The 116,668-nt window shown below is 37.6% G+C and overlaps 3 protein-coding genes across 4 annotated transcripts; 2 read left to right on the top strand and 1 right to left on the bottom strand.

Annotated features, from left to right (window-relative positions):
• The first annotated feature begins 4,573 nt into the window (after positions 1 to 4,573).
• On the top strand, positions 4,574 to 20,817 carry LOC148677808 (metal cation symporter ZIP8-like). Its single transcript, XM_088626479.1, has 9 exons — positions 4,574 to 4,739; positions 4,878 to 5,165; positions 8,474 to 8,651; positions 11,094 to 11,263; positions 11,710 to 11,832; positions 12,284 to 12,460; positions 16,314 to 16,521; positions 17,922 to 18,106; positions 19,523 to 20,817. Exons 2-9 carry the CDS (start codon positions 4,914 to 4,916, stop codon positions 19,670 to 19,672), a joined length of 1,443 nt encoding a protein of 480 aa, XP_088482605.1. The 5' UTR covers positions 4,574 to 4,739; positions 4,878 to 4,913; the 3' UTR covers positions 19,673 to 20,817.
• A 3,435-nt stretch (positions 20,818 to 24,252) lies between these two features.
• dgkq (diacylglycerol kinase theta) lies at positions 24,253 to 103,613 on the bottom strand. Of its 2 annotated transcripts, XM_088626445.1 has the most exons (24): positions 102,002 to 103,613; positions 85,435 to 85,514; positions 66,715 to 66,814; positions 62,193 to 62,278; positions 60,569 to 60,694; positions 56,860 to 57,013; positions 56,264 to 56,338; positions 55,936 to 56,036; positions 52,974 to 53,194; positions 51,774 to 51,862; positions 50,230 to 50,321; positions 49,393 to 49,447; positions 48,646 to 48,707; positions 47,041 to 47,191; positions 45,297 to 45,335; positions 43,695 to 43,810; positions 42,574 to 42,725; positions 40,183 to 40,331; positions 38,089 to 38,267; positions 37,094 to 37,194; positions 34,476 to 34,622; positions 32,212 to 32,323; positions 30,665 to 30,817; positions 24,253 to 28,410 (listed from the first exon to the last, which is right to left on the bottom strand). In XM_088626445.1, exons 1-24 carry the CDS (start codon positions 102,222 to 102,224, stop codon positions 28,309 to 28,311), a joined length of 2,865 nt encoding a protein of 954 aa, XP_088482571.1. In that variant the 5' UTR covers positions 102,225 to 103,613; the 3' UTR covers positions 24,253 to 28,308. The 2 variants fall into 2 exon arrangements, with proteins under 2 accessions (XP_088482571.1, XP_088482580.1); XM_088626454.1 differs by lacking the exon at positions 51,774 to 51,862 and having other exon boundaries at positions 50,230 to 50,320; positions 102,002 to 103,611.
• LOC148677807 (uncharacterized) lies at positions 64,539 to 65,902 on the top strand. The gene has a single exon (XM_088610650.1). The coding sequence runs from the start codon at positions 64,539 to 64,541 to the stop codon at positions 65,802 to 65,804; it is 1,266 nt and encodes a 421-aa protein (XP_088466776.1). The 3' UTR covers positions 65,805 to 65,902.
• Positions 103,614 to 116,668: the final 13,055 nt, after the last annotated feature.

The following is a 116,668-nucleotide window of genomic DNA, read 5'->3' as shown; positions in this document are numbered from 1 at the left end:
GAAACTGGCAGTTAATAAAGCATGAGAGAACAAGAGAGATTAGTTGAGAGGAGGCAGGGAGCAGGGGTGAAGGAGTATCCACACCCTGGGAGAACTGGAAGAGAGGTGTGAAGTCAAAACCTGCACATGAAAAAAAATGACTAGAACGAAACAAGTCTTTCGTTGAGAGAAGGGGAAAGGCGTGATCCAAGTTTCAGGATAATTTTGGTTTCAGGTGTCTTTCTGTAATAGGAGTTCTGAAACCCCTCTGTGAGGACACAGACAGAGAGATCAGTGTGATCATGGCCATTAGAGGAGAAATAGGAAACTATGGGCTTGAAGAGATCTTTGATCCTCTCAGCCCTGACATGTTGACCGAAACAATCTCCCAGTCTCCTTCCTGTTTCACCAATGTAAATAGATGGGCATTTTCAGTAAGAGATGCAGCAAATGAGGTTGCTGGAAATACAAGATGTCATCTGAGTGATCCGGAATTGTCCAGAGGGGCCTGGTATTGGATATGTATTTAAAGGCGATGCAGCGAGTTCTGTTGCAGGAGAAAGTATCTGGTGTGGATGATTGCTGAAGGTGGTCAAGGGAGCTGTGAACAAGAAGGTTGTGCAGATTAGGTGGTCGGAGATATGAGATGTTGGGGTGGTCAGAAAAGAGGGTACCAGTGGAGGGATCACCGTGTACATTCCGGATGCTGTCATTAGTGGTCCTGGGGATAGAAAATGTGTTGGGGTGGTAGGGAAGTTGTGAGTAAGGGAGTTTCTAATTGGGTTGATGATCCAAGGGCTACTTTTGGCTCAGGACAGACCCCTGTCAATAACATGGATGGTATAATTTTATTTAATAAAATAAATATCTAAAGTATTTATTAGATCCAGCTGTCACCCCCATACTAAACTGCCAGTCAAGAAGGAAACTACGTAGGTATTTCACAGTATAAGATATAGTAATTCTGAGAAAGCTACAGTACATAGTTCAATTGCTGAGATGGGAGAAAATCACACTGGTTCCATAATAACACGCTCATTCTACAAGGCTGGCAAGGAAGACAGAGCTCGAAAGACAGAGTGTGAGCAAGTTTGTGAAGAGGAATGGCCAAAGCATACAGTACGTCATCCTGGACCTTAAAGCTGATAGAGACTTACTCAAAGAGACTTAGAGACTTACTCAGCTGTAACTGTTGCCAAAGGTGGCATAGTTACCATCCCCTTCAACAGGCTCAGTGCTAAAATAATCACATTACAACTAGTTAACCCCATCTACATGGAATTTGTATGTTTGTTTCTGTGGATTTCCTCTGGGTGCTCCAGTTTCCTCCCACAGTCCAAAGACATACTGGTACAGTAGGTTAAGTGGCTTTTGGGAAAGTTGACCAGTGTGTCTTCGCGTTTCTGTGTGTGCAGTAATGAACTAGCATCCCATCCAGAATATACCCTGTCTTGTGCCCATTACTTGCCAGGATAAGCTCCGCCTCTTGTATTGGATGAAGTGGTTTGAAAAAGGATAGATAGTTTACCCCATTGCCTTAGATAAAATTACTTTAGATATGGACTTTATAATAATAATAATAATAATAAAAAACTTTATTTTATATAGCGCCTTTAAAGGTGGCTTCTCAAAGCGCTTTACAGGATGACAATAACAATAAATAAGAAGACTACAACAATAAATAAGAAAATTTCACAAGACAGGAAACAATTATAATTACAACAATACAACAATAAAAATAGAGGAGACCGTGGAAGATGGTATTAAGAAGAGCAGAGGGGTGAAGAATGGAACCAGTTAAGTAAAGGCTTTTCTGAAGAAGAAGGTTTTGAGTCTGGATTTGAAGGAGTTTAGAGAAGGTGACTCTCTAATATCCTTGGGCAAAGAGTTCCAGAGCTTGGGGGCATAGCAGGAGAAGGCCCTGTCGCCCATACAATGTAGACGGGCTTGGGGGACAGTAAGGAGGGCAGAATTTGAAGAGCGGAGGTTGCGAGGTGGGGAGTAGGGCGATAAAAGTTCAGACAGGTATTGAGGTGCCAAGCCATGTAAAGCCTTGTAGGTGAGCATGAGGATTTTAAAGTCTACGCGGAATTTGACCGGAAGCCAGTGCAAGGACTCCAGGATAGGAGTAATGTGAACACTTGTACTAGACCTGGTCAGGATTCTGGCTGCTGAATTTTGGACATACTGCAGCTTGTTCAGAGTAGATTTAGATACACCAGGGAGCAGAGCATTGCAGTAGTCAATTCGGGAGAATACAAATATGTTGATCAGCTTTTCAGCCACAGTTAATGATAGCATAGGGCGTAGTCTTGCGATATTTCTAAGGTGAAAAAAAGATGTTTTGACAGTATGCTGTACATGTGGGTCGAATGTTAAGCCAGAATCGAATATAACCCCAAGGTTTTTCAATTTTGATTGAAGTTCTAGTACAGAGCCATCTACAGACAGGGTTACAGGACTGGCTTTACGAAGTTGATGGGGGGTACCAATAAGCATGACTTCAGTCTTGTCACAGTTAAGATGAAGGAAGTTTTGACTTCCTTAATGTTCTGCCTTCAGTCAAGAGGTAAACAATTTTTCATTTACCCACCTGATTGGTTGCTCATACACAACAGCTGCTAAACATCACTTGAGTGGGTGCTGGACGTCACTGATTGATGAAATGGGTGACCTTTATAGTATGTGTGAAGAGCTTTTGGATGAAAAATACAAAACAAAGGTAAGTAATAAGTGTTATCAAAAATACCTGTAGCTATAGCGTTTCATAGAAGTTCAGACTCCCTTTTGAAAATCACAGTAGAATTTCATTTTAGAGAGAATATTATGTGCACAGTGATTTGAACCAAACACTGTGCTCAATATTATGAGTCAAACAGGCAACTACCTTTCCTTCTCTGTCAGTTATATTTACAGTTATTGTCTATTGTCCTAAAAACGAAACAATTGTTTCAACTTTTCAAAATGATATTTCCGCTGTTAAAGTATGCAGTGTAATCAATGTATCATTGCTTTAAAATTGGAGTAATGCGAAGTGCTAATTTATCACTGCCGTAAATGGTATAGTGTGACCCCTGGTGGCGACAACTAAAATGGCGCGTAGTTATTAAATATAATTCTAGTTCTTCAAGTAGGAGGTACCTGCGTCAGCATGCGTAGGCTGCAAAGGAATACCTAAAGGTCTATTCCATGCTGAAAAGAGAAGAAAAGAAACACAACGTTTCGGCCCGCAGTTGAGTCAACAGCCGAAATGTGTTTCTTTTCTTCTGTTTTCAGCATTGTATAAACCTTTACTAATTCTAGTTCTTCAGTATAATTATATAAAAACAGTTTCAAACTATGGGAGATCATTTGGCTCATCTTGTCCAGTTTGATAATTAGTAACTAATTGGTTCAAGTATCTCATCCACCTATTTTACGTTTGTTTAACATTTTAAATTTGGGTTAAATTTGGGTTTGGTTATGAATAGTTAGGGAGAAGCACATTATATAGTAGGATTCAGCTGACAACATGTTAGAAACATTTTAAACAATGCCTATTACTGGGTGTGAGAAATGGTGAAAAGTGATTTATAGGAGACCTCTGTCATCATTCCGGCTCATCTGAGCTCTTTATTGTTTATCTTACCTTTGAATAAATGTTCGAACTTTGGGCAATCAAATGAGCAGCTCTTCCTTAAGCTACAGAACACAGGTCGGTAAGAACCGTGTGCCCCTAGAGGCACAAATCGGTACTAAAATGCTGATCTGCAGTGAGTGTACTGAGAGCTGTTCCTCTTATTAATACTATTGATTGCCAGTCTATGTCTGTAAGGCCTTACAGTAGTACAGAAGTGGAGGTAGCCCAGACTTTTAGACAATGATTCAACTGAAGGAGTGATACCCTTGTTTTAAAAAAAAAGTTCAGATTGGTGTCTTCTATTGCTTCACCATTTTTTTACCTTTTCTTCTTTTTGGACTACAAACAGGTTAATACCTGTATTACTTATCTAAAGCAACACAATATTCAGCCATCTTTCATGGATGGATGTACAGTAGGTGTGCAGTAGTGTAGGTAATGTAGTTATACCAGTTTAATTTTCTCCCTGCACTTTGTTATAAACACAATACCATTCATAGTATTTTACAATTGTATTTACAGTAAGTTTCCTACATTGAATACTGTAGCTGGCATTCGATTATGTTTTCGTCTGATCTAGTTTAAATTCGCTGCTACTTGTACAGAGAGATCAGTTTGGTTGTTGTGTACTGCAGGCCATGATAAAACATCTATTTGAACGTTCATGTATTATTATAAAACGTGTAAACGTATTTGATTTACCAATACAAGAGAATTATCACGTAAACACAGATTATTAACTTGGAAATTCTAAATTTAAAAAATCTTGTCAACAGTGCATCTTATTATAAGGCGATAAATATATTGAAGTCTAATATTTTGGAGAAAAAAAATACCTAGTACCCTCGCACACGTTGCAAAAACAAAATACACACAAAGGACCTACTGAAAATGAATCCCTTTCTTTCATTGGTCAGTAAACTCTGTTTTTTTCTTATGAGACAGAAATGATCTTTGAACCAAAGAGCGCTGAAGTAATCTCTTGCCCTAGGTGATATTTGGACAGGCATTGTATTGGTTAAACCTTTAAACTAGAGTATACGTGCAGAATGAATTACCTTGTTAATTTATTGGCTGTCTAACAAAATAACTAGAGGAAAGACTGTGACATGCTGACATTTGAGGAATTTATTAAACAGAGGTAAGCAGAATGAACTATTGAAAATATTTAAACCTAAAACCTTTTATCATTTGGAACTTTTTCACCTTAGTAACATAAAACGGATGTTGCTTCACAAACTGTAAGCGTCAATACTAAAACATTTTTTTTCTTTTCCAGAACAACCCAGTCCAACATCTTCGGCAAGAAACAAATATGTTTAACACGAGCAGCTACAGAATCGTTGCTTTCATTGTCAGAACATTATTTCTAATTGCAATACTGCATATCCTTACATCGAAAGCAACGGTTATTTATAAAAGAAAATCCTTTTTAGAAGATATTTTCGGTTATTATGGTGAAAATGAGACTTTTTCTTCAGGAAAACTGGAATCCTTGCTGTATAGAGTTGGAAGCAGGAGACCACAAGATAACGTGGGAGAACTTGAAGCATTGCACAATTCACAGGTATGACTACCGCGTCTCCAATCGTTAATATTATTTAATGATAACACTGAAAAGTTGGTAATAAAATCTGCATACCTAAAGGAAATCAATATTACACATCTTAATACACAGCATTTCCCACTTCCTCTTTCCAAAGTGCTTTGAGGGATATACTGCAAAAGCCGCACAAGCTATTTGCCCTCACTGACTACATACTGTACTACTTCGTTCCTTGATTTCCGTTGGCCAGCGCATCATTAACAGTAGATGTATTTATTCGTATTTCTTAATCAAGTGTTGTTCTTTTCGAAGTAAACTAATTAGAAATAAACATCAAATCCTTCGTTTTATTTTTCGCCACTTTTCTACCTGAGCATGCCTTTAATTACTACGCATTTATAGAAACGTCAATTAACAAATTAATAATTCTCGGTTTTCTGTAAATAACGCATTAGATTATTATTGCCTGCACATCCCATTTTAGGCCACATTTTGTGTGTCAGTTTTTTATTCGCGCGAGTCATGTTTTAATTTGAAGTGCTTCACTGTACCCCGATTTTTATGACACATGCACTATCCAGTTTACCAAAAGAATATTGGTGAACTGCCTTGTTATAATTATTTCTAAGTTATATACAGTATTGAAGAATTCGGCATCGTCTTTAAACATTTGGCATTCTATAACAAAAAGTCAAACCACTATTGCTATTTGAGGCATGAGGTCTAATCTCATCACAGGTTGCGTCCATCGTTTATCTAATTTAAAATGTTGTTTGTATTGCCAAATCCTTTATAGAATTGGGCAAGAAGGTATTGATGTATTGAACAGGGAGAAGGTCAATATTCAAATTTTGTTTCACATTTGAACATTTCACATGGGAACTTAAGTTGTTTCAGCTCGTTTTCCTATAGAAAATAAATTTGTCAGTCCAGATCCTACTGTAGGAAGGCTACAGAAAACGTACAAGTACGAAAGACGTCCAAATCTTCGAGAATTGCACGTCGATGATTAGTCCATGAAATTGTCGTTTAAAAAGCGTACATACTGTATGGCTTGTTAAAATAACCTAGCTTTTGTTTTTGTTTCGCTAGTTAGCCATTTCAAAACAGTTGGGTTGTGAAGACTAATATAGAATAACAATTTCAGGTCCACTTATTCATTTTTAGTTTTTTCCCTTTTTAGATCAGAATATTTGGATTAATTGCCTCTCTGCACGTGTTAAAAGCGCACCACGCTAGCCCTTTTTAAAAAGCAGTTTGTACAATTTAAAACTTCTTGACACATCCATGATGGAGTTAATGTGTGACAAACATCCCTGTACTGTATGTACTTATGCCTCGACTCAAAAGCAGACCATTGGATTTCTCGTTTTCTGTTACATATTTGTTACATTGTCAGTGCATTGTAGATTTTTTCAAGTGGTGACAAATCTAATTTAGTGGTGGTGATTTTGTTTTCCATCAGCGTGCAATATCACTATACTGTTTCTGTTCTATGTAACCTGAAAAGAGCAGGATTTTATTTTTTAAGGGGCTTCTGATTTTCCTGCAACTACGTACTGTAGACTCGGTCTTAAAACGCACCTACAGTACTGCTCTAATGGCCACAACTGACCCACAAGTGTCAGAGGCTGTTTTGTAAGTAAAAGTGGGTAAGAATTATTATCTTAGACTTGTTTACATGGAGGGTCAAATCACGTTACATATTGGATCAAATCGACTAACTACTGTAGCATACTAACGGGATGATTCCGAGACAGTACCGTGCTATTCTAATACGCAGCTCTGAACTTAATCTGTAAACTCGTTGAATCTGACCCCGTGCGGTTTTGCGGTTTAGATAAATTTTTTTCTATTTCACCTGTGAAATCCCTTCCCATGGATTGTATTAGCGGTTGTTTATGAAAAATGGTCTGTTGTCAAGAAATATTTAAATTAGCTATTACATTAAACAGATTTAATAGCTTGAGGGCCCACCTCTTCCAATATCACCTGAACGCTTTCAGTTTCAGGAAAATAGTTAAAGTTGCCCATAAAATGAAAGAATTTAAAACAGTTACCGTAAACACTTCGTGTTTGCTCAATTGGCTATAACAGATTAATTACTGTAGAAACCAAAATAATTTGATTTTTTAATGAAATTAAAACGCAATAAAAGTATCCTTTCCCATATATAATTTGTTTTTCAGTAACGTATTTTTTGGTATTATTATAATATTACTATTTTCAGTTCCTCTCCTAGATCCGATCATTAATTATATCAGTTTAGCAGTGGTGCAACATTTACTTGCTATCTGAAGTTTGATGACAACTTTAAAAATCCTGTCCTGTCTCAAGACGACCCAGTGCTGAATGAACTCTTCTTGTTTGTCCGCTCTCCTTTTAATTAAGTTATTCCCCGCCTTCCTTGCACCTGTTACCCTCTGAGATTGTTGCAACCCTGAACTTGAAGAAGCAGTAAGAAATTGGATGGATTCATAACTTTAGTTTTGAAAACAGAACATTAGGGACCTATTGGAATCAATCACTCAAACTCCCAATAACTAGTGAAAAAGTCAGGTCACTGACAATCTCTAATGAGCCAATGAGCCAATGACCCAAAGTGGAAATGGAAAATGAAAACAAGTGCGTTTAAGGCTGAAGAAAGGATACGTGCCCTGACACAGGGAGCTGTGGAGCTCTTCCATGTTAGAGCAATGCTGAATGGCTGGGAACTTCAAAGAAATGTCGAGTTGAGCAAATGTCTGAAAACCAAACCAGCAAGATGTGCTGAATGACTTCTTCTTGGTTCTAAGCTCTACTTTCACTTTAAGTTATTCCATCCATCCACATTCTAACCGCTTCATCCAGTTCAGGGTCGCGAGAAGGAGCCGACACCTAACTTGGGCAACCAACGGGCACAAGGCAGGGTACACTTTGGACAGGAAGCCAGTCCATCGCAGGGCACCACTGACACAGACACGCACCAGGGCCAGTTTTCCCACAAACCACTCGACCTATAGTACCAGTATGTCTCTGGACTGTGGGAGGAAAGCACCTGGAGAAACCCCACATGAAAATGGGGAGACCATACACACTACATTTCAAACACTGCTCAAGAGCTAAACCTCAGGCCCCAGCTCTGCAAGGAAGCAATGCTAACTACAGTGCCACCGTGATACCCTACTTTATCTTACATCTTAAAAGAAAGCCGAGTTTTATATTTATGCAAGCAAAGAAATAACCATGGCGTGATTAGTTTATGTGAAGTGGTTATGTAACCAACGGACTGTCTGGTGTTATAATGCAGTGATCCTGGATATAACACTAGATTTTTGCTTCTTTTGCAGTGCTTGTCTAGTGGAGACATATTATCACTGCATGAGCTGAATAACCAGAGTCGTCTGACTATGTCAGACTTTGAGAAAATCTGTCCCGCAATTCTCCAGCAAGCTGTTGTCAGGCCTTGCTTATTGAGTACCCAGGAACCTGAACCTTCTGTTCCACATAAGCCAGTATCTTACCATGGTAAGCCTTTTTCCTTCCTTTTCCTGTGCAGCGGTATAATTGGCAAGACACTAAAAGATTTAGTGAATACCTTAATATACATCAAACAATTTAAAGTGTGTTTAAGTAGAAGTTTGTTATATTTAATAACAATTGATAACTACATTATTGTTTGTAATAATCCCGTTTGTAATGAACGATAGTGAACATTAATGAGTTAAAAAGGAGAAGTGACTGGCTACTTTGACAAAACTTTAATGCAAATGTCTAAATATTCTAAAGTGTTCACTTTGACAAGATCCTGTAAAAAAGTTTTGTTGAAGGTTTTTCTAATTGTTTTTAAAATAAAACTAGTGTAGAGGAACATGAGCACAGGTATGTAGAAGCCTGGGAATTGATTTTGCCAGTTAAAGTGACAGTAAATGCCCTGCAATGGTAACACAATTTTCTTGCTGATGCTCACAACCCTGAACTTAAGATGAACACAATATAATATATCACAATGAACACAATATAACCAACAAACAAATAATGTTTACTTGCTCAAAAGTATTAAATATATATATTTTATTTATTTTTTATTCTGAATAAAATCTGTCATAATTTACATTGAGCAGCATGATGTGTCTAATTGCACTCACTGCCAATCTGAATAAACGTGATATATACAGGGTGTGACATATCAAAAGCAGAGGATGGTTTCTTTCTGATCCAGGATGGTGAGCCTACCCATATTAGACAGACCTTTACTTATACAGTCCTCAGGAAATGTTCTATAAATGTTGTGTATATAGTATGATTTTCCAACCAATGGCCAGGTAGCATGAAAAAAGGCAGGAGATTCCCATTCCTCTATATTAGAAGTAGCCTAAGCTTTGGGAATTTTAATGCATGACCTCTGCAGCATAGATGCTTCAACACAGTCTGCATTTTCGGCATATACCTATTTTGTGGCCAACAGAGCAGTGGGTCACTGTTCATTGTTGTGCTCCTGGTTCTGATTGCTGCACCAGTAGTGATCTTCACTATTTCCTCCTCTTCCTTAAGACCTTCAAATGCTTCATTGTCTTTAGTTTCAAAGACCTCGTTCATACAGTTCATTCATACAGTATATTGGTGTTTACGGTGGAGATCACAGTTTGCAGAATGCTAGACTTTGGGGAAAGTTTAGTTCTTGAGACATCCTAAACAATCCTTGACCCAACTCCTGTTTTCAACCCCCCCGTATTGATTAATGAAGCAGCCTTGAAACATCTTGTACCTTGGAGTATGTTACAGGTATTAATCACTTCTAAGATGGAGCAAAAAAGACCACAGTGTTACTTTACAGTTATGTTTAAATGAAACAGCAAACTAAACAGGAGGTCCTCCGTGTCATACACAACTACAGCATCACTAATAAGTTTAATAGTGCTCCAACTTCAGTATTTTTTGCTTCAGAAACATTGACAGCTCTCATGATCTGTAAGTGCCAACTAAACTTTGTCACAGACCTCATACTCTGTCTCTTCCAGGTAATGAACAGGTGTTTCCTACTGTTGCTAAACCCCATTGAATTAATGTCTGCTGACAAGTATAGGTGGTTAAAAACAATTATTAATATGATGTTATCCTCAAAGGCCAGACAGGAGTAGAAAGAAGCGATAAGTTTTACCTTTCAAATACCAAACAAACATTTACATTATAATTGAGATTTTTTGTTTCTCATGCTTTAAAAAACCCACCAGTGGTAGAGGGTTCCGCTGTGGTGACGATGCCTAATATTGTCACTGAGGTTTTCACATGAAGTGATGGGTTCTGGGATGTTACCAAAATAAAGAAGTAAAAAAAAATGTAACAAGTTGGAAGAAGCTAGTGACCATTGAGAGATAAGGAGATGGAAGTGATTCACCAGTATATCTAGAAGATTAAAACAAGCAGCTTTGATGAAGAAGCAAGAGTGAAATACAGGGATAACTGCCTTTGCATCAACATTTACTACAGTGAAGGCTGACTACAGTAAATTAGTTTACTTGTACACCAAATCAGGCCAACCTGATATGGGAAAATTCAATTTTCGCCCATCTTGTACAAGTTAGCATGTGGACATCTTATGAGTGTTGTCTTTGGCCTTTGAGAATTTTCCTATTAATCCTGTGTAACTGTGACTCTGAGACTACTATTGCTAAATGTTGACCTAAACTGATAAAAAAACACCCCTCATGGCCCAGCAGAGTTTTACATACTTTAATGGCGTCACTTGTGGACTAATGTAATTCCCAAAAAGTGCTTTCAATGTACAGCTAAAGCTTCAGCACCCCTTTGACATCTCCATATGCTTATTTATTTAATTCATCCTATAATGAGTTTGTTTGCCTGAAGCTGGGTAACTGAGCAACTGCATACTTTATAGTATAGTATAGTATAGTTGCATGACAGTTTATTTGGATAATGTAATGTGTTTCTCTCTTTGTCTGTTCACAGTGTGGGGGTACGGAGTCTTGGCTGTAACCATCATCAACATGGCCTCTCTCCTGGGTCTAATTCTTGTTCCTTTCACCAAGAAGCCTTACTTTCCAAAGTTGCTAACGTACTTCACTGGTCTGGCTATAGGCACTCTGTACTCAAACGCTGTTCTGCAGCTCATTCCTGAGGTAGGGGATACAATCTCTTCCGATTCTTTCATTTCAAATGAACAGACTTCAATTATGGAAAAAATAATACAGTTGTCTACCCAAGTATTTTGAGAAACTAGTAGTAATATAATTTGAAAACAAAAAAAATGCCTGTGCAAAGGTATGAGTCTAAAATGCATTCACTAAAATATTAGGAACCTCCACCACATAATGTCTCAAAGATCAATTTAGAGTTAAATTAGTTACTTGCAATGAGGTTTTACCAATTATACCTTTTTCATTTTTTGAAGAGACCTTTGATCTATTATATTTTTTTTAACATAACCTTACACAAGCTTATGTAAGTATGATGATATGCAAGTTCCTCAAACATTGCAAACCAACAAAGGTATTGCATGATATATCACATCAGATTCTAAGTAACATTAAAACTGATCCCTATGCATTTATTTCCCCACTTACAGGCCTTAGGATTTGATCCCAAAAAGGACAATTATGTACTCAACGCTGTTGGAATATTTGGTGGATTCTATGTTCTTTTCTTCACAGAAAAAATATTGCAGTTTGCACTAAAACCTGAGCACAAGGTAAGCCCTGAATAACTTCCATAAAACCCTGAGCACAGTAACAGTAAATATCTACCGGAGACAAGAAAATGATAAATATGAAGTCCTTTCCTTTCAAGAAAAAATAAGAACACCCCACTTTTGGCCACATAGCTCACTAAACGTTAAACAAAATTTTGTAAAACATGTTATGTCTTGTAAAATCTATTTTCATTTTCTTTCCTTTAGAAGAATCCCTCAAAGGGTATTTTACAATGTAATATTCGTTTAAAAAATTAGAATGGGAATCTTCCTTTTCTGGTAAAGGTATTATTTTAAATGCAAGTTGAGCTGTAAATACAGACTGGAGGAAACGTACAGAAAAACAGACATCTTTTACACGGGAAATGAGAAGATCTAAAGCTGTTTAAAATAATATACCTGTATATCTGACAAAAAGGCTCTGTCTGCTCTTTTGCTTTGCTTTATTTAGCAAGGCCACAGTCATTTCAATACATCAGAGGAAGAATCAAATCAGTCCAATGCAAACAAGATGGGCACAAATTCTGTCATAAATGGAGAATTAACTCACAAAACTGAAATCATCACCGTCACCAGTTTCAGCTGTAGCGAGGAACCAAGCATTGCCACAGCTGCACAGACAGATCAGGTAGGAACACCTTGGATTTTGTTGTTTTTCTTGCTTTTAAACCCTGCATTTGTAATAGTCTCTATTTCGGAGCTGAGTAGTTTATGTGGAAGGTACGGAAGCTTATTTTACTGTTCTGATTACGTGGAAAGCTTCATTACAAGTGTGGTGTCTCAACTGAATTTCCAGGTACATCAGCCCCGCATACTATTAAGAAAAAAAACATCAATCATGGTGCCTTCATTGATCTCAAAAAGCAAAATATGCACCATTATTTCCACAATGGCTAATGATTTGATCGCCTACTGTACAGTTGATTGTGGGAAATATTTTCAAGATCACACAGGGTTTCTGTTGTGTAACAGATATTCTAGGTAGGTTTGTACTGCTGCCTACAAAACTTTTCCCAGATCAATTTGGAACCCAAGTCCAAGTATATTTATCAATATATCTGTTACAAATAAATAAAGCATATTTATTTGTACAGATAATTATTCTTTCACCAACACTTATGTTTTCCCATGATGGTTTAATCTGTTGTTATTCAAAGGCTCAATTATGACAAGAAAGCACTGAAAACAAGATATATTTCCACAGTCTGTATAGAGGTTTCTCTGACTTAGCAAGTATAAAAGAAAAACCATCACATCAACCTTCCCTTCTCCATACAAATATTCAGAATTGACATTAATTTTGTAATTAAAATGATCATCTAACTTTGCCCATGTGTAGCTGTCCATGTTTTCCTTAGAGCATTGAGTCCTTTTCACCAAGCATTTGGGGCGTCCTCACTGTTAAATGTATTTTTTACACTATTTATTATTTGCAACACCTGAGATATGTTATGTGATGTAGAGAAGGTAGTAAACCAGTCAGTAATCCTGTACATTTCAGGAGCATATTTTTACATTTCAGACAAATATTTGTGACTGTTACTTAGTATTGATGTCAGCAGCTCCCAGCAATCAAGCTACCTTCTGCTATAATGTTTTTACCAGTTAGTCTATGCGTGCATAACGTGTATAACTCATTCGAATAGTTTCTTGGCAGAAGTCACATTACATGAAGTCAAGTTAATGGCAAAAAAAAAAGATGATCCATCACCTTAATTAGGAAAGAAAACATCTTAAAACAAAGGTAGAATAATAACTATAAATGAACTAAGCTCCTAGGTTTAGATATAAGCCATAAATTTATTTAGATATAAACAGTTTGGTGTTGTTTTTATACAGTACCACCTATATAGTGGCATTGTACCACAAGAATAACTGAACCTTGTTTAAATTATTTTCTTAGGTCACATGTATACAAAACGTTAGCATCTCTGTGATTGCAATTCAAGTAAACAAGTTTTAGTTCTACTGTATGTAATACAGGCATTGCCTCATTTAGGTGCAGTGAGGTCCAAATCATTTATCACTTAAAATAATGTAATTAGGGAAAATAATGTTAATGGTTAACAGCATTTTAAATCACATGCTATATGCTGACCTTGGATCTGACCAAAGTAACAAACACAAGTGACCTCTTGCAGGTTAAAGATAGGTAAGTGATTGCATGTGTCATTTTAGACATTTAACACACAAAATATTACATGTGGCACTTCTTAATTTTAAAATGTTTTTTTTTCCTCACTGTATTATCACTATTTTTGTGGTAGATTGCAATGCAAGGATAGCGCTATGGTCTCTTCACGAAACCTGCATACTTTGCAGTTTACTTGGTCATTTGGGTATAACATCATGTGCAGATGTGCACTCCTATTTTTGTTGGCATAAGGAAGAAGAATTTATGTTAAGTTTTTATACTTAATTGTTATTGTAATACTGATTGTATTAAAGCCTTTGAATTATAATTTCAAATGCAACCACATTTCTTCAGATAGAGTTGCTACAGACAACTACTGTATACTGGATTTGTGGGATGTTTTTCAGAGAAAAAGATGTGCAATATCCAAAATATTGCCATTCATGCAGGGTTTATTGCTTTGTTAGACTTGTAAAATACAACAGTGTGCTTTAATTTAGGTCAAATTCTGTTGTTTACAGTGTAATATCACCTGTGAAAGGTAATATGCAAATAGCCTCTTAGTTTTGAAACATTGCCAACAATTATATTGCTTTTTGCTGGCTGAAAACATGCAACATATGCACGTATCTGCACACATCCTGTAGACTAATGAACTTTTTTCAATAAAGACTAAATTATTTTACAACATCCTCATTTCATTGCTTGATAGGTTTCTTTAGTTGGACAGGGTTCAAAACTACAGCAGTATTACTGTACGATATGATATTATTTTTTGCTGAAGCAAAATGATTTTAAGATAAAACAGACCAGTACTACTGGGCCAGTAGGCACAACCTGCTGAATAATGAAAATCAGTAACAGTGATATTAGATCATCAATTACTACAACAGGTATGATAAACAAGTCCAGGAAAAGTAATATCATATTTCTTCAAATATAAAGAGGCTGTCAACCCTGTCTCCCAAATGTCAGCAAAACCGCTAACTCAACCGCTAATTGTTCCACTTTAATTTATTTGTATTTTCAAAAATGATATACATACAGTAGCTTTTGGTCCTCAGTGCAAACCTGATATACAAATATTTGACATTATTGAACTTCTGACACCAGTGTTGCATGCATCCTCAGAAATCTGGTTTATTTTTATTGTGTATTAAAAACCCCTAACATGTAACCTAGACGGCAAATATCAATACAAGCCAAAAGACTTTAATTAGAACTTACCTAATTCTCGAAAATCATTGAAAAAAAAGACAAAAAGCAGTGGTTTTACATTAAATTGCCCTGTGGATTCTTTTTTTGTCCCTTTCGACTCACTACAACACTCCTGTGCTGCTCGACATGCTGTATTCACAGACGTTAGTACAAGCAAGCCCAGGATGTGGTTATGGACCCAAAGGTTTGCTTGATAAAAATAGCTGCAACATGTGCATTATTTAAATGCAGCTTGCCCTTTCATCTACTTCAAAACTATCCTGGAGTATCTCTTTCTTGAAGACTTGAAATTTCTCTTCAATTTCCTCTTTAAAAAAAAAAAAAGAATAAAAGACTGTCATTGATATTTACCCAGCATCAGAGATGATCATCCTTGCAGAATCTCTGAATTCCTTAAAAATACTGTAACAATGTTGGTTAAATAAAATCCTCTTGAACATATTTTACTGTGGACAAGTCAATTAGAATACACAATTTAGATACCTGTCAGAAACTGCAGACCAGGGAATAGCAAAGCCTTCCAATCCTCTCTGTGTAAATCCTCACACAGAGTTTGAATGGAATAGTTCTTAAACTTCAAAACAGAGTTAGCTGATCATCTTTGCAACAAAGCTAGGTGGGTCTAAAGACCTCCAGTCCTTTGCAAACATTATACAAACTCTTACTATGAATTAAAACCTTTAATTGGCAACAAATCAGTTTACATTGGACTCAATAGTCGCCTGAAAAGAGGCAGACTGGTATCAAAAGAGCATCAAGGCAAAATCTCATTTTGTGTGCTTAAAAGGAATGCACTTTTTCATCAAGTAACAGCTTCTTTTTGATAATGTACACTTATAGTTATACTATATTATACACTGTTCCCCAACTTTTTCATTCTATGTAATTGAGTTACCAACAATCTATTTAAATACTGTCTGCCTCAGATTTGATTACTCTGCTATTATTTACTACTTTGCATAATAAAGTAGTTTTACTTCAATAGCTTGTTTCAAAGAAAACAATGATATTGAGTTATTTAGTTTGGTGTATCACTACTCTCTTTGCAATCCAATAGTTGGAAAACATCCAAAGAATGGTAAAATCAGATTAAATTCAAATTGCATTTAATTTCTCTCTGTTCTCATAGGATATACAGGTGTCACGGGGATACTGTCGTTGGTTGAGCGGACCTAGAATTCGCAACATAAAAACAGTTGCTTGGATGATCACGCTGAGTGACGCGCTCCACAACTTCATCGATGGCCTGGCAATCGGCGCCTCATTCACAGTGTCTGTGATCAATGGTGTGAGCACCTCCATTGCTATTGTGTGTGAAGAGTTTCCTCATGAGTTGGGTACGCACCATTTATTAATCTCCCGCACTGGTTCAGAATTATAGCATCATCTGGACTAAATTGTTGTATGATCTTCCTTCTGGCAAACCTTTAGGTCACCTTTATGTTTGTGCTCACAGTAGGAATGCATTGACTGAGGAGTGGGTAACCTACAGTACACTTCTTCAATGTTACCATAAATATAAAAAAATACATACCAATCCTAAAGAGTAGGTTTATCTTCCATGATCTTCTTTCACACAGCTTCCAGAATTAATGGCCATGAGCAAACTGCAAAAAGAGGAGCTTCAATGAAGCTATATTTGTCAAGTGGCAGGGGGCAGGGTTGCCTTAAAAGATGTAGTCATTATTAATGACAAAGTGATCCTGAATGGTTAAGAGTTGAAAATTCATTCTGAAGAAAAATGAATGGATTAAGCTGACGGAACTAGAAATTTACTGTGAGCATGCAAATGTGCGGAATACGCTACAGTATATCCCACGCTAACATACAGAAATGAGAATAATGCAACAATATTTTCCACCACTATAAGATTATTCTCTAAAGTCGACCAACGAAATAATGTTTAAATTGCATGAATGTAAGAGGTTTAGAAGTTTTCTTGATTTTTTATTCATAACACTATACTATATATTTTCAAAACAGCACCAACAAAACCTAGATTTCATTTCGTATCTTTAAAATTATATGGGATAAGAACATGAGGATAGTAACAAATGAGAGAAGGTCATTTTGGACCATCTAGTCCATTTGGTCGTAGTAAATTGATCCAAGGAACTCATCCAGCCACTTTTTGAAAGAAGCCAGGGAGTTGGCTGGGTATCTTATTCCATACTCCCACAACCCTTTGAATAAAGAAGTGTTCTCATTCTTTGTTTTAAATGCACTTCTATATGTTTTTCATTTTGACTGTGTGGTTCATGTTGTACAGTTCATTCAGAATACATATGCTGGGCTGACTTTTAATACTTACATCAGATTGTAACTGTATGGGATTCCCTTGTAATATTGTCTGTTCAACACTAAAAAGGTCAAGTTCCTTCAGCCTGTAAGCATAGAAAGTTCCCTTAACTTCCAGAGTACATATCTGTCCAGAGCACATTTCTATAATGTCACAACAAAATTGGATACTGTATTATAAATGAGGCCTTACTAATGTATCATGCAATTTTAACATATCTTGATTTGAATCTTATGCTTTTAACTATACATCCTAGTTTTTTGTCTTTTTAATTGCTAATACAGAATCAGTTCAGCTAAAATGTTGCCCGAGAAAACCTCCTACTTTGTCAGTAAAAACCTTCTACTCTGTCTTGAGTCTATTTGCATTATAAGAGGCTTGGATAAAATTGCCACTGGTTCAGTAAATGGTTTCAAATGTGTGTTTTTTTTCATCCAGGTGATTTTGTGATCCTCTTGAGTGCGGGCATGAGTATTCCTCAAGCCCTTTTCTTTAATCTTCTGTCAGCCTGCTCGTGCTATATCGGTCTCATCCTGGGGATTGTTGTTGGAACCAACTTTTCCCCCAATGTCATCTTCGCATTTGCTGGCGGAATGTTTTTGTACATCGCTCTGGCAGACATGGTGAGTGATGTGTTTCTTGTTACAATACTGTTCCATTTGTTCTGTGAAGGTTACCTCTTAGTGTATAGCAAAGCACATCATCACCTCCAGTTTTCTTACCTGATAAATAAGTCCTACTTTTACAGAACTCACTGTACTCATTTGTAAGTACCTCTAAAGTTTTATCAGCTAGGAAGTAAGTCTATTCTGATTTAATTATTTTGTTTTTAGTTGTGATACAGTAGGGATATCTGTAAAGCAACCAATGGCATACTACCTACTGTATATTTTTCTTTATGGGCCTAGTTTTCTCAAATTTTCATACATCCACATGTAAATTTCACATATTTCATATATAGGTCACACATTTCATATATTCTGCAAGACAAGCTGTTAATCCTATACTAATGAATAAAAATGACCTACTGTATAACGGAAATCAAATACACTCTCAATAGCTGTAATTTGAATAATAAAGTAAGATATAGTTGTTTCTTGAATTGCAGATTATGTGGCTGACCTTAACACTGTGTTTTATTATTGTTTCCTTCATTCAGAGTAGGCTGTAGAAAATGAAATGAACAACGGGAACAGGCACAGTAGATTTCACCCAATCTTGTAGTGCAATACAGTCGTATCTCCATTCTTTTATCATTAGGGAATGTAGCAAGAGGGACTATAAATTTTATTACATATTGATTTGCTTAAGATGAGCTCCAATTACTCAAAAGCTATGTACAGAAAAAAAAACTGCAAAGTTTATAGTGCAGTCAATTCAGCTGTTTTGCTTTTATGCTGAGTTAGAGCAAACCAAAGTCCCTTTTCCCTGGCAGATATTGAGAGAGGAATTCCAGTATGCTTTAACTTTACTTTAAAATCTGAAATCCTCCATAGTGCAGAAATGCAAATGACTTTCAGTCTAAGGTTGCATTTTTATAAGGGCCTGATAGCCCAGTAACAACCTTGGGACCTACTGGGGCTGCCTCAGAAGAACAGCCTATTTATACTTTCTTGTGGTTGTCATCAAACAGGGAAAAATAAGAATCAAGGCAGAATTCAAAGACAAGAGAGAGAATGAAATGGCCTATTCAGTAGTAGTAAGGGAAATTCTGGGACATCTGGATGGCCTAATAAAGAGTCCAATTTTTTTTTTAAAGCAGTTGAGAGTCCTGAATAATTCTGAATTCATGAAGAATGCTTTGAAGCATCATCCTGTACATTACTTCTTAATTAATGAATGCTAAGTCCTGTAAACCACTGTCATTTAGAATAATTTCTGTCCTTACAGATTAAAGAATGAATGTATTATGAAGCATTTCATACAGCCAAGATTTAAATACCACCTGTTGCATATAAATCTTATTACAATGACTGCAGTCAAAACCAGAGGAGTTCTATGTCCTAACCTTTACTTACCTGAGTGTTCTCTTATTTCAGTTCTTAGAGATGAACAACATCCAGGGAGATCATGAAAGAAACACAAGGAGCAAGATCATATTTTTCACCATTCAGAATCTTGGATTATTAACAGGGTTCTCTGTCATTCTATTAATTACAATGTTTGCAGGAAACATAAAACTAGAATAGGATGCACTGCTGGTCTTAGACAACAGACTAGCACCTGTTTCATCGTAACCGTTATGCTAAATCTTTGCTTAGCTCTTGCGTAACATCACAAGAGTTTTCCCCATTTTTAGGCCAGGCACTTTCATTTTACCTTTGGGCTTAGGTTTATTACTTGTCAGTGACTCAAAAAGAGTCTGAAATAGAAGCATGAATTAGAAAATATTGCTTAATATAAGCATACAAGCTCATGTACATACTGTATGAAGTGACCAACTTATAATCAGGTTGGGTCACTGGTAACTAAAAAAAATACACCAAGTAAACTTAAGGAAAAAATAAAAATATGGTACTGAAATTTATAGGTTTATGTCTTCTTCTAAGATTTTGCTGCTCAAAACAGTGATTGCTTCCATAGAATATGTCGATTGATGATTATTCATAAATTTGTGACTTCTACTGTACTTCTTAAAACCTGTTTTTTAAATACTTAAACTTTTATATTTGATAAAAAGATGAATGAAACTACACTGAAATGGTATTCAACTTATTTTGAAACAAAAATGGCACTTGTGAAAAAAGAGTGTATTGAAGTGCAATACTTTCATGAATCCAGACTCAAGGGTTTCACAGATACAGACTGGCTGCAGTCTCACCTAGAGGAGGCCCATATACAAACTTTCCCAAGTATGATAGAAAGAAAAGATGTAGTAACCATTAAAATATATTAGTTCAAGACAAGGAGTACGTTTGGTTAATCTCTTGTATGTAAAATGTACTGTTGTTTTAGAAATAAAACTCAGGGTCCATTTTGTTACCACATACTTATCTGATTATGTAGATTAAGGAAGAAAATAAAATACAACTTGAAGTCTCATTTTGTTTCTTCTTCATTACGTAAAGTAAAATAACCTTGTTTTTACAGTGCTAGAACAAAGAACTGTTTATTTATATAAACTAGATTTACCAAATGGCCTGCACACCTGTTTGACCTTTACTGTATGTTTTCATCTCTGTAGAGATTATTTTATCATACTGCTAAATAATTCACCAGTTGTATATGAATTTATCCACAGATTACCAAATCTGCAATCTCTTGGAATGTACATTCAATTCTGATATCACTGTATCATCCACAGAATTTGTTATAATAAAAAAAATAAATCCAAGTGTTTTTCATAAAATGCACTGTATAAACAAAACATAAGTGCAGAGTTCATACTTGTCCAGTTAACTAAAAAGTATCAAATGCAGCACATTAAAAGGCACGAAAATAACACCTATTGCCCACAGTGTGAGAGGAAATCAAATGGTTTGAAATGATAAAGTATCTCCCATAACAGAACTTGAAAGAAGTGGTCTAATTTAGCTAAAACTTTTTTCTATACTCTGGTCATGCAATTTCTTTCCCAAGACCTTAAAGTTCACTACATTTTTAAAACTGCTATTGTATCACTTCATATACTGTATGTACATTTCACCATTTACAACATCAAACACAAAAAAAGGGTTGGTATATCTCTAAAGAGCTGTAAGGTGTTTGTCTTATCTGAAAATGTCTGTCTCTGGGTGCATACATGTGTTGTTTTTCTTCTTCTGCTGTCTGTATGGAGTTAGGCTGGAAAGCTGCAGTAAGGGCAGCAGTTTGGAGCAGTGTTTGGGTTTGGGGTTCTGTACTTGTAAGTGGAAGGTTATAGGTACAGGTAACAGACACTACTATTGTACCTTTAAGCAAAGAACTTCTCCCAAATCGCTCTAAGATGTATACATGACCGACAATGTAATTTGCTTCAGATAAAAGCCAAGTTAATTAATCTATATTAAGCTTAACCATTGCATTGGCAAAGCATTGTTTTTACAAAGAAGACTTACACATGCCTAACAATTTTACCAGTTGTTCTTTTTTGAAAACCAGATTACTTATGAATTATTGTAATGTTGTCAGGGACACTTTTCACAAGCATGTCAGTCAAAACAGGGCAATGTGTTCTTTGTAATCCAAGGTACCCACAAGAGAAGGCCCTTTTGTTGATCTAGTGTTTTCAAAGTATGGGAAACAGGTGAGAGAACCTTTTAGGTATCAGTGTATCTTCTAACTGCTTTAGCATGCAGAGGGTTATGGGGGAGATGCAAAACAGGATACACACTGGATATGACTCCAGTTCACCACAGGACAGACACCGACACAAAAGCACACACTCACACCAGGGCCAATTTTCCCAGGAGCCAAATTAGCCTACCAGTGTGTCTTTGTTTATCAAGGTAAAAAAAAACAAACACCATCTTTGTCTTTAACTGATGAGTCCTCCAGGGCACCTGATAAGTGTAAAATCCTTACAGGTGTAGACAAAACCAGCCATGAGGAGTATTTGTGGGGGGTGGGGGCAAATTGTGAAAAAAGAACATGAGAGTAAATGCTGAAACTTCTGTAAATGATATCTGAAGTAAGTTACAATATCACATTGTTGCCACAGCTGCCCCTGAGATTCAACCAGTAAAGACTAGAATTTTTAGATCAACAAAACTAGCAAATTTAGACTGAACGGTCTCTTCTTGGTAATAGCCTTTCTTGTGTTCTTACTTTTTAATTAAAATATTGCAAAAACTTTGCACACAAATTGTAATTTAACTCCCCATTTTCAGACACAAAAATGATACAAAAATGCACATAAAAGTCCCACTTATATATTTTGTTTTGATGTTGGACATGTAGCTCTATTGTTTTATATATATATACTTTAACATTCATGTTACACATCAAATTTACACTTAAATGCAATCAGAAAACAATGTTACAGTCAGTGCAATATTTGTACAGTTCAAATGAAAAAAAAAATAAAAGCAATTAAACCCTATAATCTTTTCCCAAAATATACAAATTGTGTTCCGGCAATGAACTTCAATAATGGGTCAGTAAATTGTGGAATTAAACATGGATTACTGACCATAGGAAAACAAGTCAGTCTTACAGAAGCAATAAAAGCAGGACACCTCACTGCAATCAAAAACCTTGGACCTTATATTAATTACAACAGCAGGACCACGTTGGAAAGGAACACTTATACACAGATATATGGTACAAATATTTTACTACATTTTATGCACTTATGAGGCACTGAGTGGAATTAAAGCCCACTGACGTCACAAAAATGCACATCTGAAGCTGAGACATACTCCAGTTAGCAAAATCCTTTCACTGTCATAGATATGTAGCACAACAACTGCACATAACATTGAGTAACAGTTAACAGGAAAAAAACAGTACCATACGAGGTCTACTCCTAACCTCCACAGCGGTACAATCCAGAAAATAGTGAATAAATGGTCAAATAAAGGCATAAAAGTACTTTAGTCTCTGAGGCTGAACAGAAGGAAGCAATTGCACTTTCTGTGTCAAGTTCAGTGATGACCCAAGGTAAGAGCCCCTGTGTCTGCTTAAAACATCTCATCAGGAAGTACATCACGCTGCTCCGTCAAGGTCCTAATGATTTAATACTGAATTTCTTCAACACAAAAACTGTTCTCTAGGTTTTTCTTTCCCCAGTTCTTTGGCACATCAACAAACACTTTGAGCCAATTTTGTCCCATTTTACTAACCTTCCTACACATTTGTCTTAAAGTTTAATTGTAAAATCTTTGTGTTCAACATTTCGCTGGGACAGATATTGAAGTGTCTTTGCTAAGAACTGCAGTTCTTGAAAAAGCTGTCTAAAGCATGGACTATGACTCATTTGAGGTGGATCAACAGCATAAACCACACCTAAACAATCTCGATTGGACTGTAGCCAGGTGAAAACCATTAAGACCTGAACTACAGTACATTCTTTTGCAGTACAGCAATGTCATAAGCCTCCATTAGGAGGATTAATGAGGTCACATGAAACTCAAATCTTTTTACTGAAATGGGGAAATGATGAGATTGCACATAAAAAGGGTTCAGTCATTTCATATTCTGCTAGTATACAAAATTAAGTTGTAATTTAGGTTTTATTTTATTTTTCAAGTGTTTTTTTAAGGAGACATACTTAGTGTGATCTGAAATACAACAAAAATCTTTGGGATGCACCAACTTTACTAATGTAATCGGCTTCCAGAGGTAGATGGGTAAAGACTAATGTGTGGCACATTCAAAAGACTTCACTACCAAAGGCAACACAGCATCTAATACAATTTCTCTGCGACAGAGTCACAAACTTGATAAAACATTCAGAACTGATTTTTTAATGTACAGTGATCTGCTGCATATTCAATCCCAATGAGAACAGAGTGTATGTGAAAGAGATAGCTGCTGTGTAACACGAATCCAAGTCACACACTGCTGGAATCACTTGAATTGTAGTAAGTCTTAAGATGTCAGAAGGGCCACCTGCGTAACTGCACTAAAATGCACAATTGTAATCACATACCATTCTTGAAAAATGGAAAAAGAGAACCCTACACTTTTGTCCACTTAAAGAAAACAAGGCACTAAAATGGGAAATAAATGATATTTTACTGCAGAAATTACATGCAGGGTAACTTCATTATTGTACTGAATCCTAAGCTATAAGTCCTGATTCTGTAGCAGTTTGGAAGCGAGTCAAAAATTAAGTTAATCAATGATGTTTTTCTTTTTTATTTCTAGCAGACTGAGAATCCAAATAAAAGCATTGCCTTGCAGGAGCTTGCCTTTTTTGTGTCTGAGCTAGTGATGGCATTCAAATGTTCATCTGGTTGACTCGTAAGCACGGTGCTCTGTTTAATTTCAGGACATTCCAGTAAGAGATTTGGAAAACGCTGTAGCTGATTTCAACAGCTGTGAGAGTGGGGGGAAATTATCTGGCTGAATTCTGATGCACAATACTTTGCTTAATGTACAGAACTGGCGAAACTGCACCACTGGCGGATGTGAAATGAAAGTGCAATGCTAATCTGAAACTCATAATGAACTTTCCCACCATCAAATACAAAACCAAGCTGAATATCAGTTTTGGTTAATGTTTGTTTCCACTATGAAGCTTGAGCTGGCTTTCTTATATTTGAGTCACAAAAAAGGTCATTTATGCTCAAGACTGACAGAAGATTGAATGCGTGCATGAAGCAGGTGTTTACCAGTTGCAATGAAAAATTCAAATAAATGTGAAAAGATGCAGTGGTAGTTGTGTTTGCAAGTGCCAATGCTATTAATAATTACAGTAATTTCAATAAATTATATTTATATTTGTTAATAGGCTTTTTTTGCCACTGAATTTGGAGTTTTTTTTTGGGAAAAGTTACTAACCCATGTTCTAATCAATTTCCAAAATAAGACAAAGCCTAGATTTAGCATATTAAGGGGAAACTGTGAAATTTTACAAATGTGAATGTTTTTTGTAGTGCTTAGTTAGATATTGCATTTATTAGAGGATATTATATTGTTGCCAAAGGAAAACAATTGTGCAGAAAGAGTTCCTGGATATAATTACACAAAGCCAAACATACCTTCAAGTGAGTGCTAATGATTGTCATTTAAAAATAACCAACTGTGAAAGCCTGACGTGTTTTGGAGTCCATTAGGATGCAAGGCCAAAAAAAAAATAATCCTGACGAATTAATCTTAAAACAAGGCTGCTGAAATTACATTTAATCAATAAACCCGTTCTTATGGCTATACTGTATAACTTTTTACCTTTGGACCAAAGCTACTTTCAATTACATACTATAAATGTATACAAATGATAGGAAACGAGGGGCAGAATTATGGTGACATTGAGAAACAGGGGCAGCAGATGATGAGATCTACTGTAATTGTACTCCCTTCTGAATATCTCAATCCTGCCTAGAATAGTCCTAACACAGCAATTCCAGGTTAAGCCTTCAAAAGAAACTTAGCCTTATATTATTTCAATTTAAATTGTAAAGAAAATACATGTGCTTAGTAAATAAAGTACAACGAAATCCACTACTGCATTTTCCTCTTAACATTAACTCCTGTAAAACTGATAATATATAAACATATATACTGTCTGCATAAATATATTTACATTTTTCTGATGTATTATGTTTTATATATATAAACCCTGTTGTTTCTTTTTTTGCAGGAGAGGAGGTAGGAGGGGAAAGTGGGATAATTTTTTAATATATATACTGTATACATCTCTTTGTGTATGTGCTTTTTGTATTAGAATTTTTATTGTCCACTGTTTACATATTCATGGGGAAATATTTTAGGGTAATAAAAAACCTAACCTCTGTAAATCTGAACCTATGTGCAGGAAGAGTCAATACTGTTCCTCGTTTTTGTTCATTTTAACATCACCAACCTTTAAGTCATTTAATTTTAATTTGCCAAAGTTTTCACTTTTGTGAACAAGGATCTTGTCCCACAATTCCACAATCCCCACTTAGGGTGCTCCTATTGGCCAGTTACAGACACATATATATATAACAGCGAATCTGTTTTACAAATTATTGTCAATGTCCTTTTTTAATGGAAGTCTGAAGTGCAAAGTTGCCTAATATGCACTTATGATTTTTTAAAAACGTTTTTACTTTTTTGCAGCCATCATGAACAATATGCAAATATTCTCCTTTTGGATGCTAGTTTAGAGAATATGTGACTGCTACTATATGCGAATAAATGAAGTATTTATATTTAATGAAGCTCAAATCCTATGCGAGGACAAGAATAAAATCTACACCAATATTTCACAAACTATATCACTCTTAGCTATTTTATGTTTAGGTTTGTGATTTTCAGAATTAGTCTGTAACTCAACAAATGCACCAAAGCATTATTAATGATCCCTTCCACACTCATTTAACACTTCCACATTTAACATTTCCATGGGAGTTAGTTCAAAACAAATATTCTCCAATACATTATAGCCAATATTTAGCTGTAGTAGCATTCTTCAGTATTTGTATCACAGCAAAAGCACAAACACTTCTTAATATTTTTAATCTAGTCTTGTTCTCAGATTAAATTTATCTCTGCTAAGTTGTACATTTACTTCAACCAACACTGTATCGTGTGAAAAATCACAGGAACAGTAAATAATCCTTGAGAACTGTTCCTAAGGCTTTGGGAAATTAAGCTACCATTCAAAAGATGTTTCCTTGAACCATAAGAATGTCTGTACTGGAGCCAAGAGTTTGCTGCAAAACAACACAGGGGGGAGGTGACAGCAAAACACAGGGCTGTGTCACCAGTTATATTTTTTTATCACTACTGGCTTTCCTCAACAGCAGATTAACTGGTTTTACATATAAACTGTATATCCTGAGTATCCTGTGTATGCTATTATATTTCTTGATAGCTATCATATAGTTAGGTTCACATCAATTGCAGGGCATCCCACGTCAGACACTAAACTATTTTGTTAATCAGTGTGCCACAGGCCATTAACAAAAAAACACATGGTGTGAATACCATTGGATTAAAGCAGTGGTTTGTGAAAGTTCCTACGTGTTTTGTACTATCTTCCACCTGGATTAAAGCAGGTGAGTTAGCTTGCTTAAATATGAACTTTTTAATATGACATGCTACATAATAGTTCTGTAGACCCTTATTTACAGTAGAGAGTAGAGAGGGAAGACATAGTGATAATTTGGGTGCGAAATCTACTTATAAATGACTGGCAGAGGAATGGCTGTTATTTATAAGTATAAGTATAAGATACTCCCTTGTAGCTCTTACTTGGGTCTTAAGTTGGAAAGCTCTGTAACAGTTTAATCACAGAAAATGAGAACACAGATTTTTGAATCATTACTTATCCAACAGAAAGAGTGGAGATCACAAATTGCACGTCTGACATTCTCTCTGTCTGGATGACTACAGTTTGTGCAGTCCTCTAATTCCTATTATTCTTAATGAGCAAACGTACATGCATACATTTAAAACAGAAAATGATGTGAGTTGTACACACCATTTAAACTTCCTGTACAGCACAAAGACCTTTTCGCCTTTTCAGACTTTTACTTTGCAGTGCTGCAGTGACCACAATGCAATTCAACCTCCTGTAAAGTAAACAACGCTATCCTACAGCATGAAGACACTGCTTTTTCAGGTGTGGTACAGCTTACAGCTGATGTACAGTAATATTCGAGAATGACCACCTCACCTCAGTATTTTGCTTCCGACTACAATTGTCTAAAATATCTGGATCCTATTTAACTTCAGAAAATGCTCCTCATTTTGTTAGCAGACAACACACCCACTTACACAATCCATCCTGAAATTTGCTAATAAAGCAGTAAATATGAATCAGTCTGTTTTTCCTCAACAATTAAATTAACTCGCCTGCATGAGGTACAGCTACATAAACACCAACTACATATGATGTAACCTTTCAGCTGCAGACAACTCTGAAGGGTGTTCAACTTCAAGTATGTGAAAATCTAAAACCTGTGTGAATTTGAATATCTGTAAATCTAACACCAGTTTAAGGACATTTACATTGGAGCGTAATTTAGAAGGCAGAAAAGAAATGCTGCACCAGAGCTAAGAACTCCCCCAGAATTTGACTACTTTCCAAGCTAACAAGAATTAGCAAACTTTAGAGATGAGAGCTGTCCAAACCTCCAGAAGCCCAAAGTTAATTTTAGCTTACATATTTCTTGTGTGTTAAGCTGTAGTCCACAGCTTGTGGTTAAAGTCTACTTTTGTTTCGTTTTAGCGTACTGAGAGTCTCTTGGGAACCTCAGTGTCCCCCCTCTGTGGTTGACAGGCTGTCCATTTTTGCCTCTTTCAAATTTGCAGCTTGTTTCTTCTGCTTTGTCTTTGACTTCCTCAGCATGTGAACCTTTTGAGAGAAACATGAAAGAAAAAATAAGGAATAAAAAGAAAAAATACAACCAATCTTTGTTTCCAATCATTGCTAAAGACTGTTTCCAAGAGACCAGATGTGAAATTACAAAATAATGGACACACTATTGGAAAACTTAATATACTATTCAAAACCTGAGTGATGAAACAGGAGACTTCTAAAGGTAAATTAAGTTACAGCAAATGTCGGCAAAAACTTAAAAAAAAACTGAAATGTGTTGATTGCATACGTTTGCAGACCTGTGAACTCAATGTACTGTGGAAGCACCTTTGGCAGCAATTACAGCTGTAAATCTTTTTGGATCTCAACCATGTTGCACACAGGCGTGGTGCTATTTTTGTCCATTCCTCGTTAGGCAGATTTACTCAAACTCTCTCAGGTTCCATTGAGATTGTGTATAGACAGAGATTTTCCACAGATTCTTAATAGGATTCAAGTAAGTCAGGGACATGGTCACTCAAGGACATTCACTTTCTTATTCTTAAGTCAACCCAGTGTAGCTCTGGCCTTGTTCACTGAATCTCAGTCTTGCTGAAAAGTTTTTTTTTTCCTTTAGCATTCACCTGTACTTTCCTCCATCCATTCTTCCCTTCAATCCTAACAGCCTTTCCAATCCCTTTTCATGAGAAGCATCTCCCTATAGCATGAAACTTCCACCTCCATGCTTAACTGTGGTCTTGGCACTAGACATTATGTTTTAACATTTAGACCATTTGCCACATCGCTCAGGTGCTTTGTTGCAAACTTCACGCAGGATTTGAGATTTTAATTTTCAGTTCCCCAGGCTATTGTTGACCCACAGACATTTTCTCCCACCTCAGCCACTGAACTAGGAAACCACTTTCCAAGTTGTCGCTGATCTCACAGTGCTCTCCCTAACCAGTTTCCTCCTCCTTGCCCAGCTGCTCAGTTCGGAGGGACAGCCTGATCTAGGCTGTGTCTGGGTGGTATGATACACCATCCACTTCCTCACGATTGACTTCACCATGTTGAAAAGGTCTGTGTCTGTTTACTATTTTATCCCCAAATTGTTCTGAAAGCTTCTTGGGTTTCATGGCTGAATCATTGTTAAAAGTTCACCACCTGACAGAGATCTTACAGAGACAGATGTATTTATTCGAAACTCATGTGAGCAACTCTACTTGCACACAGGCCGAGGTCACAAAACTAATCATGTTACTTGTAAAGGTACTTTTGTGTAACTAAATTAGTTTAGGTTTGCCACAGAAGAGTTTAAATATTTATTGTAATAAGGACTTTCTCTTTTTTTTTAAGATGTATTATTTGTTTCTTCCCGCTTCTTGCTTTGAATGTGCGAAATTGTGTATATAACAAACTGTACAGTAAATTCACCTTCAAAGTCATGGCTAAAGCAACAAAATGTGAAAACTGCAAGAGACTGGATACTTTTGCAAAATACTGTATACAGTATATAGAAAAAAACCAATATTAATCATACAGGCAATTATATGGGAATGAACATCCTGTTAGAAATAACCTAATTAGGACAAAAGAGCAACCAGATGTGGGTTCAGTTTAAATTTGTCCAAGGAGAGGATAGAGAGTAGTAAAGTGTGCAATATCAGAAAGCCCACTAAGACCTGAATTGCTAAAGCCTAATTTTAAATCATGTTAAACTTTATCTGCCGGGAAGTTAGAACTGCTGAGAAAAGAACTACACTATACTCAATGTAATGAAAGGAAATAACCCGGAATCCAAAATAATCTTCAAGCTCACTAAGCCAAAAATACCTTCTTACATGATACTTGATTTAATTGTTGGTGTTTTTACTGTGACATGTTAGAGGCCAAAGAGTTCATTTATATGGATTTAACAATATTTGATCAAAATGCTTCTAAATCCTAGTCAGAGGTTCTTTAACAGACCCTATTTTTTTCTTCTACAACATATTCCAAAACATGGAGACGATAAATGGGACATGCACAAAGAATGACTAATGATTTAGGTTGTTAAAATCTTGACTTCAAAACTATGATGTCAAAATTAAAAAAAATATATGTTTCTTTTTGGATAAAAACAAAATAGGACAGTAAGCACGTTGCCTGGACTCGAGTTCAGAAATATCTTTAGTGGTTAACAAGTATTAAAAAAAGACATGATTTAAGTGTTAATCGGGAGAACTGCACTAATACTAATCGATAAATATGTTTAGTGAACAATATGAAGGAATTTCTGAAGTGCTCAGAGTAGGGTGCTGTCCACCCTCACCTTAGGCCCAGCTGCAGAGATAATGATCTGTCCTGGTGCCTGAATCCAAGGCTCCCCGTCCACTTGCACCGGAATGGGCTTCATCACAGTGATTCGGATATAATTCCCCTGAGCGATCCGGATTCCGGAGCGCAGTCCACTCTGGACCTGGCCCTGTAATGGGCAGATTACACCACAATAAGACGAAACATGTTATTTGTAACTATTACACTTCTATGTGTACAAAACCGGTGTTTCTGTCATGTATATCTACAATCTTTTTATATCAACAAGAAAGAGTATATTTGGATGGCAAATACTGTAATACAAAAAATAATTTGATGAAACTGACTAAATTTGAGAGAACTTTCCTTCAAGAACCTAGTTTTTATGCAGCTATGTTGTTAGCATCTGTGGAGGTAAACCTTTACTTTGCATCTTATTAAATTGATTTTTAATTAAAGTGGATACCCTGTTAACCTAACAAAACCTCAGTCCACAACTGAATGCTTAGAAAGATTAGCAGTAAAGCTTCAGGTTTAACACTGATCTCTGTGGTTTACCCTGTTTATTTTATGGACTTATTTAATGCTCACCTTATCACATCCTTATTCTGTGAACTTTAAGCCACCACTGAAAAATGGCATCACCTGGATTTAATTAGCAAACCAAGTGCCGATAAAGGTTTACTGTATGATGGGTATCACCAGACCCTCATTGTGAAGTCCTATGTGTCACCACTCACTAAGAAATATGTGGCCTTGAACCTATTTTAATATCCTACTGAACTGCTGACAGCTTATGACTAGGAGACTCAAAAGAAAATTGTAAAGTGTGGGTAGCTGTCAGAGCTCAAACTTAATCTTTAAAACTTTATAGAATTTTATTGTCCATCTTAAAGGGAGGAAATTTGTCATTGGCATCACCATAAAAAAACGAAGAAAAAAACCCAATACAAAATACACATTAAAAACAAACAATATTCCTAGCCATTCAATAATACACATATTGCATACATCCCACTTTCCCCCATATTACACATCATTACATTCATCTCTTGGCTTCATACAGGAGACGATCACTTAGCTGTGTTTAATATACACCTTGCACAAGGAACAAAAGACTTCTTGTTTTGACTAGAATCACATTTAAACTGTTGATCATTATCTTTATATTAATCAATACTTTCTTTGCTAACCCATCTCGATTATTATTAAATCTGCATTTTTTATAGAAAGACCTTCAAATAATATGAGTGGATTGAATTCTAAAGTTTAAGAAAGTTATTACACTGCAGATAGCCAATTTTGGACAGACTAACACTGTAGGTGCTTTTTAGGGAACTTAGGCTCCCTAAAGACCTTCCCGGCTGTAGATGCAGAAAAAGTGGCAAAGGAACACACCTAGAAACAGGATCAGACATTTAAGCACCAGGAGAGAGTTTCACTGATTTGAAGGGTAAAGAATTTGTTGTTGTAAGCATTTCGAGCAACGGCAGGTGCAATTTAGCCAATTCAAACACTCTACAATCGTCTGGTTCTTGAGGTGAAGAGGAAGAAGGGGCTCACCATGTGCACCACACCAGTGACCCCCACTACTTCCAGCATGCCATCATCGATACGGGGCTTCCCAAACCTCCCATCGCTGTCCGAACCCCACAAGTCTGCTCCAGATCCCCAGCTGTGAAGAGAACACACCGCAGCGTAATGTGTTTTACCCCCCAAAAGCAGACTTTCTATAAAAAGCTATCATGAGGTTTTTGCCATCACAGGATTCCCCATAAAATCACATTTAAATCTCAGCTCAAACCAAGGATCCACTATCAACTGTTTATTAAGTGATCCTTGGTTGTTATGCACACACCCAGACACACTACTCTGTCAAAGGGACAGAGATGAAGTTTCTAAGACCTTTGGTACTGAAAAAGGGGTCAATGAGTCCACCACTGATGCAGGCAGGAACATGCTCCTGATGTGAAAGAGAGGCGTTTCACAACAGAAAGGGGGCAACACCCATTGTCCATGAAGTCTGAACACTTGCCTAAACCTCTCTGTGACTTTTACTTGTAAAATGGTGACTTTTACTTGTTTTTTATCATAAAATAAATCCAGTAACGAACTGCAGAAAATTTGTTTCTTGACTGCCTTCCACCCCCCCACCTAGACTTAACTCCCAAGTCTGTTGTCAACTTATCTTGCCTGCCTTTGCTCCAACAGGATAAACTGTGATTATGCTGTAATTTAAATTTAAAAAAATGTCTTGTGACACTTATCTAGGAAGGCATTTTCTACTCTTTAATTGTTCTCTGACATGAAAAACACTCCCATTTACCTTTCCTGTGAGCTTCCAGAATGTTCCAATATAGACTCTGGAACAATGTGCACTTCACAGTAAATACCTACTGAGTAGTTGTTTAGTGATTAGTGTTAAACTGAACAGCTCACCATTCAACCTCAATGCGCTATAATCTATTCAGATTCATATTCTTATCTATTCAAATCTCTGTGCTGGTTTGAAAAAGCACTGGTCTTGCTCCCAGAGCAGGATTTTCTGCTATGTGTTTACTTTTAACATTTTTTTTACATAAGACACTATGTGGTTGTCAAAAAGACATATACTGTATTAAGATAAAGCATCCAAATAAATTGTATCACACTATTTATGCATATAGGATTTTATAAAGTACATGGATTTGGAATATGAAATGTTTTTAATATCATTTTGAGAACTCTGGCCACAATTCACATTAGTGGTTTTCACAACTGCATAAGCACTGAATCACCTCATTAGAAAGAGTATTGATTGGGCACAGGTGTTGTGATGACTTAACCTGCTGAATGTCAAGGCAGGTTATAATCAAGAACCAATATCTCTTGATGCCATAAACATGATCGAGGCTGCATTTTGTCAGCTTACTGTCACTCATAATCTGGGGTGTTTACGGTAAGTGATTTCTAACCTGTCAAGACATTTCAGTCAAACACAACCCATCAACGATGGGCCGCAAATCATGACACCTCGCCAAGATCGATGGGCAGGTCCAATTATCTGTGCAGGAATTGTTGCTGCTCAGTCCACTCAGTGATTAATGGGAACCTGACAGGATGACACTGCATTGACCTCACATCCTGCCCTTTTCTGTAGACTCATCCTGAAAGGGGAACAGTCTAGGAGGAGGACAAATGCTCCCGTGCTATTCAAGAAACAGCAGCTTTCTTGTGCAAGTTATACAACAGATATGCTACTTTCTAGATTTGAGTCCCATTGAATATTTCTGGTATGATCCAGGATGAATTGTGACATTTTGGCCTCAGACCAGTGTCCAGGCTTGTTCAGGCCCTACAAGAGGAATGGGACAGAATCTGACAAGACAGCAACAACCTGGTGCAAAGTATGTGTAACAGATATAAAGCTAGCCACACATAGCATGTGACTTTCACAGTAGACCTTAATATTGTTACTCAGCATTTAATACAGCTTGTATTAACTTGTGTAATGAAACAAGTAAAGGTTTATTCCATGCTGAAAAGAGAAGAAACACAACGTCTTGGCTATGGAACCCTCTTCGAGTCACCTACTTGAATTGCTTGTGTAATCTGCTCCAAAAAATGTCAGCGCACATGCGATGAAAAAAGATTAAGTCCATTTCTTGTTAGCATTGTGAATGGTTTGCTTTAATTTTTTAGGAGCTCAGTATATTTCGTCACTTAAATACAGCACTGAAATTTTAACTAGAGCTGTTAAAAGTTGTCCTTTGATGCTTGCACGCTGTATTAAAAGACTGTTTGGCTGTGTATAAGAATAGTACCGACTTCTAATTTCAAAGTCTGACCTGGGAATGTTGAGGAAGATGAGGCCCTCAATGTTGGGGAGCTCTACATCCTGCTTGTCCACCTGCAGCTTGAGGTCCTTGTGCAGATTCCGGTTATGACTGAGCTTCTGTAGCCCCACCTTCACATACACCCCTTTGTTGTGAAACCTGGAAGAGGAGGCCAAAGACATGTCCAACAAGCCGTGAAGACAGAAGAGACCACCTTAGAGTCAGAGCAGGGCTTTGTCATCAGCCAGCAACAAGGTGGGACTGCCCCTCTCTACCGGACTCAGCTCACAATGCTCCCAACGCGAACTCAAAGATGAGTCACTCCTCCAGCTGGGGTTCACAAAGTGGAAAGAAGCAGACAGCACAACACTACTTATACTATTATTCTACAGATTTTAAAATAGAAACTTTGGGTCCTAAATTTCAAACACTAAAATACCAATGGGGATTAGGCATTGGTAAGTATTCTGACTGCAGAGCTCTACATATTTTAGGTTACTGCGTAAATTAAGACCAAGTCAAATTAATAAATGCCCAGGCAGATTACAGTCAAGACAGTCTGCTCATGACAATACAGCATCACTGTAAAACAAACCAGGAGTGGCAAGCGAAACAGAAAAAAAAATAGAAACCAAATGAATACTACATTCTGGAACAGTATTTTATGTGTCGGTTAAAGATAATATTTTTTTCCTCATTCTCTTTCATCTTAAAATAAATTCAGTGTATTTAAAAAAAACGTTTTAAACAGGTACTTGTTTGTATGCTTGCTATTGGTCAATGAAAAGGCCTAAAAGCACGATTAGCTAATGCAATTCAACATCACAGCACTTGGATGAGAGACATATTAGCAAGACAACCCATATAGTCCCTCTCCACATGAAATAGTTATATTTCTTTAGGTTTTATTAAAAAAAGTAAGCTAACTGAATACAATGCTCATTATTTGTTTCACTTTTTACTTTGAACAAGAGCTACCTTTTACAAACCAAAGAGAATGTACAAGTTCTATTTGTACTTAAATAAAATCCCCATTATTGATATTTCATACAGATTGTAAAATAGAAACTTGGGGTCCTATATTTAAAACACTAAATTACCATTGCTTCCTATGGGGATTAAGCATAGGCAAGTATACTGACCGCAGGGCTCTGTATATTCTAGGTTACCGTGTAAGCTAACAGACAGATACCAGTAACATGATTAACTTCACTGTAACATACTGTAAGGATGAAGAGATGAATGAATTTTAAAGGCAACAGAAAAGAGTTAATTAAAAGTTCTTGTTTCATCATTTTTACGCAATGAAAAACAAGTTATGAAATGTGTTTGTTTTCATTTACTTTCAGTATTAAATGCAACCAACACCTGACATGATATACTGTAACTGAATGCGTGACAGAGATGATAAAATTGTTTTCACTTAATTCATTACTTGGAGAATTCTTTCTGCCTGTTTTCAGGGAAATGTAATGGCCTTTTTCTGGGACACTGCATATCACATGCACTTTATGAAACCTTTTTCAATTTTACGGCCTGAAATTAACTTAAATTTTATAGTTTATGAGCCTCTATTTACTGTACATGGAGTATGTGTCAAATCCATAGTACATGTACTGTATACTGTTATTGTACAATTCCCAATTGCACATTATACATTTTGATTTCTGTTAGATTTGAGGTCTTGAAACGTTTAGCATATTAAACCATAACTGCACAATTTTACTTGTAAAAAAACAGTTTCAGCTCTGGAATCCTAAGAAGGTTAGATATGATCTTTAACCCTTTGGGATATTTGGAACAAACCCAGGGGGCCAAGGAGAGCTGCTGTTGGCACAGTTCAAGGAACATTTGTCTGACTTAACAGATTTCATTGCTGGTTAACTGGAAACTCTGGGTTGGTGGGTGTTCTCGTATTTCATGTATTATGGACTGGGGGAAAACCTGAAAAATATGTTCCCAAAAAAAATCTGTGGGACAAAAACATGACTTTCAGAATTCCTCTTTTGTCTCACAATGTTTTCAAAGAGGAATTCAAACAGTTGTCTGTCTGACTAAAAATGCCTATAATGTCATTCCCACCTGCGTACCCACATCATAAATCGATAATCGACTGTGTAGAAATCTACAGGAATGCAGCAATTTTAAGAATATTAATATAGCTATTTGGAATATTTATAAATAACATACACAAGAAGATTTCATAAACAAGTCCCAAGTGCCATTAAAACTCCTTTGTCAATGGAGGCCTCATCCAGATTAAGAATTTAGTGAAAAGAAAAACACTAGGTACAGGGGATACCTCTATGACTGGGAAACACAGAGATACACAGGATATTTAGTTAGGTCTTTTTTGTAATGAACACAGAGTTTTATGGTCAGCCATTACTTTTTAATGGTTCCACTTTTTATGAATTGAATGGGTTTATTACTGCCAGACCTCTGCCAGCACAGTTGAATGAGATAAGATGTTCTCCCAGACCTGTTTGACACAGACACCTGTTTTCTTTTTCAGTCACATCCTAGTAGGCAAAGTGCAACACAAGGGGATTCTGGTACATTGTAAGCTGAAGATACCCCAGGTGACTGCCACCCTCTCACCTCCTACCAGAGAAGATTTTCAGCAGTACCTGCTATTAAATTTGCCTGGTTCTTCCTCTCTGGCATGGTGGAAATCCAGACTCAGCTCGGCATCAATCCCCAGTCCACAGTAATTACTCATCTGAACGATCTGCAACAGTGTAATGAATGCTTTCAATATTCGGATTGTCTTGCAAGATAAAACTATAATTACTTCACCAACTGCCTAACTACTGCTGCTCATTTTGTGTGCTTTCTGGGCTGATCTGTAGTTACTTTATAGTCTCTCATGAACTGAAAGCTGTATGATTATAAAACTCAATGCCATTGCAACAAACTTTTGATTGGACTCAAGATCTTTTGCTGATTTGTCACAACTAAACATTTACAACAATAAGAGAATATATCAGAAAATGCCCAAAGACATATAATGTTCAAACAATTTCATATTTTTATAGTAACCATAACTCTGGTGTAGACTAGTAAATAGTCTTTTTACTTCCCTGCTGTGTTACTGTTTGAATAGTTTTGTGCACACACAGCATTTTGTAAGTGCTAAACTTGAATATAGTAGACTTATGAGTAAAAAATGTTAGTGCTGAACTTTCTCATTTAAGCTTTAAATTTCGATTTCACTTAGGGTATGGGGGAGTTCTTAAAGTGTGTCTTACATATACTGTATGTACACAATTAAGCATTAGGGCACTAAAACGGATTTGTGTGTTTTAATCTAAGGGTTGTAATTTTGTGAATGAGCACATTTTGCATTTCTGCAATGTTTTTATCCCTGACAATCCTAAAGCTTTAGCTTTAGTAGTAGGAGATGAGTCTCTTCATTCACCATGCAAGGACTGTGGTGCATAAGACCGTGTGTGGCAGAGGCACATCACCAGATATGCAGCTGAAGAAAGCATGACAAATGCTTACATTCATCATAAAATCTTACAACTGTCTTAGATATATTTTACTTCCTAAAAACTGAGAAAAAACTTGGGATCACAGCTAATACAAGGTGTGTCAGACAGCCTTAGAAAGCACGGGTTACCTTAGGTGGCTCCAAGATCCCATTTTCTTTCCCATCATCCACCACCTCCTGGGCATCCAGCAGTATGGTCCAGCGGTCCATCTGCACCTCATCCGCCTCGTCCACAGCGACAAGGATGTTGTAAGGGTCCTCCCCACTGTACCCCGCCCCCCAGCGCAAAACCCTGGCCAGGTCATTGCCTGCAAAGACAGAGACGGTGACGGTTTTTCACTGAGAGGGAATCCCAATGCATTATTAACCCAAGTACAGAGTCAACTAGGTGAGGAAATGAGGAATTATTTTAACACTTCAGCTTAAAAAGAAAATCTAGGTAGGCTAGACTGCAGAAGCTTTAAGCTCAGTTAATAAAACGATTTGCAGTGAACACAGTCTGGCACCTGCCACCGTAATGTGGCATTGGTTTAGAATTTCTGGTCCAGAGTGAAGACTGCCACCTATCGGTCTACTACCACCACTTTCTCTACAGCATCTTGATAGTCCTCACTGAGTCCCTACCTCAGTCCAATCTAGGTCTAAGAGAGACTCAGAATGCCACACAGCGTGAGTGTGGGAAACAGCAAGACAAATTTTTCAGGTCATGAGAATTTGTCCAAGATACTAGTTGAACAGTTTTGTTAGTTACTCTCTGTCCTACTTTAGGCGATTGCTTACCTAAGACTAGATGACAAGCCATTTTTATTTCAGTACTCTTACTGTCTGCTACTAAATTTACCCACATCACAAATCTAGTGAACTAGAAACTAGAAGCACCTAGTGTGTTGGTACACTTAGAAGAATAATGCAAACTTTTGGTGGAAAAAGGTAAATTGTACAACTACAGTTATCCAGTTACATTTAATCCATTCAATTTATTTTCTAACTGCTTTATCCAATTCAGGGTCACGGTGGTGATTTCCGGGTGCAGGGCAATATAGAACTTGGACAAGACGCCAGTCTACTGCAGAGCACACACAGTCACAATCATGCATAAACTCACAACAGGGCCAGTTTTCCCAGAAGCCAATTAACCTACCAATATGTCTTTGGATTGTGGGAGGAAACCGGAGCACCCAGAGCAAACCCACAGAAACATAGGGAGAACATACTGTACATACTCTATACAGATTGTACCCGAAGAAATGAATCCAGAACTGCAAGGCAGCAAAGCTAACCAATGATCCTTTGTGCTTCCCCTATTCCTATAATATTTAGTGTAAAGGAACTACTAGATTTAATTGTAATTTTTTTAACATTAAATTGTCCATATAAGATTTAACAACTTATACAATTAAAAAATTCCCACGTAAAGACTACAGAGCTAAAAATGCCTGAGACTACAACAACAAAGATAATAATCTTATTTTAAAGCAATTTAATGATTTTCAAGAAACACAATGCAGTGATATAGAACAATTCTGACAAAAATAAAAATCCAAGTTAAACCTGGTCACAGATTACAAAGTGATTTGAGGGATACCAGAAGATCCTGACCTGCAATGTTAAGGCTAGAATGAGCAACCAGATCAGTAAATCTTCTTAAGAAATAACATCTGAACTCAATTATACCCACTGTTTATTGCATGAATATTTGACTAACGTTTATTATAATAACTTGCATTTCCTCTTTTTTGGTATTGTTCATGACCATACAAAATGCACATAAAACAAATATGTAATGAAAACCAGGAAAACAGACTGAAATATTATGTGGTTTTCAGGGCTGCTGTGTGCTTTTTACCCTCCTTACTTCATTTTGTGAATATGGTTTAAGAGAAGGAAATCTGAAAGAACACAATCAATATTCCCTCGCTCTACCACTACACTAGATGGGCTTAGCGCATTTACCCCAAAAATAATAAAGGGGGTTTTGCCCACTTCCATTTCAAAACTGGAAATCAGACTCCCAAAGAAGTTTGATGCATTTCAGGGCTCGGGAGCTTTGACCCTTGCATAACCCCGTACAGATGTAGCAGAAAAGCAAAACCATTTTTTCGGTATCCTCCACACCTGTGTATGCAAGTGTCATCCGCACATGACAGATCTGGCTTCTGCTCTTTGGTTAGACACAGATGGTAAGATCTGAACTCAAACTGGGGGGTTTAGCCTCATTCTCACCTGTACCCAGGGGCACTATGCCAATGGCCGGCTCTGAGCACGCCAGCTTGTGCCGAACTTCCTCCAGCACACCCAGTACCCAGCCCACTGTGCCGTCCCCTCCACACACCAGGATTCGGAAATACGGCACCTCCCGGAAGGTGTGCAGCCTGGAAAGAGAGAGGAAACATGGATGACTGAAGTGCAATTTGTCTTTCATCTACACTATAATGTGCAGAACTTTCTAAGGGTAACAGAGAACATCCCACAGTGACCTTGAGACTGATTAGTCTGGCCCTGTTGGTTTGTCAAAGAACATGCCAAGACGTCTTTCACCACCTCCATAATTACAAGATATGACTTCCAATTACTCTGCAATGCGAAGCATTTCCATCCATTCCAATGTGATGATTTTTTCCCCCAATAAACAATAATGGTATTTTTGCCATTAAATTGCCATTAAATTGCCTTTGGAAGAACTGAGAGGTTATTTTCAAGATTTCAAAAATAAATATTTAACCTGATACTTTGCTCTAATATATTACAGAACATATTATAGAACATAAAAAACAATGGAACATAAAAAATGCTCCTTCAATATATGATCATGTTGCATCTCTGATCTTCTAGTGATGCACTTTGACTCTTCAAAGAGGGAGAGGATCAGCAGGTGTTCTAAATTGCAACATTCTTTATCTTATTAATTAAAAATTTTATGTATTGGAAAACTCAGTAAATCTGAACTATAAAAATCTGGTTTTCCGAACATGTCACAGAGGAAAGTAAAAGTTAGTTTAAGGGGAAATGTTTCAGTTCAGGGGTTAAAATGGTATTCTAAATACAATGTGTACAAACATTTAACACAACCATTATTTCATAAAGAACTTACACACAACAAATTGACTTATTAAATAAAAATGTCATGTAACATTATCAGGGGTAAGTTCCAGGTTAAGCACAACCTACTAATGCTATGGTGATAAACTGCAGTTTAAAAAGAATATACAGAATGTAATTCACAAACTCCAGGCTAAAGTGTTACAATTAAAATTACACACATCACACAAGAACACTGATGTTACTTGCATTCAGACTAACTGTTTTGGTATCAAAAAAGAGAAGAAAGGGATAATCAAATAATTTGTATAATCCTGAAATGATAACGATTATATACTATTGTAAACTGAGGCACAGACAAAAACAGTTACTACCTAGTGACAGATTTCATTTGTTTAAATACCTCTTTGCAAAACCTTAAAGAACGAAGATTGTTCATGAGTCAGTATTGAGCACTAAGGCTAAAGTCAGTAAAACAGCACCCAAACTGTTTGGACAGTGGAAAGAGGGGAAAAGGTTCTGAAACAGACAGGCTAATTTGACACTTGACTTTTATTTAGAAAAATGAGCTCCTGTAAAATTGTAATTAAATAACTTTTAAACTATAAAAACAAATTAAGAACAGTAACCATAGTTAAATATTGTACTGATAACTGTTTACTAGTTAGTTATGAATGGTGATATTTTTATTCTTTTTGCAGAACTTTTGCTGTCTTTCTCCAGCCTCTTCACCTTTTTCATAAACTCTAGTTTTTTTTTGTAGGTGGCTGTAAGTTGAAATTGAGTCACTATAAATCATGCTGGTTGATTACATTCTACCTGCTATCTAGCTACTGTGCATAAGTCAAAGTTATATTCTTAATCATTTTCCTTTTATAAGACTTCCTCAGGAGCTGTCAAATATACAGTAGTCTCCAGTTCAATACTTATGACTGTAGTAGGCATTGACTATAGGTTTTATTGAAAATGCCCTAGTGATTTATTTGAATTTCCACTTTGGTAGTGTGTTTCATTTTTATTTACCCTGTCTTTTCAAATGTGACCTTAAGTCTGTGGTGCATTTTGGGTACAAATAAACAAAACACCCTTCTTAATTCAATTAACCAGTTCATTTAAAAAGGAAAATAAATACTTCTAGAAAGACATAAAACAATTCTTTATGATAACATGCTATGACCTTGCCAATCACCACCATATGCAATGTTCAAATATAATTAAAAAAAGATAAGTTGTACTTAGTTTCTAGTACTGAGTGCTATGTTTTAAATCAATTATTTCTTTCTTACTTTTATTCAGCATCAACTGAAAGTGGTGGGGGGTATTTGTATTACATTTCTCCCTCCTGGTTTGGCAGTGCCGATGATATTAGCAGATCAGACCATTAAAACTATTGTCCGGAAGTTGATAGAAGACAAAACTGCAAATTTGAAATTGTGCTCTAAAGTAGAAGCTTTTGTAAAAGTAACAAAGAATTAAAACACACCGGGAGATTTACTTTATACACTATTTCATATTTTGTTTCCATAGGACCTTAACATAGTCAAAATCTAGCAAGATTATATGATGCATCTTTACCCGGCTAAAGGTCCTCCACTGGTCAGTTCGAAGACTTGGTGAGGGTTAAGTAGTTTTCTGAAACTGTAGAGGAGGTCGCGACCTTTAAGTCCGCCACTTTTGGGATTTACAAATACAAGCAAGGGGCAGCAATCCCGCGGCAGTTTCTTATGCTACAAAAAAAATGGAAAAAAAACAATCAGTGTGTTACATCTTCTCTAGCCACAAATCTGTCCCTCCACTTTTGGACAACCGCTTAATCCAATATGGAAAGCAAGCAATGGATTCAAGGCAAGACACACCCTGGAAGGGACGCCAGTTGATCATAGGGCACACACACAAACACAAACACAGGCACAGACTCGCATGAGTTCCAGTTTTCCCAGAATCCAATTAACCAACCAGCATGTCTTTGGACTGTGGGACAAATTCAGAGCCCTGGGTGGGAAATCCATGGGAACTCGGGAAAAACATACAAACTCCACGCAGGAAGCATCCCAGGTCCAGATTTAAACCAGGAGCCCCAACACTGTGAGGCAGCAATGCTAACCTCTGCACCACTGTGCTGCCCCCAGTCTTTAATAAATCAGATATTTGGTTGTATAAAATGAATGAGTTTTAATTATCCTTTTGTTTAGCTAACCTTATTAAGTATTTAAGAAGTCATCATACAGTGCTTTGCATTCCATACTGATACATGACAGCAGGTGTCACTATTTACTGATGTGAAACTGCCACAGTAAGAGATAAGACAAGACTAAGAATGCAATACTTTATGTCTGCACTAGAGTACGCAAGAGGTCTTTGAAGTCCAATTCAGTCATCAACACAGCAGGTAAAAACATTTGTTGTGTTTCAAGCTATTGGTTTGTAAAACCCAAGTAATGCTCTTAGAATTTCGTTTTTTTCACGCATTATAAAAAAAGCAGTGAACACAATTTTCTTTCAGTTCCAGTTTTAGACAAAACATGCCATATTCATGACTCCTAGAAAGTTAGAAATATGTGTCAAAAGCACAAATGATCAAAAGCTGCTAATGTAAATTAAAATAATAATGATTTATTTGTTACTGCTGCTTAAGAAAGATTATCATGGCTAAATTCTGCACTCAAAGAAATGAAAATGGGAGAAAAATAGTTTACCATAATTTCAGGAATGACTAATGAATACAGCTGCTTGCCGTTGATTGTAGTGTCCTTGGCTAGCATGTATATCCTCTCAGCTTCCGAAAAACAGGATATGTCCAGTGCCACAGCTCCTAAAACACATTCACTAGGATTTAGTTTGCCAAGAGCAAAAGAGGTTTATGACCTGTTGTACAATGTACATCCTTCACCATATTTCCATATTTTATGATACCTTCTAAAGGCATTTTTAAATATGCATAATTGCCTGTTATTTTTGTTCTATCCACCCCATTTCGGAATAGCCAGATGTGGGTTTTTCACATCTAAGTGTCTTGTGACCCCACATATAGTGCAGGGGAGAATGAGGGAGTATAAACAGACTGCTTCAACCCAACCTCCTTCAAGACACTTGTCTATTTAACACATCCCAGACAGCACCACATGTGTACCACAGCCTGGGAGGCTGCAGGGGTCACTGTGTCACTGAGAACCGACAGAGCCCTGGATCACTAGTCCACCCTTCCCTCAGAGGTGCTTGTCTTTGCGGGGAATCCTAGTCACAGCTGGCTGGCGGTCTGACCCAGGCTCGAACCCGTGACATCTGGCTGAGCCACCCTGGAGGCTCTCCAGAGACGTTATAAGTAAATTAGTTTAAAGAAAAAACACAGATTCTGAAAACAAAAGTATAAAACCCTTAAAATACAAAACTTTGGCTGGCATTAATGACAACACCCTCCGACAGAGCAAGACGAAATTCAGGAAAGAATTTAAAGCAAGAGAAAATGTGAAAAACCAACTGTATGATAGAAAAAGGAAATACACTAGCCACTTGCTGTGGATTAGTCAGTACTAGATTGTATAGGTAATTTGCAGGAGAATTATTCCTCTTCAGCAGTGCTGGCAGATTCCTTCTGTCGAAAGCTGCAGCTAAATGACTAAATATTTAGCCCTACATTCCTGTGACACACTAAGCAAAGAAAAAAGGAGAAAAAAATAGAACCCTAAACCCAAAGCTATCTTGGGAATTCAATAAGTTATTAATCGTGTAGGCCCCGTTAAGCAGAAAAGCTATTCTGTGGGTGTAAAGAATATCAGATGCTGACATTAACGCTTGGGGTAATAAGTGAATCACAGGTAGGACCTATGATTTCCCTGACTGACATCTTACAAAACCGTAACAGCAGTAACTTTGTCATACATAATATGCAAAGTGTACAGTGCAGACGTTAGTTCACAGACAAACACGAGGACAGGTGGAGAAATAAAACCTAAAGAGACTATTGCACCTATTTTTTCTGATAATAAGCTTCTGGTCAAACCCACCAAAGGAATTTTGAAGGCTAAAAGCTTGAAAGAAACACAAAAGAAATTTGACTTTGTTTTTAACCCCCACATGTGGACACTACAGTTTAGTTCAGTCTCGAGATATGTGATGCTTTATTAGGCATTGAAAGCTGTAAACATGTTCTCCACTGCCAGTTTTGAATAAGAGCTGCTACCAAATGGATGGACATACATTATATTTTGTCCAGAGTAGAGTGGCTTTAGTTCAAACTGTTTTTAATTCACAGGGGTAAAGGCACAGGATTTTTGTGACATACACGACAACTGACCCACCTTGTCCTGTATAAACGTGAGCAAGAGAAACCAGATGACCTAAAAAACAGAAAACAAATCAGATTGTTGACGGCTTACCTATAAAACAACTGCTATGGTATGAAGTATGCTACAGTATGAAATTCACTGGATTTTAACCCACCCCAGTCCAATGTACTTAAAAATGATATAAACTTCAAAAGGCTTCATAATTTCTCAGATAATGACTGATCTTTAATAGTGAAAAGCTATAACTAAAACTGTTCATCATAAAAGAACAATAAAAGTGTAAGGATTATTTAATCATTATCGTATTGTATGACAGAAGATATTCTAAAGCATACTAATTCTAAAAAAACTATGTACACAAAAGTAAAATGTAAAGCAAAGTATTTCAGAAAAAAAACTGCTGTGCAGTATTCATTTTCACTTTTATGTCTCCGCATGACCTCAAAAGTCAACTATGTGGAAACCTACATCCTGAAACCGGAAGAGACATTAAAAAGACGACACACATGTAGACCCCAGTTTACAACTGATAGCTTTGTCCCGTGGTGCAGGGATCATTGTCTTGACTTGAATGTTAGTAAAACAAAAGAAAATGCCCATCAGCCTTGGAAGAACACCTCACAGTCCTAAAGCCATACTCATCAATAGCAGTATAGTGTGAACAATTACACATCCCTTTGGAATTATTATTGATAACAAACTTAGTTTTGGAGAAAACTGTGAAGTCATCTCAAAATGTCAGTCTAGATTGTATTTTTTACATAAACTGAGGAATGTGAATTCTAATTGATCTGTTCTGCACAACTTTTATAAATGAATTCAGCATTGCACTCTGGTTTGGTTCTTTTACCATTGCAGTGGTATCTCTAAGATAATGGGCACTATGCAGCACGGTCTTAAAGACTTATATTATCTGAACATACAAAAAGGGCAGTGATATTGGCCTTGACCTTACTCACTCCCTCTGTAGTCTGTATGCCATTTTACCATCTGGATGCAGGACACAGTCCCTGCCTATGAAGGCTAAGCAGACCTTTTCAGCTTCATGTCTGCATCCATTAAACTGCTGAATTCTAAGGGTTTCCCCTATGTCCTATTCTTCACCATAAAAAGGAGATGCTTAAAATGATGGACATACCTTTTCCATCCTATCCTTTTTTCACCAGCTTTCCTATAATTAATTCACCTGTTTCATAATATTAGTGGGTATACACAGTACTACTGACCTTATTTTTTATTAAAGTGATTCTGTTTTTATGCTACATGGATTTGGAATGTGTTTTTTGTATGTCTGTATGCATGTTTGAAGGATGTGTGTTTTAATGAACCCAGCAACACAAATGAAGATCCTCGTGGAAAAGTAAAGTTCTTCTAAGTCGAAGTCAAAGTCCACAATGTGCACTTTGTTCCCACGACAAAAAAACGAAATGTTTTAAAATCTTTTTGGGGTCCACACAGACAATCCAAGTGGTCCCAGAGTCAAACTTGGGTTCTGAGAAATAGACCAAAAGCACCATTCGAAAATTCAATAATCTGGTTTTAACTCGTTAATGGGTTTGACCTAGGGGTCTTTTTCAAGGAGTGGGTCCCTGAAAAATCAGGGTGACACCAATCAGAGGATTTTTTATGATGATTCCTCCTCGGTTATGTTTGCACAAAGCATGTCTGCTCTTAATGGATAAACAAATAAGCTTTCTCATCAGTTTAACCCTGGAAGTTTTGTGCTGGTTTGCACTTCCCACATGTGTACACTCACTCTTGATGGCAAGGTGCTCCTGAAGCAGTTTTGTGTACTCGCTGTTGTTCAACTGGGCCGGTAGGCCGCCCACCAGCAGGGATACCTGGACCACTGTGTTCTTCTTCTCCACAATGTAGAACCGGGTCTGGTTCATCTGCCTCAGAGAGGTCTGGCAGATGCACACAATTTAAATTCTTCAAAGACACATTCATTGCAAAATAAGCAGTCAAACAGTCACTGTTGATAGCGTTCTATGTGTGTGTGTGTGTGTCACAATAAATATTTTCTTGAAGCATTTAAATACATGTGCAAGAGAACATTTTTTTCTGCTCACAACCTTATAAAGGATCGGATGTGTGTGTATTCTACCCAAACTCTGTAAAATTGACTTAGAAAAGGAAATCTATGCACTCGTAAGAAGATGTGCATTTGCATTGTGAAAATGAGGTGTGGAGACAACTAAACTGTCAAGCACAGAGGACTCATCCTATGTGAAGAAAATAAGAAAATAGGTTTTATGATTTGCTATTAGACATTTCTACTTTTTAGAAGAGAAATTAGCTATTTAGCAGTAAACCCAGATTCACATTCAATGTCATGTACAGTGAACTCACTGAAATACTGTAATATCTATTAATATACACACTACTGTAATTTCTTCTTGACAGAGACATACCTTTGTTATCTCCTGAAATTTCAGCCATTTTGTTTAAAACTTACTTTTATAGCTGACAGGTCTATGTTGTATGAATGAGTATGAATGTAGCCCTTTAACTTCATAGTTATACAAAGAGAAATAAATTATATCAATGACCATTTGTACCATTTGTATTTGTATGAACAGGCGGAGCGGTGGCTCTGTGGCTAAGGATCTGCGCCGGCAGAGGAATCCTACTCCGTTGGGCCCTTGAGCAAGGCCCTTAACCCCAACTGCTCCAGGGGCGCTGCACAATGGCTGACCCAGTGCTCTGACCCCAAACTTCACTCTCTGTGTGTCTGTGTCTCATGGAGAGCAAGCTGGAGTATTCGAACAGACGAATTCCTAATGCAAGAAATTGTATTGGGCTAATAAAGTGATGTTGTTATGTTATCCTTTGTATAAACGCAAAGTATATGTAGAAGGCCTTGCATCTCAATATTCACCTCTTCTCCACCACAAAGCAGGGCATGAGAATGGGCTACTTGTTAGAAAAATCTTTTCAATTACTATGCACATGTTCTCTCAAAACTGACATTTTACACCACTTTCTTCAATTGATTAATCATTAAGGAATTTTTGTTGGAACATTTAAAATGAACACCCAACAATGAAATTTAACTGGTAACTGTGAATGATTAACGAATACAATACTTCATTTGAGGTGCTCATTATAACTCATGAGTTATCATATTTGTGAAAATTCAGATTCATGTGAATTAAAAGTTTTAAATCGCAAGCTTCTCACTCAATTTTTAATAACAAGCATTAATTACAGAATGATTATAGAAAACAGTAATGACCATTTGCATGAACTGTTAATTATAAATTGTAATATCTGATTGTGTCTTAGAAGATTTTTGGAGAGCAGCGAATAGATTTGTTTTCCTTTTTGTCTTGTTTAATCTTTTTATGTTCTTAAGTACCTTTTGAATGTCTTGAATTTTCTCCAGCAGAAGTTCCTGATTCGTCAGCACTTGCCGTTGAACTGTAAAAGAAACAAACAAGAACAGGCACAGGTGTTTTTTCCCCCCACAAATTTAGAACCTCCAATTACTGCAAATGAAACTGTATGAAAATTATCAACTACCTCTTTTCACTCTAGACATCTGCAGATTTGCTTTGACATTTACTATACATTTCGCCTCACAGTTCCTTTTATTGAATTGCTATTGATATTCGGTTGCCATTCTAATGTTTACATTCCAGTGGAATAAAAACAGGGCTGTCCTGTTAGACACGTCAGCACAGCCTCAGAACTCTTTGCATTAAGTCTACCATGCAAATCAGCAAACCTTCTCTACCCCAGCATGGTACAATGGTACATAACCTGACTGCATAACGGGATTTTGTCATAAAGATGTTCCTTTGCCAAAAAATTAAGACTTTGTTGCTAGACCAGGCTGTGAAGGTAAACATCTGTTTCCTATCTAATTTCTATGACATGTTTTAACAGTCTGGCATCTGCTGCAGTTTGGAATGTCATGGATTTAACACTGATTTTTAATTTAAGTTGCCTATTTAAATTTTTTTTTTTAAAAAAATTAAAAACAATGTCTCGCCATTCTATCATCACCATATCTTTATCTCAGTTGACCATTACGTAACTTTACATTTACTTCTCAGATTTGGGATACAAATATTAATGACAAAGGAACAGACCCAGGCTTTACCTTGCTTGCTGCCCATGTAGACCTCTACCAGATTGAAACCTTCAGGGTCTTCTTCCTAATCAGATATAAAGGAGTCAAAGACACATAGTTAAACACTTTTTTGGGGTAACTCAGAACTATACTTTTGTTGTTCTCTGTCTATATAAAGAATTAAGAAAGGGGTATTGCTATGATTTATCTGAAATGAAAAAAACAATAGAATATGAGAAAACACAAAGTATAAGTAGTGCATCGCAATATTTATCTCTTCTCTTCTCAAGCAGGGCTTGAGAATTGTCTACCTGTTGAAAAAATATCTTCAATTCTGCATATGTTCTTTCAAATCTGGCACTTAACAGCACTTTCCTAAATTGATTAATCATTGAGGAACTTTTGCTGGAACATTTAAAATGAACTATCTATAGTTCCTTCAGTTCAGAAGCCAATACTTTGAGACTCTCCAAGAAACAGATGGATAAGACTCTCAAATCAATACTCTTAACGGAAAACAAATTAGATGGGTCGAATGGCCTCCTCTGAGTCTTTCTTATGTTTTTCTCTCTACAATCTCCACAATTCTATGGCCTGGCAGAACTTTAGAATCAAAAAGTGTGGCGTGGCTTTGTAACTCGCTATAAAATGTACTTCAGAAATTCCATCGTACTTTTAGTACAGATTTACTTGGTAAGATTTTGCTTAAAGGTAAAAGCTAATGCCCAGTGTTCTTTTACCAAACCGGATACATTTACAGTTTTCTAATTATTAGATAAATAAGGCTTTATCTACACTGACAATTTAAGAATAATCTTATTATTATAGATTCTGTTTCAGTGAGATGAAGGAATTCCTGAGATTTACCTGTTTTCCAAGCTGCTGAAGAACGTCTCTGATAACTGAATCCACTGTGCTTGTCTTTTTTAGGGAGATGGAGATGTACGCCACTCCAAGTCTGGAGCACGAAAAGATGAGAAACTAGCTTGGACACATTCTTTGGCATTTAATCCAACACTTAAACATGTCAACAACCGGAATATTCTACTAGAAAAAAAACCCCAAAATATTTTGCCCTAGAACAATATGTTTGACACTTTGCTAATCGGCAACATTTTGGTAAATCATCATACTGGCAAACTACACTGAACTTTTCCATCTCCACAGAGACACATTCACAGCAGTAATTATGTTGCTCATCAAAGGGTTAGTGTTTGAAATTTTGATATACAACCGCACCCACTGAAAGAGAGAAATAATAAACAGTGGTAAATAAACCAGTATTGTTGTGGAAATGCTTAAACATGAGTTAAACTTGGAATTTATACAGATAAAAAGACTATTACAAATAATCCTATACTACTTAATGGAGTCATATCCCAGGTCTTTATTATAACCATTCAAAAGATGTTGTACATGTAAGCAGGGCTCCTCTCTTTGGAACATGGATAAATCATTGCACATGCAAAAAAAAAATTTAATCCAATAACTGCTAGGAAAATACCCCACGAACTATTCTGTCTACACTGACTTCAACTTGGTGTTTTAAAGTCAACCAACCCCTATTTTTAAAGCAAATTTCAAAGCATTCTATGCATACTAAAGCCACCCCCATCTATCTGCTCAACTTCGCCTTTATGGCATTGCCTTTAAATCTGAAGAATTCTACACACCCTGTGGCTTTTCAAACAATAACTGTGGATGTGGATAGAAATGCTTAGTAACACAACAAAACCTACGGGCACATTCTTTTGGATCACGATTAGTTTTGAAAAACAAAACTAAATATGACAAACACAGACATAGAATTGCCAGCCATCTAAGATGCACATATAACTTAAGAACCTGAAACACGACCCAGTCCTTACTTCATATTCAGAGACACTGTACTTCTACTCTTATAACACTTTTCAATTACCACCTGTTTTTTTATGGGAAATGAGCTGAAAGATACAGATTTTTGAATACTGAACTAGAAAGCTTCAAGAAACACTTTTTCTCAGATGTATTATTTCTCATATGACAAAGGAGACACAAGCGGGACATACGTAAACTACCAAATAACCTTAGCAAAAACACTTAAAAACAGTGATTCTAAGGCCACACAAAAACCATGACTTAAGACTGATTAAAAAAAGAGGTCTGCTTTAGGTAAGGGGTGTGCAACACTGGCTTACAGTACAGAGACTATAGATCTTCTCGTTTTGTCTCAGGTGAATCTTAAATGACCTAATGTGATCAGTTGATCTAGGAGGAGGGTGGTACAGTGGGTGTTCAGTTCCTGGGGTGCTATCTACGTGGAGATTGTACGTTCTCCCCACGTTTGTGTGAGATTCCTCTGGTTTGTTCCCACAGTCCAAAGACATACTGGTAGGTTTAATGGCCCTGGTGTGAGAGTGTATGTGCTTGTCCCTGTCTGTGCCCTGGGATGGACTGGCATCCCATCCAGGGTGTCTTGCGCCCATTACTTGTGGGGATAATCTCTGGCTCCCTCACGATCCTGTACCGGAAAAAGGGGTGACAAAATAGATGGAAGGATGAAGAGTCAACAGGCTCGTCAGACCTCTGTTCATTTTCTTACTTAAAGCTACTGATAAAAACTGCACTTGCACCGCACTGTAAGTGCACTTAAGAAGCTGGTTGCTTTACAAATCCTCTGTATATCTGTGAAAAACACAACCCTTTTCATTGCTTCAAATGACCAGAAAAACAAAGCAATAAAAACATCGAGGGATCTTAGAGGGAGATTTCACTCTCATGTACCCAAGGTCTGGCAAAAATGAACCATTTGGACTTGCCACATTCCATGTTGAGCAGTCTGCTGTTTTATTGATTTAGTATTCACGACTTAAAAAGTTATATTTGCTATGGGAATAAAACCACTTAGCAATGTGCGATTGATTCAACATGAAATTTGGAGTGCACTTATGCACTACTCTACTGTCTGCACAAATACTCACGCTATGATTAAGCAGGCCAAGGAAAAAAATCCAAAACTTCTAGTGTCCTGTTACTTATTTGCTGTTAATACTAATCTGCTGGCTTTAACATTATGTATTCCTAATCCCTGAGAAACAATTGCAAGAAAGGCGAGTTTACCTTTAAATTAAATTAATATCATTTTTAAATATGCCGTCCAATTTGCAGTACTCAGACGCGTAAAATCACTCAACTTTACAGCTATGCCCATACCCACTCTGAGACAGCATGGACCTACAGACAAACTCCTGCTCATTTTAAGATGCAATTCAAGGACCAAAGATTTTATGTCATAATGTCAGTTAGTGACTCCCTAACGTCAGTCACTAACTGCTGGACCCCGGCTGCCATCGTCCACTCTGCCCCGGTGACACTCTGCCAAACATGAGCCACCACTGGGGGGGATCCTGGTCACTGCTGTCTAGCGACTCAGTCCAGACTGAAACTAGCTGTGTCCCAGGCTCAGAGCTCAAACTGCTCAGGTTTTGCTCTCAAATACTAAACAAACATGGCAAAGAAGGGCTCATAGTGGAGTTACGCATGTTGAACTGAAAATCCCAAGGTGATGCTTGTTAAGCCCCAGCCTGAGAGTGAACAATGTCCTGGCCCCCAACGAAGATGGTGTAACTCACTTCAGCCAGCCTGCGTAGATCTTGAGCACATCGCTGTCCTTCAGCTTGGCTCGCAGGATCCAGGCCTCTGGCATGTAGTCTTTGAACACGGACAGGGCCTTGTTGTCGGTGGCCCCGTTGCGGTTGATGATATCTTCACTCACGAGCCCTTGCTGCCCGTAAATCTGGAGTTCGTAGTCCTGGGGTTCCTCAGGGATGTAGAAAGCTCGTAATGCTGCTTCCTGCAGGAGCCACACAGAGGTCATGCCACTTCTAGTACTCAAACTTTTTTCATAAATTTAGAATCGCTAATTCTTTGTTGTTTTAAAGCCAACCAATTTGGCCACCTAAAGGTATCTATTTACACCACTGTGGAAAGCCTCCTGAATTCAGTAAAATAACCACAATTCAAGGAAGAAGATTTCTTCATTATAACTATAGATGAAAGTTCACATAAATATTTGTTCGATTTGCAGGGATTAAAGCTGTGTATTGCTATTACAAGTTATAAACTAGTAGCATGTTTTATTTAAGAACAAAATCAAAAGATTTCTCTAAGTGCATACATGTGTAAAAGCAACAAACTGTAACTGATCTGAAGTTTCCTTTCACATATCCAACATAACCTTCAGCAAGTGACCTTGTTGTTGTACAACAGCATCTGTCTTCTGCTTCTTCCGGTATCCAAATCTTTTGGCGTGTGGATCAAGCAGTGCATTTTTCATCTCATGGTGCTTTGAGAGATATACAACAGTTGCCAATAGGTGCACTGCCTTTCTTCCACATTATGTGCATTTTACAGACTTATCAGGACTGTGCACCCTGTGTGGGTTGTAGGGGCAACACCAGACCACACTCTGGACACAATGCTGACAATTTGTGTGTGACCGTGTCCACAGCACAACATTACTGGTATAAATGTATTTCTGTACTGCTTTCACCAGCTCAGCAACAAGGCTCTTGAGCATGCATCATACCAGGGAGAAGTAGGACAGAATGTGCTGTGGTATGCAACACGACTATCCACATTCTGGAGTCTACATCCTCCAAAAAAGGATCGGGTCGGGTGACTCTTTTTTCCCCAATCAGCTGTCAGTTGGAAACAGAATGGGGTTTCAGAATGAACATGCTTATGGAGGAAACTCAAAGGAGTGACTGAATTGTAGCACCTGTATCCCAGCTGGTTCATCTTGAAAGGGCAAAATAGCTACTTTCCTGCTTTTTTATTTGATTGTAAACAAATACTTCAAGTCCACTGGGAAATATAAGTTACCTCAAATGTGTGAAGGGCAATCAGCCCAGGTATCAATTGAGAGTACACATGTAAAAACTGGTCTGGGACTGTCGTCTTGTCTGGGAATTTAGAAGTATCTGGAACAGAAGACTTCGAACTTGCAGATTCTGCTCTGCAATGCAAATTGCTGTCTACTGCAGCAGGGCTGAGATTTCCTGAGAAGGCAAAGTGACTAAACTTGGTTCCCAGACCACTGGTGCTGAGACATCCTAAAATTGAGCCTCTTCATCTAGTTGAGATCGAATTTCTGACCTTGAAGACTACTCTGCTGCCATTACCTCAGCTGGAAGAGTTTATTATATATATATAGTTTTGCTAACAGCAGAGTAGGCATGTCCTTCAGACTAAACTAGACTTTTACCTAAGACCGTCTCTGCTCTTGATGCAAATCAGTACATTGAGCAGAAGGCTTTCTTTTCCCCTGCATTCACATCAGGTATGGAGCTGTACCTGCATACACATAGCCCTGTCTAGCATCAACATGCAATCTACAGTGCACAGCAGATTAGACAAGTGGTTTGTCTGATTTGGAAAGAAATACCAGTGCCAAGCAGTATCTAAACTGCAACTGCCCCATTGGCTCACTTACACAATTAAACCTGGCAATGGGAAATAATAATAATAATAATAATAATAATAATAATAATAATAATAATAATAATAATAATAATAATAATTGCTTACACTTATATAGCGCTTTTCTGGACACTCCACTCAAAGCGCTTTACAGATAATGGGGACTCCCTTCCACCACCACCAATGTGCAGCATCCACCTGGATGATGCGACGGCAGCCTTAGTGCGCCAGAACGCTCACCACACATCAGCTATCAGTGGGGAGGAGAGCAGAGGAATGAAGCCAATTCATAGATTGGACCTTCCTCCACTAAAATAGCTTTTATCCTTGCCTCTGTTCCATGGGTATCAGTTCAAGACATCTTCAAAGCGGTAGTTCAGTCCTCACTGCTCACATTCATTATGTTGAAATGGTTCAAATAATGGAAGTTAGCACCATTGTCCTTGCGAAAGCTTGGGGATACATATATCATGAGACAATGGTTGCATTTTTGAAAGGAAATATTAGGTTGCTGTCATAACTGTGGTTCCCTGTAAACAGCAATACAGCCTTAGACATCGCAGTGTTCTTCGTCATGTCTCAGAGTTAAGATTGTGGGGTTCTCTGTGCAGATACAATTAGCTACAATTCTGGGACCTGTACAGAGGTCTCATTCGATGAACAAGCTAAACTTGCAAAAAATGCACATAACTGAAGTGGCTTGGGTATCGAACTCTTAAGGACAGGTTAGTTCATCACAGGATTACTCAGTACTGTGGCTTGTTCAGGGAAACAGGGTTGTAAGGGTAGCCAGTGAAACTTCTGTTCTCCCAGTCTTTTGGAAGAATGGCTTTTGAGACCAGGCTAGATCAGCAAATGAAAAGAAAAACTAATGCAAATAGTATTTTAGCATATAACACAGAAGTTTTACTTTTAGGTAAGATCAGAAATGGAAGCATCTTTGTGGATGTCCACCTGTAGAACCTGGGGACAGGCACACCACATACAGTACAAGACCACTGCTGTACGTTATGGAAACCCCGGAGTAGATTTCTCTAGTGCAATAAATAGAATCATAAAGAACCTAAACAGCAACAAACTGTTATGAGTGAGAGAAAAACAAAGCAGCCTTACAACCACTTCCTCATTCTTCGTTATTCGGGGAATGGATACAAGGCGAAACTGGTTGCGCTTTACTGCATCATCACCATCAAACACCTTGAGAGTTTGTTTGCCTGTAAAAAAAAAAAGTTTCAATACGTTGGAAGATCCCCTATATTAGTATTATTCAACAGGACAGGTAGAAAAAAAAGGTAATGGTTTTATTTAAGGAATTGCTACAAACCATTCCTTTACATGTAATTCTGATTTTTAAGATGCATTTATTCCTGTAATACTAGGGAAGATAATGAAACCATGGATTTCCTTGAATAAACACAGAAGGTACTTCGTTGTAACATACTTGAGTCCGGAGATGATGTGGCCTGAGTTTCTTTTGTAGTTCCTGGGTTGGGGACATCAATGTCATCACTGTTATCTGGAAGGGAAATCAATTAACTGTAATTTACCACACACAAAAAATCATGCAACATCTTGCATCTTTTAAGAAATATAAGCATTTCTTTCTCTTTCATAAAACATAAACTGAAGTACGACAGAAAGCCCTTACAATCCTGGGGACAACAGCAGCAGACTCTTTAACCGTTCTGCAAACAACATGATTGTATTTGGTTGACAAAGCACATTCTGTAATGCGAGATTGGAAAAATATTATTTAATGACATTCGTGGAACAGTGAAGAAACAGGTAATTTTTTTAATCAGAGGAAATGTAAGAATTGATCAAACCAATTATGAACTGCTCAAAAGATTAAAAAGAGCAAAAAGTTATCCCCTGACTGGTGGAATGAAACAGTTTGGTGAACCGGAATATACAAGCCTTGTTGACTGTTACCTCTGCTAATAAACTGAGGCTGGGATGTTCAGCATACACTCCCTCCCATTGCTAGAAGTGGAAATAGGATGAACTTAGGAATGGGATTTGAAAGCTGCAAATTACCTAGCTCAGTCTGGAAGCTCTCCGAGATGCGATAACAGTGCATTTTGCTGAAGTTTCTGGAGCAGATCCGTACACAGGTGGGGTGAAGAATCATGTTTCTCAGCCTTCCAAAATTACACTCGGGGGCTATAATTACATAACACGAAGCATGTGCCTGGAAAACAAACACATAGCAACTGAAGGCCACTCTATTGTTAAGATTTTATGCAGTTAAGACTGTAATGCTAGTTGAAGCCTGGGTTATGTCACCAACAGACTGTGACTGGGATTCCCCATGCAGTGATCTACATTGGCAAAGCACTGCCAGGGTAGTGTGGGCATCAGTCAGCTAGGGTCCTCTCAGCAGAAAAGCAACTCCTGCACATTTCTGGGTTCTGTGCAGACCTTCAGTATATCCACATTTAATTCATTCTGTCAGGGACTATAGAGGTAGGAATGTTGGAGAAACCTGTATATAGCTATGTATCGTAGCAAGAGAGCCAAGTCTTTTAAACAGTTTGTAATTCAAATTTGAGAGTCTATAAGAAAAAATAATCAGCAGCTTAAGTGTTAAAGAATTATTTTTACATCACAGATATGCAGTCATCTATATACATATTCAGTAAGCATATTTCTTTCATTCAGTAAGACTTGTTCTTATAAACAAGTGTATTTTTAGGGCTTGAAATATCTCATTGGTAATTTAATGGACAGACTGCAATACCGGACCTCTCTTCCTCTCTATTAGCTCATTAAAGCGAGGGTACACTGTAGCTGAATATGACTCTGTACACAAAATGCACATTTAGAAGATCTCATGGGTACAAGCAAGGTCATCCTTTTAAAATCATACAGCATCCAAAACATCTACATGAAGCACTTCCTCCACTGTGGAAAAAAATAATACCCTTTTAGATAGACAGGTATCCATTTGCATTATGCAACACACGTCATTTTGTATTGTCTTTTTGCTTCTGCATGACTTAAATGTTAAGATCTCAACACCTTTACAGAACTGGCCTTTAATGCAGTCTTAACCTACAGACATTTAATAATAATAATAATAATAATAATAATAATAATAATGTTTATTAGCCCTATACAATTTCAGGAATTCATCTTTTCGCATACCCCAGCTTTTCTCCATGGAGACACAGACACACAGACAGGGAGAGAAGCTTGGGGTCAGAGCGCAGGGTCTGCCATTGTACGGCGCCCCTGGAGCAGTTAGGGTTAAGGGCCTTGCTCAGGAGCCCAACAGAGTAGGATTCCTCTGCCGGCGGCGGGATTTGAACCGGCAACCTTCCAGGCACAGGTGCAGATCCTTAGCCACAGAGGCACCGCTCCGCCCTAAAGGCCCTAAAGGCATGGCTATACAGCTTTAACCTGAAGCGCCACATAAACAAAAGAGCTTAGATCAGCCCAAACAATTGCACTTCATATTTTTCAGTTACCCCCAACACAAAGATAAAGCACCATTCTGAAGCTTTCACAATGCAGATGAATAAGACAATCTCAATTTTTCAGCAAACACACATCCCTTATCAAACTATGCCTAGATTAAAAAGAAAACCTCAAATTTGCTGATGCAAACGCAACATACCTGTATTAAGCAGATTAAGGGAATAAAATGAGAGAAGTAAGATCTATAATTGACACATGACCTATGACAAAGTTAATCTATTTTCTCCAAAGACAATGACACCTTTTAGGAAAAAATGAATAACCAAAGACTGTGTATCCTCAAATTTAGGGAAATCAAGTCATTTGCAATGGATAGATACATTTCTGATAACTCTCAGGCTTACAAGAGCCCAGATAAAGAGGCTGGTGATTGATCATCATCTCAACTCCACCCACCCTACAGCACACTACATGGTGCTCTGCCATGTGTACAACGTCCCTTGGGATTTTGCAATGATGAACAGTGCAATAACCTGCATTTAAAACAACAACCTATGGCCAACAGAATGCGTGCTGAGCCTCTAGCCACTCACCAGCTCCTGTAATTTAATTTTTGAAAAAGATTTTTAGTTAAAAGCTGTTCTTTATGCAAAGAGTGGGTGGAATTATATGTGCTTCTACAAGATCCTTTAAGAATAGTATTAGTATTCAGCTCAATCAGGTACTAGCAAATACAGATGCTGACCAAATATGTTGCTTCTTCTTGTTCTTAATCCTTTTTTTTTTGTTACTTCATGCAAAATCATGTCTTACTCAATGTGGATATTCAGAAGTTTAGCTTTTTGCTGGATCTAAAAAACAACTACAAAAATTTCTTCTCTTGAGGATTGTCACACTTGCAGAGATGACTTTTAGTCATGACTAAATAGCAACCAGTGAAACAATAAATCTTCCAAATTATGATGTGGAAGATCCCCATTTCAGGAGACAATGAAACACAGAAGTAAGATCAAGGACTGGCTGAATACTGGCTTTAAGGTTGAAACAAGCCTTTGAAACCAAAAATGTGTGAAGTATACCTTTCAGGAATTTCACATCTTTAGCATACAATTTAAAAAAATGGTAGATTTGTCTCTGCTGTCTAAAATGGAAATCTTCTCCAGGCCAAATGTTCACTTAGGCTCAAGATCAGTCAGTATACCCAGGAAATTAAGAGAGAGCAGACTAATGGTAAGAGGCACTTACTCACAAATATACACTATACAGTATTGCCTGTATAGAAAAAGATGTTGTGGATGATTTGCAGGGTTCGTACAATGTGTGGTTTAATGGATTTTTGCATCAATAAGCTATAAGCTATAATAGGAAGAATGATGGGTAAAATGACCTCCATTTGGGCACAAACATTCTTAAATTGACTTTTTAAAATGAAAAAAATCAGTACATTTCAACACGAAGTGAATGACTGCGGTTATAGTTCAAAGAGAGTGAAAAGAAACATAAAATCCGGAATTCACCTCATTACTTCAATGTCCTAGGTGAGGCCACGTTTCTTTGTGATCTGCATTGTATTATCTTGCTCAACAGAACAATGACATCCCTGTAATCCATAGTAATATACTATGTTTAACTGAAAAGAGACTCATATGAAAACATGCAGGCGGCACTGTGGCACTGTGGTAAGCACTGCTGTTCAGTTCCAGACGTGAGGTGCTGTCTGCATGGAGTTTGTATCTTCTCCCTGTGTTTGCATGGGTTCCCTCCTGGTGATTTGGATTCTTCTCAGTCTAAAGACATGCTGGTAGATCAAATAAGCTTCTGAGGAAATTATCCCTGGTGTGTGTGTGTGTGTGCCCTGCAAAGGTCCGGAGTGTTCCCCGCCTTGAGCCCACTGCTTGCTGGGACAGGCTCTGGTTCCTCCTTGGCCACGTAATGGATAAAGCGGTTAGAAAATGGGAGGATGGATGAAGACACGGGGGCAGTGCGGTGGCTCTGTGGCAAAGGATCTGCTCATGTGGCTGGAAGGCTGCCTGTTCCTATCCAGCGGCCGGCAGAAGAATCCTACTCCGCTGGGCCCCTGAGCAAGGCCCTTTACCCCAACTGCTCCAGGAGCGTGTACAAATGGCTGACCCTGCGCTCTAACCCCAAGCTTCTCTCCCTGTCTGTGTGTCTCATGGAGAGCAAACTGGGGTATGCGAAAAGACAAATTCCTAATACAAGAAACTGTATATGGCCAATAAAGTGATCTTATCTTATCTCCATTGAAACGCAATCATGGTAACAGGTCGGTGTCAGTATTAAGCCTCTCGCTCAGGCCGCTGCGTACCGTGATTCCGCACCACTCGCACCTCATCCCCGCCAGCACCTCGGAGGAGCCGCAGGTCCGCCGGCAGACCTCGCAGCGCGCCCCAGACGACAGGTTTCCCTCTCTCCAGTGGTGGTGGTAAACGTCCTGGAATGAGGAAGAAAGCCATCCACACACGTCAGTTAAAACCCTGGCCCAGGGCACTTCTGTCCTCAGGCAAGGTTAGAAAAGATCAAATAAAATGGCAAATCGTCCACGAGTCCAACGCTTTTGCATCTTGACATTTTGCGTTTTTTCTTTATATGCAGGAACAATGAACAATTTGAGAAACAGGAACAATGTATGCCAGCAGTTATATCGCCCTGGGACTCACAACTGGCAACCCACTGAAGCTCAGCAGGTGTGAGCCTGGTCAGTACCTGGATGGGAGACCTCCTAGGAAAGCTAAGGTTGGTGCTGGAAAAGGTGTTAGTGGGGCCAGAAGGGGGTGCTCACAACTTGGTCTGTGTGGGCCCTAATGCCTCAGTATAGTGGCAGGGACACTACACTGTAAAAAGGCGCCATCCTTCGGATAAGACGTAAAACCGAGGTATTTCTTTAAAAAAGTGGGGGTGTTACTCAGGTGTCCTGGTCAAATTTCCCCCTGGCCTTTACCAATCATGGCCTCCTAATAAACCCCATCTATGAATTGGCTGCATCACTCTGCTCTCCTCCTCACTGATAGCTGATGTGTGGTGAGCGTTCTGGCGCACTATGGCTGCCGTCGCATCATCCAGGTGGATACTGCACATTGGTGGTGGTGGGGAGTCCCCATTACCTGTAAAGTGCTTTGACTAATAATAATAATTATTAATGACTATTCCATGGAAGGCAATGTAAAATGAGCCCGTTTTGAGTAAAAAATACCCTACCTATTTAAACCCATTACAGAAAAAAACACCAGCATATGAAATGTTATATGTTGTATGCATAGGTTGAGGAACATTTGACAAGAACGTATTCGCATTTCTGACAGAAAAAAACTGTTGAAAAAAAGAAAATCACAATAACTTGTTTTGTGAAAAGATAGCATGTGATTTGTTGGAAGATGTCTGTAATCAGCAGATGAAGACGGCTGCAGCCAGTAACTGTACTTTCAGATTTATATTCTAGACAGCAATTTTAGGTGACTTATACTGTAATTAAGCAACTTTTCTATATTTTTAACTGAATTATATTGTTTAAAACCAAAATAGAAAGTTCCCATTTTAGATACAACATTGGCAAACTTGCTTTAAAAATCTATTCTCTTAAAAAAAATCCTGGGGATGTTAAAGGCTATTTTAAGAGACTAGCTATTGAAAAATGAATCTGAACCTCTTAAAAATAAAGTTTAATTGAACAGCACAGAAACTGAGAGGCTGCTGTCTGTTTGGATCCAGAAGTGTCAGCAATACAGTTCTCTAAATATGTATAGTCATACATGGGGAAGTGTAATGCTGTTTTATTCAGCTCTTTTAGAGCACATAAATTATAATTAATAATACTGGTATGTGGCTTAGTAAGGTATTTATACTGATGAATATGACCTCAAATAAAATGTGAGAACCAGCGCATCTTCTGAGGAGGCTGGTTCTGATGAGAGTATCCATAGGAAGATACGTACATGATCTTGGTGCCCATCTTGATGGCAGAGTCGACAGTCGCTGCAGCTGAACTGGGCACAGTCCACATGGACATGGAGCTCACACACTGCAAAACAGAGGGGAGCAGAAGGAAACACCATCAGCACAGAGTCACAGAAGTCTCTCACTTAGAACAGAGAGCCTAGACAGCGAAGAGAATGGTCAAGTAGGTATCATAAATTTAGGCAGCTGACCATCATGATAAAGATCTTGAGGCTGACAAAAATGCAGTCTGGACTGCAATTGTAGGTGGTTTTTGGATGTACATACTGTAAGTACAGTAAATGTGGCCTTTTCAAAAACTGAGGGCTGTATTTTGAGTCAGGACACTAAAGAGAGACACCAGTTGGGCTCTAAATGAGGGATGGGCACTCCCAATGCTTACTACAGGTCCTCATTTTTATTAATTTTTATTTTAATTATTTACTAATTATTTGTGGTTACCAATTATTTCCATCATTTCACCTTTTAAGGAACTGAACCTTAAAAAAACACAAAAGGAAACAAAACCTGCCTAGTCTTTATCCTCAGGTGCTAGGGACACCCCTTCCTGGTCTAAAATATTTTTGACATCACCACTGTTTAAGGGGTAAACAGAACGAAACTTCAAAAAAAGCACAGGGTATAGTCATCCATTCTCCTCCTCCCAGATATTCCAATTTCTTAAGAGAGACTATGAACACGTCATTGGAGGTCATTTAGATTTCCTGTATGAGAGACTGAATACGTAATGGAGGATCATTCTGATTTCCTGCCTACGGCTCTCATTTTTCATCGCCTTTAGACATGCTGCATGTGTCCGTAACTGAGACTACAGCACAAAAACAAGTTCCCCCACGGTGACTGAGATCTATCTCTGATTCTGAACTGCCTCAAATTTTGTAACTTGAGTACTTGTTTGTGTTTTAATTTTTCTTATATAGTTAATTTAATATGCCACATTGTAATTTGACCCTGTAAAACAAATGTTGGAGTTTCTTAAAACAAAGCAGATAATACAGGGATGTGTGGCATTGGAGGAATTTGTAAAGAGAAACAAAAATAAAACAACAAACTTATCGACAATAAATACTTGTTACTTTGTTTTAAAAATGTATTCCTTCTGTAAATTTACCAATTCACAAACCACGAACAAAAAGCAAGACAACAGAAAAAAAACTAACCGCAAGGGTCACTATCATCAATCAGATGGTCTTCAAGAAATAAAAAAAACTATGACAAGGAAGGAAACACTGCTGTATAAGAGAGATAAGAGGATCATGGTAACTGTTACATTATCAGTGTTGTCAGATTTTGTGTAATTTGTGAAATGCACAGTTCTGATTTTATCACCCAGATGGCAACCTAACTAGAAGTAAACTAAAGACAGGTTGGCTAGATATTCTCAAAGACCTACAAACCTCATCAGAGGACATTACTGACCCCAAGCCTGTTATCATGTTACTGTGCTTCCTCGTCCTCTTACCGTAAATCTTTACATGTCTGTAGGCGGCAAAAAATGCAGCCAATAATTTTCTCTACATAATTCCAGATAACAGGAAAGCCTTATTTTCATTGCATCAGTTTCTGCAACTCTTTCTCATCCTTGAAGTAATAGATGTGTATTTTGAACTTTAAGCTAAGGAACCTGCAATTTTTGACCAGGAGGATGTTTCTGTAGCTATCTGAACCCATTCAGTTTCTAAATTGGATTACATAAACAATGAACAAGACAAAGGGGAGGGTGGAAAGATTTATATAAAAATGATCTAAATATCAAGGTTTACTTAAGTTACAGAAAATACTGACCATTCTTCTTTTAAATGTGTAAAGTAAGACTGAAAATATAATCAGCTTCCTCCAGCTCCAAACATACTTATGGTGCATTTCCACACTTAAATGAAATAATACACTTTTCCATGCCTACAGTGTATCATAGTAGAGCCATTTTCAGATTCAGAACTAGAGGTAATTTTTAATCATTCTTTCACTTCAGAATATTTGGCCTCTATGTCTCCTAATCTGGAAAAAACTTAAATCACTGAAAAATGTGATAGTTCTTATTAAACCTGAGTCAAATTTAATATTTTTTAAAAATATATAATACATGTATACTTTAGAATATTCTTGCTATTTCTTGTTGTCAACTGTGGTTGCATCACAATGGTGCTACCACATAACTGACTATACTAAGTTGCCATAACAACCAAACCTCACAATAAAAGAAAGGTCTATAAAGGTAGTGTTGTTCCACATTAAGTTTATCCTTAAGTTAAGTTTATTTGTAGAATATGAATTTTTATATTTTCTTATTTAGTCATTTTACAAATCTAAACATTTAAAGGAATATGTCAGAATCTTTAATAAGTGCACTATCTCCAATTTCACAGAGAAATACATTCAGGCAGAACAATGTTAAAGCCAAATCCACTGGAGAATCTGAAACCTCAGCTGCAGCCAAAACAGCAGGTGACCAACGAGAGGACTGCAGAAGACAAACCAAGACGCAAAATAGTGGCACTAAGCTCACTGGACCAGTCATCCTAGATTTAGGAACAGGCTACCTCAAAGCTGGCTTCGCTGGAGAAAAGAAACCTTTGTGCGTCATCTCCAGTGTGATAAAAAAGGTGAGGGAATTCCCTGGAAACTGCAAGCAGAGCTTTGCAGGAAAACTTCTGGAAAAGCCAGAACATGATCTGATTTATCCATTGAAGAACGGTCTTGTGGATGACTGGGACACCTTGGAAGAACTTTGGAAACACGTCTCTGAGAAAGAACTGGGGATTGCCACTGAGGACCACCCTGTCCTGGTGAGTGAACACCCTCTGACCCCTGCCAGGAGTAGGGAGAAGATGGCAGAGCTCATGTTTGAGACCTTCAGCGTCCCTGCTGTGCACATGGCCTACCAGCCTGCACTACTGCTCTACTCTTACGGCAAAACAAGTGGTCTTGTGCTCGAGAGTGGCCATGGGGGCTCTTATGTTGCTGCAGTGTACAACGGTTGTCACAGGCCAACCACAGCCTGTGTGGTGGACTACGGAGGACAGACCCTCAATGCCCATTTGCTAAGGCTGCTCAACGAGTCTGGGCAAGGCATTCAGGACCATTCTCTCAACATTGTAGAGGAGATTAAGGAAAAATGTTGTTATGTTGCTCGTGACATTGATTACGAGTTGTATCTGCCAGAAAGCCGGTACAAGGTAGAGTATGAGTTGCCTGATGGACGTATAATATTTGTTGGTAAGGAGAGGTTCACTTGCCCAGAAGCCTTGTTCCACCCTAACAAGATGGGCTCTACCAAACCAGGACTGCCGACCCTGATGATGAACTGTATCAACAAACAAGACAGGAGGACAAGGAGGGAGCTCCTAAGGAACATTGTTATTGGTGGGGGCTCGACCATGTTCATGGGTTTTCCCAAGCGCTTGACTCAGGAATTAGGTAGGCTGTCTCTGAACAGTGATGTGCTAATAGAGGCAGGATTCCAGAGAAAACACACAGTCTGGATAGGAGGATCTATCTTGGCATCTCTGAGGTCTTTCCATCCTCTGTGGGTTCAGAAAAAGGAGTATGATGAGAAGGGGGTCTCTGCACTTCACAGGAAATGTCTTTAAGAGATCGTGTAAGAGCGACACTCTTCATCTGTTTCAGGCTGTGTGAAATCATCACGTCTCTCAATTTTTCACTTAAAATAAAGAAATACATTTCTGCATTTCTCATGATTTCAATGTTTTGTAAATGGATACAAGCTGCTGGGGGAAAATTCACCTGCTCCCTCTGTATTTGGGTATTAAAGCTGTGTGCAAAAAGGTTATTCAGTGGAGGAAAACCTTTAGTACAGTAAGTGTTTTATTAAAGAAAAAAAGTATAAAATGTATATAAAGATTATTTTCACACTAAAAGAAATAATCCATTACAAATAGACAATTTCCACATGAAACGTAATGGCCTTCCATTATTTCATCTGCATTTGTTCTTATTTACCAAGTTTCTTGACCTCAAATTCTGAGTATCCCTAAATGTCAGCAATTCACTCTAATATTTTACTGTTGGCTGAAGACCTATTTCATTTTGGGGTGACAGCTTAATTCTATTAAACACCTGGCTAAGTTGAGCTCTTCAACACAATTGGAGAAAATGTACTGTTAAAAGAATAATTTTTTAAAGTCAATAATGCAATTGTGGATCCGTGCAGACTTTTCAATAAAGATGCTTAAGAAGTACTGTTATTGATAAATTGTTATTAATAAATAATTGTTTTTGGTGTTATTAATTTGACACTTAGCTAAACCACCTCAGCAGAAACACTCATGTGGTTGTCTTTACTTTTAGTCACTTTTACCAAGGTTTGCATTACAACTGGTAAGTTACCACAGTTCTTTTTAATTTTTACACTACATGCTAGTGATATAATCCTGCACACACTACTAGTCCTACAAAAGGAGAAGAAAAGGAGAAGAGTTTGGAGGTGAGAAGTTGCAGAGCTACACTTCATCCTGCAGTAAATCCGACTGTGATCTGTACCTTCACAGCGGAGAGCAGAGCTCCCCTCCAGCTGTTTCCTGCAAACCGCACAAAACTTCTTTTTGTGGCCAGGAGGACCAAAACAGTGGGCAACCGGGACCTGAGGGAGACAGAGACAGACAAAAAGAAAATGAACTTTAAGAATTTTAAAGAGGATTTTAACCGGATTCATCTGTAGAGAACCAATCCCCGTTAACGATAACAACCAGTCCAAGGGGCCTGCTTGCCCCTCTGAAGTCAAAGTACTGAAGAAATCAACAATAAAATGAAAACAGCATAACAGGATGCATCAGTGTTAACAGGTGAAGGCATCAGGGAGAAAAGTCTAATCAGAAGACTGACGTCTACCTTTGACATACAGTTTCTAGATTATTCCAGTCACTGGGAAATGGAAAAAAGAAGGTTAAATTTGATAATAGTACTGTATCTTAATCTGTAACATGACACAGAGACCCACAATACTGTATATTGCTAAATGGGGAATATTTTTTCCCATTAAAGATCAGAAAATTAGTTTAAATCATGAAAACATTTGCCTAGTATGCAGAGAGGGTCAAACTATCAAAATGGTAAAGACCACAATGGTGAGTATGACAGGGGGCGCTACTGATCAATCATGTGGCAGAGTGGTGTGAGTCAGATGTCTCCCAGGGTTGGTTGGAAACCACTACATCTGCTGGTTTTCATTCCAGAGCTCTTCAGTTGAACGTGTAAATCATCAGTGCTAACTGACGCCTTTAAATGACGTGCATGCTTGGCTGGCATTTTCTGCACTCAGTTCTTAGGTTGAAATATCCCAGACTTCAAGCATTATTTCTTCCAACACCTCCAGCATAAACCTTTATGCAGCCTTTCCTCAACTTACTTTTAAGTTTGCCCCCTTATTTATGACTAAACTGCTATTAAAAGGCAAGTTATGATGAACAGAAGCAGGTGGTCATAAAGTATCAGACGCTCAGACAAGTGAGTGTTTGATTTTGCCTTCTGCTGACGCCCATTTGATCACGGCACTCAGGATGAGGAGAATTCCAAAACCAGCACAAGTCTAAAGCTGATAATTGCAAATCATATTCTCTTGAGGAGCTGAAAGCAATTTTAAAAAATATGCTTCAAAAAGCCAAATGAAATCAATTAGTCTGTGACTAAGAACTCGGTGAGAACAAAACCAGCAGACACAGTGGTCCCCCAGGAACAGGGCTGGAAACCACTGGAGTACATCAAGTTTCCCAAGAGCAGCTTCAGAGTCTGTAGTATAAGCATCACCACTGTTCCAAGATCTGAAGAAGGGACATATGAGTGACTGTTTTGTTTCCAAGTTATTTTATAATACACCCATATTTCATCTTCAACTAAAAAAAAAACATGAAACAGCTATCTAGTGATGTTGAATTGAAAAGAATGCTCACATTTTAGATTACAGTACCTTTGCAATCCAAAATGCATTTCTAAACCACTTTTCTTCATTTACTTACACACACATTAAAAGTAAGAGTACATTTCAGAGCAAGACCTAGAGAGTACATTCACTAAAGAAACGTGAGTTAGTCAGACAACAAAATTAAAATGAATAAAAATGCCTAGCAGCAGTTCCATCTTAACAGCAGTTGGTACTTTACTCACACAATTTAAATAAAGGCTATTACATTCATGTGCGTAACAGCTGCCTCTCTGCGTAGTGTATATGTGAGGTAATATATCTTAATTAAAAACATGGTAAGTTCTATTCACAAATACAATGTCCTCTATGATACATCTCTAGAGCACAACATCTGAATTGAACTGCATTACTGCCAGACTTCAGCTGAATGTGCATTAGGCCAGACTAGGCTGTTCAGTGTTCATTCTCCAACGTCTTCACACAGGCACATCTTCAGAAGAACTGACCCGTATAAAAGCACCAAATGTTAGGACCTGAGGGGTAGGCAGACAGACTGTGCAGAACTTTACAGAAACAGCAAGCACAGAGCGCTAGGTTTAGTGTCAACCATTCTCAAGACATACTCAAGGAGGGTTAATTCTCACCCTTGTCTTGGAACATTTAATCAGCAAGTCTTCCTGTCTAGAAAGTGCCTCTGTCGATATGTAGGCTAGTGTTCTCTGATACCACTGACTCTGCCACACACAACTTTAAAAGCAACTTCTTGGACAGTACTGCACTTTATAAAAACAGATTAGAAACAACTGGTTCCCCAAAGGAAGGACATCCAAAATCCTTTGTAACTTGTGTTAGTAATAGGATGCTACATGTATGTGGATCACAGCAAAGCTATTTTGTTCTACAGTAACAATCACTAAAATTTCTTTTAAATGCAGGTGACTTATAAAATTAGCCTTTTTGAACAACACTATAGGCTATGGGAGACTATAATAAGGCACACAACCCTGTTATCAAAGTTGAAACTGTTGTCTCTTTCAATAATCTACTAGAACCTCTAAATTACTGTAGCTACTAGCAACCACACAAGCTAGATTGACCAAATGGTCTCTGCTCCTTTTTGACTTTTATGTTTTTATCTCTATAGAGATTTTATACATCCATCCATTCATTTTCTGGCGCTTTACTCTAGTTCAGGGTCACAGTGGCCTATGGCCTATCATGGCAAGCAACAGGCGTAAGAAAGGAAACACCATGGACGGGATGCCAGCCCATCACAGGGCACGCACAGACACAAACACTCCCTCTTAAACCAGGGCCAATTCTCCCAGAAACCAATTAACCTACCAGTATGTATTGGGACTGTGGTAGGAAACTGGAGCACCAGGAGGATATCCATACAAACTCAGGGAGAACTTACAAACTACTACAGATAGCACCCAAGGTCCTGAGCTGAATGCAATGCTAACATCTGTGCCACCGTAACACCCAGAAATTATACATTTAAATCACCATTTACTATTGTTCCATTTACAGCATTTCACCTGCTAAATGCAGAACTTTTATTTTACTCAAAGCTGACTGAAACTTGAGAGCAAAAGAAAGGTTACAAACAAGAAGCCGTTTGGCCCATCAAGCTCCATTACTTCTTAGTGGCTTATTAATAAAAAAATCCAATCTCTCCGTCTCTTGAAAGGAGTCATTCAAAACATCAAGAGGATGTGCTTTGTTGATAATAGAAGGCCTGATGCATTTCAGCAGAAAGAAACTAGGGTAGGAGTATTAGAATTTGACCTCCATGCTGTGGTCAGTACATGTTTACAAAGACTGCTAAGAGGAACGGAAAACAAGAGAAGCCTTGTGTAATTACAGCAAAACAAAAAGGCAAAATGTATTTTGCAATTCTTCATTTTCAATGATTGCACCTTTTTCTTACAGCATTACCTTGAAAAACAAATACAGTATCCACAACACCACTCACCACTTGTTTAAAACATGTACCTGTTGGGATATGTAATGCATGCTTAAACATGAAACTGGATTGCATTCATGCCACTTATAAAACCATTTTCAGACTGCATTGTTTTCAAAAAGAGTTGATATTTTGGTATCTCCAAGGTTAAACCTTCAAGGTCTTGAGGAACAAACAAAATATCACCTCAAATATCCAAGATTTAAAAATGGAATTGATGGTGTAAAAATAATTTCAGGTATTACAATACTTTTAAGCTTTATCTTTTTACCTGGGGAAGGATTTCTAGAAATGCATGCAAATTTTCCCTGATAACACTGATAATACTGAACAATCTAAAGATTACGTGTGGCCTGCTCTTGATATGTGCATTTAATTGTGGATAAAGTATACACATCTTTGTAAGGATTGTAAAGACTTTAGATACTAAAGCTGTATTAGTACATTATATGCTGCATAACAAAATATAATAATAATAACAGAAATAATAACCCATGTTAATGAAAGTAAGTTCCCAAAGATGGGAAGGCCAACAGTTTAGTGATCTAAGGAGCTCACCCAGATAATACAACCCTTAATCAAATGTTTTTCTTGGAGTAAAATAAGCCATCTATCTTCTATCTAGACTGGATTTGAAAGAAAGTTTTAGGGGACAGGTCTCCACCAGAATACAGCTGAATCAGCCTTTCTTTTAACATAACTTATTAACACTTTTTGTGATTCTAGTAAGAGTTGGGGTATCCTTGCTTTTCTATCCAACAACGAACCCCAACTTCAGCCAGGCTTCTGCAAGTCTGTGATACTGCGCCACAAACTCCAGCTCTTGAACATATTCACACTGGTCCCAGGCTGTCGTCATTTTATTCATATCAGACTGGACTGCTGTGCAACAGGTACAGCAAGTGGATGGTAAAATGTCTTAAAACTTATAAGTGCCCCATTTACAAATGACAAAAATGAAACAAATGCCTTCCACTGATCACAAGCCCTTATTCTGAACAATATATATTGAGAACGTACAATATCATAGAAAGACCAGTGATCTATGAACACAGTACATAATGTGTACTCTTTGTTTAAAAAGTCCTTAAAACAGAACAGATTAGTTCTGTCTCACTGCTGGAGGCATGTACTGTGCTCAAAATCTGCATTTTTTAATGACAAGTATCCCGTCGATCTTTTAAACCACTGGCCATGATTAAAAGAAACTAAAAAACTGATACCTTATTTTTTAACAAGATATGTTCATTCACAAAACTGGAATTAAGGTTAAGACACCATTTCTGATTCAACAGATATGACTTTTGACAACGTGGTGTACAGTAATAAGAATGTTCCTCACCGTGCAAAATGAAGTTGGCCAAGGATTCCCAAGTATAATCATATGATTCAAAAGAACCCAAAGTACACAGAAGTCATAAATAAAGCAAATAATACATGCAGTTCAAATTAATTCAGCAACGTTTTAAGTGAGTCTGCAGGAAAGGACTTTTTGGAAAATTAAACTCCTAAACAAAGCCTTAAGTCCTTTGACAGCATTTCTTAATTATGCTTCAGTTCTGACACATGCAGCATTACAAGCCCCTGTGTGTATCTAGTGCTGGTTAAAAAGCATTCGAGCAATTTTCTTTTTATCGTTCACATTCTGCTTTTTTTTTCAAATTCGAAGACTGAAACTCTACTGCACAAGGCTAAAGTTTGGTGCCAGAGATGGATTTTTCTGTCCGACACCACATGCACACCTAGTAGTAATCCTCAATTGTTTAACAACTAGGCTTCCGGAAACTACAGCTATGAAAACTGTGGTCATGCACCAAGACAATATTCCAGCAGATGTGCGTGATGTCAGAAAAAACAACACTTGAAAACAAATGCCCCCACGCCAAGTACAGCTCTACGTGAGTAGAGATATGGTGAACTAAATTAACATGTCTGTTAATTGAAACAGAAACAAACTACACACATATCGCTTAAACAGCTGAAACACAGGTAAGGATGGCACAAGAACATATAACTCTCTTTTTCTGGCTCAAACAACTTTCTCTTCGAGAGCAAGTTCAAAATGACCAAGTACAAGCTAATGGAACATGCCAGGAATTTAATTTACATTTTATGAATGATTTACAACATAAAATGTTCCCAGTTTATTATCTTTGCTATTCTTGGTCAAGTTGAAATCCAAGAGTGCAACATGTTGCACTGAAGCAGAAAGTCCGCTGCCTAATGTAGCCATTCACACTGATAATCCAACCTCACATCAGAACACACAGAAGATTTCAACTTGTTAATACCCAGGTAAACTTTTGGCTATCTTCGGCATTACTAATGTAGGAGCTGTTAGCTAAAATGAAACAAAATAATCTACAAGAGTACAGTCAAGACATGTCTACCTTTCATACTTGACTGAGGAACATCAGGTATAAAGAAGTTTAGAATCGCAAAAGAAGTTTTGACCTCTCGTCTATGAGCTTGCTTACTGCAAATATAAATAACTTGTACAAGTTCATCATTTTTCCTGTTACATACTGTATACGTATGTTGCTGCATATTAAGTATTTTGCATGTCTTCAACATATCAGGCTGCCTCCTACGCAGCTAGCTAACCACATTCACCTCAGCTGCAAAGCAGTCAGAAGGACTTGGTTTTCCAAAGAGCTCTTACGCTGCTGTATTCCGTCGACTGGTCTCTAACGGAAAATATTCATCTTTTAAACTGATGTCAAAGAACCCCTCAAGCTGTCACTGTATGAAATGGTGCCAAACAAATTGCTGTATATTTTTCTCTGGATCTAAACGGGGTTCTGTGCTTCAGTTAATGATTACAAGGCCACAGCCGCCATACTTTTCTATGACATCAACTGCTTTGCCATTCACCACCACTAATGCTACTGTGTCTGCAGGAAGTAAGATGGTGTGTTTAGTCACTTCTTACCATCACCACACACCCTCCTCAGGCATTTAGAATACATGTTAATGAGGAGGCTTAATACTTGAATATTTGGACCAGGATTGAGGAGCTTTCTTCAGATATTACAAACGTTTAACACGGCAATGTGTGTCAGAGTCATAGCATCCCAGTGGTTTCTATGTCAACCTAATGCACATGCACTGCCAACCTCCAGAATAAACAAGTTCACAATTCTGCCAGCCCAGAATAACACTGACAAAAGCACAGTAATGAACAAAGAAGATACTGAGACAGATACTGATACTGAGAGCTTTGTAACAGGTGGGGATCTCTCCTCGCTATAAATGTAGTTCTTTTGAGGAGGACTCCATTTGGATATTGAGTCTGTATAACATAAAAAAGCAAAAATAGAAATGGACACGGAATCATAAGTTATGTCATATTTCATGACAGAAAAAAAAAGATAGTAATATTTTCATTTTGGGCAATAGCAAAACTTTCAAGTTTAAAAATGCGGAGTTTCGTAATAAACCAAGAGCGCTCTGGTAGCCTGGTTTATATTCAATTTGAGAATAACAAGCAGGAGGGCAGAGAAAGACTAAGAAGGTTATTTCCTTCACTAATGCATCCTGTTAACACACCATGAGACCCACACAACCAGTTTTAACTAATGAGCTAAACAAACTAAATGCTTATGAATAGTTGTGCATTATCATACCACAAATTAATTTTTAAAAAGTCCTGATCACCAGCCCTATTCAAATTCTGAAAGATATAGAGAACTCACCTTATCACAGAAAAGGTAATGATCTATGAATACAGTATATAATGTGTACTTATTTTTTTAAAAATAGTCTTTGTATCCATATGCTAATGTTTTCTACGTATTTAAAAGCAGAAATAAGTGAAACGTATTATTGGAATTCATTTCCACAATTGAATCCTGTAACAATTCTAAAGTTACAATTTCTATTAGACTTATATTGTTTACGGCAGGGCCTTCTTCACTAGTGTTTCCGAAAGGCTATAAGTGTGCTTGGTTGTGCTGTAGCTACCAAGCAGGTATAAATACAGCTGTATGACTAAAGCACATTGAGCCACTTCCCCCCACCACCCAAACCCCTGTGCACAACAAAAGCCACAACAATAACGATCATCCCAAAATATCCATCCCATCCCAGGTCCTTGATTTGGTATTTCCGAGAAGTCATTGCTATTCCTGTGTCCAATGAGACTGAATAGCTGGAAACCAGCATTACAAGCCAATGGCTTCCTTCCTCTCTTGGGATGAATGAAGGCAAAACACAGAAAGTACTTTAGGACCCAAAGAGCTTAAAATAGACCCCGCATCTCCTTCCATTGATTTTCATGCATCATTTCAAACTATACACAAAAAACCGACTGTAAGAGATATATTTGTTAAAGTATCTTCCTAACCAAATAACTATTTATTGCCCATTAACCTTGTTGGTTCCCCATGTTTACAGTATGTATTCAGAATTCTTACTAGTTCCAGGAATTATCATTTGCATAATATGCCCTATGGTTTGTTTGTAAGAATATAACCTAAAGAGAAATAGACAGAGATAGAGGAATCTACAGTGGTTAACGTGGAATGTTACAGAAACAAAATGAAACAACTTTACTGCTTTAAAAGTCTAATTCTACAATCTTTGATGTTTCAGAAGTGCCAGCACAGACGACCACTATCAACAAACAGTACAGCAATATTAGTTTTGTCCAAACAATAATACGTATTCAAAGAATAATTTTCTCGGGCTCACCTACACTACAGCATTCATTATTTGCTCTTTCAAGCTGAACAAAGAACTTTAAGAAATGAAAAATTCCTGATCACAATAAAAATGTGGCAGGAATCATGTTAAAACATTCCAAAAACAGAAACCTGATGACAAATGTAAGTTTACCAGAAGATGTGTGAATATTCTTTAATTATTTTATCATTCAATAGAATTTAAATTTAAATAATTTCATAATTTATAACCGTTTAAAATTTTAATGCCGACGTTTAACTTTTTCCAACCGTATACCAGAGTCTGAGTATTCGCATCTTGTATAACTACCATATCCACCAGTGAATTATAGCAACATGAGAGCCATTATATAGCAGTAGGTGCCCTACTCTGCAGGTCAGGTAGAAACATTAGAAATTGTTCACCAAATGAATGAAGGAGCAACTTTAGAGAGTCCACTGTACATGGCCTGAGCACTAAGTACAATCTTAAAACCTGACAAGAAGGTTATGAAATAATTGGCAGGGAATTTGTATGTTTTTAATTTTTCATTTTATGTTGAGACTTAGAAAAAATCCCATAACTCTGTCCTAAGTGTTGTTTTGTGCAGTAAAAGTTGTCATTAATTCCAAGGGTTCTGCTAACAATTTTACTTCACTTGTGAAGATGTATTAGGACATGTAATTGTGGTTTACATTAGTGTTCAAAAATGTATATTTATAGACAACATAACACTTTTTTTTCAGGTACATTTCCTTTGCAAAGTACAAAAGGAAGCCACAGGTTAAACAATTTGATCTTTTTCTTGTAGCATTAAACTGTTTTTTTGAGCGACATACAGCATAGTAATCTAGTTACAATGTGCAGCACACACTCTGCTGCCATTAGACCAACAATTTTATTAGGTGTTGGTTACTTATTAACCCCACCTATAGAGGAACACATATACTACTTGGCCTACTACATAAATGTTTTATTTATTACAAACCTTGTAAAATAGCATGTTACCCACTAAAAACACAAAAGTATATCGACCATTAAAGCATTCAGATTTAATTTAACTTGGTAGAAGATATTCACTTCTTGGACTACTTCCATAAAAATACAATTAATCATTGATGAGTGCGTATTCTTACATATTTAAGCATAACAGAACACAGAAGTGCTTGAAGAATGCAAGATGTTTTGTAAAATACTTGCAATGCAGTTTGGAGTTTTCGTGGTGATTGCAAAACACCTGAAAACAACACTCATGCTGATTCACCTGGAACGCACAGATTAGCTCTTTAGACCAAGGACTTTATTCGCACACTCATATCCTGTTCTTTTAAAACAGCCTGATAAGGCTTGCATAACATTCACATTTGATTTACTTGCGCTTTCTGAAAATAGGTCATTTTATTGAAAAACACATGAACACAGTTAAAGCAAAAAATATATATTTTTAAAAAGCTCTGGGAGAAATTAGTGCTTTTGCTTGAGAGCAATTTTTTTCTCCTACTCAAAAACTACCACATTTTTTCCCCAAAGTTAAGCATTTCCTGTTGCAGCAAAATATTTTTACTTTTGTTGCATGTCATGCCTTTTATTTATTAGCCCTGATTTTAGGACTCTGCAGCCACTGATTTTTCTTATTTAAGGCAATAGAGAAAGTAAATGTGCAGACTTCCTAAATTATGAACAGGATGTGCACTGAGGAACTAAATTAGTGCTGCACCATGCCTTTTCATTCATTATGAAAGCATTATGGTGCAACACTGATGAGGTTCCCCTATACCATTTCCTGGGATTTAATGTTCACACACCATTTCTAGTTTATTTCTTATTTACATCAATTTATCCCGGCAGGGGCCATGACAGTAAAACTGAAAAAAGTATGTGTAACAGAATTTGTTCCCACACGTACAATGCACTCAGCAAGGCATGTACAGCATTCATGTTAGAAATCTACTATGCAGTAAACAACTTAAATAAAAAAAAAGTATTGTGCCTTAATGTACCTAACTTAATGCAGCCTCACTGACACTATCAGATTAAAACTGAGTGCTTCAGGCTGGAGAATAAGCTAAAGAAAACAAGAATAAGCTTTTCAAAGAACGCTGCAAACCAGCAGCCTGAAACAGAGCACAACCCTTGGAATTTCTCAGAACCGCATGGTTCTTTTCCCTAATAAGGTTCAACTAGCAGCTCTGGAACACAGCCAGGACCAAAGTAAGCCACAGATTCTTTATGCTTCCATTCTGAACATCAATTATTTCTTTTTGCAAAAAAAGCAGAATATTGGAATTCCTGAGACCAACACTTCTCGTTCTGTATTTTTTACAGTACGCATTAAAAACATTTAAAAGGTTGCATTTCCTACAGAAAAGTGGAAAGAAGAAACCGTTTTGACTGTTTTGCTCTTTTCAGGTGTGCCACAGGTGAGTCATGGAATTAGCCTTTACTTGTTCCTTTGCAGCCAGATGAATTAAAGAGGAAGTGTGGGTAGGCCACAGTGTACGAAGCCAAGTGGAATTCATCCAGGACACAAAGGATCACATCTCTGCTCTCACAGCCAGTGAATGCTGTAAGATTTTTAATGACTACATAGTCAGGACTTCATCTGAATGACAGAACCCTCCATGAGCGCAGTATTCCCTGTCAGTATACTGGAGGCACTGGTTTGGAAATTCTGAGCCAGAGACTTAAGTGCCAAGACCAGGCTGTGCCTTGCTACGCTCCTAAAATCTTTAAGACTCAAGAATAAATATTTTAAAGAGACAGAAGTCAACCCATATTTGTGAAAGGATAACTTTTTTTACAGTTAGTAACAGCAAAAACAAATGCTCTCTTAAAATAAAGGGGCCAATGCTTTTCACAAAGGTCCTTTTCCTTTGGTTTGGTGAATGATTTAAGCTAACGCAGACGGCTCTCCTTCAACACAGAGCATGACCTTGTGGGCCAGCGAAGGCCTTCTCGGCTGCAGCAGGAGCTCCTTCTGAGAGGGGACACTTCCTGTTCAGCTCCTGCCCTCCCAGGAGATATCCTACGACAGACGGAAGGCATCCTACAGGAAAAGACCTCATTTCCTCCAGCTCTTTCTCGCCCTGCTCCTCAAGGTAAACGACTTCTGTTTATAGCCATGTCTGCCCCAGTCCCAGAGTGCTGATGGGAATGGAAAAGAAGGTATGGGTTTGAGTAGGGGATATGTATATACAGTACTGTCCCTATTCTGAAATGTCCGGAGGATAGACACCACAATGAGAGGCACGAACCAAAGAGTTTGAACAGAAAATGTTGTTGAAGCTATTGGATATGCCAGTACAGCAAAAGGTCTCCAAAATCCAGTCATGAACATTATCTGAGAAACACCAGTTTTTTCATCAAACAAGCATTTTACATATCTAAAAATCTTAACTCTTAACTCCAACAGCATTACATTCAAGGACTAGTACTAGAGGAAATGTTCACAAATTCTTAGAATTTAAATAAAGATCTGTAACATTAATGTTTATGGAAAAATGGTCTATAGCATTTCTCCAACTAAAATAGCGTGTAACTAAAACAACTAACCACACAAAAATATACTGTAAAATTCAAATGACTATGTTTACCATGAAAGACATTTTTTGTTAACCATACACAAGGAAGGAATAAGTGGTCCTTCTCTCTTCTCCAAGCTAAGCTTCTTTTGTGATCTCAGAACTTAAAATATTATCGTTACTGACAAAACAATAGTATTAACCCTGGGGAAAGTGAGGGCAATTCCTATGAAAACAAGCTTGTGTTTAAACTATCTTAAGAAATAAAATGATCGTACTAAGCCAGTAGCAGTGTTTTCTTTTATGAACACTAGGCCGGGGGAAATTTTCACCTAGCCAATGAAGCTGCATTTTGTTAATAAGCAGAGTGAAGTCAACTGCTTGGTGCTTCGTAGCAATGGCCAGTGACAGAGACAAGGACTATTCGCTAGTACTGCTGGGAGAAGGGTACAAGCTTCCCAGCCATGTTGTTGAAGCCAATGCCCTGGCTGGATGAGATCCATGAATCTATTAACTACTAACTGCCAAATGAGATTGATAAGTTAAACCGCCTCCTCTCGTCTGTAACCTTTCTCATGTTCTTATGCTTAAAACAATGGAGAGTCAGCCTGACAGTGAAAAGGTACTGTAGCATTATCCAGAAAAATATCACCTTTAATTCATAGTTGTATGTGTTTCAGACATGAGACAAATGTGACCTACAATGACTGCAGCTTAATTTCAGGCAAAAAAGTTTAGCTAGAATCAAGACTTCAAGGAAAATCTGCTTGATGTGTGGGGAACCAAGAATCAAACTGTGATTCACCAGCTGCTAATTTATTAATTGGTTGTGGGAACTTAGAGCTGAAGAGACCTCGAGGAACAGTTGTTTAACAAGCCACATGTCACTTTGTCAATCTTAAAAGAAAACAAAAAGCAGTCCCAAATCTAGCAAGGCTTCCCCCTTCCCTATAAATCAAAATAATAAATGATCTAAATAAAAAAAAACTTAAGCTCAAAAAGGATATATTCAAAGTACTCTGTTTTCCACTGTTGTAAAACAGTGCAACTGTCCATTTGGAAGGATTTATAAATGTAAAAAAATATTTTAAAAAACACGTCTTAAATACAATTAATAACATTGCTGCATAAACATATTAGTAGAGCATTTACACCATTTTTGTCATGGCTTTGTATTGTCTCAGTGAGTGACATTCCTGTAGTTCCATACTAGCCTCACAACACAGACCAGGATGGAACAGAAATAATGCTCCAGCACAAGCACTCTACAGTAGCACTATGCTGGATTGTGGCATGTTGCTCATGTACAGTAAGTAAGTGAAGTAGAACATAAAACATATATATATATATTTTTGATGGAAAATATATATATATAATTGATCTGTATTCAGCACTACAGTATTAATTCAAACACATTGTGTAATACGTCGGTTGTCTTAACATATTTTAAGCAGCTCCAATAATTACACTAATAATAATAATAATAATAGCTTACACTTATATAGCGCTTTTCTGGACACTCCACTCAAAGCGCTTTACAGGTAATGGGGACTCCCCTCCACCACCACCAATGTGCAGCACCCACCTGGATGATGCGACGGCAGCCATAGTGCGCCAGAACGCTCACCACACATCAGCTATCAGTGGGGAGGAGAGCAGAGTAATGTAGCCAATTCATAGATGGGGATTATTAGGAGGCCATGATTGGTAAGGGCCAATGGGAAATTTGGCCAGGACGCCGGGGTTACACCCCTACTCTTTTCGAGAAACACCCTGGGATTTTTAATGACCACAGAGAGTCAGGACCTCGGTTTTACGTCTCATCCGAAGGACGGCGCCTGTTTACAGTATAGTGTCCCCGTCACTATACTGGGGCATTAGGACCCACATGGACCGCAGGGTGAGCACCCCCTGCTGGCCCCACTAACACCTCTTCCAGCAGCAACCTTAGTTTTTCCCAGGAGGTCTCCCATCCAGGTACTGACCAGGCTCACACCTGCTTAGCTTCAGTGGGTTGCCACTTGTGAGTTGCAGAGTGATGTGGCTGCTGGCACTACATATCAAAGGACAGGACTTGGGACAGGACACATCAAAGAACAGGACTTGGGACAGGATTCAGCAGGTCAACTCATGCTAAATATCAAAGGACAGCTACATCAAAGGACAGGACTTGGGACAGGACGAACTGGTCAACTCACATCAAAGGGAAAGACGAATACCCATGAAGCGGTGAAACAAAACTTCTTCCTGAGATCATACTGTATATAAGAGCTGGGAAACCCTTGCAGGTTGTCTGTTCTGCGGGGCAGACCCAACGTGCGTTGATGTCATTATTGAGCTCAATAAAACAACTGAATCCACGCAAGACTGTGTTCTGCTCCTCTGATGAAGGGATTTCCCACAACAGTAAGATAATATCAGAAAGTCATTTATCCTGGTGAGGGTTTCGGTAAGCCGAAGCCTGTCCCAGAAGCATAATGTGAGACTAAGAGCACACAACTATGCCTATGGTTTAGGCACTAGCAAACTACGGGGCCAAGGGCTCAAGAAAGCCCCATATTTATCAATCCTTCAAAACAATTATTTTATCAAAAACAGCAAGGTACATAATAATCTACATGGAAGTATCTTTCTCAATCATCAGTTATCCAGTGTAGAAGTGCTCCTTAGTGCACTTTGACCAAATTCACCTAAAAGAATTAAAGAAAAGCACATTTTAGATGCACCACTGCTGGGTACTGCTAAAAGGTTATTCAAAAGCACATAGAAGGGTGTGTTCGGTGACTGACTCATCATCCCATACAAGGTAAACAAAGCCGACCTATTTTCATGTGTTAGATTTGGGAAAGTCAGAAGTATTGGAGGGAACTTTTGCTTTAGGAGGTGTCTTCATTTCCTTTTGTTTGAATAGTGGATTTAACAAGCCCCGTGATGTGTTCTTGTCTTACTAGAAATAGGATTAGCAGAAGTGCCTAGTGCTTTTTCCTTTTGCCCGAATTATTATGAAGGATGGTGTGCCTCTAATGAATGTACATTAACAGTTGTGACATAAATGTAAACCCAGTTTTGCTCCCTTCCACGGATGTGCTTAAGCCTGTGCTCAGAGAAGAAAAATAAGCAAATAAATGGGCCAATTTTTTCAAGGACTCTTCATGTTAGCAACAATTATGTGCTTAAGATGAAGTCTTTAACCAAGACAAAATACAGTGAACCATTTCCATAATGCAATAAACAGCCAATGCTGAATTGCCTTTCAGGGGGGTTTATTATATTTCATAAGTTTCTAAATGTTTCCATCTTTGGGTAGCTCATATTGAACTGCCTGACCATGGTAAATCCTTCAAAATAAAACCTACAAACGAGCTGTGTGGAAAGGAACTAGAAAACGTGCAAAACAAAATCATAAGTTATTAAAAACAGAAGTGGCTCACACACAGGATTTCAGGAGAAAGGATTTGTTGTGAAAGGAGAATTTCAGAAGTGTTTTACGCTTAAAACAAAAATAAATTCTGCACACTGACTGATGCTCAGAAATTCCTTTGTAAGGAAGGGAAGATTTAATGAAATTCAATTATGAAACTTTTTACTGCATTTTTTAAATGCTCCTTCCTAGTTAAACTTAACCTTAACTTAACCTAGTTAAACAGACCTTGCCTGTAAAGAACAAGAGGCATGAATATATTGCTTAACATAATTTATTTCAAGCTGCTAAGCTAAAAAACTAAGTTTTAGTACACTATAACCTTATATATATATATCTAATATTGGAAAATTGAAAAATTCATTCTAAACAAAATGTTTAAGAACGGTAAGAGTTTTGTCACAATTTCTAGCTCATTTGTCAGATAAAACAATGCAGTCAATGCCTTCTAGTGAGAAATTGTAGTTAATATTAAATGGTGTAATTGCTTCCAAATTGTCAGCCATGGGTAATATCTGCTATTTTAGGAACAGTGCACTGCACATTAAGTGCTTTCAGACCACTGCGTTAAGGACACAGGTCTTCTTTCATTTTGTCGTCACTACCACATCCTCAACCACATCGCTATTTACTTTCCATAATACTAGTGAAATTTCAGAAGCTGCTCTCGATTTTGTTTTCCAGTTGACCCCCTCTGGTGCTGAAGAACACAGAAAAACCAGTGTCGGCACTTGCCTTCATATTTAGTTGATTCACAACTTCACCTGGGTTTTATAACTTTAATCACTGGGTTTTACAAGACACCAGACCGAAATGTGGCTACCTGCATCCCTAAACACAATTTCAGGCCAGTAAACGAGGGCCAGCCATCAAGATGCATTGCTCTGAAAGGCTGCAGTGAATATTTGCTCCCAACCTGGGATGCTGAAACAACCTGATGTTCTTGCAAAAAGAGAATGCAGGAAAAAACTGTACACGTTTTACTCCAAGATAAGCACTACAACAAACCAAGGCGATCAGTCCACAATGAGACAACTCTCATTCATGGAAATGAGTCATCTGGCCTAGCCAAAGAACTGAAACTTCACACAGTTTGGGATAAAAAGGGTAATCAAACTGGTCCACAGGTACTTCCAAAACAACAACATTTTGCAATAACTGGAATAAAACTAGGGTGTTTTTCCTCAGGTAACAATGGGACTGCATTTATCAATTTGTGAATAAACAGTTTGTCAAATGATTGTCAATGTAAATATATAATGGGATGACACAATATACAGGTAAGTTATAATTGGGGTCCTATAGACATGGGGCACTCTGCTTTCTGCACTGTAACTCCCTATCATAAAATGATTATTGAAGAAAGCATTTAATGATTTTTTCATTAACATTTTAAATGAAATAGAATGGAAACACTTCCATGCAACAACTGGGTAGCCTGCTTAATAACAAGAAGGTTTATTCCACTTAAACAACTCTATTAACACCATTTCACACTTAAGATTCAGGTGCACATTAGACAACACCAGTGACAAAGCTAGATGTCAAGAACGATATGCAGCCACTTTACCCACAAAACCAAGGATGTGTTTTTAAAACCAAAATAATGAAAATAATGCAGAAAAATAATGTGCATGGCTTTCCCTTTTGCCACAGAAAAAAAAAACTCAGCTAACTCTAGGAACTCCATTTTTTCAAAACTGCTGCAATATTGCTCTACGCATATAAATATGCTAAATTGAAAGTATTTATTTCCTCAGTTATTTAACACAACCAATGCATATTTCATCTTCAGTTTAATTGGCACAGATTTAAAAAATCCATGAGTAAAAAAAGGTACTGCCGATTACTTTATTGATAGATACATGTAATACTCTGCAAAAGTTCATTTTAAATAAGATACTATAAAAGGTCTGAAGATTAGAGAAAAAGTTTTGAGATTAGCCTTATCCTGATGATCCTTATTTTTCTTTTTGTCATAAATACTGCGCACACACTTGGGAGGGCTCCACAAGGTTTATGTTTAAAATGGAGAATGTTCAATCTGTTCTCTTGATAAGCTTTTTCGTAAATCACCACTGCACTAAAATGTTAAATAATAAATTCGCTAATTAGATAACATGTCACAACATCCTGAAAAATATTGAGTGGCTGAAGAGTCGTGTACTTTAAGACAAACACTGAAGCAGTGTGATAATTTAGAAATTAAGACATCTACTTCACTGAGCATCTCTCAGATGTTTTCACTTTCAGAGTATATGGCTTAACATTTTAATGGAAAAGTGTATTTTGGGATGGGGTCTTGAATTACAAAAACAAATCTGATTTAAAATAAATTTGAAGAGAAGCACAATGGAAAAAGCTGTTGCTTAACTTTGCTTATCACAGTGCCCTGCTTGTCACTAAAGACGACTCTACTGTATATTAATACTATATAAACACTGAAGCATTATTGTTACATTATAAAGTCTTATTTACACTGGTCATTAATACTGTTTTCCTTTTAAAAATGTCTACAATTAAAATATTCACTAATATTAAATATCACAAAGAGGACTGCAAAACCAGAAATCAAATGTAGAAATTAAAAAGTAATCCCTTTGTGAACTTTGCAAATGTAATTTTGACATTAGTAAACTACTGCAGAAATATGACCTAAAAATAAACAAACATTTCTGGCAGCCATCTTGGAATTTGTCCCACACAAACACCTTTACAGCTATTCTGACAGAGATTCTGTCAGCATGGACTTGCACATCACAAAATGACAAGAAATTAAGGTTCATCTTTCCAGACCCAGTGTTTAGATTAGCATTTGTGAATTGTTTCGCAATGCTGTATACATGGATGATATTTTCTGGTAGCAAGATACTGTTCTATTTGACAGAATGTCCTACCAACTTTTCTTTATAACATAAAAGATGGAAGAAATTTCAGACATATGATTTCGACCTCAATACGTAAGGGAAACTCTGTCAGGGAGGAATGTTCTTAGGGCATACTATACTCATTCTACTCCCACAGCTTTTAGTGCACAGTAATGAATTTCTTACTATATGAACAAATCTCACATTTCAGTGAAGTTCAGGCATTAACAACTAAGAATGGCTGTGAAGAATGCCAATCACAGATAAAAACCTATTTTAATACAACAAAAGCTGTGGTAGCTCTTCGGTAGCTACCAGAGTGGCTTTTATTTACAGGTCACAAAGGACCTTAGATTTGTTATCTATTTGGACAAAAACATTCACTTTAATACACCTTAGATAAAGGAAAATACACGCCCATATCAAGTTGGTTCTGTGCATTAAAAAGTATCATCAAAGCCAAATATTACTAGGTGAACATACAAAGCTTTATATTAAATTAATTCTGAGGAGGACTTCATAAGTATTTTTTCCATTAAAATGAAGTTGACAAATCTCAACTTTTTTCCATCTCTTATGTTTTCTCTTATGTGTTATGCCAGATTTTCACATTTACAGAGGATTTCTTTCTGAAACATGCGCAAAAATCTTTAAAACGCACCACGTGTACAGTTTGACTGGTTTTGGCTACCTGAAACAAGGATATTCGCTAATGCCTTGTTGTAATAAATGAGAATGAGGATTAGCAAACTTAAATGAGGTACCACAAAAAAATTATTTATGAGGCAGTAGAAAATTAAGATTAAGATGCAATATTTCTATCCACTGCTACTGGAAGGGAGTACAAAATAGGGGGAAAAAACAGCAGGTGCAAAGAAACACTCGGCTCAACAGAAACTCACCCGTACTAGAGTTGGGGCCATGCAGGAGCACACAGTCTTCATGTGCTTAAGACATTTCTCATGGGACATGAAACTGCACACTGCAAAGGAGAAAGGACACAGCAACATGAGATTCACGCCTCCCTGGATGACATTACTTCACTTCGAAGCAGAAAACCGTCACATGACAAACAGCTGTTTTGACATTCATCAGAACACCAAAAGAATGGTTATTCATTGAATTTTCCACCCACACAAGAAGATATTTACTACACAAGTTCTTTTTGAAAATCTATTTTACAGGAATTAAAAAAAAACACTCTTAGAAGTGTTGACTGTGGTCATTCGGTATTGCAGTCTATGAAATTCTGCTTCAGAATGTGATCCCTGTGCTTTGGCATTTTATATTAATTATACTTGTGACCTCAAAGTCATCAATAAAACCAGTAAGCAGTGGAGAGCTGTAATGACCTGTCAAACCACTGTAGTTGAAGTGGAATGTCTCAATATTATTTTGTAGTTGCTAAAAAGGAAACAAAATCTTCACCCATATAAAGTCACCTCTCACAACAATAGTGAAATGGAGAAGTATTTGTGTACCTTGAAGATATGTTAATGAATATTACATTTTTCTAAAACTCATCTGAAGATATTCTGAATTGCAACTGGTGCTTGTGGGACAGCCATGTGCAGTACCTCATTATCACATCTATAATAGAATAAAGTTTTATCAGATTTTGATAAAGGTGAGCAGCTAATATGTAAATACAGAAGGGGATATAAAAAAGGTCATTTAAATTCTTCTTATTCAAACTCTCATATACCAATAGTTTTCTAAGAGCTAGCTATAGTCTTCTAGACCCTACAAATGTGTTACAAATGTACACTTTTTTTTTAAATGTGATTTGATAAACCGAACACTAAAAAAAGCTACATGACTAATGTCATTTGAAGTGTATGACATTTATTTAATGTGTGGTAAACCTGTCATTTGTTTTACTAGTAACAACCTGGTGAAACTTTCTGTTCTAAGATGCCTTATTGTTTGAAGATGAAAATGTTCATGGTTTACCAAGGTATTTACGGCAAAAACATTACAAACGAAGAACCGGTCCACTATTATTAGAATGACAACCCTGCATGTTTGCTATGAAGAACAGTTCTTTAATGAAAAAAAGCTTATATCACACAAACCATATGCTGTCTAAACAACTGTTAAATGTCCCTCTCATGCTGCTCTTCTTAGTGAAGGCACTTATCACAGTAATATGGAAAATGCAGCAGGCTTTTTCTTTTAGCTCTTTCTTTCATACGCACAGATAAGGCTCTTTTAAGTCACGCTAAGTCACCTCCCGGCTTCACTCTTAGCCTTCTTATAGGCACGCATTCACTTGAAAGAAAAAAATTAAGAAACCTACACCTTGCTCTTTTACAGTAGCTTTTAGAATATACTTCAAGTTATACATTGTACACCTTAAAATTATCTATTATTTACTGCATTTTGATAGCAAAGTACTGAGTTGGTGGCATGTTGTCTGGAACAGGTTGCCTAGACGTCTCAAGAAACTTCTAGATGAGACTCTGTGATCATGTGGTTGCTACTAGCAACCAAACGAGCACAACGGGTTCAGTGGGCTCTCTCTTGTTTGTATCCTGCTTATGTTCCAAGTAATATTTAGGCATTAACTATACAAATACAGGACTTTAATATTCCAAAAAAAAACAAAGTGATTAGATTCTTAAATGAAGGCAATATCCAAATCATGGACTCTCATTCTCTGTTACTCAGTAGATTTGTACGATTAACCTAGTCCTTTGCAATACAAATGCTCACTGTTAGTAAATTTTAATTATTGTAAATGGAGATCTGTTTATTCCACATGCAGTATAACTACAGTATCTGCTTTGAATATGTTTTGTGTTCAGTAGACAACTTTAATAGCTACTGATTCAATGAAGGTGCTAATCATTTGGTAGGAAAAATTTGGGCTTAATTACGGTTTATCGTTAAGGTTTCTGTTTTTTCAACTCAATTCAAGGAGGAAAAGTGCATAACCACATTTAAAATTCACGAAGCTGAAAGTAAGAAATTACTTTTATTCAGGAGCTCACGAGTTCAAAAGCTCAATATTAATTTATTCAATGAGAGCGAGAATCACTGATAAGGGTTTTCTTAAGCATCTCAAACTGCGCTCTTTTCTTGTGAATAAGGATATGTTAAAACCTTGAATTTTTTTATACTTTAATATATTTAATACATGAATAAACTATGTGAATTGATAGACTTCACACAGTTGCACAATTGTCAAATTAGGGTAAAACCTAGACTTTTTCCCCATTGTTTTCCCCTATATGAAAACATTTTATGGTAAATCCATATTTAATTTTCTTCTCTTATCACATAACACACTTTTGGTGCACTATTTTATTACATCATGTTTACTGTAAGTACAGCAGGCTCAAAGCAGCACACAAAAATAAAAATAGTTAATACTAAAAAACCTGCATGTATTCAGGAACATTCATATTAATTTTATATTATATATATATATAACACATACTTGTAATCTCATTTAGCAAGGGTTCTTATCAAATGATTAGCCTGTGAATACGTGGCACCTTATCGTATAGGGGCCTTTTGGAAAGGACATTTCAAGTCGTTTTGAAATTCAGCTGTGTGACGCAACACCCTAGCATGTTTGCGAGCATTAGAAGAATAATCAATTTTATCTTGACCTCTGAAGTGCGACAAAGAAGCAAAACTGTCACACCTCCAACAGGATACGAAGGAAGCAGCGACACTTGCGTTACAAAACAAGCCACAAAGTCAACAGACCAAAACCAGTGAGTGATTAAGAAATCAACTGCACAGAAAGAATAATAGATTACAGGACACGGCTTCTGTGTTGGCTTGCTTATTCTGAGCAGTAGGTCACTCAGAACTCAGTAAGGTACTGAAATACTAAAGCATGATTGAGAGTGTGTGAAATACAGTACATACACATCCAGAAAGAAATGAAGAACTTTTGTGCCCTGTGTACTTGCAATCCATTAGAAATCCAACCGCAAATTTCAGAAGAAATACGTGCGCTCCCTGAATCCTAGATACTGTGGAATTCTGTTTTGGTGAAAGACAAGGGCACAGCGAAGTTCATCGTTGTTTAGAGAGTGGCACCCCCTATGCTCTAAGCCCATGGACATCCGTGATCCGTGATCAAATCCCTGGTGTTTCACCCCTTAGCGCCATCATGGATATGCAAGCAACACTGGCACAGACTGGCAAAGATTCTGCACGGAGAACAATGGAATATTCCGCGTCAAAACACAAGAGCAATGACGTCATTTGATGTTGACAGCCGACGGACCCATCTTAGCATCTGTCCAAGAGATGCTGAACTGATCCCAGAACGCATCACACCGTCTTGAGTGGCCCTTGCTATGTGGGAGCAAGCTTTGTGTTGAAAGATTAAGGGATTGCGTGGAGACTGGTGTTAGCGGGAAGAACAGGCAGGCTGCTGCACAGCCTTCATGCTTCTTTAGGAATCACATTCTCTGCCACCACCAGACAACTAGGTGCTAACAGAAAACCCCAGTCTCACAAAATGCTAGGGGTGGCATTCTATGCTGCTATACATACTATAGTCTCATAACTCTGCGACACTGAATCATAATGCTATTTTTAAGGGCCCCTTACCACGGCAATCGGCTTTATGATGGTCAGATTTATTACAATCCACAGTTATTGCTATGTGGGAATGATTCCTCTCGCGATTGAGAGTCTAGTAGGTTGACTGGGTCTGAGGTGATCACTGGGCTTCCTGTCAGTCTGTAGTCTAATAAGGCAGAATGATGGATGCTGAATTCCCCAACGACTTCACATAACAAACATTCCTACACCTTTAGGTATGCAAGAAATTCCGACACCTTTCCATTTTTGGCAGTGTTTTCAATATGACAACACTGTTGTTATTTTTTTTTCCTTCCTTGGGATTATTTTTACACTTTAAGGAAGGTGTTAAAGCAATCCAAAGTAGTTCCACCACCAAAGTACAAACCAAGGTGCAGTATATACCCTACATAACCCTTTTTTGCAACTTTTTAAAAGGTATTATGTCTTTCCTTCAGAAAAAAAAATATTTTTGAAAAAACAACAACCAGACACATGCAATAAAGCACCAAGTGAGACTATCTGCTTACAATGCCACTCCTATCCTGAGAACATTCAATATAAGTTTATCATTAGAATCTAACCCCTAGTTTTGAGACAATTATAATGCAACAATGTGCTCAAACAAGCCAGTTATCAGCTATCAGCTATATAACAGTTATCAGGTTATCAGCTTCGACAACATGGCTGAAAATACCAAATAATACAATCTTAAACCAATTTCTGAAAGCTCAATAAACAAATGTTTATTAGTCTGCTGTGAAGTACACAATCTCTGTTTTAATTTGAAGAAATCCAAACACTAGGGAAACGCGTATTGAGTTGGTTTTATTAAATTCACATTTAAAACTAGAAAAAAAAGCACTTGAAAGACCATTTTAACTTTGCTGTTATGACTGTTGTGCAACAGAAAGTTGACCTGCATTCCAAGTTTATAAAACGTGGTTCCTAATTTGTCTTTAATATGATAGCGAAAAACCCCACTAAACATTAAATTACATCTTGTAATTTATCTTGGCTCTCATTCAGAAAAAACAGCACAGAAAAAGAAAAGTTTAATTAGTGCTGAGATGCTTGATTAATCTTGCACAAATTCAAAGGCTATCTAACACCTGCATCTTTTAAATAGTTGCATAATTATTTACTAGCCATGTTAAACAAAGTGTTGTATCATGCCTCAGCAATTTGTTTTTTTTAAAAAGAGAAAATTACAGTGTAAAATTAGAATGTAGCACTACAGGCATACTAAACAAAGAGTGTTTACAAACAATAAATACTCTTTTTTGTAGGGTTTTTTTCCCCCAATCTTCAGCAATACTTTGTAAAGTATAAAAAGTTCAGACAACACCATATGGCCATGAAGAAGCCAACTCCAAAACTCAAGCATCTTCCCTCAGTGAATACAGTCCCACTAAAGAGGATTAATATCCTTATTATCCCCATCCATCCATTTCCTAACGGCTTTACTGCTCTATCCAATACAGGGTTGAGGGGGGAGATCCAGGCTAGCAATGGGTACAAGGCAGAGTACAGCTGGGACAGCACACCAATCCATCACAGGGTACACACAGATATGCATGTACACCTGCGGTCAGTTTTCCCAGAAGCCAATTTACCTACCAGTATTTTCCTTCAGACTGTGGGAGGCAGCTGGAACACCTGGTGAAAACCAGCACTAGCAGGGGTGGGATACACAAATTCCACACAGAGAGCACCCCAGGTCCAGAATTGAACCGGGGGCCCCCGTTCTCAAAGGCTGCAATGCTAACCACTGCAGCGCCAAGCCGCCCATCCTTTTTCCTTCAAACAGTCCCTCAACAAATACGATTCTACCACCGAGTCACAAATCTGAATTCTTGTCGAGCAGCTTTAAAACACTTTCCTAAAAATCACACAAGTTTGCTCTGAATTAATTACTTTACCTGCTTACCAGCTTCACTGGATATAAACCAAGGCGGTTGCTGTTATTACAGAGTTAAAGGACAACATATTTAAACCAGAGACTGATTTTTGTTACAATATAAAAATCAAGCATGAACACGAAAAGGGTGCAGGAGCCAGTAAGGTCTCCTTTGGATCCATTTCCATAAACCAGACTTGAAACTTCAATGATTTGTAAAGTCTGACAATGAAGTGTCAAAGAAAGCCCAGCCATTTCACTTTTATTCGTCACAACCCAGTTGATTTTTAATAAAAACGAAAAGTGGGGCAAGCAGAGTGTTCGCAAAAGTTTGCTGTTGAACAAAATTATAAAAGGCATCGCTAACATTTGTGAATGGCTTGGCAATCTCTTTACACTCTTGTTCCAGAGCTACACCCTTGGAAAAAACACTGGAATATTTCTTAAAAGGTAAAGTATGGGGCCTAAAGAAGAAGGTAAAGGCCTGGTTTGCCATGTCCTAACCTGACCTGACCATCTCTACAGTCATGGTTTTTGGTTGAAACCTTCAGTTTCCACTGCAGCACTTATTTGTTGAAGAACATAAAAAGTAAGGATCTGTGCAATTGAAAATAGAACTCAAATCTTTAAAAAGTCTAAACATAGCCAAGAACACAAAGGGCAGCTTCTAAAAAAAAAACAGGTCTCTATCTTTCTCAGGAGCCCTGATTCAGTTTAGACAGTGTGCTGGAGGTTTGGGGCTTTTTTTTTTTAAACGACAGCAGGAAGTGGTTTCTGGCCCTCAGCATGCTGGCAGTGCTTCACAGGCAGTTGTGTGAATCGTACCGTTTTAAACCCAGTGCACCACCCCCACAATTTACCACCGGCACAAACAAGACCTGAACTTATCTGAAACGTCCGATACGTTCTCAAAGAGTGATGCATCGACATGAGCATTAAGAAACAACCTTGTGTTTCTATGGTATAATTTTACAAAAAAATCTTGCATCAATGAGCCTGTAAATATTAAAAAGCAGAAAATGTTAATTTGAATAGGCATTGCAGAAATCTCCATGAATCTCCATGAAAGTTCCAACTTAACTAAACCTTCAACTATAAACTACCTGTTTAAAACATTTTATGGGGGGGGATTACCACTTCTAAACACATATTCTGGGTAAAATACCTAGGAATTTGAAAACAGCACATTTACAGTTGTATGCAAAAGTTTGTGCACCCCTGGCCAAATGTTTTATTTATTAGTGAAAATAAGTTAACAACCTCAGCAGCGAACAAAATTAAACTTGATATATGTCTGCAAACGTTAATGCACAGTTACTATTTATTTGCTGAATTTAACACATTGAAAAAAATAAAACCGTAAATGTGGCATGTGTTAAAGTTTGGGCACCCTATCAGTCAGTACTTAGTAACACCCCATTTGTCAGAAATCAAAGCCTCCAAACAATTGTTGTAACCAGCTAACAGTCTTTCTATTCTTGCTTTAGGATTTTTTTCCCCACTCTTCCTTGCAGAACGCTTCTGGTGCAGAAATATTCTTAGGTCTTCTTGCATGCACTGCATGTTTGAGATCTACCCACAGATTTTCAATAATATTCAAGTCTGGGGACTGTGAAGGCCATTTCAAAACCTTAATCTTTCATTTCTTGAAGTAGTGCATGGTTGATTTCTTCACTGACTGTGGGACATTAGCTTCCAGGATTTGTTGATATTTAGTAGAATCCATTCTTCCCTCTACCCACACAATATTTCCTATGCCATGGGCTGCCACACAACCCCAAAGCGTAATAGATCCAGCCCCATGCTTAACAGTTGGCAAGGTGTTCTTTTCTTCAAATGCTTTTCCTTTTTTTCTCCAAACGTACCTTTGGTGATTGTAGCCAAAGAGTTCAATTTTTACTTCATTAGACAACAGCACTTGGTTCCAAAATGCCTCTGGCTCATTTAAGTGTTATGTTGTATACTTCAGACATTGACTTTTGTGATGAGATTGCAGGTAAGGTTTACTCTTCCATGCAGATCATGTTTGTGCAAGCAACGCTGCACAGTGGACCGGTGCAGCACTACTCCTGTGCCAGCTAAACCTTCCTGCAGGTCCTTTGCACTGATATACAGTAGGGGTTTTGCTTTGCATTCCTGACCAGTCTAAGAGAAGTTCTGAGATTTTGCTTGGTTTTCCAGATCTTGTCTTGACTTCAACTGTTCCCCTTAACTTCCATTTCTTAATCACATTTCGGACAGTGGAAATTGCAAGCAGGAAGCCTTTAGATATCTTTTTATAGCTTTCCCCTGCTTTCAATTATCTTTATTTTCTGATCCCCAGTCAGTTGCTCAGAGGAGCCCATGGTTGTTGAGTGTAAGCACAACACCCTGAGAGGTTTGAAGAGTCAGAGAATTTATTAAGCTCTGGAATTGTCATCAAATGACTTAGATTAAGGCCTAATGAGTCAATTAAGTTCTGAGACCTTACAAAAAATAACACTAGTGGATCAACTGGATTTCTGGCTCTAATTTCTGCCAAATCGGGTGTTACTAAGTACTGACTTTTTTCAATCTGTTAAAGTTAGCAAATAAATAGTAACTGTGCATTAATATTTGCAGAAATATGTCAAGTTTAAGTGTGTTCACTACAGAGGTTGTGTTAACTTCTTTTCACTTAGAAAATAAACAAAATGTAATTTGGCCAGGGGTGCCCAAACTTTTGCATGAAACTGTATATCGAGTGCTATAAGCCCTGTAGTCCATGAGGTTTCAGTTACCAGAAAAAGTTTTAAAAAATGCAATTTGAGGAAGGTAAATATAGCCATTAAAACAGAAACAAATGAAGGTATCTTGGTTTTGTCACTAAAACTGACTTAATTTGAAGCAACCTTAAAACTAATAATGCTAGGTCTCCAAAGTGGCGTAAGGATCTATAATACTGAGGTTGCCTCTTCCAGTTTCAGTATGTCGTTTAGCTAGCTATGACCAGGTTTTCCTAGGCAGCAGTGCACAAGTGGCCAAGGACAAGAGAGGGCTGGAGATGACTTGTACTGTTCAGGCTATTCTCATCATGCCCACAGCCGCCCTGAACTATGAGCCTTTACTGCTGTTGGCGAGAGACACGTCAATTCTGGGAGTGCTGGGACTGCTGTGGCATTGTGGAAGGAAAAGACTACTCTGATGATGCAAGTTTTGGAGGCAGATACAATCCTTTTTGGGGGTTCAAGGGGTCACTGTAGTGAACTGGAGCTGATTAAAATGAGTGATCGCAAAGTGAAAGGAATAAAAAACTAAATTAATACTAGATGAAAACAGCAAATACGCAAACCTTGGAATTCTGTGTTTGACCTGACTTTGTCATCATGACTAGTTTGTGCATGGGGACTTCAGACTTAAAACTCATGAAGAACAACCTATTGAGCTCATTCTGTGCAGCGTCACTCGTGATGTGCACTTACTGTAGCTTAAACTGCTGACTTCATCTCTATGGTTTAACATCTTTAACAGCACACACATCCACGCCATTCAGAGAAGTCCAGCCTCTTCTGAACGAAGCAGCAGCCCGTGAATTTAAAGCTTTTCTTTTCTTTTAAAATAAAACAAGCTGAGATATGAAACCAGATATGACAGGACTTTTTCTCATACTGTTTAAATGCAATTCCTGTCATGATCTATAGCACTGCCCTATACGTGACCTCCCAGGGAAATGAGTAATGCCTGCAACATTCTAATTAATACCCTTTTCTCAAAAGAAGAACAGAAGAAAAGATACAAATAAAAGAAAGCCATTTGGTTCTATATAGCTTATTTGGTTGCTAGTTGGTAAATGATTTGAGGATCGGATCCTATGTGGATTCTTGAAAAAAAACAACAAAGGTATTAGTTGCAATTATGAGGCTGGGCAACTTATTCCCAACTCAAACAACCCAAAGCATAAAGAAAAGGCTCATACAGTATATACAAACAGCTTTTATTGCAAGAACCATAAAGTACAGTATGCCTGTAACATTTGTTATTGATCTACACAAGACTGTCAGTGTGTGCCTACTCTAATTCTTTATGAAATGTTGTCCAATATAAGAATTTATCTTCAGCTGCCATGTCACCTGGAGGACTGGTTCAGAAATTCTGGTCGAGAGGGAAGAGTTCAACTTACTGGTCCACCATCACCACCTATGCAGCAAACTGGTTTCCTATCCCTGTACTGACTGATCCAACACATACTTGACCTCCGATAAGATCAGATCTGAAATCTGATGCGAAATATACACCACTTTATCTACCAGTTTATCACAGTTTGTGTGATTGTTAGAATGCTTTTTGGATAATTCAGCAAAACATTAAGATAAACATGATTTCCTTACTAAAATCAATTCATCGCATTAACATCTCCTGCATTTAACTGCGCAGATAGCTGAAAACCCGTCATCGTCAACTCTAAACCAAGCCCATCTCGTTGAAAGTGTGCTCAGGCCTTCTCTCCTTCTGTAGCCCCCGGATTTCATCCCCAGTGGACTCCTGGTTGCCATGCAACTGAAAAAGTCAATCACAGTTTCACACACTAAGCTAGCAGCAATGCAGCATTTCATCCAAAACTCACTCGCAGAACGCCAGCACCTACTTTCTCCCTCTCACACCAGAACAGACAGCACTATGCTACAAACCTTCTTATAGTTACAAACTGGGCTCACAGACACCAAATGCACAGGTTAAGCATTGGAGCTGTTTTTAAGCTCTGAAAAGGAATTAAAGGAAACCTACAGAAAAGGAATACCTTGGTCCAAAATCTTATATTCCCAATGTCTGGGTACAGATTATGTTGTTTTTAGGTCCTAAAATAATACACATGGGAAATTAAAGAAGTAAAAAAAAAAGATACTCTAAGGCTGCTTTTATTTAGAAAGAATTAAGAAATTCATGCAATATTAATCCTTTTAATTCCTACCCTATATTAACTTGTACACTAAACACCGTAAAGGATACACATTCCTTTATACACTACCATATATCCTCGTCTCTCACGTTCTTCATTTGCACACTTGGAGAAGCACAAAAACAAAGACAATGTGCTAAGACACATGTAAGACGTGTCACAAAACATTATCCTCAGAACTAGCCAGATTCATCACAAACGTGTTCAACATGTATTCCACTGTATTCAAACACTCTGCAGATAAGGAAACATTTCTTCTGTGGAGAAAGCAGACACCACAAAGGGAAGGAGAAAAAAAACGTTTAAAAAACACCTAGGGCAAATATTTAAACTCAAAACACACACATCGCTTTTAAGACACAGGTTAACAGCTGATATAAAATACTACTGAATGTTACGTATGTATACAAAAGATGATTCGGGGAGTTTACTATAGTGTCTTTGCAAAAACATTTTAAAAAATCAACAGAGTGAAATTGGAAAAAGACAAGGAGAAAAGAAAAGTCCCTCCTCTTCCAAAACTACTCCTACCCAGAATAATGTAAAATAAACACATATTAAAGACAGCATGTATTTACAGATGGTTCTCTAGGAACAGAAGTACTAGGTAAGTATTCAATATGGCCTTCAGCACAAGCTAACAAGTTCCCCAATACCAATAAGTCATTGCCTGATATCCTTTTGGCCTTTTAGCACTGATCAGCTGCAATTCCTATTAAGACTAAATGGATATGCCAGAAACGTGGATACTGAGGATACTTCAGATGGTTTAAGTCGTATCTCATTGTATCAGCCAACTTTAAGACAGTATCTTGTATACACTATTGCTTTGGCAGAGCAAAGCAACCCATCTCCTGTTACTAAGCAAACCCGATAACTCAATCACAGGAATGATGCTTAATTAGGCAATTAAACAAGGAAACGAAAAAAAACAATCAATACAATCTATCTTTCTGTGGCACAAGCTCTTAAATCATTCCTCGACATGCCTTTAACCTGCCAGCATTAGCTGGAAGAGGTTCTTTAAATGTATGTCAATGTACAGATCAATCAGTCCTAACCCCCTGCTAACTGAAGGACAACTGACGTCCTCCTCCACTGAGCTCTTGACAGCTTTCACTCAATTCCACTCCAAACACACAACTCCTCTTTACTCGCGAGAAGGAGTGGAGAAAACCGACAGCTACGTATCCTGCTTGCTCTATTTGCAACTGCAAAGGCAGGGATGAAAATGTTTTTACTCACATCAACTCAGTATACTTTTACTTACTGCCTCTTTTCAGACATCTTAAAAGACTTCATCATACCTATCACCTATTATTACTATTTCTAAATGAATATGTCACAGGTTGAAATGCTCATCTGTCTATTTTTGGAGACTAATATTCTAAACTTTGACACACATGCCTGTCACAAATTATAATTACAGTATCCCAACTGTTGGCTGTAGTACTGTAGATCAGATTTCCCACTGGCCAGTAGGTTAAAATTTTGACTTAATCTGGACCTTAGGAAGGGTTTTTAACATCGTGAAGAAACATTTGGCTGAAAAAATACTTAAATGTCAACTGAAACAAGATTACCAGTTTGATATTTAACATTTCTGTGCTGTAAAAGTGCTGTACCCGAAGAAACAAAATCTTACGACAAATGAATTGCACATCTACAGTATACTGTTTTTGAGCTAAAACCGTATTCCCTAAAATGTCTCTTTCCGCTCACAAATGAACAAAAAAAAGGTTACAAGCTAGAAAAGACATACAGTAGATTTCATTTAGCCCATTAAGTTGTTAATAGCTAATTGATCCAAGGATCTCATCCAGCCTTTTTTATAAAAAGCCAGGATTTTAATTTGCGTGTCTTTATTCTAAAGTACACATGATGAGAAGTCTAGTGCTTCTTTAGTAAACACAGTTTTCTCAACAATTAAACAAAAGGAAAGGTGTCATGGACTGCACCTTGAAGAACCACCTATGTACAGTATGATAAAATAATTGATATTGTAAACAAAACCTATGTAATGCAAAAATAACCTTTTCTCTCAGAATGTAGCTGTAACAATTCATGAGACAGGAGGCTATTTCTGTACAGAACTGTGTTATGACTATTAGTACAAAAATACAAACAATTGCTTTTGGTTTTCCAAAAAAACAGCTGGTTTTCCTCCTCTTCATCTGCAGTGCTTGAGGGTTTATTCCAATAAGGATGAAACACTGAAAGCTACTTTTTGGTTTTTACTTTTCTGGAGTAAGGTTGATAGGGATGTTTATACTTATACAGTTTCCACGATAAATCAACAAAAACTAGAATGCAGAAGCTATTCATGAGCTCAGTGCAGAAGTTGACTGTATAAAGTTGTTAAGAGTTTCAAGCATCACTAACTAGGAAATTTTGATAGAGGGGTTACCAATTTACCAATTGCAAATGCCAGACGACACAGGGATGGGAACCATTAGTTTAAGATGCCTTACTTGCATTAGTGCTACATATTGGTAAATGCTGCTGTGTTTGGGTAATCACTGGATATTGGTATCAGTCACAGCAATCATAATAAGTACATCCCCGCAGTACAAAAAATTGGGCAATTATTTGTCATCATAAAGTTGGTAATTGCTGGTAATGACTATGGCAACCCAGAGCTAAACCCACAATCGTGGTGCAAGAAGGGACTACAGCCTGGACTGGAGGCCAGACCATTACAAGGCACACACACTGTGACACTTTAGAGATGCCAAATAACCATGGCTTTCTGAAAGTGTGAGTACACTGGTGCACTCGCAGAAAGCAAACCGACTCCACAGAGATGGTGGCTCAGTCCAAAACTGAATCCAGGACTCAAGAGCTACAAGGAAGCAGCACTCGGATATACTCAAATATCTGGTCATCCCATGTTTTCAACATCTCAAAGATCATTCCAGAAACCGCAAGTATAAAAACAAACCAGCAAGTATAAAAACATGAAAATACTTGAGTGCAACGCTGTACCCTTGCAGAGCAAATCACGCAGAAGATGCATCTTTCCTCTTTGGTAGTACCATAACATAACTGGGTAACTCTACTCTGTACCATAGTCCTAATTTTAATATGAAAGGGCTCTGTCTTACCTCCTTAACTGACATTTTGTAGACTTCTAAGTGCTCCAGTTGTGCTACTCCCATTTTGCCCCAACTCTAAAGAGAAATTATGTATTCATTCTACAACTACTGTTTTAGTGTTTCCCCATCCTGTACACATACAAAGACATATAAAGTTCCTTAGAAAAATATCCAAGTACTTATGGTAGTATAAAACTATTCCCTCCTGGACTCCTTTAAGTAAGATTCACTTGAATCTTTGAAATTATTTCCTCAGGCCTACGTTTTTCATAAATGACAACTTTAATTCAGCTTTACTTCATTACTCCTTCACAGACGAAAACTAAAAGATGCACTAATACCTAGCAAGCGATCCACCTACTTTTTTTTAAGTCAAACTGTAGCTTTTATGATGAAGAGGATTGTTAAAAAAAAATAAGATTGTTGAATTAGCCCCCAAAAAATCAGCGATGTTTTCACAAATCATAATTTCAAATACCTCCAAGAAACACTCAATTACAATTGTTAACAAATATATGTGTATTTCGGTAACTAAGATCAAAATTGATCTCAGAGCTTCTCTTATCGTCTTCCACAAGTTAGATGAAAACACCCACATAAAGTATCTTCCTCAAAGGGTCTTATCATTTCTTCACAGTTCACCAGGTTTGATAGTGCATTTGCTGACTTAGGTGCAGTTTGTTAAGACTTTACTATAAGCAATTTATACAATAATGTACATGTGATGTTCAAGAGAGGTGTAGTGGGTTCTGTTAGGTTTTGAAAGGACTGAACTGTGTCATTAAGAACAGTGCCCTGGGAACTTTTCATTTCTTCACTATTATCACCTCAAGATGTACAGTTTTTCAACGGGGTTGGTTATGGACTTCATTTCCATGACCCTTCTGTGTTGGTCATGCAGCTACATTACTTCAACCTACCAGCCAAGCTTTATATAATATGTGGCTGAAACAATGAGTAATGCACAGGTTTTCTAGCTACTGTATGTATCAAAGGTTCAGACCAAGTTCCTTTTAGAAGCGACTGGTACTGTCCCTGTATATACAGAACAGGCAGACTTAACATTAGTTTTTATACACTAATAGTGCAATATATCCACATATAACAGACCTTTTTCACATTTAAGAAGCACTTTTAAGGGGCAATTATATGCAATGTAAAGAGTCCACAACAGCATACACATATGCTTTTATTATGCATTCTGTCTAGGCTTAAATCCATATTGCAAATGCTGTCAAATTTAAACCGCATAACCCTGATTTTAAACAGTTACCTAAAGATATAGTTCAAGTAGTTAGCTGCGTCAGCATGCGCAGACTGCAAAGGAAAAGGTAAAGGTCTATTCCATGCTAAAAAGAGAAGAAAAGAAACAACGTTTCAGCTGTGGGGCCTTTTTTAGGTGTGATCTAAAGAAATATGCACCCTTTACTTAATATCAGTGCTAGAATATGTGCATACTATAGTGTAACTGCACTTATAATTCTCACTGTAAAATCTCTCCTTCCAGCACAATAATGATAGGGTAATTGCCACAATGTCACATTCCATTAATGTGTATTTTAGGCTTTCAGCATATCTGCTAAACATAAGCAATTTAGTCTATTTTTAGGAAGATACTTAATTGCATAAAGCCCCTACTCCCCGAAAAAACCTCACCTTTTTTTTCCATTTAAGTATAACACAGGAACTAACACGTCTATCTTTTTCATGCTTTCACGCGATACCCATTTTATTGCTAATTTGTTTTGTCATAAAAGTTTCAAATTTGCAGAAAATAAAAATCCTTAGCCTAACAGATTCACATGGTGTTCACAAGAGGCCAAAATTCTTCAGAAATGTAGAAAATGTGTATTTATGTATTCCACTGAATGCTATATTTTCTGTATAGCAGCTGCATTAATGTTTACAATCACCTATGAGAGAATTATAAAATGTAGCTAGAAGGAATCAAGGGATACAGTGTATACATTCAGAAAGTACACCATAAACTAAACTGACAACAGTCCCTGAAACGTAGTTTTCTTTAGTTTACTAGCTGTTGTAGTACATCATAACACACAAACCACAATCTGCAGAATTTTAACATGACCAAAAAAAAGGAAAAATAAGAAAACGGAGAGGAAAATATGTGCAATTTACAATTCTAAATTAACTTGCATATTTTATACAACACAACCTAACCGTGTACTGCTGTTAATGCACTGAATGGAAGAAATCTGGCATGTTAAAAAAACATTACACCGCCGATTCAACACTCAAATTATCCTTGTTTTTTATTGACTAACAATAATTTATCGAATATTTAATGATTATAGTGTAATTCGTTCAGGTTTTCTTACAGTAAGATTGATAAATAAAAACAGATTACCGTGAAAGCTTTCTGAGCCTTTTCTTTGGGAATTCACTTTACAAAGAATACGGTTAGAAGCCGTCATGTGCTGCCTGTTTGAAAAAGCTAAAAAAGCAAGGATACTTGCGTTTTGACAATGAAGTCTGTCACTATGTTCTGAGAACATTTACGTCCGTAAAATAAATATTGGCGAAACGTGTTGTTTAAATAATAAATAAAGCAAATACTAAGACATGCTCGTTAAACCCTATGAAACATTTTTGCACACTAAAAATATACTGTATAACAATGATCATATTTTTAGATATTTATCTTATACCATTTACATTTACTGTTTACAAAAATGTGTTCTTTGTGGGACGCGAGCATTGATTAATTTTCAGTTAATATGCCATAGTTTTCTGAACGATGTATGTAGAGCAGAGGGGGGAAAAACTCCCAATTGCACAGCGACAGTCTCAGCCGTTCCTGGTTTTACTACAACCCTCAAACGCATACACCTCTTTTTAACATAAGGTTAGAAACAGGGATCCGACATCCATAGAAACCCTGGAAAAAAATAACAATTCCAATATTGCGTGGTCCGCACGATTTGAACCACAGCCCCTACCCCGGGTTTTAAGATCCAGACAGTCAATGATGTGCAAGATTCAAGTCTCACCTTCGCAAAGGAAGCCGGCTAATCCCCAGATGAAGTCGCTGCAGTGGTGGCAGAAGGTCGGCTTCGTCAGTGTCACTTTCCTGAAACTGTGTCCAGGAGCCCCAGCCTGGTACTTCGTCCTGCAGCCCGGCGAGCTCTGTGCTTTCTTCCTCCCGGCCACAGGGCTGGCGCCCGGGCTGTCGGTGCCGCAGTTACCGTGCTTGACCCGCACACTGTCTGCCATGCTAAGCTAATTTTGTCTTATTTGTACCCTTGCAGCTTATTTGCTTCGATATAAATAAAAGAAAAAAACCCGACAGCGTTAGCACACCCTACGTTAACCCTCTGCGAATCATCGTGGCCATACGACTGCAAGCTTCAGTTCAGCCAGAATTATCTGTGATCATGTAAATGGCATGAATATCAGTCATACACGGCGAGCAAAACTGTTGTGTACGAGAAGCCCATTGAGTCAGAAGTTTTTATTATTTTTGAAGGTCTCCAATTTCCATGAAAAAAATCGTCTTAACGCAAAATATTCCCGCAGTAATGTCGTTGGCTTCGGCTAAGTAGCGTGTAAACTAAACCCCCGACCAACGAAATGAAACCACGAAACAAAAAATCCAACACAGTTTTGCAAAAGCCTGTCAAGGTAGTGTTTACTGCCTAGCGTCGGTTAAAAAATAACACATTTTAGCCTCGAAATAAAAATCATCCGGATTCCTAAAACTACACCGCATCGACAACTGCACCTACTTTCTCAAATCCATTAGCATTTAGTTACAGGAACGCCGGATTCAAATTGAGAGAAAAAAGACACGTAGAACAAGAGAGAACCTTGCCGAGGTAGATTCACTGCTGTTTCAGTACTAAGGTTTTTGCGAGCGAAGGGAGAACAAGCAGCAGGCCAATGTATATAAAAAAGGGGGGGAAAACTATAAACTTACGGAAAAGGGGATGATGATACGAGATGAACCATAGTTGGCCCAGTTTCTCCGAACCGAAAGACGGTGGACTAACAACCGGCAGCGCGAAGACGATCCCAACACTGAACTAAACCGAGACGCTGGAGCCGAATTCAGGAGTTCGTTAAAAATGTTTTTACACAGTAAAAATAATTTTCGTGCAACTTTCTTTGGTCTTCCCTCCCCCTTTTTTTCTTATGCTCCTGTACTACAGTGGTTAGTCTGCAGCAGCAGATGAGGTTGCGAGGAACAAACACAACTTCCGCCTGCAGTTCTTCGGCGAGTTGTTTCTTTCCCTTCCCCGCTGCAGTGCTGGATTCTCCCGGCTGCGGTTTCTGTTCATAGCCCCCAGATCCAGTGCAAAGACTCCTGATTGTTTGTGACTGCGGATTCCCGTTTGACGTCGATACCTGCTGGTTGTCCGCTGTCTGCTCTCTCTTCCCCCCTCCCCAACACAAGACATGCGTCAGGAAAACAGATGCTGGGATTCCAGTTGTTGAGTAACAACACAGACACACACACCCCGGCAATTTGGTAGTCGGAGCGTGTTTGAACTCCCACTCACTCAGTCATTCCCGTAACCTCCTATCTTAAAAAAAAAGGCATTTCATTTCTTGCCCCTGCGGATGCTTTGCGTTGTTACGCATTAAAAAAAACCTTGCAACCAAGTCATTTCTAAACCAGAAACAGTATCTGCAACCAACTAGCTTGACAAAAGGGAAGGTAGGGAAGTGAAAGTCAATTCACTTTAAGAATGTACATAAACGTGAACATTGCTCGTCAAAGGGAAGGTCATATTTTTTACTATGAAAACGATCAGGTTTTCATTCGCCTGCAATTAACGCTCAATTTGCCCACCACAAATAAAAGGCATATCAATCTACAAACGGATTTATTTTGCATTCCCCCAAATCAATGTTTGCTGATGTTTAGGACTATTACTCTTCATTCTCTCTCATCTTTTACATTCTTGGATAAAAGAGTGCTCGGGGGGTTACGCCATAAGTGTGAGGCCATTTAATTTATGGAATTAATTTGATATTTAATAATAGAGATCTTTATGACGATGCCCTTATTGGTTGCTAGGCAGACTAGCTCAACAATTCAAACTCCCCAACCCTCTCCTTTTTCAAAGAAACGTCTAAGACGTTATTAAATCTATTGTGGAACTGTAACTAAACGTAATATATATAAACAAAACGGGTAGAGTTATATTTTATTCTGTTGAATACTGAGAAGAAAAATAATATCAAGTGTTTTTTTTTCTCCTGTGGTTAAATGCAGAGCTGAGGATCATCAATTGCACAGCACACATTAAAACATTAAAAGGAAAATCCACATCTTTATGCTTTTGAAACATGAACTACTATAGAACATTATGTGTAAAATAAAAAATAAAAAACAGAATTGTAAAACCCAACCCAGCCACCCAGCAGTGCTTCTGTGTCAGTTTGTATACAAAACAGCCTTCTTTATAGATCATTAACTTCAGATTCTGCATCACCCATGAACCTTAATTGGCTGCTCCATGTTGTGCCTGCTACTTCTTTTGTATTACCTGAATGTCAGGTCTGCCCATTGTAATGTGGCAAAGATCTGGGTATGACAGATCTAAAATCTTGATCCTGCCGATTGTGCAGGTCTCATGTAGCATAGATTACTCTCCATACGGATTGTTTCAGCTACAGCTGTGCTTGGCACTGGGAGACGGCATTCTGTTGTTGGTCATGTAGAAAATGGATGACACACATGCGATCAGCAGTGACTCTCACTTATTGGAGATTGTCTAAAAAGGAAAAAGGGTGGTTTCTGAGGACAAAACTAAGAGCCATAGGTATAACTCAGTAATGTTTAAATCAATTTGTTCTACTGTTCCCCATGTGGACAGGTGTCGACTCTGGGTTACTTTATCATCATCTTATTTCTGAGATACCAACTGTTTTTATACCTTTCATCTATAAATAAACATCATACTCAGTTAAGGGCAATTTTAGTTAGCATCCTGTACATCACACATTATTTTGCTTGAAAAGCCATACCATAAATGAAGTTAGGGTATAACAATGACTATATCCTTCCGAATATCAATAATGGTTTTACTATTTATTAACACAACTGCAGCACAATTCTGTGCATTGTTTAAAAAGTCAGGTGGCATAATGGACTGGAACGGATCAGCTCCATATGACTTGAGAATCAGGGTCCAAGACCTGTCAGATGTGCTCAGAGACAAAATGTTCCTGGATCCTTGAAAATCTTTTCTGCTGCAGCCATCATTATATTATCAACAGATGTGAGTGAGCCAATACTGTAGACAGTCAAGCCCCTTCTCAGGTCATGACATCTCCTTCATCTCGCTTCAGAACCTGTGGCGTAGTACTAGGATGAGCCAGGAGTGTTTTGGAACAAAGCTTTATGGACAGATGAGAACAAGATAAACCAAAGTGATAAAGAGATCAAAGAGAAGAGAAAGAAAAGAACTTTAGAGGCTAAAAAAACACAATCCTGTGAGAAGCATAGCCCGGCATACATAGTCATTTCTGAGGCTGCCTTGCTCATCGCCTTTGATGTAACTCATGCTTGGCCGCAGCAGGATGAATTCTAGAAGTTAAACGCTTTGTCTGCATATGTAGAAGCACACGCTTCCATACCTGGGATGTGCTTCACCATGCAACACGACAATAATCAATACAACCAAGGAGCGCAGCTACTCGAGCGCAAGATTTAAATCCAATTAAGTATGCATCTGCCAAGGCGAAAAAAACAACAACTTACAAAACACCACAATTTAAAGGCAAGAACTCCAAGGTGGCAGCAGTGGCGTGGCAAAACATCTTAAACGATTACTTTAAGAACTCAATGGGTGGGGAACATCATGCAATTACAGCCTCAAAGGGATACATATATAACTAAATCTTAACTTTTACATCCAAAATGTACAAAAGTCTCATATTGCGATCACTTAAAATCACTAGCATTAAAATGTATGCATGAAATTACTCAAGACTAAAATGGGTGTAATATCATACTTAAAATTTATATTTGTCCCAAGATGGCAAATACAAATTGCTTGACTGTAAAACAAAAATAACAACTTTGTCTTTGCTGTCATAATACTGTTTTCAAGGTACTATATACCTCATATGAAGTACATGTGGTGACCCTTTCTGACCTCTCAAGGAAACAGCTTTTGGAATGTCAAAAGTAGTTTGTATTTTAATGCCTTAACCATGATTTTTTTTTTTACTTTAAATTGCGGGTCCAGTAATTATGCAGGACATCAACCTTAAGCTGTTAGTTTTAATTGTGATTTAGCACTGAAGATTTTTAATGTAAGACTTAAAACATATGGACAAAAGAACAATCAAGCTTGTCAGCTGGTACACTGCCAACGTCATAGTAAGTGAAACAGCAGGGTAGTTCCCACAAAAATGTGGTCATGATGAAAAACAGGACCTAACAGTGCAACAACATCAGTTTCGCTGCTCATTTACCTGTGGTGCAACAGAGATTAGTATTCGTTCCCCAGTCTAAACTCATTTCATTCACCTGGAGTTTTTGTGCTTAACAGTGGAATGAATCTGTGTGTAGAGAATAAATGTCTAATAAAAAAAAAACAGTTACTGTTTGTTTGTAATAAAAGGTAAATGTAACTGTACATGTGGAACTGCTTCAGTAAATTACCTTTCATTATTTGGGTAAATAAGACAGCAGATCAAAACTGGAAGACTTCATCAGGCCCCCAAAAAACTGTTCTTTTCACAAACAAAAGGTGCGAAACCCTTAGCGGTGCTTGCTCTTACTATGCAAATACAATGATGTATAAACACAATATTGCCACTTATTAACTTTTTGTCAGATGAACTACCATCTGGGAAATGGAATTACCAGTTCATTTTCACTCTGCTGTTTTAATCTAGGAAAATGATCTCCTGGTAAAATGGCTCCTATCTACAAATACTGTTGCAAAGTAAGATCTCATTAAAAAAAAGGAGAAAGGGACTTGGAAAACTGTTGATACTTCTGGAGGGGCAAGTCATGTTGGCCAGGAGCAGAACTAGCATAAGGTTGTGAATACTAAGGGTTGAATGCAATTATCTTAAAGAAGACTTGGAATCTGGGGGTACGGATTGGAAGGATAGTGTAAAATGGCTCTAAATTGTATTTCGAAGTATAAACTCCTTTTTCCTGTCAATGTTGTGGTAAAAAAAATAATCTGTTTTTCCTAGTCTTCCTCTGAGAGGCCTCTGTCAGGTTATTTATAGTTTAAGTTCTATAGTATGACACCATAGACACAACCAAATTACTGAAAAAAACATCTTGTCAGTTCAGAATACTGTATGTAATTTTCAGTTTGTGGTAAAAGGCGTATTTCAATCCTGTGCTTTTGAAACTGAAATACAAAGAAAAGATTCTTGTGACAAAAGACAACTTTTAAACATCAAATCAGTCTTTCTGTTCTCTTCTACAAAAAAGTCTTTTTTAAATGTTTTATGAGAAGACTGTTTGCAAAGCAGACCTAAAAAGGCAATTATGGGCCCCTTAGAATAAATATGTCCAAAATGTACAGTACCATGCCTTTGCCACAGATCAAAGGTTGTGCTGTTGTTCATTAAAAAGAATCTGCCTCAGCAGAATATTTAAAAATAGCAGCACCTCAGACTATAAAGTTTAATAGACTTCAGAAATGTTAAATTGCTCAATATAAAAACAAAAGCTGAGGCAGGTCAAGATCCTTTGAATATTAACACCCACACGCAATAATAACCTTCACTATATCCTCAAGTATTTGCTCTAAAATGGACTGAAATCCTCAGAAGTATTCAAGCCACCTTCACATCCTCAAATTTAGAAGATATGAAACTCTGGTGTGGTGGTACAGTGGTTAGGATTGGTGCCTAGCAATGCTGGGGCCCTGGGTTCAGTTTGTGGGGTGCGATCTGTGTGGAGCTTGTTTGCTCTCCCTATGTTTGTTTGGGTGCTCCAGTTTCCTTCCAGTCCAAAGACATACAGGTAGACTCACTGGCTTCTGGGAAAAAGCTTCTGCAATCCCGTCCAAGGGACATCCTGTTTCTTGCTTGCAGGGTCAGGCTCTGGCTCCCTTACTGCTCTACACTGGAGAAAGCAGTTTAGAAAACGGACAGATAGTGGAACTTTATAGAGAGAACCGTAAGCAAAAAACTGATCAATGCAGGACCTCATACAGAGTGGACCAGCAGATCATTTTTCCTCTATGTGACACTTATTTTACAACACTATTAAAACACAGTTGTATATAAATTTTCAGGTGAGCTGCTGATAATTCTTGCAAATATACATTTAAAACTTTCTGTAAAGCCGTTGTAAAAAGGATCTTAAAAACAACATACATTAAAAACAGCATAAAAATACAGGACCTGATATATATATATACATATGTGACAAATAACATTACACGTATAACACATTTTAGCTCTCAAATAATAAAGTTCTGTATTTTGCTTATGTAGGGAAATTTTGAAGGCATCAGTAATGACTACCATGCCAATGTACATAAATGTTGATGTACAGCGCCACCTTGTGTTTGCCCTAACATACACATACAGCATGTAGAAGCATTGATTCCTTAAAACAAGAAAAAACTGCTTTCAATTTAATTTTTCATGTGCTGCGTTGCTCAATTCTTGTTTACATACATGTACATAAATTCACACACACAAGTACCATTAAACCTTTTTCCTTATTTTTTATGAAGTATGAACCCACAATTTAATCATGATAATTGACAAACTAGTTTAGCTAATTCTGTGACTATAAAACTGGTGCAAAGAACAAAATGGCATCAACGACTTCAGAAAAATATCTTATTACTATTAAAAAACAATTTAGGGACAGTTCACTAAACTGTCTGTAATTGAGGACAAATTGTTAATCTTCATAAAAAATGTTGTGTTATGTATTATGCAGATTCCCACCATCTAACTGTTTAACATGACTGATCGTAATTTGTGTCAGTTCTCAGTTTCTCCTTTTGTGGATTATAATATAGGTGATAAAGAACTAACCTCGAGGTGTTACGTTTTATGAGAACAGGTTAGGTGATTTGCCAGCAAAAATAATTTAAGGTCTTTGTCTAACATGCCAGGTTATACAGACCAGAATGGACAACTCTAGTTGTGTCAAGTCACCATCCAGCAGATCACTCTTGAATCACAGAAGTGTAAGAAATTGGACACTGTGAATACCGACCAAGCTGATTGTTTCAAAAGACCAAATTATCTCTAATTTAAATAGTGCAAATCATAAAGTAATCACAAGAAAGTTAATCCAGTAGTTTAGAAATTGATTTCAAGGTGTTTCATGAGAAATTCTGACTTTCCAAATATAGAAACAAATGCAAATCTGAAGATCAGAGTAACGATAATGACTGTGAGACTGTGAGACAAGTGTAAACAATCATGACAATTTCTGAGTTTTCCATTAAAAATAAAGCCAGCCTGGTTTGACAGGTGTAATCTGTACAGTGTCCACTGGGAGCGGCAGTACTTTGAGACAATTCCAGATGTTTCATCTTACACTTCACATGTTACAGAACTTGTTAACTTTGTTTTAATTAACAATAGAATTCATTACAAATACCATCTGGGTTGTAAATGAAGCCTGGGTTTTGAGTTGTTAACAATACAATGTCAACCACCCTGAGATCATGCTAACAAACAAGTGTGCTTGGGTAAAAAATCTGAATGTTTTGGGGGGAATTTGGCACCGTTAACTGTTATTATAATTGTTTCTAAACCCAGTTGGAAGAAATAAGGGTTGACATGGGTACCAACAATTTCCAGTGTGGTACAGTAGATGCCAATTTCCTACCTGCACAGACTGCACATGAAAAAATTGTCAGCAGTGTTAGTATTAGTAACTCTTATAGCTGGAGGTTTATTTCCCTTTCAGTAAGAAATTAAAAGGGTGACAAAAAACCAAAAACGTTTAAATCAGCTGTTCAATTACCAAAATAATACAGTAGTTTCAGCATCAATATTCTCTTTTCCTTATAATTTGATTTCAATAATGTTGAATGTCTCAGGATCCTTTCTTCTGCTTGATTCACTATGTTTCAGTTTAGATTTATCTGCACATGAATGAATAATCTAAGCCATACCAGCTTCTGCACAAAAAAGTTTTTTAACCTTAATTGCATAGCGCTCACTGGAAAAAAAAACAAACGTGTGGCACTTTTCCACTCCTGTTTTTCAGCTTTAAAAGCCACCTAAAAAACTTACCCTGTCAAATAATTCATCCATTTGCAGAAACTGTTATTCCTATCAAAGAAAAAGAAGACTACGGACAGTCTGTGTCTGGAAGGAAACTGAAGAACATTGAGAGAGAGGTAAACATGCAAGCTCCACACAGATAGTGCCCCATTCCAAACTGAAACTTGCGTCACAAGAGCAGTGAGGCAGTATTTCTGACCATCGTGCTGCTGACCATTTCATACTAATTGCATATAAAGCCACCTCCCAAGGGATTCTCATATGCAACTGAAAAGCTTGATTCCAGTTACTGGCTTTTGTAAAATAGGTACAAAGGGCTAATTTTCTCCTTGCCATATCCAAGCAAGACAGCTGAGCAGTAATTAAGTTCTTGTGAAAACACCACCACCATAATTCTGCTCTTTCAGCATTTTAAAGCTCAATCTCTCTCAACGTCTTTCAACCATAAGTATAAGACCTCTGACCTGCACCAAATCAGTTGCTATTTTTGTCTTCAAAGGAAAAGCGCATTCCCATTTTTCTGTTGACGCATTCAAAGTCAGAAAGCAGGAGCTCAAAATATTCTTTCAAGCAGTGCACCATAAACTTTCCCTCATATACAAGCTCCTGGAATGAAATATTGAATTTAGCACTTGTATGTTCTCACCATCATTATTTACCAGGACCATTGTGTTTTTTCCAGCCTAGAAAACATGGCAACCACCTCCAGTGCCTCTGAAATTCTTACTGAGACTCAGAAAGTTGTTGTGCAAAAATTAAGTTTGCATATTTCTATTTGTCACACAAATGATATCTCAGCAAGTCACTGAAAATGAGTTCTTAGATTGTGTGGACTCTTCAGTTTATGGATGTACAGTATAAACCTCCCAGTAAACTCTAATCACAGGAGTAAATGATAAAGCTATTGTGCCAGGAATCCGCTGCGTCACTAAACATTAAGAGGACTTTGCTTTATTCAAAGCATAAAACAGATGTACAGTTTGTATAGAAAGTCACCACCTCCTTTCAAAATGTTTACCTTTTCTTGCCCTAAAGTCCAAAAAGAAGACAAATAAAATCAGACGTTTTCCAGTTTTATTTACAAATTGTACCTTGAAACACCCAAGTGAAAAAAAGAAAACAAAATTTCTGGAAAAAAAAGTAGAATAACTGGGTTAGATAAGAGAACACCCCCCTGAGGTAATACTTGGTGGAAGCACCTTTTGCTTGAATTACAGTCTTGAGTCTGTTTGAATATATCTCCACCAACTTTGCACACCTAGAGGGAGGAATATTTGCCCCTTCCTCCTTACAGAATTGTTCAAGCTCAAACTGGGTGGTGACCATTCATGGACTGCCCTCTTCCAAGTCATTCCAAAGATTTTCGAAGGGATTTAGGTCAGGGCTCCGACTAGGCCACTCAAAGACATTCACCTTTCTGTCCTTCAGCCACTGTACGGTTGCTTTGGGTCTTTCTCATATTGAAAGTAAACCATCTTCCTATTTTCAACCGCCTGGCTGAGGGCTGCAGGTATTGTTCAAGAATTTCCTTGTATTTTGCACCATCTATCTTCCCTTCTGTCCTGACAAGTGCCCCAATCCCAGCTGAAGAGAAACAGCCCCACAACAGGATGCTGCCAGCGCCATGCATTACTGTAGGAATGGTGTTCTTTGGATGGTAAGATGTACTGGGTTTTCGCCAGACATAGTGTTTTGCATTCAGGCCAAAAAGTTCGATTTTGGTCTCATCTGACCACAGCACCTTTAATGTACTTTTTAGCAAAACATAAACGAGACTTGATGTGGCATTTTTCTTGCCAACCTCCCATACAGGCCAGATTTGTGGAGTGCTTGTGATATTGTCACATTCACACAATGACCAGTCTTTGCCATAAAGACCTGTAGCCCCTTCAAAGTTGCCATTGGCCTCTTGGTAGCCTCTCTGATCAGTCTCCTTCTTGCTCGGTCACCCAGTTTGGAGGGACAGCCTAATCTAGACAAGGTCTGGGTGGTGCCATACGCCTTCCACTTCTTAATGATGGTCTCCATGGGATACTTAAAGCCTTTGAAATCTTTTTATACCCATTTCCTGACTTGCGCCTTTCCACAACTTTATCTCAAAGTTCTTTGAAAGCACCTTTCTGGCCATAGTGGATTCTTTGCTTTGAAATGTACTTCCAAGCAGTAGAATCCTCTAGAAACAGCTGTTTATTATTCTGAACTAATCATAATCACCATAATTGATCACAGGTGAGGGCCAATTAGTTTGTTATGTGATCTGTAAAGTGATTGGCTATACCTGAGCAAGTTTAGAAATGCAATTGTAAGGGGGGTGCTCACTTATTACAACAGTATAATACCTTATTTGTATATTAATTTTCAAAATGTTTTAGAATTTTATTTTCACTTGGCAAATGTGGGTTACTCTGTGTAAATAAAAATGGAACAAGCCTAATTTAATTTATTTTTATTTTCAGTGTCATACAACAAAAAGTACAAATTCTGAAAGGGGGTGGTGACTTTCTATACCAATTGTATTTACTTTAACTTGACTCATATTCTGCCAGTGATATTTGATATTAGAATAGATATTCTTCCCAGTCCTGGGTCTTACTGTACAGTACTTGCTTGATAGATTAGTAGACGCTTTTACATGACCTTTGATTTGTACTAAATCAAAGTACATCTTAATAAGAAAATCTTAATAAACAAGCCAAAGTTAAGTCCAAAAGGCACTACAAATAATTCAAACGCTATGATTTTTTGATGAACTAAAACAAATCCTCAAAACAAAAAAAGGGAAAATAAAAAAACTTCTGGCCTGTGCATCTCCCTTTACACATCCTGACTATGCAAAATCCAGTCTGCACTGCAACAGATTAATTTAAAAATAATTCAAGTAGAATTGACAATAAACCATACAAAATAACATTAAATTTACTTTGGTAAAAACACTGGAAATGGAATTGTATCTACTTTTCACTGATGGTTGGTGCAGTTTTCAAAAATAAATAAAACACACGCATTCAATATTTGTTATTCGGGTGAATAATGCCATAATATCCCCAAAAAATAAAAAGGAGGGTTAATGAAGGTAAACTTGTTGATTATACACCAACTATGCTTGCAAGTGTGGAAGACCTATTTTTCAACATATTGCCCTCCCACATCCATTCTGTCACCTCTTTAGAAAGCTGTGGTCTCCTTTGCAATCCATGTAGCACTGCACCAATGCTTGGAATGTAAATAGATACATATAATGGCAGATAAAATGAAAATGCCAATGTAAAGTCACTTGATAGGGCTCGGGCCACCACATGAGGCCAGTATGTGCGGTGACAAAGTCTACAAATACCTGGCATTCTACACTAAGGGTTTGGCTCCCCTCTTCCAGGAGAAAGCCAGTCAACTCATGCCTGGTTAATGGAGGTGGAAAACGCTATCTAAAGTGTTGTTCCAGAATGTCCAGTGAATGCTGAATTGGGTCCAGATCTGGTGACTTAGAAGGCCATGACAAATGGATAATAGCAAGTGTGGGCTCTTTGGATGTGAGTACCGTCATCCTGGATGACACCCTACCTGGTATGAAAGAAATGCTGCAACAGAGGATAAAGACAAACACCCAGTAGCATGAAGTAGCAATTAGCTGACCATGCTTTAAAAAAATGGTGCTTCCAAACCATGCAAGGAAAAACAAAATTCACCTCACAATATTAATGAACCACCAAAACCTTTCCCTGTTAGAACACAGCACTCTGGGCTGTAGACGTGTTTGGGTTGGTATCACACGTGCACTGGTCTATTGGTCGAGAACATGGAGAAAGGGGCTCTGACCACATGAAAGTTCTCCACTTCTCGTTAACCTTAACCTTCGCACCACTGGACTTGCAAACCTGCAAAAATACCCACCTTTACATAGTTCTAGGCAGACTGTTTTTGATTCAAATGGCTTCTCACCTCCCGGGTAGAAGTCTTCATTTGATTTGCAGGTGCTTGCCTATTTTGCCTTGTCCTTCACTTAATGCACAGATATTGTACAAATACTGCTGCCCTTTAATTTTCCCCAGAGTTCCATGCTGATATCAATTTATACACTGATGCTCAATAAAACACCAGCATTAATAGCCGTAGTCACAAATGCTCCTATCAAATGAACCTCAACAATCACTGATCTTTCAGGCCCACTGTAACTTCACAACTGTGCAACAGACAACCCACCCAGACCAGCAGCATATTTAGACATGAAACTAAGCATACCAAAATATTTGCTTAATTAATGCATGAGACACATCAGTCAACATCTTACTTTCAAATATACATGGTGTCTCTCATTAACTCATGTTTCCTCACACATATAGAGGTGTGGGACATCAGGCTGCAGAAAAGTTTACATTACACATATCTAAGAAGCTTGTTTGAGCTGTTACCACACTCAACTGAGAAATGGGTCTCAGTGTTGGGACTTTTTTGTTCTGATGAAGAAACTGCCTAAGTGTAGAAGTGTGTGCTGAGTTTGAAACATCAGTGATAGCAACAAGCTCTAAAAGGTAGGTTAGACTGACTCGGTGACCAAACCACAGGATGTTATTACGAGGGGACCTACAGCCATGTAAAACAATGGCAGGAGGGTGTGGATGTGTAAAAGACATATTGAAAAAGAAACTTTCATCTGTGAAGACAAATTGGTGAACAACTCACAAATTGACCTCCTATGACTGTCACATTTAAAGGGGTACTGCACTCCCAACTCGAAATTAAATTTCCGTAACAGAATGTAGAAGTACTATGTTGTCACAAATCCCTGATCTCACCACGGGTGAGAATGAGAATTTGTGCAAATTGCGACATGAAGCTGCCCTTCCTGCTCACTAGTCACTGCAATGACTAATGTAATATATGAGCGAATAAGTATAGGCCATGCAGCAGACATTTAATCACAGAAATGTTCCAACGCGATATGCATGCAGAATTCACAAGAAAGTTCCATTTACGGGCAAAACCTTTATGAAGTCGAGAGCAATATTTCTATTGGCTTAAAAAAAGATCTATTCACAAGCCTGCTTGTTTACAATGTAATAGGGCTGTTTCACCTCATCGGAGGATTTAATGCCTTGTTCTAAATCGCAGAATATGGCACTATGCATACCTGGAAATTTAGTCTATTTTGTGTATAACCTCCAAGTTACATCACGTTACAGTGTACATTTTACTTTTATCGTGGTTTGAAATGCACTCATCAGTGCTGATTCTTTCTAACCCCCGAAATAATGTTGCAGCTCCCCTTTAAAGTATCCAAAACAAGGTGGTCAAGAATACTACCCTTTACTGAGGAAAATATTGAAAATTCCAGATTACACACACTTCTACACTTAGGCAGCCAAAGTCTAAATCAAATAGTTTATCAATATTACTTCCCTGTACAGCCTATATTGTCAAGTCTGAATGATAATTAAGAGTCATTTTAAGATAATAACGTTAAAATATAAATAGGGATGCACCGATATGGAATTTCTGGGCCGATGACGATAACCGATAATTAACAGTTTGCTGTGGCCGATAGATACAGATAATTTTACTTTTTTAAAACAAGTTCACACTATAATCCACATTATGACGCATCATATTATTTAAATAAATCACTGGAATGACGAGTTTTCAAATGATTAATTGGATAAGTGGTACTGAAACTCTTTACTTTGTTTCCTCCTCGCTGTACTTCTGCTGAACATTTGCTGCACATTGCAATTCTGTTGTCCTCTGCTGAAATGGCGAAAAAGTTCCACATCGCCGACACTTTCACTCTGCAGCAACTGTACTGTAGCGAGTCTAGTGCGTCAGTGCGTGCACATAAACAAAAATAGAGCACAGCATTATGGGTTGTAATTATCAGCTGTAATTCCAATTTCAGAACGAAAATAGGAAAATTTAATTATTAACCGGAGAACAATATATCAGCCTCCGATACATCGTGCACCCCTAAATATAAAAAATATTTTGTGGATATTACAAACATGTACTCAGGTGCAACAAGCATACACAGTAAGATGTTTAATTACAGCACTGACTGGAGGCGTCTGCAGTGCACACTTCACTTTGGGAATTCTTCATGGTCTACAACTCCACAACAGACAAGACCATCTGTGCTCCCATCCCTAACATATGCTTGCAGTGGAAAACCATTTCCATTGCACCATGGGAAAAAATATTAAGCACAGGCCAGGTGTGGTCTCTGATGGAGAATAAAAGATTACTGTTGTGTATCCAGGAAGTATGAATATCAATATGTAGTAGAAAAAAAAACCATTAAAGCACATTTTCACATAGGACCAATGAAGGAAAGTGAGAAACACAGAACAGGAGCCCAAAGTGCAGTTCTTCAACATCTTGTCACAAATATTGGACACTGACATTGAAACAAGAGGAATTTCTCTCTCGTCATTTTGCTTGCTCTAGTCATGCTTCTACATAACCTGCCTTTTCATACTTTGGCTTCG

This window comes from Lepisosteus platostomus, chromosome 1 (assembly GCF_059453375.1).
Source record: "Lepisosteus platostomus isolate fLepPlt1 chromosome 1, fLepPlt1.hap1, whole genome shotgun sequence".
Taxonomy (NCBI): domain Eukaryota; kingdom Metazoa; phylum Chordata; class Actinopteri; order Semionotiformes; family Lepisosteidae; genus Lepisosteus; species Lepisosteus platostomus.
This window is presented reverse-complemented; position numbering and strand designations above follow the sequence as displayed.

Excerpts from the sequence above, each read along its gene's own strand:
- LOC148677808 (XM_088626479.1), top strand. The coding sequence starts at position 4,914 with ATGTTTAACACGAGCAGCTACAGAATCGTTGCTTTCATTGTCAGAACA. Across the intron at positions 12,461-16,313 it reads CAGCTGCACAGACAGATCAG|GATATACAGGTGTCACGGGG; the intron begins GTAGGAACACCT and ends CTGTTCTCATAG. Across the intron at positions 18,107-19,522 it reads ACATCGCTCTGGCAGACATG|TTCTTAGAGATGAACAACAT; the intron begins GTGAGTGATGTG and ends CTCTTATTTCAG.
- LOC148677807 (XM_088610650.1), top strand. The coding sequence starts at position 64,539 with ATGTCAGAATCTTTAATAAGTGCACTATCTCCAATTTCACAGAGAAAT.
- dgkq (XM_088626445.1), bottom strand. The coding sequence starts at position 102,224 with ATGGCAGACAGTGTGCGGGTCAAGCACGGTAACTGCGGCACCGACAGC. Across the intron at positions 40,332-42,573 it reads AGTGGAGGACCTTTAGCCGG|GCTGCACACCTTCCGGGAGG; the intron begins GTAAAGATGCAT and ends CTCTCTTTCCAG. Across the intron at positions 37,195-38,088 it reads GGATCTTGGAGCCACCTAAG|ATCGTTCAGATGAGTAATTA; the intron begins GTAACCCGTGCT and ends ACACTGTTGCAG.